This window comes from Gossypium raimondii, chromosome 12, assembly GCF_025698545.1.
Source record: "Gossypium raimondii isolate GPD5lz chromosome 12, ASM2569854v1, whole genome shotgun sequence".
Taxonomy (NCBI): Eukaryota; Viridiplantae; Streptophyta; class Magnoliopsida; order Malvales; family Malvaceae; genus Gossypium; species Gossypium raimondii.
Window position 1 is genome coordinate 513,404 of NC_068576.1, and position 118,211 is coordinate 631,614.

At 33.7% G+C, this 118,211-nt stretch overlaps 12 protein-coding genes, 1 non-coding gene and 2 pseudogenes across 16 annotated transcripts; 9 read left to right on the forward strand and 6 right to left on the reverse strand.

The window, feature by feature from the left end:
- The first annotated feature begins 9,128 nt into the window (after positions 1-9,128).
- LOC105762600 (serine/threonine-protein kinase STY13) lies at positions 9,129-12,432 on the forward strand. The gene is made up of 6 exons (XM_012580385.2): positions 9,129-9,661; positions 10,878-10,999; positions 11,159-11,367; positions 11,456-11,630; positions 11,805-11,939; positions 12,026-12,432. Exons 1-6 carry the CDS (start codon positions 9,334-9,336, stop codon positions 12,227-12,229), a joined length of 1,173 nt encoding a protein of 390 aa, XP_012435839.1. The 5' UTR covers positions 9,129-9,333; the 3' UTR covers positions 12,230-12,432.
- A 1,479-nt stretch (positions 12,433-13,911) lies between these two features.
- On the forward strand, positions 13,912-15,584 carry LOC105762601 (uncharacterized). The gene is made up of 6 exons (XM_012580386.2): positions 13,912-14,088; positions 14,196-14,309; positions 14,392-14,670; positions 14,772-14,885; positions 15,121-15,193; positions 15,304-15,584. Exons 1-6 carry the CDS (start codon positions 14,020-14,022, stop codon positions 15,339-15,341), a joined length of 687 nt encoding a protein of 228 aa, XP_012435840.1. The 5' UTR covers positions 13,912-14,019; the 3' UTR covers positions 15,342-15,584.
- A 14,841-nt stretch (positions 15,585-30,425) lies between these two features.
- Positions 30,426-34,544, forward strand: LOC105762602 (type I inositol polyphosphate 5-phosphatase 4). 2 transcript variants are annotated; one of them, XM_012580388.2, is made up of 12 exons: positions 30,426-30,935; positions 31,020-31,125; positions 31,499-31,567; positions 31,712-31,799; positions 31,902-32,006; positions 32,123-32,750; positions 32,840-33,033; positions 33,131-33,239; positions 33,361-33,509; positions 33,658-33,960; positions 34,045-34,121; positions 34,199-34,544. In XM_012580388.2, exons 1-10 carry the CDS (start codon positions 30,906-30,908, stop codon positions 33,881-33,883), a joined length of 1,704 nt encoding a protein of 567 aa, XP_012435842.1. In that variant the 5' UTR covers positions 30,426-30,905; the 3' UTR covers positions 33,884-33,960; positions 34,045-34,121; positions 34,199-34,544. The 2 variants fall into 2 exon arrangements, with proteins under 2 accessions (XP_012435842.1, XP_012435843.1); XM_012580389.2 differs by having other exon boundaries at positions 31,038-31,125.
- An 18,349-nt stretch (positions 34,545-52,893) lies between these two features.
- LOC105762603 (vicilin Pis v 3.0101) lies at positions 52,894-55,260 on the reverse strand. The gene is made up of 6 exons (XM_012580390.2): positions 54,604-55,260; positions 54,333-54,508; positions 54,179-54,259; positions 53,799-54,086; positions 53,419-53,716; positions 52,894-53,340 (listed from the first exon to the last, which is right to left on the reverse strand). Exons 1-6 carry the CDS (start codon positions 55,235-55,237, stop codon positions 53,189-53,191), a joined length of 1,629 nt encoding a protein of 542 aa, XP_012435844.1. The 5' UTR covers positions 55,238-55,260; the 3' UTR covers positions 52,894-53,188.
- A 1,131-nt stretch (positions 55,261-56,391) lies between these two features.
- LOC105762605 (uncharacterized) lies at positions 56,392-58,912 on the reverse strand. The gene is made up of 6 exons (XM_012580391.2): positions 58,759-58,912; positions 58,610-58,675; positions 58,424-58,519; positions 58,233-58,336; positions 58,012-58,148; positions 56,392-56,711 (listed from the first exon to the last, which is right to left on the reverse strand). Exons 2-6 carry the CDS (start codon positions 58,667-58,669, stop codon positions 56,629-56,631), a joined length of 480 nt encoding a protein of 159 aa, XP_012435845.1. The 5' UTR covers positions 58,670-58,675; positions 58,759-58,912; the 3' UTR covers positions 56,392-56,628.
- An 8,997-nt stretch (positions 58,913-67,909) lies between these two features.
- TRNAF-GAA (transfer RNA phenylalanine (anticodon GAA)) lies at positions 67,910-67,982 on the forward strand. The gene has a single exon. It is a non-coding gene; the product is annotated as a tRNA-Phe (tRNA).
- Positions 67,983-68,489: 507 nt separating this feature from the next.
- On the reverse strand, positions 68,490-70,180 carry LOC105762606 (non-specific lipid transfer protein GPI-anchored 16). The gene is made up of 4 exons (XM_012580392.2): positions 69,798-70,180; positions 69,646-69,672; positions 68,905-68,970; positions 68,490-68,804 (listed from the first exon to the last, which is right to left on the reverse strand). Exons 1-4 carry the CDS (start codon positions 70,126-70,128, stop codon positions 68,611-68,613), a joined length of 618 nt encoding a protein of 205 aa, XP_012435846.1. The 5' UTR covers positions 70,129-70,180; the 3' UTR covers positions 68,490-68,610.
- A 921-nt stretch (positions 70,181-71,101) lies between these two features.
- LOC105762303 (non-specific lipid transfer protein GPI-anchored 15) lies at positions 71,102-72,040 on the forward strand. Its single transcript, XM_012580170.2, has 3 exons — positions 71,102-71,489; positions 71,558-71,662; positions 71,776-72,040. Exons 1-3 carry the CDS (start codon positions 71,177-71,179, stop codon positions 71,892-71,894), a joined length of 537 nt encoding a protein of 178 aa, XP_012435624.1. The 5' UTR covers positions 71,102-71,176; the 3' UTR covers positions 71,895-72,040.
- Positions 72,041-75,680: 3,640 nt separating this feature from the next.
- LOC105762304 (non-specific lipid transfer protein GPI-anchored 5) lies at positions 75,681-76,577 on the forward strand. Of its 2 annotated transcripts, none has more exons than XM_012580172.2 (3): positions 75,681-76,039; positions 76,122-76,238; positions 76,340-76,577. In XM_012580172.2, exons 1-3 carry the CDS (start codon positions 75,715-75,717, stop codon positions 76,468-76,470), a joined length of 573 nt encoding a protein of 190 aa, XP_012435626.1. In that variant the 5' UTR covers positions 75,681-75,714; the 3' UTR covers positions 76,471-76,577. The 2 variants fall into 2 exon arrangements, with proteins under 2 accessions (XP_012435626.1, XP_012435627.1); XM_012580173.2 differs by having other exon boundaries at positions 76,125-76,238.
- Positions 76,578-77,776: 1,199 nt separating this feature from the next.
- On the forward strand, positions 77,777-81,037 carry LOC105762607 (uncharacterized). The gene is made up of 10 exons (XM_052625890.1): positions 77,777-78,039; positions 78,386-78,550; positions 78,637-78,817; positions 78,934-78,990; positions 79,088-79,158; positions 79,465-79,543; positions 79,655-79,714; positions 80,012-80,109; positions 80,205-80,265; positions 80,490-81,037. Exons 1-10 carry the CDS (start codon positions 77,843-77,845, stop codon positions 80,877-80,879), a joined length of 1,359 nt encoding a protein of 452 aa, XP_052481850.1. The 5' UTR covers positions 77,777-77,842; the 3' UTR covers positions 80,880-81,037.
- A 126-nt stretch (positions 81,038-81,163) lies between these two features.
- LOC128035338 (cation/calcium exchanger 4-like) lies at positions 81,164-82,890 on the reverse strand (annotated as a pseudogene).
- Positions 82,891-95,637: 12,747 nt separating this feature from the next.
- LOC105762608 (FCS-Like Zinc finger 8) lies at positions 95,638-97,375 on the forward strand. Of its 2 annotated transcripts, none has more exons than XM_012580394.2 (2): positions 95,638-97,032; positions 97,111-97,375. In XM_012580394.2, exons 1-2 carry the CDS (start codon positions 96,377-96,379, stop codon positions 97,178-97,180), a joined length of 726 nt encoding a protein of 241 aa, XP_012435848.1. In that variant the 5' UTR covers positions 95,638-96,376; the 3' UTR covers positions 97,181-97,375. The 2 variants fall into 2 exon arrangements, with proteins under 2 accessions (XP_012435848.1, XP_012435849.1); XM_012580395.2 differs by having other exon boundaries at positions 95,638-96,989.
- A 1,794-nt stretch (positions 97,376-99,169) lies between these two features.
- On the forward strand, positions 99,170-102,505 carry LOC105762609 (uncharacterized). Its single transcript, XM_012580396.2, has 2 exons — positions 99,170-101,012; positions 102,214-102,505. The coding sequence occupies exon 1, from the start codon at positions 99,230-99,232 to the stop codon at positions 101,003-101,005; it is 1,776 nt and encodes a 591-aa protein (XP_012435850.1). The 5' UTR covers positions 99,170-99,229; the 3' UTR covers positions 101,006-101,012; positions 102,214-102,505.
- Positions 102,506-102,562: 57 nt separating this feature from the next.
- LOC105762610 (photosystem I reaction center subunit II, chloroplastic) lies at positions 102,563-103,401 on the reverse strand. Its single transcript, XM_012580397.2, has one exon. The coding sequence runs from the start codon at positions 103,322-103,324 to the stop codon at positions 102,692-102,694; it is 633 nt and encodes a 210-aa protein (XP_012435851.1). The 5' UTR covers positions 103,325-103,401; the 3' UTR covers positions 102,563-102,691.
- Positions 103,402-105,508: 2,107 nt separating this feature from the next.
- On the reverse strand, positions 105,509-111,156 carry LOC105762611 (protein TIME FOR COFFEE-like; annotated as a pseudogene).
- Between the last annotated feature and the right edge of the window lie 7,055 nt (positions 111,157-118,211).

A 118,211-nucleotide genomic window follows, 5' to 3' on the forward strand; every position in this document is an offset into this window, starting at 1 on the left:
AATGTTTGTTGTGGCTGTTGTTTGAAGGAAAACTAAAGACTTTCTAATTAGGGTTCTGGGTTGGTTTTTATAAAGGGAAAAGTGACACCGTTTAATGGCCCAGTGATCCTTGCATTTTGTCTTAATGGCCTAATTGTGCATTGGGTCCTTCATTCTTTTATTGCTTTAAAATCAAGTTTTTTTTTGTTTTTAAATTCCCCTAGGATTTATTTCGTTTTCAATCGGGTCTATAATTGAACGGCGTCGTTTTGGAGGGCAGGGATTAATTTCCCTTTTTGATCCCTCCTTATTATTCACGTGTTCGATCAAGTTTGTCCTTTTTTTACTTATTTTCGAATCTACCCCATTTTTTTGTTTTTAAGTTCAATTTAGTCCATCTTTAGCCATTTTTTTATTATTTCTTTTTTTTTATGTTTATCATTATAGCATTATTTATTATTATTATATTATTTACTATCACTGTTATCATCATTACTTCTATCTTTATACACGCATTATCTTTTTATATATAATACATATACGCATGTTTTTACTCGCATAGTTTTTTATAATATATATATAATGCATTTTATGTAGAATATGTACACCTGCATACATTTTATACACTTTTTTTATTTTCATTTTATTTCTTAACTTCTATATACATATATATACATTTTCATTCATGCGTTTAAATTTTTTTATATATGTTTTTATTTTTTAACCTTCGCATACATTAGATTTTATACATACATACTTTTTTATATTTTTATTTTACTTTCCTATTTTTTAAAACTTTATACTTTATATATATGCATATACGTATTTTCACGATCTTCCAATACATACTTATACATTTTTATTTTGTAAATATATACACATATACATACTTTTATTTTTTATCTTATTTTCATAATTTTTACGTACATATATATACCTATATACATACATTTTTTGTATATACATATTTTCATATTTTTTATATATTTAACAATTTATATATCTGTATAAATCTAAATACATTTTTTATTCTTTTATTTTTATAAATATATATATATATTGTAAATACATGTACATATTATATATGTATTATTCTTTTATTTCCATAACTTTTGCATACATGTATATATATGCATTGACATTTCATAATACATATACGTATATAATTTAAAATTAAGGTATGTGTTCCATGTTGCATATTAACATTATGTCATTCCTTTTAAACAAGAAGTTATATTTTGGTTTCACAAGATATCAAAATCATTTTCTCTTGATTCAAGGTTTTTTTTGAATAAAAGCAATATTCAAAGTTTGGGATTTTCGAGGAAATTGAGCCCTAACGTATTGGATTCCGATTTTCTTTGCTAATCCTAAATAACCGAGAATATTCTTTATTCAAAATGCATGAGAATAAAAATCATTTTTGGGAACTTAACTTGTTGTGTCCTAACGTATTGGGTGTGGCATGTTATTTTCTCAAAATGAAGATTTTCACATAAAATAAAAGTGATATTCAAAGTTCGGGGATTATGAGGAATTGTACCCTAACGTATTGGGACTCGATTTCTTTACATGACTTGAACAATTGATTATCCTTTTTCAAATTTCATCATTTGAGTTGATTTTAAAATCCTTTTAACCTTTGACACTAAGACATTAAATGATCAATTTGGTACCGATTTTGGGCGTTACGAGGGTGCTAACCCTTCCTCGTGCGTAACTAACTCCCGAACTCGTTTTCTCAAAATTCGTAGACCAAAATAATTTTTAAGGTGAGCCGATCACACCTTAATAAAGGATCGGTGGCGACTCCAACTTTATTTTTAAAGTCGACAACTAAATTTTTGTTTTTAAAAAAAAACGGTTTCGACGCTTATTTCTTTGTAAATTAGTTTAATTGCTTTCCAAATCCCTTCCATTTCCAACTTTCACCTTTTTTCATTCAAATCCACTCCATAACCAACCAAAGCATTATTAATTTCATGCCTCACTAAATTCTAACTTAGCTTTAGGCCGATATTCTTTCCGGTCAAGAATCGTGAGATACGTATCCTTACTAAAAATCCTTCCAATCGATATTCACTATTTTTCCTAAATATTGGGATTGAAAAATTCATCTCTTAAAGTTAACTCGATTTCAAATCAAAAAGCATGTTGGGTTGGAGTTGTGTTCGCGGACAGTTGGAGAAACGAGTCGGTCATATTGTATTCGGATCTCTGAGAACAAATCAAGGGAGATGGTGATCGGGTTTAAATGTCTCGCATGGTTAAGGCCGTTAATCCGAGTTGGGTTCTTCAGAGCGCAAGGCTGCCGGAATCTTGAATCGGGAACGCGTCTATCTCGGTTAAATAATCGGTAAGGGTTGGTTTGCAGGTCGTGCTGGGACCAACTACGAAAGGAAAAATTGACGATTAAGACATTCTTAGCCGTTATAACCAGCTTATTGTTTGGAGGAGAAGACTAATTTTCGAGAATCGGTTCTGAGATTGGAATTCACCAAGTTTAGGGCTAAGGCATACTTTTTCTATTAACAAAACCCAAATTTATTTTCTAATTTAATTTTACTTTCGATCTCTTTAATTACTTATTTCTACTATCTAATTATTTAATTTCTAGACATTGCCAACTCCCTTAATTTATTTAATTTATTTTTCAGAAGGTCTGTTTGAAGTTGTGGGCATGACTATTGCCACGATTATCGACTCCACTGAAATTCTCTTCATAAGAAAAACATAGAAATTGATCATAATATCCAATCTCTGTGGACTCGACCCTACTACTTTTTACTATTGTTTAGAGTTATTTTATTGGAAGAATTATTTTTTGTGGTTTCAACGCCCGTCAGCTCAAGATATTCTCAATTTCAAGCCATAACTTTACTTCTCTTTCCTTTAATTGTGTAGATTATATTGCTCCAAAGCACCTTGAATACGTTTTAGCTCCCACAAAGCTCGTTTTTTCCTTACAAAAATATTCCTAAAAACAGTCTTGTTCCAATCTTGAGCCAACGTAATAAAACTACTCAAGTTGTCCACAACATTACCTTTAACCCTCCAAGATTTGGTAACAACATCCCAAAATTCACGATGAGATAACCAGCTAGCAAGAAATCTAAAAGGCCTCTCCCCCTCATCCCCTTTCGACGAATTAACAGTCACTAATAACGACCGATGATTTGACTTCAGTTTGTGAATATGCCGAACAGAAGTATTGAGGGCACTGGTTTGCCACTAATCATTACACAGAGAGCGATCTAATCTCTGAAATAGATTACCCATGTTCCACGTGAACATGGGACCTTGAAAACCCAAATCGTTCAACCCTAGACGAAAAACAAAAGAACTGAATTGACTACAACCTGCATTATGCGACACAGGCTCACATTGCCTTTCATCACATCTCAAAATGGCATTGAAGTTCCTCGCCATTATGCACGGTTCCACAACATTTACACCTACCGTGTCCAGTTCACCCCATAGGTATTCCCTCATATTCTTTTGAGGGCTACCATACACCGCAGTGCAAAGGAAAGGTGCCTGGCCAAGAGAACCCCGAATCCACATGTGCACAAATTATGGATGAACTTTCAGCACATCAACTTCAATATCCTTATTCCATAAAACCCAAATCTCTTCTGCAAATCTTGTAGCCTCGACCTTAAAATAATTATTGACTCTTTCATGTACTTGTTCAAAAATTTACAAAATCGAGGATGACCACATCCTTGACAGTTCCAAAATAATGCACGAAAATTAGGAATCATTGTCATAAAAATCAAAGGGTGTTACAATCACGAACCAGGATTTCATGTCAAAGTCGCATCAACTAGAGTTTCATTATCCGATTCTCGCAACGACGAATTACCACCCAACAATGCTGTGTCCTGTCTGACCTCCTGACATAACCCCTTGATTAAGTCGTCAATAGCTCGACTGATCAGAAGAGTAGAACACTCCCCTTCCGGCAAGCTTCTTAATACTTGACCTATATCAACATTCAAGCCTCTCAATTCTGCCGTTGGCCGTTGCCTAAATATCTTCCCCTGTTTCCTTTTAAGGCCATTACAGGAAGACGGTCCATCTCTCCCTCACCCAAAGAAATCCCTCTATTTGTTGATAACCTTAGAGCCAAATTCCTTTATTTTTATAAACCATGTCTGATCGCTTGAAACTTGATTGGGGTTCTATTTTCCATCAGTTTTGGACCCATTTTTGATCCATAGTCGAATGGGTTCTCTACTGACCCAAACAAAGACCCATTTTTGTTAACAGGCTTTAGTACATTTTTTTGGCCCATTCACTGATATAACAATTTTGCCCTTGTTTTTTGCTAGTGGATTAAACGGTAAATTTCCCTTAGCTTGTAGCTTCGTCCCCAAAATTGACTCAACAAATCCCCGATTTCCAGTGTTGCTATCAAAAGTACCAGAAACCAATTCTCCTATCACCCCGTGATTTCTGCTTAGAATGCCAAATCTAGAACCTTCGGCCCTCACGATAGGATTGCTGGTAATTTCCTTCGCCGTCGTCATGGGTTTCCGTCGTGGTTTGCGTTCCACTAACATCCATGGCCTAAATCGATCCCCTTTACCACCATCATGTGCTATATTATTCTTAATAGAGCTATTAGTCGCTACCCCTCCTTGATTCAATGTATCCTTGTCTAGATTCCCAATCGTAGCCCCTACAGATGTATCATCTTTCCCTGTATTATGAATGCAAGTATCTCGAGCGTGTCCGAATCACCCACACTTAAAACAAACATAAAGGTAATCAGCATCATTCTGAAAATTGATAAATCAATAGGGCTAAAAATGTATCATCTTTTCCTGTAGACATGGATTCATATTCCACGCGTTGCATTCTCCCATCAATCTGTAACTTTGAAATCAGCAGTTTCCCCAGGTCAATGTAAATCGCAAGCCTCGCAAACTGCCCCCTAGATTTGGTATTTGTGTTTCGGTCTATCTTTACAACGGGACCAATTGCGCCTTCAATGGACTTGACTAGACTTCTCATGTACATTCCTTCCGGAAATCCAGGCAATCTGATCTAGACTATCAAATTATTAGGAAATTCTTGATCTGTTGAGAACTTAGGAGTCCATGGCCGTACATAAAGGTAATCAGCATCATTCTGAAAATTGACAGAAAAGTAATCGTTCTCTAAATCAATTATTTGCAAAGGCTGCTTAGTTTTCCAAATAACTTGCAATTTGTTTGCCATAATAAGACAATAAATTTCCCTCCCTAGCAGTTTGGCAACCACCGTTCGAGCCATTCATCTAGCAGTAAAATGATGAACAATCCCCTTTTTCGCGCCTCCCTCAAGTAACTTAGTACCATCTTCATTCTGCAGATTACTTTTTTCATTCGTGTTACCCAAAAGCTTGTCTTTCTAAGACGACGTTTGAACAGCAGGCAAGCCCACATTCATGCCTTTGTCATTGACAATAGGATCATCCGAATCCGATGGTCGCCTAACCTTTTTTGCTGATCTTTTAACTTTGTCGCTCATCGAAGCCTTTTTTAGTATATTTAATTCACTGATTTTATTTTAAAAGCGACATTTATCACTAAGAATATAATTTCTTTAATTTTAATGTTTTAAATAAATACAACCTTTCATATATGACCCTCAATTTTAGGTTTTCAAAGAAAAAGCAAAATTTTTTATGATATTCTACTCCTACTAGTACGACATGTAATTAATTGAATTAGGATTATCTTTTACTTACAAAAATTCCTATGTACAATTACAATAAAAGTAATTTTAATTTATTAAAATAGTGTATATCCTACATAAATTACTAATATTTTCTATTACAATTATGAATATCATTACAAATTAATAAAAATTTATTCCTTAATTTCATACCTTAATTACTATAACCACATATTTAACTTAAATACGCAATCAATTCTATTTATAAATAAGTTGAACAAATTATTTTTACCTTTCCCATTCTTCATCTTTTTCATTCAATTATATATATTCAATTAACCTTACAACCCACTTGTCACGGGGCTATATCTTTCGTCTCGCGATCCCCGCGGTCTTAGGCTATCCGTTCGTCTAAACTCGCCTAAGTCAACCTTTACTTAATTGAGGATTTCTTAAGAACTCCTCCAATGCACCAAGTTAAAGAGCGGAAGCAATTTATACCAAAAAAAGCTACAAAGAACAACAGAAAAAGCGCACACAAAGTGTTTGAGTAAATATTTTCAATAATCTCATGATTCCCTCAATCTTTTAAGATTAGTTACCAAATTAGCCTAAGTTATCGTATTTTCATTATCGGGCCAACCAAGCTTCAATAAAAAATATGACAATATTCTTTACAAGTCATAACCCAAAGCAAAACACTTTGCAACCCTTTTATAATTCACATTTCATTCAATTTACAGGCTATCAAGAATAAGGTATTGTTGGTTTCAATAAAATGTTTTATATTTATTTAAATTTACGTAATATACAATTTTGATCAAATTTTCATTTCGCAATTTTAAATTTCTAGCAATTACTAATGTTTTGATCTTCTTTTCATGTTGGCTAAACTTTTAAAATCATATAAGTGACTAAAACTTAATATTTCAAATATAAGTGACTAAAATGTAATCCGAAACAAACAAAAGTGACTATTTTTGTAATTTACCCTATAATTTAACATTACATTATATTTTTTAAACCAATGAAATATTTAAGATTATAATATTGCTAAAACATTTGTTAAATTTTATTTAGAGCTTATAATTTTAAATAAATAATTATTTTAATTTACATTTTATAATAATAATTTTTTTATTTTTCAACTAAATTATATCTCATCGCTTTTATTATCCATTGTAATTTTTTATTTATGCAAATTTTATTTAAATAATAATTTTATAAAATACAATAATAATCCATTCCCATGAAAGAACTACTTAAAATACTAATCCTTTATTTATGGTCTTCTATAAACAACAGCTGGCTTGTCCAAGCCGTCGCAGATTCCAACGGTTACCCGGCTGGCCCTCAGAACAGAAATTTCGACCAATTTGATTGATATATTTAACGTTTAATTCAGATTTTAGTCCCTCTGCTGTGTCAAAGTCTAAGATTTAATCTCTCTACTTTAATTTATTAATATATTCTTTTATAATCTATATATACTTATTTTAAATATTTTATCGAGTTAGTATCACGGATCAACAGAGTTAATGGCGGAGCCACTAAGAGACCAAAGGGCCATGGTCCCCCTTAAAATGATAAATTATTAATTTAAGCCCTTTATAATTTATAAAATTTTAAATTAGTAATGTTAAAATTACATTTTAAATTATAAATATATAAGCTATTAAATTGATAAAATTGTATTTTTAGTATCGTGAAAATATATAATTTAATTCCGCTTTGCTATTGAACAGAGCATACTAAAATATCCTCTCTTATACAAATTAAGTTATAATTTTACGAGAGTGTTTTTATTTTTATATATAATAAATCAATGAAAAATTTATCATAATTAGATTTGAACCAAAATACTATGCTCGGAAAACAATTAATTTTACAATTGTAACCAAAGTATCAATTGATTTTATGTACATTTTAAATAAATATATTTATTACATAATTTTTTCACTTTTATTGTGGGCGTGACATAAATCTAATATTATTAGTAGGTTTAAATTAATAAATAGTGACATGAATTTCTTTTTTGTTGCCAATAATTTTCTTAAAATAAAGATTCTAAAATAGCTATTTTTAATATAAATCAACATTGTTACCAATTTAGATATACTAATAATACTATAAAAATACCAATAAATATTGAGTGTAATGGTAGAGCATATTACATTCTTAAAGAGATAACGTAAGTTCAAACCTTGGAGACAATGTTGTCGGGAAACTCTGAATTTGGATTTTAAAACAAACATGGAGAATATCTCAAAAAACACTATAAAAAACCCAAACATAGACCATAGAAAGGATATAAAAAATACAAAAAATAATACCACTATAAAAATAAAGATGAAATCAGGTCAAATTAAGGTAAAGGCATTAACTCCTAAATTTCAGCAACATAACGGGGACTAAAACCACAAATAAACCTATATTAAATATTCGGTGGGACGCGCGTAAGCCAAACTCAATGTAGTGTAACGTAACGCGCCAATCAAACAGTCAAGCGTTACATCAATTTAAAGGACCCTACAAAAAGGACAACGGTAAAGCACGGCACGGTATTTTACCAATTTTCCATCCGCTTTAATTAAATTATATAAAAAGTCAACTATGCTCGACTTTTATTCGCTTTTTTTGTTTTAGTAAATAAAGAAAGGGTAAACCACAAAAATAGTCACTTTTATTTACCTCAAATTACATTTTAGTCACTTATGTTATCGTTTTGTTGCGAAGCGGTCACACTACTTTTAAAGTCCGTTACCTCCCTAACGGAAGTCCTACATGGCAGTCCAAATGGATTTTAAATGCCAAATTGGATGTCTAGTTGTTGGGATGAAAATAGGTTTTTAATTAAATAAAATTCAATTTGGACTGTCACATAGGACACCCAAGTTGACAATTAAAACTCATTTGGACTGCCATGTAGGACCGCCGTTAGGGAGGTAACGGAGCTTAACGACAGAGTGATCACTTCGTAACAAAACGATAATGTAAGTGACTAAAACGTAACATTTCAAACATAAGTGACTAAAATGTAATTTGAGATAAACAAAAGTGACTATTTTTGTAGTTTACCCATAAAGAAAAGAAGAAGAGAAGTACAAATAATTATTATGGTTTTGACGTCAGTCGTGGTGGTGGAAGCTTTTTTGTGGAAAGGTGTTTCGTTGTTGATTTGTAATGGGAAAATGAAGATCCAGGTGTGAGGCTGGCTGTGGTCGTATTTAAATAAAATTCTAATCATTTTTTTCTTCCTAATCTTTAATGCTGGAATATGCTATAACGATGGAATTTCAATATTGAATCCGTCATGTATGACCACACAAATTAAAATGCAATTAAGGTTTCTTAAATTCAATTACCACATTCACGAATATTTACTTTTTTCTAATTACAGTTAAATTTCAAATAAAAAATTTTAATTTATAAAATAATAATTGAGAGATTAAAGTAGAAAGAATAATTTAATGAGGTGTGTATAGTTGAAAATCACTAACTTTGAATAAAATTCCTGTTCTTCTCCTTCTCTTTCATCTGATTACCTTTATACTTTATAATATATATACAGCCTTTGTTTTTTCCAGCTTCGAAAGGAATGTTTTTTGATCAATCTTCGTTGATTTAGGTAGTTTTCCTTTGGTTTTCTTTTACTTTGTGGGGGGGTTTTTTTTCCCTTTGTTTATCGTTATGGCGACAAACAAGGGTGAAGGGGCTAAAGCTGTAGCGAAAACAGAGACAAACCCTATAGAGGAAATGGCTTTGGGGTGTTCCATTGGGAACCTCAGCGACAAGAAGGACGTGTTTACAAGAGCTGATAAGATAGATTTTAAGAGCTGGGATTTGCAACTGGATAAGCACTTGAGCAAGGCTTGGTCTAGGGACAAAGATGTTTCGCTTGTGACTAAGAAGGAAGAGTGGGAAATCGATTTGGCTAAGCTTGATATAAGACATGTTATAGCTCATGGAACTTATGGCATAGTCTACCGAGGTGTTTATGATAACCAGGATGTTGCAGGTAACCTGTTTTATGTGTTTATATGTTGCTAAAATCCAGAATCCATCTTGGGTTTCTTGTTCATCATCGACTGCTATGCAGATGTTATTAGTTACTGTTTTTGATTTGTTGTGTTGGATTCAATTACAATTTCTATGTTGTTCAAACATGACCCTGGGATGTGAATTCTTTAGGAGTAGAATATTTAGGGTTGGATTTTAGTCTAGGATCATATGCCTAATACAGAATAGTTTGTGGAATAGTGGCGCTTGCAACTTGAGGTGAGTCACAGGATGTCTAGTGAATTATAGCATCAATTCTAGGTAAAGGCAACAGGGTGGATCGCATTTTGCCCTTTATTGATAAATTAGTTCCTATATATTAGATTAAAGCGCAAAATGCTCCTTCTAAAATTTCAATCCATTTTTACTATTACAAATTGGGTCTTAGTAAGTCAGCATGAGGTACAAGTGGCTGATTATTTTATCAACTACACCAATTTTTAATAGTAGAAAGGGATGAAAATTTTAACAAAAAAGACTAGTTTGCTCTTTGATCAACAAGGATTAATTTACCCATTTTTTGAGTAAAAGGGGCAAAATGCAATTTGACTTTCAGTTCAGAGGCCTCCATGGTACTTCTATCTCAATTCTACTTGACCTTAAGTTAGTATCAATTTGTCTAGATGCTGCATACGAATGATGCATGCTTACTAGAACTGTCAATGAAGCTGCGTGATTTTACAAAAATGAGACTGCCTTGGCACCTCTTTTTCTTTTCACTTTAAAATTACAAAATTTTGATCTTGATTTCAATGAATACTTGCTTTGGTTATGGAACTTCCAATAAAAGGACAACTGCCTCATGCCCATTTCTGTTTTCTTGGTTTAAAGGGCTTAATTGGAGTTGCCATGGGGCTCCAAATCGCATTGCTCTTGACCGAGTTCTTTAGATGGCTTTACTTAAATTTCTGAATAAACTTGGTCAATTTGAATTCCAGTTGTTTTGAATGCAAATATTTGTTTTCAAAGGTGCCCTTAATTTTTCTGATGCTTGATTCTAACATCTGTATAGGGGCAGTAATCAGTAATGTCAAGTCATGGACTCTATATGACTTGCTGCCCATATTCTGTCCCTATTTGATCCGAAAACATCTGTTTCGCTGCAATGATGAAGTTCTTAAGCAAACATTTGGCTTGCTGATATCTCTAATTACAAAGACTTCTTAATTTTGCAGTGAAAGTATTGGATTGGGGGGAAGATGGGATTGCTACAGCTGCTGAAGCTGCAGCTATTCGGGCATCTTTCCGGCAAGAGGTTGCTGTTTGGCATAAGCTTGACCACCCAAATGTTACAAAGGTAATATTGATGATATTGTTTCTTTTATGTGGGCGAGACAGTTCATTATACATCTTATTTTGGTTGCAGTTAGCACTGGGAGGATGGCACTGCCTTTTCTTTTCTTCCGGTTTTCATGAGTTCCTTCTAATGTCACAAGTTATGACTGTTGTTTTTCAGTTTATTGGAGCTTCAATGGGAACTTCCAACCTTAAGATTCCGTCCAAAGATTCAACAAGCGAGAGTAATAATTCTCTTCCATCGAGAGCATGTTGTGTTGTTGTAGAGTACCTGCCCGGCGGGACATTAAAGAATTTTTTGATCAGAAACAGGAGGAAGAAACTTGCCTTTAAGGTTGTGATTCAACTTGCTTTGGACCTCTCTAGAGGGTGAGCAACTTTTCTTGTTATGCATGCTAGGATTTCCGGTGTTCACTCTACGGAAAAGTAATGGATATTTTTTGTTCAACTTCTGCAGTTTGAGCTATCTTCACTCCAAAAAGATTGTACACCGCGATGTGAAGACAGAAAATATGTTGCTAGATACTCGTAGAAATTTGAAAATTGCTGATTTTGGTGTTGCTCGAGTCGAAGCTCAGAATCCAAAAGATATGACCGGGGAAACAGGCACTCTTGGTTACATGGCTCCAGAGGTATCCACTCCCTTGACATCCATTAATTGTATCATTTATTTATCCAGTAATTATTGTAACGATGCAAACTTTTTTCTGATCAACCGCAACAACAATTGGATCACTTAAATGCTTGAAGTTCCCTCCTTTTCCTTTTCTCTAAAGAGCGAGAATATAATGCAACCATTTGTGTAGGTCCTTGATGGGAAGCCTTACAATAGGAGATGCGATGTCTACAGTTTCGGTATATGCTTATGGGAAATATACTGCTGCGATATGCCTTACGCTGATCTTACTTTTGCTGAAGTTTCATCAGCAGTAGTACGACAGGTACGAGTTAAAATTGCCTCCGATACTTTTGGTCTTACTGTATGACGGTATACATGTTAACTGACAGAGGAGATTGTTGGTTGCAGAATTTACGACCTGAAATTCCAAGATGTTGCCCAGGTTCGTTGGCAAGCATCATGCGGAAATGTTGGGATGCACACCCCGACAGACGTCCAGACATGGATGAGGTGGTGAGGTTGCTAGAAGCAGTAGATACAAGCAAGGGAGGTGGCATGATACCTGATGACCAATCCCCTGGTTGTTTCTGTTTCACCCGGCGTGGCCCTTGATAAAACTTTAGCTCGTTCATTTATTTTGTCGTACATATATATATATACATGTTTAGTTGACAGAGAACATGAAACAGATCATTGTTTGGCTCTAGCTGGTTTTTCAATAAGGTCATTGATTTCTATACTACACATGAATGTAACCATATAGTAGTATGTAAAGGTTAAAATTATTTATATATATACCCCTTTTGGTCGGTAAAGATGGGTGAAATGGAATATTGGGAAATATAATGTTCAGACTTCAGATATGCAGATACAAATGTTCCACTAGACCCGAGTGGCAAGAACAAATTATGTGTGTGTGTGTGTTTTTTAAATATCTCATAAAATGTCATCAACCAGCACCAATAATGTCGTTCAAGACCAGATTATGTCTATATCAAACAATAAAGATTATCCCTCTCAAAGCTCATACTAGCAAAGTCTAATTATGTGTTGTTTGAGCTGCACTTGGAGGGGTAAAAATGATAATTATTCCAATTCCAAAGCCAAGTTCTTACCTTGTTTGAACTTTTATACCTATTTCTTGTTCTTTTACACCAGCGGCACTCTCCCGCTCCTGCAATGATTCCAGTTTATGTTGGAATTTCTTTAAGAGTGATGAGCTCGAGTTAGGTGTGTTTTTTTTTTTGGGAGAGGAATAGGATTGTTCGGGATAGAACTTAAGCTATCCCAAGCTCTCATGCTTATAACATGCTTTTACCACTAGGCCAAGAGATTGTTAACGGTGTGGTCTAATTTTCATTTAGATATTTGTACCATTTTTCTTATATATAATTCTTTGGTTTTTATTTTCAATTTATTGGAGCTTTTGTGCTCCTTCGGTAAAAGTTTTTTTATTTATTTATCTTGTTTACATTGACTATCATGTAAAATTTAGTTTCTATATTTTTGTAAATTTGAAATTTAATCTTTCTATTTTTATTTTTAGAATTTATTCCTTTACCTTTTAGATTATAAAATTCAAGTTCAATTGTTACTTTGAATAAATTCTTTTGCTAAATTTGTTAGCGTGATATTTTGAAATAAATAAAAATCGATAGTCATGTAACAAAATAAAGAATATTATAATAAACTTAAATTTAATAATTTCTTAAAAAATGTTAACAATTGAATTTACATTTTTAAATCCTAAAAGTTAAAGAATTGACTTTTAAAAAAAAAATTTAGAAGCACTATGTTCCGAATGTACAAATAGTACAAGGACTTTAAGGGAAAGGCTTGGACCTACCTATCCCGATAGGACCTCATCAAAGAACGGGAGCTGTTGAGAGGTTCCATAGGCAGCACTTTTGTATGTGATCGTAGTATGTCACGTCGTCTCGTCCCCGCTGCATTGAAGAGTACCTATGCACTATGTTCCGGTTCACTGATAAGGAAGATAGAGTTGGGGTGGGGGTCTACGATGTGATACTCAAGTATGACCCGGGGAGATACATGCTAACTATGGGTAGGAAGCAGGAACCATTATGTAAATAACTTCGGGGGGGGGGGGGGGTTAAAGAGCTCTTATACTACCATCGATCGACAGAGCGGAACGCCCAGAAAAAGAAGTGAAGTTAGGAGAAAATTTTAAATTTTTTTAAATTATCAAATTATTCTTTTGGGTTTTGAGGGCGGACCCATATTAATTTGTTATCCATTTTAGGGCCCAAAAAACTTAAACCCTAATAATAATTAAAAAAACGTCAAATTCCTCAATCCCTCGCTACAGCCGCCTGGTAGTGCTCCAACTTATCAGGTAACTCAAGAATCTGTTGTTGTGTTTGATATCATAAACCTCTCCAATGGAGATTGACCCTAAACCTGATTCTGAAAATGCCGCCCTCGTTCTCGTTAAGCAAGGAGCTGAAGCTGTAAGTAAAGAAAAAAAAAACTCCCCCTTTTTCTTTCAAAGAAACCTAAAAAAGGAAAAAATGTTGCAAATTCTGTTTAATTCCATTGTTATTGTTGCCCTTTACAGAGAGTTTTCGAGTCCGTATTCGCTGGAAAAAGATCCATCATCAAAGAACGCTTCTCCAAGAAATACAGGCACCCTGCTCTTGATTCTAAGCTCACTCTCAAGCGTTTAAACGCGGTTCGTGTCCCCCCCCCCCTCTTGTTTTCTTTTCGTAGAAACCAATTGAATTAATTAGTGTTTTTTTTTTGGTTCGGAGAAGGAAGCTAGGTGCATGACCAAGGCTCGACGGCTTGGCGTTTTAACTCCGGTTCTTTACGCCGTCGACCCTGTGATCCATACCCTGACTTTCGAGTACGTCGAAGGCCCTTCCGTTAAAGATGTTTTTCTCGGAATTGGGTCAACAGGAGTCTTTCAAGAGCGTTTAACTGATATCGCCACCCAAATTGGCGACGCGATTGGCAAATTACACGACGGTGGACTCGTCCATGGTGACCTCACCACTTCAAATATGTTGATCAGAAATGGAACTAATAAGCTCGTCAGTGGTTATTCTTTACTTCTATAATTAGCTTTGAGTATGCATTTAGTTAACGTTACTTACTTTTTGCATAATCTTTAAATAGCCTTTTCCTTGTTTAGGTCCTTATCGATTTTGGTCTTAGCTTTACATCAACCCTTCCAGAAGACAAAGCTGTTGACTTGTATGTACTGGAACGAGCCTTAATTTCAATGCATTCTTCCTGTGGGAATGTGGTAAGAAACACATCATGTTCTTGTGTTTGCTAATGAACATTATGTACGCAAAAACACAGTAGTGTTTTGGAAGATTAGCCTCTTTTTGTTTATAATAGGTTCATTAAAATACCAACAAAATCTGGGTTTTACATATCAGTTTAACTAAGCAACTTTGGAATTGAATGAAGATCCTAAAATGGTCATTTTGAGTGAATTTTTATCATCTTACGGATGTGCTTAACTTGATGCGTAGATGGATCTTATACTTGCTGCATACAAGAAATCATCAAAGCAGTGGTCTTCCACATTGAACAAGCTAGCTCAAGGTACTGCAGTCTCTGTTGTTTTAAGTTTAGCTCTCAAGTTTACCGCTTCATATGTTTGTACCACCCTAATCTCATTTATTGTGTTCTTGTTGGTTGGCGATGAACTGCAGTGCGACAAAGGGGCCGCAAGCGAACAATGGTTGGATGAGCCTCCTTTTGAGAAATCTGTTAAAGATTTTGATTTAATGCAATGGAAGAAGGTGGTTAAGGATTTAGGGTCTTTATGTTGTGATGGTTTCTGTATATTGCAATTGTAATGCTCTCGTTTTGAACATTGGACTTGATCATGGTGTACAATTACAGGATTTATTTCAACTTGGGTGTATTCTGAATCCTGTATTCCAATTAGCTCTTACTTCATTCAAGTGATTAAAAGTAGTCGTTCTAATCATTTTGCCATTTCTGATGGTCAGCCGAGTTGTAAGGCTGAAACCTGAAATTGTAAAGCGTGGATCTTCCTGGTTCAGTTTCAACCTGGCCGCCATTGGAATATATGTGTATCAGCAAATAACAGTGAAAATGTTCTTGGAAGGAAACTTTTCTGGACCAGGTTTTAGTACATTTTGGACCATTCCTTTCCTCTCAAGAGTAGGTCTTGGGCTTGAATTGTTTACCTCATAGGCTAAGCAATAATGACTCATTTGGTTATTTATGTAATTACATAAATAAATTAAAAGTGTGGTATGTGTCTTATAATATACATGGTTAGTGATCCATTTATATTAGTGTAAAATGTAATGGTTTTACATTATCCCGTAATTTTTAAAAAATTAATATTTTAATAATTTAACCGTTATATTTCATGTTCTATTCATGTAGATCATACATTCAAGTTTGATATAAATTAAAATTTCTAACTATTTGTTTTATGAAAAAATTTTCATCCGTTAAATATATATTAATATAAAGGCTTAAGGTGTAAAACCCTCAAAATTTTTAAAAAATCAATTAAGACTCTGCTCTTATTAAAATTGGAAAAATATATAAAAATAAAATTTAAAAAATTATTAAATTTTAATAAAATTTTCAAATTTATTAAAAATAGATTTTTTATAAAAATCATAAATAAAATTGTAAAATTTTATAAAAATCATAAAAATTAACGAGGGCTTTTTGATATAAAATGATAAAAAATAAAAATTAATAAAAGTTATATAAAAATTATAAAAGTTTCTTTTGGCACAATAATTTTATAAATTATTTTATGAAATTTATATTTCTTTACATTGTATAATTTTCTTACGACTTTATAAAATTTTATATTTCTATATATTTTATAATTTTATACGATTTTTATAAAAGTTTACAATTTTATATTTTTTATGATTTTTATATTTTTAACTGTTAATAACTTTTTAATATTTGAGTTTTTATTAAGATTTAATAATATTTATAGATTTTAATTTGTTATAATTTTTTTCTAATTTTAATAAAAGCAAAGACTTAATTGCTTTTTTTTGAAAAAGTTTGAAGGTCTTTTTATGCATTTTGAAAGTTCAAGTACCTAAATGAGTGCAAAAAAAGAGTAGGGGTTTAATTGCTTTTTTAAAAAGTTTGAGGGCTTTTTTATGCATTTTAAAAGTTTAAGTACCAAAATGAGTGAAAAAAAAGCAGAGGCTTAAATACATTTTTGAAAAATTTGAGGGCTTTTTACATCATTAAGACTAATATAAATAATATTTTAGATTGATACGATAGAGATATCGAGTCAATTAAAAATTTACATACATGACAAATACAAATATGTTCATAAATCTAACGATTAGATTATTAAAATATGAATCGTATAAAAATTTACGAAATAGTCTAAACTAGGTTGAGTTGATTTAAAAAAAAAAAGAAAAAAAGAAAAAAACAAACTCATATATTAGACTGAATAATGACAAATGAACTCATTCGTGACACTCTCAAAGTTTGGAAAACCTTAACCATAAGCTTCGATCTCTGCTTTATTGAAATCTGCCGAAAGCAACATCTTAACATCCATTGTATCTGCATATTTTGGCCTGTATCATTGCAAAGACATAAACTAGTCAAATTCTCTTTAACCAACCATTTGTTGTCAGCTATGGATTTTAGTGCCTATTGTGAAACCCACCCGAAAATTCCTTTCACAGAAATGGGTTTCATTTCTTGAGCTCTAAAAGGGGTTTAGATTTCGCAGTAGCCATAAAAACCAACACCAACATGGTACTGCTATGTTAGTTAAATGATGTTGACTGCAACAAATGAAACTGTACATGTGGGGTGAACCCTTGATATAGGTACAAGGAAAAATTCCAGACCTAGACTATTAGGAGCCCAAGGCAAGCATTGATTTCCATTTTTGTCTCTCTAAGCACTTACAATGGCAAGCATTTGGTTGAAGTTGAAATCAGACATTTCAATGTCAAAATAGCTTCTTGGAGTGTTGTTAGCAGGGCCAATGTGAGGATCAATTAAACCATGAAAGCTATGTGATACCAGTACTCATTTATGCTCTTGTCTTTTTTTATTTATTTTAAAGTCCCATTAATCTTTTGCTTAAGCATACTGCTTTTGGGGATTTTGGTAGGACCAGTTTGCTTTAAGTTTCATTTTTAAAGTCTTGAACACCACTATTTTCTGTAAGTAGTTTATGCTTCATAAGTCAAAGAGGTTACCAGATGATCATTTTTAGCAAGATTTAGCATCACCATTACATTGCTAGCATCAATTTTAGGGTGACACCTATTACACATAAGAATCCAATTAATTAAGGAAAATAATAATAATAATAAAAAGATTTCCATCCCAGGTACAGCTGGTGGATTTTGTTTTGGTGTTGAGGATATTAAAATTTGTTTCTTTTTTGAACTTTTTTAATGTTTTAAGGTGCGAGGATTCAAATTTCAAGGTATTATTTTTAAGATTAATAAATAATTTTGTATTTAAAATGTGGTATTTGTGTTATTTTTAGTCTAAATCGATGCTTGTATTTGATATGAGTTATAATTTTGGTACTTGCAAGGTAACAATATTAACTTTTAGTGTTTAAATTGGGTTTTAAAACTGATTTGATAAAGTTCATAATTAGCTAATAATATTAGCAATTAACTTTCATCAAATTAACCCTAAAACTTGAGTTAAATCACATCCATTAAATTGTATCTATTACAATTAATAGTAAATTTATTATATTAACAAACTCATGAAAAATTCAAACCTAATAATATTAACAATTAACTTCCTCAAATCAACCTTAAAACTTAAATTAATCACTTTTTGAGTACAAAATATATAACTTTTTTCGAATACGGTATCATATTGGAATAAAAAATCACATATCCAACATATTAAAAAAATGTCAAATTCGATTACCAAATGATAAATTAAACCTATATTTTAAAGATAATTACTCAAATAAAATTGTCAATCAACTTTAGTTCAATAGTAATGTTGAGATCAAGAAAACATCGAAATCTCATGGTTATTATTATTATTATTATTGCAAAAAGAATAAGCATAGATTACATGAACACTTAGGCGTAATGTTCCTACACCATTAGCGTCCTGTAACAGCAGACAAACAACATTTCGAGGAGGATCAATCGACATACTCAGACCAAGTTGCCTACTCAACGCTAACGTTGCCAAGCTATCCACTACTCGATTACCTTCCTCATAAACATGGACAACATGTTTCATTAGATAATCTTTGAGGCTTGAAGATGTGTGGGTAGGCCGAGCATCTGACCCTATTGATTAAAATTAATAATTCAATTTGATCCCTTTTAAACCTTTAATTAATTTTTTTAAAAATATTTTTGAACCCTTCCAAAAATTACAATTCAATATAAATAATTTGAATACAATACTTTTATTTGGACCATCAAAATTCGTCCAATTTTATCTTAATCTCAACACAAAGATAACACCCATATTCAACACGAGTATCCTTAAGAAGGATTCAAGAACTAATCCAAATGAACTCTTCCCATACTTTTAAAACTGGAAAAATAATAATAATTTAAAAGCTGGACATATGAACGTGTAAGAATGACAGGTGGAAGGGGGTTGGTTCACAAGTGATGAAATGGAGGTGGCCCCTTTGTGATGTGATGGGTGCAACATCAAATTCAGGGTTGGGGAAGGCTATGTAAAAATAATGAAAAGACAGTGACAAGATTTTTGCCTTAGGTCAACGAAGGTTGATGAGCTCCTAAATTATTTGGTAATTACCTTCAAGTGAAAAGCTTCACATCAATACGAAACTAAAAACACAATATTTATATTTTGTATTTTTTTTTAGTATAACCAAAAGTGTTTTTCTCGTTTTATATGATGAGATTAATTTTGTTCGATTAGGGTGATATTGAGGTAAAATTTTTATAACAATAGGGATTTTAGAATAAAAATATACTTTCAATTTTCTAATAATTTGATATATTTTGTCTCTTCTTTGTTAGCTTATTTAGGGTGTCGACTAAAGTGAGATCTTTTTCAGTGAAATCTATCTTAAATCAACGGTTGTTATTGCAAGACATAAAAGGGAATATTTTCTCCTTTGGATAAGTGAAAAATATATTGATGATTTGGAACTAGTTAATCTAGTTAACGAAGAGAGAATATTTGTCTTCTTTGAAAAATAAAGTGCAACTGTTAGCCAAAATTTCCATAATTGCTGGGAAGGATGTTGCGGGCTGACGGTGGAGTTCTTGAAATTTATGGTTTTGAAGCATTCTATTAATTGAAATGAAAAAAAGACGGCAATGTGAGGAAAAGTGCAAAATGAAATTAGATATGAGAAATCGTTTTAGATATAATGACAATCTTAGAAGGATAAATGTTGCATATTATGCGAAAGATGTTGGTTCCCACGGGTCTGAGTGAAGGGCTAGGGATGACTGTGAACAAATGGTGGGTGACAGTGAAATGAACGCGAAGCAGTATGATTGACAATTGTTAAGTATGATTCCTATTTTCAGTCAAATTTGAGAAATAATCTTTTAGTTAAACTCTGTTTATTTGTTTCAGTCAAACACTGATTAGTTTAGATTATTTTATTATTATTTGACATATGAATTTAGCCTATAAATAGGCTCTTTTACAACCTTAGTAAAAACACCCATTAGAGATTAGAACTCATAACATATTTAGAGAATTTTGTGTTTACGTTTTGAGGGTTCTTTGTTTTCGGATTTTTGGGGTTTAGTTTTATCTCCATCTTTTGTACTCTTCGTTCTTTTGCCATTATAGTAAAATTATCTTTGCCCGTGGTTTTTTATCCTCTTTGGAGGGGTTTTTCCACGTTAAATTTGTGTGTCCAATCTCTCAATTTATTCCGCTATTTTTTGTTACTTGTTGCTTAATCGGGTCGATCCCTAACAAGTGATATCAGAGCTAGTTCATTTTTCATAGATCAACCCATTCAGATATGGCAGCAACAAGGTTTGAAATTGAGAAGTTCGATGGTGAGTCAAATTTCAATCTGTGACAAGTTCGGATGATGGCAATTCTAGTTCAATCCGGTTTGAAAAAGGTTGTTACCGGTTTGAAAAACTCTCATTTTTCAATTTCTGACTATCTAGATATACAACCTTTAAACCTATAAGAACTTGGCTCACGTCAAAATCCTATTCTATTTACTATATGGGTGGTTTATAGCTTTAAGAAAATGTGTACGACAATCCATGGTTATCTGTATAAATTAATATTTTCGGATCAAGCCCATCAGTCGTTCTTAACCATCTCATTAAAATATAATCAACACCTTTCAGTGATATCTTGATTTTCTTGAAATTTCTCAACATTTAACTTCTAGAGATGTCTCACTTTCTGAGACATTTTTCACTCGTTACCCCAACCTCTTGGTTAGGTCCAACGCTTAACTTATTCAAAACCTATTCTGGAAATTCTTACTTCTTAAACAACACTCGAGCACTAGGGCTTCGTCGGTCTGGATGTTACATTGAAATTCAAGAAATGCAAAAGATTCCCTATGCATCAGCTGTTGGGAGTCTAATGTATACTCAAATATGTACACATACGGATATTGTGTACATTGTTGGGATGTTAGGAAGATAATTAAGCAACCCTGGTATGGACCATTGGATAGCAGCCAAGAGGGTTATGAGGTATCCTCAGAGAACAAAAGATTACATGTTCACTTATAAGAGATCAAATCATTTGGAGGTCGTAGGGTATTCAGTTTCAGATTTCATTGGGTGACAAGATAGCAAGAAATCTATATCAGGCTATATTTACCTGTTAGCTAAAGGAGCTATATCCTGGAAAAGTGTCAAACAGACACTTGTAGCTTCTTCTACTATGGAAGTAGAGTTTGTAGCATACTATGAGACATCAAACCATGGAATATGGTTGTGGAACTTTGTCATTAGGTTGCACAGTTTTAAGAATTTAGAAAGATCACACAAATTATTTTGTGACAAGAAGTCAGCGGTGTTGTATTCCAACAACAACATGAGCTCATCTAAGTCAAAGCATATTGACATGAATTTTCTAGTTGTGAAAGAGAGAGTGCAAAGTTTACCATGATAGCGGATCTGCTCACAAAAGGTTTACTACCCAAGGTCTTTCATGAGCACACTACTCATATGGGTGTTATATCATTTGAGGACATCATAGTTTAGTGGGGGTTTGTATTTTATTTGCTTTATGTTTGTTTTCAAACATTTATGTATTTGGTTATTTTCTGATCATAAATGAAGTATTCAGTTTATTCACTCTGTTTGATACTAACCTCATTTAAGTTTAAGGAGGACCAGTTGGAAATAGGTATGTTTGGTTCACATTGCATATAATTTCCATACTACACATCCAGACTTGATCTATGTCATTTGGTTATGTTAATATATGTGATCGGGGGTGGATTTAGTTAGGATATATGTAGCGAAAGTCGTCTTAGTTCTATGTTAACATCGTTAATGGACGAGATTGTTCGGAATACCTTTTGGATATGATAGTAAAGTTTTGAGCTCATAAGGTTATATAATGACATGTAATTATAGAACAATTAATATATATGTGGTCCAAGAGGGAGATTGTTGAAAAATATGGACATCACATATATAATAATATTATTTACATGTTATTATTTACTATCATAAAATATTAGCCCAAATTAAAAATGATCTGATTTGGTTAAGGCTTATTGGGCTTTAGATATTAAATAAAATATGAGTCAAATATGTGTAGATACTCTAGTAACTAATTTCTAATTAATGGTGGGTTGATTAGAAATCAGGGTTAATATGCAAAAGTTATATATTAGGGTTATGGTCTACAAATTATACATACGTAACTTTTCTAATATCTCATCTTTAGGGAAAAAAGAGAGCCACTTTATCTGAATTACTTGTGTGCTAATTTGGAAGATCAAAACCACAAGACAGAAGATTTCAGGAAATCAATGGATTCAGGTACGCTTCCACATTTAATTTTTTTCTTGATGATTTTACATGACAGATTCTGATTTATTAAGTTTTATATGAGAATTTTACGGTTCTAACATCATATTTATGAAGTAATAATTATGAAGAATGTTCTTTATTAAATTAGTTCTCTATAACAACATATGATCTAAAACTTTTAAGTGAAATCATAGCTATTTCATATAAGCAAGCCTATTAATTATCATTTATTAAATAAAATAATTTTAATTAAAACATTATTTCAATAAAATGATTAATTTTCACATGAAAAATTATTAATCATATTTTATTAAATGAAACTAAACTTCAATGAGTAGAATTAAAGATATTAATTCAATAAACTATTAAGTTCCTATTAAATATGCTATCAAATTTAGAAAATCATAAACTTATAAATTGAATACTTGAATTTAGTAACTCGTGATAAATTAATTTAATTTAATAATTCATTGATTACTTGAACTTGTTAGATTTATGAGCTTTATAATTAATCATGTGAAAGAATATAAAACAAAATATGCATAAAAGCAATAATACATGCACCTATTATACGTTTTATTTTATTTTTATTGATTCGGTTCTAACTTCCTTTTGTTTTGAACATAATTTCACTTTCTTTATTTGATTGAAACTCATGATATAAATTCTATAGTAAACTTACAACGATTATCTCTTTATAATAGCATAATATAAATTCTATAATAAGCGAAATCTAGGCGATAAATGGAACTGCTATATTAATCTTATATGTTAATGATTTTAGTTTTTATTTTAGAGATTTTCTATAGTTTGATACCCATATAAAATCTGAAGTTAAATCTAAAACTTTAAATAAAATATAATTATCTTAATCTTATTTTAATTTATTCACAATATTTCAACTCAAAACTTTATTTAATAGTAATGAAAGAGATTTTGTAAATCACATCATCAAAATGGGCTCCATACCAAATATTCTTTCCCTCAAAGGATCTAAGGCATTAAACAATTATGATTCACACGACTTTTGAGATCAAAAGCTCAAGTAAATCATTCTTGATATAATCTCCTAGTAAATTGAGAAAATCTTCAAAAAGAACAAACCAAATTGCAATGATAATATGTATACAATGTAGAACATACAGATTCAATTTACCTTTTTAAAACATCAACATGTATTGTTCTTACATGTCGTGTATGACGGTGATGATAATAAAAGCATGATGACATATACATGATTAAATCTACGTATCAAATACGTATAATGATGCATGCAAAGCCATGCAGGAGAAATCAGAGACAAAGTACACAGAATAAGTTAGATAAAATGAAGGTGAGACTGAGAGAGATGTACGCACGAAGTTTCTTTTGTTTGAAAAGAAAATGGCAAAAAGAAGCAAAGTTTTCAACCTTCAAAGATGTAAAAGCAAGTTCGTACAGAATTGGCCATTGTAATAAAAACGGTTTGATTACCAAAAACCGTGTCGTGTGAAAGAGAGATGACTTAAGAGATCGATTGCCCAGTCAAAGTAGGCCTGTACGAAAGAAGCTTTAAATTAAAATATATTTATGTTATTACACCTGCATCAACATTTGTGGAGAAACTTGCCCTAAAAAGATTCCATTTCGCCTTCCTCCTACTTAGATGGTTGTGGCTCCAGCAATGATCCCCATCCGGAAGGCCAATCAAAGGGTCACCTACATTGAGGATCTTCAAACCCATACCCACCAAATCCGAAAGAAATCTTTTGGGAATCAAAATATCTATTTTTCCACCACTTTTTTAATATCAATTTCTAACTCAATTATAACTACTTACATCATATTAACTCATACATATCTTAAACTTGACTATCTGTCACTCTTATGCGATAACTAGACAATCATTTTGTAAATTTACCTCAAATTCTTTTTCTATATAAGTCTCTCAAAAAAAAAAAAAACACTAATAAACCCACTTTTTCACAACATTTTTCTACCACGTTTAAAAAAAAAAAAAAATCAGTACTCTTCAACCGCAACCGCAATGAAGAACCAATATGGCTCTCTTTCAACTCTAGCACCAAGATTCCCGGCATGTCTTTTCGCAACAACCTCTAGCTATCCGCAAAAACAAACTCTTGGGAGATTATCCCCAAGATTCGATCATAGAAGGTGCTTTTGCACTTACTAATCAACAAGCTCAAAATAAGTTCCTTCGAGCCCAGCGTTATGGCATTCCCACCCCCAAATGAAGACTATTCTTATTAAGCTAGTACATATTATAGCATATATAATATTAGATTACCCAAAATATTTCCTTCGATTTTTTCCCCTTAATTAATTTAAGCTATTCGTTTGAGGTATCCCAAACATATCATAGTACACCAATTAACCATAATGATATTGCTTGGTCCACTTAGACTTTCACACGTTGGTTTCCTTATTACATTTTTTTGTGGTTGTCTCGTGAAAAATAATTTGATCAATAAAAAATGACTTACAGGTCAACAGAAAATAAATTCATAGTTCTATAAAATGACTTACATTTATTAAAATACGTAAGTCATTTATCAAAAATAGTTAATTTTATTTTTATATAAAAATTAATTTAAATCAAACCTAATATTGTTATATTAATAATATTTTTTATTTTAAAAATATTTAAAATATTAAGATCCAATATGATCATTTCAATATTATTGAATATACATATTTAATAATATAACAAATAATTAATATTATTTATTATTTTAACAAATTATCTAATATTAAAACTTTATTTTAATAATAAATTTTAAAATAATAATTTAAAATTTTAAACAATATTCTTCATATATTATTGAAAATATTTATATTAATAATTTAATAATAAAAGTTTTATAATATAAAGGTTAAAAATGTCATAAGTCCATGCACTCTTCACAAATTTAGAATTTAATCCTTGTACTTTTATTTTCAGGAATTTAGTCCCTCTACATTTCAGATTTGAAAATACAGTCCAATTGTTAACACTGTTTTTTTTGCCAATTTTATTGATGTGACATTTTAAATAAAAAACTCACTGGGTAGGCATGTAATTTAAAAAATGATGTTGTAATAAACTTGAGTTCAACAAAATATTTTTAATAGTGTTAGCAATTGGACCTGAATTTCAAAATCTAAAAAGTAAAAAGACTAAATTCCCAAAAATAAAAGTATATGGACTAAATTCAAAATTTACAAAGAGTACAAGGACTTATGACATAATTTAACATAGTATAAAATATGAATATTTGTTTAAATATATTGCTTAGCTTCATTTATCCCTTACAACTCTAATTTATCAATATGCATATTCTCAAATAAGTAATATATGTAATTTAAATTAAGCTTTAATTAGGCATTATTTATTATTAAGTTTATATATGATATTGAATATTACAAAATATTATCTTATTATAAAATAAATTCCGATTATCAAAAGAAAATTGTACTATAATATTTTGTAACAAAGATATTTATGTTGGGTTCATTCTTTTAAAAATAATTTCAGAAAAATTGTGAATAATTTTGTTTTATTTTTCGATAATATATTCTTAGCACTAAATTTTAGTATCTTTGCATATTAGCCCTCAACAACCCTCCTAAATCTACCCCTACTCTCTATTTCTCTTTTAAAAAATTTCTAATTGAGTCCGATCTTAAATAATTTCTACTTTTATCTTTAATAAAAATAATTGGCATTGTTATAGGGAAGCTTGTACAAAGTTGAATAAAATCGAAAGGGACCAGCCAACTGTCCATAAAACTCCATTAATTTTTTTTATTCAATTTAATTTGAGGACATGGTAGTTGGTTTCTTACGAAAGATTCAAAAGAGAGGCAAACAAAATGGATCATATATAGACTTGGCTTTGATTAGATGTCAATCATGAATAACAAAAAATGGGTGCCACGTCGAGACAAAAGCCTTAAGGCTCGACAACTTATAATTGAGACCAAATGGCTTCAACCTTGTCTATGGTGGGAACTTCAGTATTAGTGGGGTTTCTGTGTTGTTTTTTTGGTATGGTGCTTGTTAAGGATTCCCATTTTGAGAGAGTAAGGTAAGTGGTTTTTGCTTGCCGTCTTAATCCTTTTGCTATTACTTTATTATTAAGTAAAAAGGAAAACATAAAAAAAGAAAACAAGGAGATTTGCTGTGAGCCTTGAAAAATGGAAAATGTAGGGGGCTTTTGCTTGAGGAACCAGACACAGTTTCCTACATGTACACAGCATGTCTTTTTTAAGATTTATTCAAAATTAAAGAAAGCATGCACGGGGAAGCCTTGGACCATCAATATTACTCTTTGTTTAAGGATTAGTTTGATGTTAGTGTTAGAAAAAGATAAAAAAGGACACTTGAATAAGAACAAAGTTTAACAAAACGTGGTTTTATTTATGAAATAATAAATATCAGAAAGGAACAAAATTATTTACATTAAAAAATCCTAAAAGATCGCATGGCTGGTCACTCTCATTGTATATGACTTAAGTTATCATTTAGACCTTTAATTATTTTTTTTGTTCTTTTCAATATTTAAATTATTGTTTTCGTTATAGTTTACCGAAAAATAAAATAAAAGTTGACAATAAAAACGTTACACTTTCATCCCTACTTACCTAAAATTAAAAAAGCTGGCAAGAACAACGTGACACATGATATATATTTTTATTTATTGGATGCTAGTAATTTTTATGGATGAAATGAAACAAAAATAGTTCAAACTAGTCACCTTTAGGTCTTAACTAAATTCAGAGTCAAGTTAGATCGGACCTATAAACAAAGGAGATAAGCTTTTTTAGTATTATTTTCTTCATTCACAAAACTCAAACCCGAAACCTTATTTAAGAGATATCAAACTTTTTATCACTTACCATCGAGCAAGTTGAATTAGGTTTTAGGAACCACTTAAACAAGAGTCTATTTACATATAGATGAAGTTATACATATATGTGTGTATGTATATATTTTTGGGAAGAGGAGCTCTCCAAGCACCAAGAATTCATCTAATGCTTGAAACCGGAATTTATGTTTTTATGGCAGAATGAAAATAACAAAGCAGCTAAAAAATGAGCACCCAAATATGAGAACTGCTTAGTTTAAGATGGACAGGAGTCTAGAAGGAGTCAAAAAGAGCCTCCAAAATGGATAGCAGGCTTAACACAGTGTGGCTGCTAAAAAGCAACAAAGCTGAAGGTTTCGAGGAGATTGAATATGGGGTTTTGTAGAGTTCAAAGGCAAAGCAAAGCATCCCCCCAGTCCCACACCACATTGGAGACGCAGCCATTGCTTTGGCACAAATATTCTGTCCTATCGAAACCCCCTAATCTTATAGATGTTTGAGAGCCCAAAAACCCACGCTTCCCCTACACTCTCTTTGCGTCTTGAGTCCCTCACTAATTTCCCCCTTTAAACTTCCCCCGTATGGCTCATGGTTCTTAAGAAACCATGTTATGTTAAGCTCAAATTAGAATTTTGGTCTATAATTTCTATAATTTAGTATCATTCATTTATTTTTATAATGTTTCGTTGTTGGTATAAATAATTTAATCTTTATACTTTATATTATTAATTATTTTAGTTAAAATATTGATATGATTTTTTTTTTAAAAACACCCATTTCAACTAGGAATGATAAAAAAAATCCAAATTTAACGGGTTTTGATCAACCCGACTAAAAAAAGGTGAGTTTTTTATTTTGAAAATTTAATTTCGGGATGGGGTGTGCAGATCTTTTCATTAATATTTTCAACTTTTGAGTTTAGAAAAGATTCACCTGAGTATATTTAAAAATACTTTTTTTTTCTCAATTTTATAACTAATTTAATGATTTTTAATTATAATTTCATAGGCTTATAAGAATTTATGACATGTTTTTTAATTTCTTAATTTTAAAGCAGGATAGGGTGGGAGATAAAAAAAAAAGATTCAGTGAAGGTGAAGGTGAGAGAAAAATGCTACCATCCCGCCTTGTTGCTTTCTCTATTTCCTACTCGTTATATGGTTAAGTGGTATATTAACTATTTAAACTAAATAATAATATTATAAAAATAAAAATTAAATTATAGCACAAGACACGAAATTTGACCTTATATTAATACCTCAATAGTTGTGAAATGAGTTGGAAATTCAATGGTAAACCAACATTAAAATATTTGAATTAGGGGAAGTGAGAAAACGGAAGCAGCGTCTACCTTGATTTTTAATCATTCAATTGCTTCTTTAACCTCTTTTTCGGCCCTTATGGGGTGAATGGGCACAGCTCGGGGGAATTAGACTAAGATCAAGCCTAACTTTGCTGACCCTCGGCGGTGGTAAACAACAACAATGACTAATTCTTTTAAACTATGTTTGCAATATGTGATAAAAATTTCAATTAAGGTTGATTGCGGATGGGTTACCCATTGCCCATTTCCCCTTAAAGCTTTTGCCTCAATGCCTTTGTGTTAGGTAGGAGGCCTTGGATTTTGGGGTGAAAAAAAAGCTCCATTCAATAGAAGAGAGAGAAAGAGGGAGAGAGCAGAGGAAACCCATGCTCTCTTGCACTTTATTCTCTTCAAATTCGATACTTTTCCTGTTACCTGATCGAGGTTTTTGTTCCAATAGATAGCTAAGCTAACTCACAGGAAACCCCATGAAAAAAAGGCTTAATATATAGATTGGTCCCTGAATTTGGTAATTTTTTCATATTGACTCCTAATTTTTTTTTATCATATTGATTCCTAAAGTTGACATGTGTTACACAGATTGATCCCTATAATAGCAACGTTTTTTTTTTTTAAATTTGTTGATGTGGACAAGCATAGCACCAACATGTGAAGAAATAAGAGAACGACACGTAAATTCATCTTTAATCATTCTTTAAAAAATTTAAAAAAAAACTTAAAAATTAAAAAAGAAGTTAAAAAATATAAAAGTATATAAATTATTAAACTTCAAATATATATAAATTGAAAATAAATAAATTAAATATGTTTAAAAAATAAATAAATTTGGTTAATTTTTTAGAGAATTACAAGAAAATGTAAAAATTTAAAATTTAAAAAATTAAAAAATATATTGTAAACATTAAAGAAACAAAAATTAACTAGTTGACATTGATCAATTTCTTGTCAGTGTTGGTCAATGCTGGTCAAGTCCGGTTAACTTCGGTTAATGTTCAATCAATTTTTATTATTTTTTGTAAATTTCTAAAGAAAATTGACTTTATATATATATTTTTAATTTTTTTATCTTTTAGATTTTAAATTTTTCAAAGTTAAATATTTAAAGAGTAAGTTTTAAAATGTTAAATTTTAACTTAACTTTTTTCTGATTTTTATTTTTATATATTCAAGCTTTTTGTATTTTTATAATTTATAATATCTCTTAAAATTAAAAGAAAATTGAATTTCTTTTCAAATTTTAAGTTTTTTCTATTTTTTAAAATGATTAAATATAAATTCACGTGTCATCCCCTTATTTCTTCTCGGGTCTCACCCATACTTATCCACATTAACAAATTCTTCAAAAATAAATTGTGTTAGTATAGGGACTAATTAATGTAACTAAGACTAACTTTAAAGACTAATATGATCCCAAAAAAAAATATAGGGGCCAATCTATATATTAAGCATTAAAAAAACTAATGGTGTTCACCATAGAAACCGATATGCGTAATGGATGCCAACCTAAGGACCAATTTGATCAAAACAAAACTTTAAGGCTAATTTGAGAAAAGATTCCATGTTTAGGGGCTAATCTATATATATTAATCCCCCCAAAAAAACCATCTTTTCTATTTCTTCTTTATCTCTCCTTTTATATGTTCCTACATTGTCTTGTTCTAAGCTCAGAATCTCTTATTTTCATTTCCTAGCTTCAGTTGTTGTCCCTCTCTGTTCGTTTCACTTTCAATTCTCCTTCAGTTTTCTTCTTCTTCTTCTTTTTTCCCTCTCTGTTTCTGTCTTAGTCTTCTCCAGCTGAGCTGAAAAGACTTGCAAGTGAATTTCAGTGTACTTTTGGTTTTTCACCTTGTTGAAAAATGAAATAGTAATGCTGATGATTTAAGAACTTGTTTTCTCTTCATTTCCTGAGGGAACAGAGGTTTACCCTTGTTTTCTCCTCAGCTGTCATTCAAAATTAGCCCACTTTTCTTCCCATTATTTTCCTGAAAAGACCTGTTTTCAAGGTTTTTTTTTTTTTTTCCCAACTTTTGTATTAGTCTGTTGGTTTTAGCTGAGAATATCAAGAAAATAGTTGAACCAATAGAAGCAACTTCATAAAACCACGTTCATTGCTTAGAAATTTGGATAGGCTATGTGAAAGCTGTGAAACAATGAGAGATGGAAACTCCAAGAAGAGCAAGGTTTATTTCTTCTTTTTTGTCTGAGACAAGCCAGAAACTCATTTGATTTCATTTTATGTTAAAGTACAAGATTGATGTTGACAGTATATTTCCCTGATGAAGCTTTCATGGCCCAAGACATTGGTCAAGAAGTGGTTCAATATCAAGAATAAAGCTGAGGACTTTCATGCAGATGAAGTTGATTATGGAGGTGATTTGATTGGATTTTAAGCCTTTTTAGTATTTAAGATTATACATTTGGATCTTGGATTTGGAATCTTTAGCCTTTTAATTTATATACCAAGAACAAAGATAACTTTTTGCATTATTCTAACTCTATGATTTTTACCCTTGGTTTTATACAAAAAAAAAAAAAGAAGTTTGGTTTTGAATTTCAGTGAGGGGTTTGATGCTTGCCATTTGCAGTTCAAGATCCAGTCGTTGTTTTGTTCCTGTTTCAAAAATTCATATTATTTGTTTTTTATGGTGTTTGAATATTAGAAATTGATACTCTACTAAGACAGTAGAGAAGAGAGAGAGAGACAGATAGCAGCTTTAACAGCTTTGTAGTTCATCTTTTTCAGGTGTTGATGAAGATTGGGAGCACAACTTCTCAGATAGGGAGGCATGCACTATCAAGAAAAGCAAAACAGGTTTGGATTTGGAAATCAGACTCCACTATAGTCATTGTTTTTGGACCACATCTTTCCCATTTTATCTAATGTTCAATTAACCAATACTAAAATGCTAATATTGTTTCAATCATTACCAAATTTTATGTTTTACATGGATGCTAGAGAGATTGAGCAAGAGGCATTCGGACCGAGTTCGACGAAGTAAAATTGATCCCGACGTCTCTCAGTTTACGGATGTGCATAATTATAAGTATGTTGTTGCATTCTTGAATCTTAATTGCTTTCTGGTGTTGAGTTGTTTCTCAATAGGATTTGGTTTACAGTGTGTTTCTTTGTTTCCATATTGGCATAGGATTTTTGTAGCTACATGGAATGTGGCTGGAAAGTCTCCTCCTAGTTATTTGAATCTTGAGGATTGGCTTCCTACCTCTCCTCCTGCTGACATTTATGTTCTCGGGTATGCGAAACCGGTCTGGATTTTTTCTTACATCTCAATGTGCCTATTCTTATGAACAAACAAGCTTTATGGAATTGACAGAAGCCTTTTTTTGATCCCTTTAATTGGCCTTCTAGGTTTCAAGAGATTGTTCCTTTAAATGCTGGTAATGTTTTGGGCACTGAAGACAATGAACCGGCCAGGAAATGGTTAGCTCTCATTAGGAAGACTCTGAATAGCCTTCCTGGTACCAGTGGTGGCTTCCACACACCTTCACCAATCCCTGATCCACTTGTTGAACTGGATGCGGACTTTGAAGGATCAACAAGACAGGAAGCTTCATCTTTCTTTCACCGCCGATCATTTCAATCCTTGAGTCGTAGCATGAGAATGGTTAACGACATGGCAATGCCTCAACCGAGGCTTGACCGTCGCTTCAGTGTTTGTGATCGGGTTATTTTTGGTCATAGGCCGAGTGATTATGACCCTAACTTCAGATGGGGTTCCTCTGATGATGAGAATGGACCTGGAGATTCACCAAGCAACGCTCAGTATACCGAATATTCTCCAATGTCCTATGGTGGATCTTTTGCCTTTGAGGGAAGCAATAGACACATGGCGCATTCAAGGTACTGTCTGGTTGCCAGCAAGCAAATGGTAGGGATATTTCTAACGGTATGGGTAAAGAGTGATCTTAGAGACTATGTTCGCAACTTGAAAGTGTCCTGTGTTGGCAGAGGATTGATGGGTTATCTTGGAAACAAGGTACACCTTTGCTTGTTAAAAACTTTTTGATTTGAGAGATTTTGTTAAACTAGGAATAAGGAAGCATGCTCATTTCTTTGGTTTTGCAGGGTTCTATTTCTATTAGCATGTTTTTGCATCGAACCAGCTTTTGCTTCGTCTGTAGTCATTTAACCTCAGGGCAAAAGGAGGGTGATGAGCTGCGAAGAAACTCTGATGTTATGGAGATCCTCAGAAAGACAAGGTTTCCCAGGGTTCATGGAATGGGATATGATAATTCTCCCCAAACGATTCTAGAGCACGAGTAAACCTTCATATGTTAAATTTGGACCATATTAATGCTTGTCAAATTAATGTCATAACTTCGGTATAAACTTTAAGTTTTGAATATCTTGGCACAGTCGTATTATATGGCTCGGGGATTTGAATTATCGGATCGCTTTGTCCTACCGTTGTGCAAAGGCTCTAGTTGAGATGCGCAATTGGAAATCACTATTAGAGAATGACCAGGCGTGTCCTTATCCTTTTTAATTGATCCTATATATTCATTTTCATTTTTCATGGAGCTTTGCGCTGCTCTTATTTCCTATGAGAATTCAATTGCTGAGTCTGAAAAACTGTTGTATTCCAGCTTCGAATAGAGCAGAGGCATGGCCGTGTATTCGAGGGATGGAATGAAGGCAAAATACATTTCCCTCCTACATACAAGTTCTCGAATAATTCAGACAGATATGCCGGGGAGGATAGGCGTCCAAAGAAGAAGCGAAGAACTCCGGCATGGTAATCAGAATCATGTAATTTATGTTCAATATTCTAAAATAATATATGTTAATATAGGAAATTGTGACATGATTTTGCTTTCATAATGAACTATTTGATCTTATAATAATCATAAAACGAGCAAGTAATCAACCTGATATCTGTGAAGGTGTGATCGTATACTGTGGTATGGAAGAGGCCTCTATCAGATGTCTTACGTTCGTGGAGAGTCCAAGTTCTCGGACCATAGGCCCGTTTATAGTGTATTTTCAGCAGAGGTCGAGTCTACTAGCCGAAATCGAATCAGGAAAAGCATGAGTTGTTCCAGTGCCAGGGTTGAGGTTGAAGAGCTGTTGCAAGTGTCACATGGATATACAGAACTCAGTTTCTTTTGAGAGTTTTTTGACAGTCCTCATTCCATGCTACACTTCTCGGAAGACTTGACTCAGTATTAACTGCATGGTTGTAGAAGGTAATCCATCCGTACAAAAAAACTAAATAAATACTTGGACTAAAGAAAATCTATTACTTGTTCTTAAATGGTCCCATCTTACAGGTGAGTAAATGCCTTGTGGAAACTATACCATGGTGGCGATGAACACGTACCATGTATCGACAGCAATCTGAAAGAAGGTTGGTCTTTACTTTTGACAGTTTCGATGTAACTTCATATCCTAAATTCATTCGTCTAATTCACTACATTGCAACAGGTTCTAATCTGTATATTGTCAATAAATTCCCGAACTCCAGAAGATCGTGGCATGTCATTGATTCACTACCATTGGAAACTGATTTAACATATGACTTTATTTTTTTAAAGATTATTTTCAATGGAAAAAACAAAAACAAAAACAAAAAAGGAGAGAAATAATGTAATGAATTGGCACTTACTTTTTGCACTAGTGATGGAAGATAAAAAAGTCTGGAAGCTGAAGATATGATGGATGCTCATTACTAGTGGATAAAAAAGAACAAGTTTTGATTTATGTAAACCTTCTTTTACTGTTGCTGCTAATCATTTTACTGATATAAAAGGAGAAACTAGTTTTGTTTCAACTTTGAATTTGATTGTTTCTATCATTACTTTTTATTTTCTTTTAGTTTACAAAGTGTGAGCTGAACTCAAAAAGTAAAAGGGAAAAAAAGGCCAGGAAGAAAGGAAAAAGATAATACTTTGCTGAGATAAATAAATTTGAGATATATTGAATAAATTAGATTAAACTTTTGGTTCATTTGGTTTATTTATTTAATGCATGAAAGACCTTGACTTTTGCAAAAGACAAATGAATCCCAACAAAGCCTGAAATCTACTTCATTCAAGGAAACAGAGAAGAAATGAAAAAGAGGCAAGTTTATAATGCCTCTGTTGTTTCAGATTTCAATAGCCCCACCTATTGGCCCTGCTTCAGCTATTATTATAACGATGCATTGAAGCTTTTTTCAACTCTATTGATACCCAATAAGGATCATGATGGTTGGTAATGGTTCACTCGGTGAATGGGGAGTTGTACGAAATGTTACGAGTATTTAGGCGGAAGAAAGGTGGTTAGAAAGAGAGAAGACCACAAATCTTGATTTTAGGAGTCTTATAAAGGGCGCTGCTGGCCCTTCTCAAAGTCTCACGTGTGTTGGATTTTTTTTTTATGAAGGATTGAAACAGAAGCAAAAAGAAAAAAAATTTGATGAAAGATCGACTTGTGATCAACTATTTCATTAAAAAACTGATTACAATGTCTACAGGAACAAGAAAGATTAAATAAGTTAAAAATAATAATAATATAATTACAACTTGGTTTAGTCTTGCAAATAGATTCAATTAACTTGATTTCTTATTGGTTGATTTCAGCCTAATCAGAATCCAAAACGTCTAATAAAAAATCATCACTGTTTCAGTGCAAATTAGTAAGTTGGCAACTTGCAGGGTAAGGAGCTTGCAGTGTTGATGAGCTCCCAGATATGGTAAGCTCGCAGTGTTGAAGTTTGGGTTTGTATGGATGACCATTTTACAACACTCATCATTTGCCTCCATGTTGTGAACCCCAATATCATAACACAACTTTTCAAACCTCATTTTCCCAATAAGTTTTGTCAGAATATCAGCTAACTCATCTTGTGAACTGTAGTGAACCAATGTGACTTCCTTGGCTTGTTCCACTTCTCTCACAATATGATATTTGATTTTGAAGTGTTTTGTCCTTCCATAGAACATTGGATATTTTGCAATTGCAACAGCAAATTGATTAACACACTTAATTTTCGTTTCTTCTTCTTGTTTTAAATTCAAATCATTCAACAGTTTCCTTAACCAGATAATTTGATTCACAGTTGCTGCTGCTGCAACATACTCTACTTCAACAGTTGACTGTGCTACTGTTTCTTACTTCTTTGAGCTCCAAAAAAACACACTCGATCCTAGAGTAAAGAAATAGCATAAAGTACTCTTCATGTCTTCAGTAGATCCAGCCCAATCACTGTCTGAATAACCAAGTAACTTGAGCTTTTTTTTCCTTCATAAACTTCACTCCATAACTTAGAGTTCCTTTCACATATCGCAGGACTCTTTTGGCTGCCTTGAAATGGTTCACATTACAACAATGCATGTATTTGGATAACAGCAGTGAACAATATGTCAGGTCTGGATGTTGTCAAGTAAAGCAGACATCCTACCCGGCTTCTGTAGCTTGTTTCATCAACCTTCTCAACATCTTCATTGTTGGTGAGCTTCTCACCTTGAGCAATAGGAGTGCTCGCAGGTTTACAATTTTCTATGTTATATCTTCACAAGATTTTTATCGCGAACCCTTTCTAGTTTATGAAGATCGCATCACTAGCTTGATTTACCTCCAGACCGAGGAAGTATGTCATTTCACCTAAGTCTGACATTTCAAACTTGTCTTGTATTTGATCCTTTAATACAATCACCAGTTTGTTGTTGCTGTCAATCACAAGTAAATCATCAATATATAATGAAATAATGATAAGTATTTCATTAACAATTTTGTTTATATATAAAATGGGTTCGTTGATCCTTCTTTCAAAACTCATTTCTGTCAGATGATTGTTAATTCTTTCATATCACACCCTTGGTGTTTGTTTCAAACCATACAATGCTTTGTGCAGTTTGTATACTTTGGCCTCGTATCTAGGTACTGTGCATCATTGTGGCTGCTCGACATAAATTTCTTCCTTCAAAAACCCATTTAGGAAGGCTAGCTTTACATCCATTTGATGTATCTTCCAGCCATTTTGAGCTGCAAGAGTTATTAGCAGTCTTATGGTTATGGTGTCTAACCTTGCAATAGAGCCAAAAGTTTCAGTAAAGTCCACTCCATATTGCTAGCTAAACCCTTTTGCAACCAACCTCACTTTATATTTGTTGACTCATCTATTAGGATTCATCTTGGTTCTGAACACTCATTTAACACCAATTACTTTCTTGTGAACCGGTCTATTTGTTCGGAAATATGCACATATTGTAGTATACATGTAATTGATTTCTATTTATTTGAACGATAAATAAATAAATAAAGTTAATTTCACATTTCACTATTATGTCTTTTGTATTCTTTTCTTTTATATTTTGCATGCATAGCAAAATTGTGACAAGTAAATATTAGCTCATTGATTGTCTAAGTTCAAACTGAAGATAAGTGGCATTGTAAGAATATTTACATTGCGAGGAAGGCAACTTACTTCAGCAGATAGTCTAAATGAGTCCAAAATCCTGTAAAAGAATCAAAGTGAACATTTGATTCAAACACTTAGAAGGATTATTATGTCATCTACAATTCCAATTGGGGATATAACTAGTCTTGGTTATCGGAGCAGTTGACTCCATAGGTAGAGGCATAGATGTATTCATTGGTAGAATAATACATTGGACAGGACCCAAGATGAATTAATTCTAAATCCGTTTGTGAATTAATTCACTTGTGACATTCATCGTATGATTTACCTAAATCCTAAGTTAGTCACTGACCATGCATATGTAACTCATGTGCTCTAAAGATGATCGAGCCCATAGCAGGTATGTTGGGTACATGACTTGTGTATGGCATGGCTTTACTAGCAATAATGGAATTCATAGCTCAATTAAAGAATTAATGATATCCTCTCATTGGCATTTTGTCGATTGATAAATATGGAACGTGGCCATTGGTTGGTTATTCTCGAATGAGCAATTTATCACAGTCATTTGTTGACAGTGATCATATTAAATCATTAAGAAGACACAATGGTGACAATGAAATAAAATAGGATTGTATTGAGTGAACGAATTTAACTCAAAGGAATAAATGATATCATATGAGGGTAACACACACATGACGAGGTCATTGGCCAAAATAGTTGGATGAATTGTTTTCGTAAAGAGTATACAATAAGTAGTTTTCAATTATGGTACTTCTTGTGGATTGACTCCATTATTAAGTAATTACGAATTATCAGAACGATAATTGTGGACATAATTGCAATTACTAGAGCCTAATTGTATATGTCTGATTAGTCTTTCCGCTAGCTCAACAAGAGCGCAACCGAACTGCATTTAAATAAGAAGAAAATTCTACGACTTTGGAAATAATTTAATTGAGTTGATTTATTTTATGTGGAATTAAATTTGGTGTTCGTAAGAATTGTTCAACTAGAGAATTTGATTAAAGATTTTTCTTGAAAAATTAATTTGGAAAATCTAAGCGATTTTTAAAAAATTAATTTTGATAAAGTAAAATTAAATTAATTAAAATTAATATGATATTTTTTAAAATTAATGTTCAAGTTAGATAATTGGCTCAATAGGTAATTGAACTTGAAAATTGGACTTGATATCGTAAATTGAGCCGAAGAGCCTAGAACCGATACTAAGACCCAAAAAACCGGTTGGATCGTCACTAACCCGGATCAAACCGACAGTAACCGAACCGGATCGGGTGTCGTAAAGGTACCGCACCTGCATCACCGAAGACGGCATTGCCGATGGCTGCAACAGCGGTGTTCCAATGGCTGACAATGGTTGGTCTTCGATGGTTAAGCAGTGGAAGAGTTACCCTCCTACTTAGACTCTACCAGAGAATTTGATTTCAGATTAACTATTCAAAAATAATATTATTTAATATTAAATTTAAATAATATTAAATTTAATTTAATACTTATCTTAATAGTATTTTATTAATTTAATATTAAAGTGATTATCTTAATATTAAATATTCTATTATTTTCATTTAATGTTTATAAACAATCTATTATTTTAATAAGATTTAATATTAAATTTAATCTAATATTTATAAATATTATATTAATTTAATATTAAAGTGATTAAGTTTAATTATAGTTGAACTTTCTAAACTCTCCCTATATAAAGAGAGCATTGGGTAATTATTTTTACACACACTTGAATTCAAGAGAAAGTTGTAGAGAAAAAAAATCCTTTAAAGAGATTATTTCAGAAAATTTCTAGAGATATTTTTTTATTTACAACTTGACCCAAAAGTTTAGAGAAATTATGAAAATATCCCACTAGTAATTGTTGTGAAAATTTTTCTTATTCGAAGCAAGCCTACACTCGACAGACGTGAGCTTGAGGATAGTGGAGAAGACTACTCGGTCAAAGTGCTCATCCTAAACGAATCGAAAAGGTATAATTTTGATTTAAGTGTTTATTGCTTTAGATATCACAACCAAGATCTTATTTTGGAAAAATTTTTAAAACTCTGATTTTTCTCTAAATTTATTTTCCACTGCGTTTTTCAAACCCGTTTTTTCCAACACTATCCACAAGCTTTCAAGTTTCATTTTTATTTATCATGGTGATTTCATTTTTCATAGTTGTTCGCCATTCAATTTCTTGAGCAGCTTCTTCAAAAGTGACTGGTTTTAGCTTCGCCAGATTAACTGTTGATAGATTTCAATTATGGGTCTAGTTCCTCATATTGGTTGCTCATCAACTATATCATTTTCAGTTTGGTCGCCAGTGGCTCGCAAGTCAGGTTTTGAACCCCCTTGTTCACACATATCCTCCTCTGTTGTAGTCCAATTCTAGATTTTTCTTTCATCAAACTTCACATCTCTGCTTATGATCACTTTCTTGGTAAAAGGATTATAGATTCTGTATCTTTTTTAACACTGGAATATCCAATAAATATCCCTGGCTGTAATATACTGTCCAGCTTGCTTCTTTTCTATTCTAGAACATAAACAAAACAGGTGCAACCAAATACTTTTAAATGTGAAACTGGAGGTTTAAAACCATACCAGACCTCAAATGGTGTCTTCCCTTCAACCGCTTTAGTAGATAGTCTGTTTAGCAGGTAAACAGCAGTGTTTACTGCTTCTACCTGGAAATCATTTGGCAGTTTACTTTCAAACAGCAAGTAACGAGCCATGTCCATTATAGTTTTATTTTTTCTTTCATTTACTCCATTCTGTTGTGGAGTGTATATATTGCTAAATTGATTATGAATATCAGACTCTTCGTAAAATTTTTCAAACTTTTCTGAAGTGTATATTGCCTCATTGTCTAGTCTTACCATTTTGAGCTTGCGGTCACTTTGGTTAACCATGGCTTTAAACTTGAAGAAGATTTCAGTCACCTCGGACTTGTTCTTCATGAAGTACACCTAACAGAACCTTGTACTATCATCTATAAACAACACAAAGTACCTACTTCCATTTAGCGAACTTGTTTTCATAAGTCCGCAAATGTCAATATGTACTAAGTGCAATTTTTTAGTGGCTCGCCATGCTGTGTTTGTAGGAAATAGAGACCTCACCTGTTTCCTAAGCTGATACACTTCACATACATCTTCATGATCAGCCATATTTGATAAATTTTCAACCAGGTTATTCTTGGACATTTGACTTAAAGATTTGTAATCAACATGTCTCATTCTTTTGTACCATAGTTTTGTTTCATTCAGCGAGCTGATATATGCTACTGAAGTTGCTAAGTTCCAATTGACTGCAAAACTTCTATCTGCAATATTTATTTATATGAGTTCGCATCCACTTGGATCAAGGATTAGACATTTGTTATCCTTAGATACTATAGAGTAATTTTTCTCGAGTAGCTAGCCTACATTTAGCAGGTTTTGATCTATGTTAGGAACTAAAAGAACATTTGTAACAAGTTTAGTACCTAATGAAGTTTTGATCAAAATATCCCCATTTCCAACTGCCTCAATATACTGGCTATTTCCAAATTTTACCTTGGAATGAAACCTTTTATCAACATTCTTGAAGATGCTCATATTTGTTGTCATGTGAGTCGTACAACCACTATCCACAAGCCAATTCTTTTTTACTCTGCTGGAGAGTTCTCATGGTATGGCGAGTTGGGCTTCATAAGAAACTGTGAACATCAGTTCTTCTGCTTCTGCTATCTATGCCTCGGCATTTTGTTATTGAATATGCCCTTTGTTTTTGCATACTTTCTCTACATGGCCAAACTGCTTGCAATTTTTGCATTGAGCATTAGGCCTGAACCAACAGAACTTCTCAGGATGCCCCAACTTTTTGCAGTATAAGCACAATGGATAATTTTTCTTTCCACTGTCTTTATTTGATTTCTCCTTCTTGTCTGACTAGCTCTTTTTTTTCTTTCTAACTTGAGGAGCTCGCAACATTTATTTTTCTGTCTTGAAAAGCTCCTTCAACATGTTCTTCTTCTCTGCTTACCCTTCTTTGTTCTAGAGCATACAGAGCATTGATTAGCTTTGAGAGTGAGATGGTTGTTAGATCCTTTGAGTCTTCTAGTGAGGATATCTTTGATTCGTATCTCTCAAGAAGCGAGGTAATCACATTCTCAACTACTTGACTATCCGTAAATTGGTCACCTAGTAGTCTTATTTGGTTCACAACTGTCATGATTTGATCTGAATATTGCTTCACAATCTCAGTTTCCTTCATCTTGAGATTTTCAAAATCTCGTTTGAGATTTCTCTTCTGTTGTTGCCTTGTCTTCTGTGAACCCTACAACTCTTCCTTGAGCTTATCCCAAGCTTGTTTGGGAGTATCGCATGCCATGATTCTTAAAGATCATGTCTGAAAGACCATTTTGTGTGTAAGACATCGCCTTGTGCTTTTTGGTGCATTCCCCACTGTGTTGTTTCATTTGAGCAAGTGTGAGATTTGGCCTCAACGTTGGTGGTTTTATTTCAGCATTTACAATTTTCCAAAGATCAAAAGCTTGAAGATAGGTTTTCATTTTCACTACCCAAATGTGGTAGTTTTCTCTTGTAAAAATAGGGGGTGGTGGTGGTGTAAAGTTTGCAGAAAACATTTTTTATGAAAATACGCCATCAAAGAGAAATGGCTCTAGATACCAATTGTTGCATTTTTTTATGAAGAAAGGATTGAAACAGAAGCAAAAAGAATAAAAATTTTGGTGAAAGATTAACTTGTGATCAACTGTTTCATTAAAAAACTGATTACAATGTTTATAGGAACAAGAAATATTAAATAAGCTAAAAATAATAATAAAATAATTACAACTTGGCTTAGTCTTGCAAATAGATTCAGTTAACTTGCTTCCTTATTGGCTGATTTCAGTCTAATCAGCAAGCAAAACGACTAATAAAAAATTATCACTGTTTCAGTGCAACTTGACAACTTGCAGGATAAAGAGCTCGCACTATTGGAGAGCTCACAGTCTCGGTGAGCTCGAAGTGTTGATGAGCTCGCAGATATGGTGAGCTCGGGGCTCGCAGTGTTGAAGCTTGGGTTTGCATAAATGGCCATTTTACAACAACGTGTTGGTCTTTAATTAGCTCCATATTCTTTAGAGTTGAGCAAATCTACTTCTTCTTATTTATGGGGTAGTTAATATGGTATATGGATATGTCACCTTTGTTAGAGGTGTAATCCCTACAATGTGTGCTCATCTTATTATGAGTCTGGGAGGGTTTTTGAATCTTGATCGGTATGATTTGATTCTCGCAGTTCTTTAGTTCATAAGGTACTCTACAAAGTTGGTAAACTCAAGGGTTTTTTACAGAAATAATATAAAAAAATAAAAAATTATCAAAATGTTATAACTTTTTTTTATTTACCAAAAAATATATAATTTTTTATTTACCAAAATATATAAAAAAACAAAAAAAATAGAAAAAAAACCTAAACTGATTTGACAACTCCCTGGGTGGAGGGAAGCAGGTTGGCGGCACCAAACAAGGGAAGCAGGTTGGCGGCACCACCCTTGAATTTAAGGGTGGTCGGTTGGTGGGGGGAAGAAGGAGAGGGGAAGAAGAAGAAAGAAAGGAAGAAAGAAAAAGAAGGAAAAGGAAAGGAGAGGAAAGAAAGAAAAAGAAGGAAAGAAAAGGAAAGGGGAGGAAAGAAAGAAAAATAAGGAAAGAAAAGGAAAGGAGAAGAGAAAAAAAAAAGAAAGAAGAAAAAGAGGAAAGGAAGGAAAAAAAGAAAATAAGGTAATTTTTATTATTAATTTAAGATTTTTGTAATATTTGTGTGTTAAAAAATAATGTTAAGTACATTTTACGTATTTTATTAATTTATTTAGGATATATAATTTTTGAGATATATTTAGCATGAAAAATTCATGGTATGTACATTATATGTTGATTAGGAATTTTTTATGAAATTGACTTAGGATGTTGAAATTAGTTTTGTTAGGAAAATAACATTAAAAGTAAAATGATAAAGAAATATATTTAAGAAAACATAAAATATGAAAAGAAAAACGAAAATTATATATTCACGAAAGTAAGAAAATGCGAAAAAATTATATCTTTAATAAATTTTAAACATAATGCACTGAAAAGTATAAAATTATAAAATTTAAAATGACAATATTTTTAAAATAATAAAATGCGGAGAGAAAAATACGAACAAATGGCCAAAACAATAGTGTATTACTAACTTTTAAAAATTGAGAAATATTTAATAAAAATATTTTAAAAAATGTAATGAAATAATATAAATTAATAAAATAAAAAATAAAAATATTTTTATTGAAAGTAATAAAATCGGGAAAAATACGAGCAAATGGCGGGGATAAGGATTTTTTCTTACACCAAATAAAAACCCGTTTTAGTATTTTTATTTTGGTAAATAATATATATATATATAATATTTTGGTATTTTTAATATTTTATTATTTTGTAATGTTTTATTATGGGTTTTATAAAAAATAATATAAAAAATAAAAAATTACCAAAATATTATAACTTTTTTATTTACCAAAAATTTATAATTTTTATTTACCAAAATATATCAAAAAAGTAAAAAATAAAAAACAGGAAAAAACACACTAAAGTAATAAATTAATTTTACACTAAATACACTAAATAATACGAGTAAATGGCGGGATAATGGTTTTTACACTAAATTAATTTTAAAACACACTAAATTAATAAATTTAAAACATTATGTAAAATTATAAAATTAGAAATGAAGATATTTTTAAAGTAATAAAATGCGAGAAAAAATACGAACAAATGGTCAAGTAAGAGTTTTTACTAACTTTTTTTAACTTGCGTGCATCGCAATGGCTTCATTGATTAGCACCAAAAGCCACATATCTGATGCGCTAATAACGTCAGAGGATTTATTATTTATTAATCACGTGTTCTATTTATTTAAAAGGATAGACGTACAAAGAAATAATGTTATCGTAAAATTTTCGTAATTTAACACTATCGGGACTCGTACCGAGTTTTAAGGGGCCGTGTGAGTGTTTTGAAGAATACTCGGATGCACGGTTGATGCCGTGCCAGAGCTAGCCGGATTTGGGTTCAGAGTACGATCCGTTGCAAATCTTGCGCTTTGATTTATTATCTGCGCTAGTGGAGCGGTGGCGCCCGGAGACCCACACTTTTTATTTTCCGTGCGGGGAGTGCACGGTGACCTTGGAGGATGTAGCGTTGCAGCTTGGCTCCCAATTGACGGGAGTCCCGTAACGGGATTATCTGCATTTACCGATCCGGATGCACTCTGCTATCAGCTTCTAGGAGACTCACCAGGGGACAGTGAGTCATATTTTTCAGGCTTACAATTTACATGGCAGAAAGCCAAGTATGGACAATTATCAACGACAGCTACTGAAGGCGAGTTGATTTGGGCTGCTCGAGCGTACATCATGCATATCATAGGGGGAGAAATCATGCCTGATGCAAGCAACGACAAGGTGCATTTAATGTACTTGCCCCTGTTAGCTGACTTGTCTAGTGTTAGCTCCTATAGCTGGGGCTTAGCCGTGCTAGCAGTCTTGTATCGAGAGCTTTGTCGGGCGACAGATCCGAAAGTTCGCGACATTGGCGGATGCCTCTCACTGCTGCAGTCTTGGGTGCTGTATCGGATGCCATTTTTGGCATCGGTTAGACACCAACCGTATGTTTATCCACTGCTGAACATGTGATAAAATATAACTTCTCATTATTTGTAGTCATAATATATTGACTAATGTTACCAACTCTAAACGCTATATTGGTTTTTTGTAGGTGGAGTGCTCGTCCGGGTATCGGGAAGTCGTACAATGTCCCGCTATACCGCCTCATGATTGAACAGTATGCCCGGGATAGGGTAAGATGCTATTCTAATATTCATGCTATTCTAATATTCATGACATATTACTTTCTATATCTTACGCACACGTTATGGCTAATTATAACCATGTTATTAATCATGCAGTTTATATGGACGCCGTACCGAACGCCAGAAATTACCGTTGTGGTACCCTCGTCTGCGTACGTGCATTCGTACATATGGTGCACTAATGCACCAATTATAAATTTTAACATGGTAGAGTGGTATCACGGGGATCGGGTGCTACGACAGTTTGGCTTCATCCAACCTATCTCGGATCCGCCGTGTGAGGTGGGAGAAGTTCACGGCAAGAATAAGAGAGGAAAATCGATGATAGATTGGGGAATTAAGCACCGGAAATTTGTGGCGCTGTGGAACGATCGATTTCGTCGAAGACCTCAGATGGTTATGGCTACCGACTCGCAACCATCAGTAGAGTATATGCAATGGTACTATAGTTGCGGGAAGCCATATTTATATGGAGGCCAGTCGATTGTAATCCCCCCGCACATGCAGCGACATGGGGGATCAGCCACAGCGGCCCAGCATGATCTGGATCCCATGGCATATTATTCTCCGGAACCACCGGAGCCCGAGCAGGAACCCCAGCCAGATCCAGAACAATCTGGATTTGTCGGTTCAGATAGCTATCATCCGGATTTGTCAGGCACTAACAATTTGCCGAGCTTCTCAAGGCCAGAATATGCATACGACTTTGAACTATTCGGATCCTACTCGCCCGGCCCATATCCGCAGCATTATGGGACTCCCTCAGGTGCATCAAGTTCATCGCTGCCGAACGAGGGACCTGCTCAAAATGATTTCCTCCCTATTTTTACTACACCACCACCTGCGCCAAATGATAATGTCGATCGTCGCGGGCACCCAAAACGTGACCGTCGACCTCCGAATAGGTATACCCCTAGGACTACACCATCGAACCATCAATTTTAGAGGTGTATGGCACATGTTTGTACATTAACACGTTTGTACTTTTTTGTATCAATTTAATTATTCTAATTTAATTATTCTAGTTTTAGTTATTGTGCTTATTGTTCAATTTCTTTTTACCAATTTAATTATTTTAAAGTTGCATTATATTAAAGCTTAATTTAAGGTTATATGCCTCCATTTTCGATATAATATTAATAATTCCAAACGCCATATACTATTTTATAACTTAATTTGGATACAATGTAATCATAATCATTTGTATACTTTTTTATCATTACACATAAAAATTTTACAATATTAGGTCAATTACGACCCGATCCGGACGACTGTCCAACATGAAAGTTTCGGTTAGGGCATTTATTCCGACTATGACCACTTAACCTGCATATTCCACAACTCTTTCCATCAGACTTCTCCCTGATGTCCATTTCATTACGGATTCTGCTTGACTGCGGACGACCTCTCAGATTCCTCCGCAGCCCTCTGTCTGGGAGAAGCTCGAAAGTCGTCAGAGGCACCTCCCACGTTGATAGGTCAGGCAAGACGGGGAACTCATTTTCCCAGACACGCAATGTGCGCTCCAACGTGTACACATCATCGACATATTGTTCAACATTGACGTTAACTTTAGCACACGCTGCCACGACATGCGCACAGGGATAATGAAGTGTTTCGAACCTTCTGCACTTGCACCGTCGGTTCCGGAAATCAACTCCGTAGGACCTAGCTGGTATACCAGGTCGACGACTGATGCTCTCAGTAACTCGAAATGTTTCCAGTCGTCGTGAATATATTTCTACATTCATTAACCTCGCCAACTGATGGTTTGCGACCATTGTATCCCTGACATGTTCGACAAACACGTGTCCCGCCTCAATCTGGTCGACTTGCTGCTGACCCATTCTTGGCATCAAAGTAGTCAGCCTGTAGAAAGTAGCAGAAAATACAGATGCAATCGGAAGATGACGTCTTTTTAACAAAACAGCGTTGATCCCCTCGACTAAGTTTGTGGTCATTTGGCCATAACGAAAGCCCTCGTCAAAAATTTGAGCCCATTGCCACGGCTCCATTGTGCCCAACCATTATCGGAAAGATGTGTTTGTCTGCCCCTCCATGTCACTCTCAAGTCGGATCATTTTTTACCGAAAAATATGTGGCTCTAACTCGTACGCTGCATACGTATTAAGAAAAATAAGTTCTAGTAACTCGATAACATGAAACATTACAACTTATATTGAAAATATAAGGTTATCATTTACCCATTGCCACGACTTGTCTCTTCCAGTCTGCATTCTTGTAATATTTGTGGAAGTTAGCCGCAATGTGACGGATGCAGTAAACGGATCTCCACGGCACACCAGAACGCCTGATTGCTGCAATTAAACCCTTCCCTCTATCGGAGATGATGCAAATGTTATCGTTGCTAATAACATACCTCCGCAGGTTTGTGAGGAAGAATTCCCAAGACTCCATGTTCTCTTTATCTACGATAGCAAATGCTATCGGGAGCACGTTTCTGTTGCCGTCTTGAGCAACCGTAATAAGTAGGATCTGTGTATATTTTCCATACAGCCAGGTCCCATCTACCTACACAAGTGGCTTGCAGTGGGGAAATGCCCGCACACATGGATCGAACGTCCAGAACATCCGATGGAAAATCCCTTTTACTGACTGTAACTGGCCATCCGGGCTGTAATATGGTCTTGTTTGCAACTCAATCACAGTCCCTGGTACATACTCCCGCATAGTAGCTATCCAACCTTGAAACTCGTTATACGATGAATCGTAATCCCCATACAGTTACTCCATCGCCATCTGTTTAGCAATCCATGCCTTCCGATATGAGACTCGATGCTGGAATCGTGCTTGCATTTCGGCAATCAGTACTGAAACTTTAATGGTCGGCATGTCCTTCACCATTGGCATGATACACGTACAGATTATTTTTGAATCAAGTTTTCCATGATCTTCTGTCATACGTGTTGATGTGCATGTATGAGGACCAACAAATTTTCGTATCTCCCACATCTGAGAACTTTTAATGAATGCAGCTCGCACCCGCCAATTGCAGCCTTCCGCTGCCTTCCAACACTCCCCAACATATATTGTCGGAGTAGACACTACGACTTTATAATCAACCGATATATTCATGCTGTACCGTTTGATGGCATATACGCACTATTCTTTACAGCTGAATCTCTGGCCTATGAATAAGTCCTCATCATCAGATGTTACGGCCAGCCCGTGACGATGAACTATTTCAGGGTACTTTGGGAACTCAGCTACATACGCTGCGTCGGGGTCTATGAGCGACATGTGTGGCCCAGGATTATTGTGTATCAAAATATGCTGCATCTGCTCCCCGATCGAAGAAGCGTTAATGTCTTCATCGTCGATATCATCAGGTACATCGTCCACATCGGGATCACCGTCACTATCGACCTCTTCATCCCAATGATCGCCACCACCTTCTTCTTCGCAACCACATTCTTCTTCACCACCAACCATATCAACATCAGGTGTAATATTCAGGTCGATACCGATCCCATCCATAGTTGATTCACTATCAACGTATGATATTGGAGCCACCATCCGCGGTTCTTCAACCCCGTCTTCTTCATCAGATGCATTTTGCTCCATACCGACTAACTCAGCAAATAAGTGAATCGGTGCATTCTTGTCACTCTCATTCCCACAGTAGAAATCGACCATTGTCTCAACGTCTTCGTCGTCTGCTAGTTCCATTTCGACGAATTTGATTGAATTTGTCGAAACTGGAAACTTGTAGAAAATTTTTACTATCCTTCTCCCACAACGTCTTAAAATTTTTGCATTAATCATTGCCTTCATTTCATCAAACGAGACATTTCTATTAAATCCCATTGCTATTTGTTGCTGACATTCAAATACACATCCAACACTTGTTGTCAAGATGACTCCGTCGACATAAACGCATGCAAAAAACTTAGCATCCATCTTCAATATTTAATTTGTCAAAAAATAAACAAAATCTCGTAAAATATCTCGCACGGATAATAAATAACTTAAATAAAAAAATTAATGTTTCAATATTCAATTTTGCACATGAAAGCCATTTAACCACTAATCCTAATAACTAACACAATAATAAAATTAATAATTTTATATACAAAATAATACTAACTAAAATTATTAATAACTAACTATAAAAATAATACTAGTTTTTTACTAATAATAATAATAATAATAATAATAATAATAATAATAATAATAATACTATAAAATTTTTATTTTTTGTAATATTTTGATAATAAAACCCTAACTAAAACTATCAATTTGAGTTTTATTGATTTTAATCTTAATAACTAAACTAAAACAAAAAAATACAAATTATACAAAACAATAACAATAACATAATCAATTATTTTTCAAAAATACCTTATTTTTCTCTTCTCTCTCTCTTTTCTCTTTTTTTCCAAACACCTCTTCTTTCTTTTCTTTTCTTCCGATTTTTCTTGTTTCACTTGGATGAGTTCGTGTTTATAACACGAGTAGTGTCGCCAACCTGGTTGGCAGGACTGGTGCCGCCAACCTGGTTCCCTCCACTGGTGCCGCCAACCTGCTTCCCTTGTTTGGTGCCGCCAACCTGCTTCCCTCCACCCAGGGAGTTGTCAAATCAGTTCAGGTTTTTTTTTTCTGTTTTTTTTTTTTTTATATTTTTTGGTAAATAAAAAAATTATAACATTTTAGTAATTTTTTATTTTTTTTATATTATTTTTGTAAAAAACTCTAAACTCAATTTTAGCTATGATATTTAAAAACAAAAAACAAAAACAAAAAAACCCTTAAAGCCTGCAGTTGAAATGGTGATTCGATCTGCTATTGGTATCTCAACCTGCTTGCTGCCATTTTGTGCTGTATTTGGCTTGGACTAAACCAAACCTTGGCAGCTGTCAGAGATCAGAACCAACAAATTTATGAAACTGAAGGTCTATTTTTTTTAACCCATCAAGGTTACAATAAAGAGTCAACTGGTTAAAAGATTTATATTCTTACTGATATTAATACAATTTGTATTTTTTCACACAGTGAATAATAAATAATCTTGAAAGCTATATAAACAACGTGAAGACATGAAACAGAAGATTCTTTATGAATAAAATCATTTTCAAGATATGATAAAGAGGGCCCATTTTGGATAGGGTGTGGGGTTAAGTCCTGAGGAAAAATAGCTTTCCATTGCCCAGAATCTGAGGATTTTTACAGATTTTCAAACCTGGATTTTTTATCTGATACCAACACAACATTACACTTTCTTTTTCAGCTGTGGGAAATTTCAGGCTTCAAATTTTGGGTGATATCATAAGATTTAAAACCACATGTTTGGACGGTTTTTACGATTGAAACTTGAAAGAGAATCCCATAAAGCCTGATCAATTCATTCAACCCAGAGAGACAAACAACAATACATATGAAGTACCCCGTTTTTATGCATGGGGAACGGGGCCCCTCTTTCTTTTTCTTTTCTTGTTTTAGTATTCTTTTTTGCTCCTTAATTTCCAGCATGAAAGTGTCTTACTGCTACTATATATTTTGATTTTGACGATGATTTATCAGTACTTTATCACTTTAATTCACCAACATGTCTGAATTAATGTGTTATGTGAAGTAGCTATCTAAGGCAGAGGACAGCTACTGAAAGTAAGCGCCAAAGAGAGCTCTTTCTTTGTCAATATCCTTCAACACTCCTTAGGCTTTATATAAAAGCTATATAGTTACCATCATTTCATTTTCCCAACATTTGGCTTTCCCTTTCAACATTTGGGTCACTAAATTTGAAATTGATAGGGTCACACTCCTAAACCGGTGAAGAACTTTTTCGATATTGTTTTCTTCAAAATCTTATTTAAGAGATATTAAACTTTTAACCACTTGACCTAACAGACACTGGGTTAGATGTGCCATTGCTGCTTTGTCTACCAGCTTTCTGGTACTAAAGATGAATAGTTTTGGGTTACAATTCTTCAAACACCCTAACAAAACACCAAGATTTGGTGCACATGCACTTCACAATTTCCCAAATTTATGCTTTTAAGCGTTCACCATCAGCAGATTTACAATTAAGATTTCAGGAGAAAGGTTTATTAGTAGGGTGATTTAGATCAAAGTATACTAGTAAGGTTGCAATATAGAAATAAAATTACATAAATTAATGGCTGAATTAAATTTAAATCACGACTTTTGCTTGTTGATTTGTGAAAAATGACACACTAAACAATTCTGAGAAAGCTTTTAGAATTGCATAATCAATCTTTTGGGTTGATTTCTATTTCATGACTAATACTAAATTCATCCTATTACAACTACACAAACATCTCAAAAGCAAACTCCACGAATTTATTTTCTTTAAATACCAAATATCATAACCTTTTTTGGGTAAATTTTGATAGACTGTGGAACATATTAAGGCCCAGGGATCATGCAGCCCTCAAAGCCTGACAGCCTTTGAGGGGGTACCCCACGTTTCAGAATGCCATTGATATCGTCATCCTTGGAGGAACACAAAGCAAAATGCAAAGGCCAAAAAAGCACGCCTCTGCCTCTGACTCGTACCGCACCCGTTGCTTAAGCATGCTAACTTGGCTTTCTTCATATATCTCTGAGGCCGCCAGGGGTGGTGGGATGGGTTCCCCTCTGCCACGTGATCCACACTTGACGTCATCCACTGAGAGGGACCGTACAATTTGGGTGTTTTTCGATATTGAATTATTGAATGATGCAAAATTGAATTTTTTTTTGGGCATGAAAATTAACGTGGGGGCAGATGCTGCATGTGGGATACGCATAATCATGCTATGCGTGAAAGCTTGTGTGCATGGGGAAAATTGCCCTTCACTAAAATGCAGCAAACAGGCCAACTTAATGGTCGTTTAACTAAGTAAAAATGTCCGTCTATGTCCGAGCAATAGGGCCACCAGTGCATGAGTGTACGACCAACATGGTTCAATGGTCCCAAACTATCAATGTGCAAAAGCTACTTTTGATGATAGAGCATAACCCAAGTGCATGCTGCAATTGAGATTGCAGCAAGGGGAATGTTATATGTATTTTTTTTTTTTACCTGAAAGATCGAACCCAAAGTGAAAACTGCAATGGAGGTTCTTTTGAGACCTGACAAAACTGCATTCCCCCACGCTTGACAACAACATAACACCTTGTGACTCGGTCTTTTATTATTGTCCTAGGGAGACGCCATTCTAATGCAGCAAACCAACCCCTTCCATTACTCAATTGATGCAATCCCACAAATTTAAAGTACCAAAAAAAAACAGATTAGAATGAGGTGATGTCATATTAAGCTTGTATTTGTTGCTTGTTAAACAAGTAGTGTCAGTGTTACCAGTGAGCAGTGATGATGCTTGGGGCGTACACCTGGTGTCATGCTTCGTTTATATATATAATGTCCACTTGCAGATCTCTTACACTAACCTTGTTTTTGGCTGTCAATAATAATAATTTGGGGTTTCTGTTTTGAGGGTATAGTCAAACCAACCCTCGTTGTCCACAATGTCCTTAATATACTCGACTCCGGGTTTTAGGTGGCATCTGGGATTTTCACTCGGCCTATGGAAGAAAGGGAAAGGGCATCTTTACAGAAATGTGAGCAGGCAACCGACGAGACGCCTGGTCTTCTTGGGGTCTTACGATGGCCTACTCCAATCACATCTGAGGGAGTAATTTTTTTCATTGGCTAACATCTGGTTGTTGAGAGGGGCAGTCTACATCATCGATTGAATACATGTTTCTGTTTGATGTGATGTGATGTCTATTTGGGTTTCTATGGACCTTACGGTGAGAATCTTAGTTAAATTGAACCGAACATTCTTGGCCCGTATGCAGTGCAGTGCAGTGTTTATTTAAAATCATCTTAGCAGAGCTGGGCTCGTTGGAAGGCTGAAGTTTTTATTTAAACATGGGCCCAAACTCGTAAAACCAAAGATAATTTACATATTAGCTAGGAGGAGGAGGCTTCTTCTTATTCGGGTTTCATCCTGCCTCAAAAACTTACAAACATCTCTAATTACATCATTCTCGCATCAGTTTTTTCCCATTTCACAACATTCACAACTTCAGCATTTACAAAAACTACTCGGTAGCTAAGCTCTCAGCCATGGAGCTCCTCATCTTAACACACACACATAACCCCCTCAAAGCTTAAACCCCACAATTCTCAATCTTTATTCATAATCTCGGCCTCTTTGTTGCCTTGGTCCAGGGAAAAAGAACTCCTCATCTTGGTTACCAAAGATCCTATCCACCTCTTCTTCCTTGCTCTTGAATGCCAGCTCCTTTGCTTCCTTCTCGAATTGCTGAACATAATTCCCCTCCCCTATAGAAAGAAATACCACAATTAGATGAAAAGAAAAACTAAAGGAAGACTGTTGGGGATCATGTGTATTTGTTTTACCTGCAAGAAGGTACCTAACGTTGTTTTCTATGTTGACCTCAAAGCATAGAATCTCTAGATTATTGTTTCTTGAAGCAACTGTGACGAAAGGATGCCCTGCTGGAACAACGAACACCGTGTCGGATCTCAAACGTGAGCTTATCTTTTGATAACGAGACCCACTCTTTCTTCCTCCTGAATCCTCCTGACTGGACTTGGGGGAAACAGGAGGTGATACCATTTCAAAGTATCCTTCACCTTTCACAACAATGGCTATCTTTATTGCCCTTGAGTTGTAGAATGGGGCTGACATACATCCCTGAACATAAAATAACATCATGGTTGGGCCATCCATTACCTGTTACAAATAGTTAAAAGAAGGGGGAATAATTATAAATAACCTTGGTGATGTTGGCATAGGAGACCCTGAGATCGAAGTCTTTAAGGCGCTTGAATTCATCTTCTTCAACTTCAAAGAGCTGACCATATCTGTTACAATGTGAAGGCTCACGCTTTCTGAAGAGGTTGAATGCACTCTTTGATTTTGACTCACTTCCAAATGGCCACAAACCACCGCCTTTGCTGCCTTCCTCATGGCTACTCATGGCCTCGATTTGTTCTCTGGAAGCTTCGAGGAAGGGTCCTTTGCCTTGTTTATCGAAGAACCTCTCCAACTTATCTCTTGAAGTCTGGTTAATTATGGTTTTTAACAATTTTAAGAAATAAGCAAAACTTGGCCACATTCAAACTCAATACATAACGTTAAATACAATACTTTTACCTTGAGAGCAGCTTCAAGGATTTCAGTGCTAAATGTTTCGTAGAACGATTCTGGTTTTGCACCACCAGCACCATAAAATACCTACAGAAAGGAAAGTAAAGCTTAGGGACTATGATTTATGTTTTATAATTGTGGGAAAGAGTGGATTTTTCACCTCGTAATGATCTGGTTGATTGATAGGTTGCAATAACTTGACGATAAACAGTTTCTCGTTGTCATCTCTGTTGATCAAATATAGAGGAGTCCCAGCACGAACATGGATGATGTCTCCAGTTTCAATGTTAAAGCTCTCTCTCTTATCTTCATGGATCAGCGTGAGTGTTCCACGTCCTGTTATGCACAAAATGCAGTACTCAGTCAAAATTTCAAGTTTTCTTCTTTTAATATATAACATTAATATTTGAGAGAAATTAAGATCATATAACCTTGAGTGACAACAAATATGGCGTTAGCATCGAAATGATTTGGGACTACGAATGACTTTGGACTGGCAACAAGGAGGGCCAGTCGATAATTCTCAATGCCACGAAGAATATCCGAGTCGTGTGTGAATTTGGTGAGAAGATCAACTCTTCCTTTCCCTGTCTTGATTGCAGTAGAGAAATGTTTATCTTCAAATACGTAAGGGTTATGCTTTTCCTCTTCTCCTTCGTCTTCTGCATCTTCTTTACTCTGTTTCTTGCCTTCTTCCTCCCACCGGCTCGCATAATCTCTCCGCCATTTCTGTTGGCACCGGAAGAGGCACAGCTGCCGCACCTCTCCCGCTAGTCCCACGCACCGGCTCTGGCACTCACTCAATTCCCCGCCAGGGTGAAATTCGACATCAGGGTCTTGCCCAACTTCTTTAAGAGACTCTCTATCCTTTTTCTCACGGTGGTACTCTTCACATGTCTTCACACACTCTTCCTTTTGTTTTTCATCGTATTGTTGCTGGACTCTGCATTGGTGGGTGCATTGTTTTAGCTCAGGGTCTTGCTTAGCAAAGGCTAAGCAGCCGGCATAGAGAAACACAAGAGACAGGATTAAAATAAGTGTAGAAAGCTTTGATTTGGCAGACATTTTAAAAAGTGTAACTTGGTGCAGAGATTTCAGAGATGGAGATTGGGATTATATATGGTGAATGGATGGGAAAGAGTGGCAAAATGCGTGCATGCATGGAGACGGGTGTCCAGTGTACGTGTCAAGGCCAGTAAATGCTGAAAGGCCGCGTGGTGTTGGCTTGCATGGGATGAAAAAAATGAAGGGACCATTTTGTTTGATGACGCTTTGAGTTCGGAATGGAGCGAGAGATCGCGTTCGCGTGGCATCATAATGCCTTGAGAACGGAGCCTTCACGTGGGCGCACGGTTATGGCAAAGTACTGCCATGTTGGACATGGTAGGAGGCTGCATATCTGGACTTTGATGTTGTCGTTTTATGGATTATAATTTTGTTGATGCAAGATCGAAGTGGTGATTCACGGTGGATCACTCGAAAGGCAGAGAGTTACAGAATCGGAGTATCGGTTGGTAAAGGGAAGATAGCAAAAAGTATCAGAGGAAAGAATGAAATGTCGTGGTTCCGTAAACTTAATTAATCTACTGATAAGTATGTGTTGTCGTGTCAATACAACAAATATATTTTATGTATACGTAGCAGGTATTCTATTTATGTCGAGGGCCTCATGCTCGTGAGATTATAAGCTCGCAAGGTTTCGGCCTCGTTGGCTCACAAAATGATCTTTTTTAATCTAGAGTATTAACCTCGAAAATCAGCTAGATGCAAAGTAGGCTTATGGTAAATTTACTTTGATGTTTTCAAGTTAATTTAGAGTCAATAGGCTTGAGTTTTACAAGCCAACCATTACAAGTACTAATTTTTTCGAGTTCGAACTATTTCAAATTTAAATTAATTTTGAATTCAAATCAATTCGAATTTAAATTTATCTTTTTTATTATCAAATCCAGTTAAATCGAGTTTAGGGTCAAATTTTGCTGATTCAAGATGCATAGATAACCATTTTTCAACCGTGATAAACTTAGGGTGGATTTGGATGGGCGATTGGGTACGGTGCGTTTAGTTTATTTTTTGTCTCACGCTACAGTATCACTACAGTATCTAATCTCACCGCCACCGCTGTTTTTACACTAAACGCAAGTAAACGCACCGCCCATCTAAACTCACCATTAACAAATGCATTATAACGCATAAGGAAGAAAGTGGTGAATGGTTCATGCAAGAAAATATGGCACCATAAATAGCTATACTCTAGTAAACTGTTTAACCTCGGACGTTTAAATACAATCCAAAATATTTAATTGCAAGATCTGCCAACCAAATTAAACGCTAGAAGCAGACCTTGATCAAGAGTATTATTGATGATAGGCAAATGCCCCTGAACCATGGACCATATCTCTATAGCCTCTTTGCCCCATACGTTTGGTGCCTCGAATGAGATTGAACAAGGTTCTTTAAAGGTCAGGCATGCCCACCCCGGTTTTAGGATCGTATGTCTTCTGCAACACAAGATCCATTGGAGTATCCTTGGGACCAGCTGCAACACAGAATAACCGGAATAAGTTATAGGCAGAACTTGAGCGCTGAGGAAATATTTTATATAACAAATTTACATCACTGTGCTGCACTGGTTTCCACTTCCTACACAATTATATATGACATGCTTATGAACAAAAGCCTGTTTCTAAATGATGGTTAAGAAGTACAAATGGACCTGATACCTTACAGGAAGGTAGCGTGACCCAACTAAACACAGCAGAAATAACAGACAAGCAATAACAACTATCTTTGAAAAGGAAAACTGCGAAAGAAAGTGTCATCTTTCTGGATTTTAATGACATATATGCACACAATGCCAAAAGCCATGTTGTATTCTTCATTTGCACCTGACAATTTAGAACCCATGACAGACTGACAAGCAGTGGTGAAACAGAAGAGAAGCAGAAATTTTCAATTTCAACTCTTCAGTCTCTGATTGATATATGTATATATATGTTACCCACTCATTAGGACATATGCACTATCCCTTCAGGTATTCCTTAAAACGAGGGAATTAAACTCAAATCACACAAGATTACCCCCCCCCCAAAAAAAAAACAAAGTGATCAATGGAATTTCTCCCTCAACCATCAACTACATCCAAGCTTTTAAAGAATTGGATTTAAAGAACTGAAATGAGTATACAATGATAACAGCAATAGGCAATGAGCATACAAAAGATACGAGGTAACCAAGTACGCAAGTAAAGGAAATTTGGAATATTTACATAGTTCCATTGTTAGAGTATTTACATCAAACATTTAAGGTAAATATTTACAAACACAGAATCATATATATCAAAGTTCCTAGTTTCAATTCCAATTTATAGCCTTCTCTAGAATTGCAACTATGTAGGCAAGCTAGTTGTAGTCATTGTTAAAGCATACCATGTACTGTTGCAAATAGCAAAAAAGCTAAGTTCTAGGTCCTTGAAAATTTACATTTTAGGGTATAGTTTACTGTGTTCTATTTAGAGTCTTTGACCAGTTTTCTAAGTCCTAACTTCCATTGATAGCCTTCTTAGGTAACCACTTATGATACCACTTCATCAATATCACTGAACTGAAAACCGACTAACGATGTTTACAATTTCCATCCTTGTGATACAACAACTAGCTTGACTATCCTATGACCATCTTATTATTATAGACAATGAGTTGAATTTCGAATTCATATAGGCAATGAGCTCTTCCTGGTGCAATTCCAAAGATAAGGTAGAAATGCTAGACATATATATATGAAAAAAAGGGGCAAAATTCCACTTAAATTGGGGAAGAACAAAAAGCATAGTGAAGTACCAACTGTAGGTCTTGGTGTAGTCCTTATCTTCAAGATCTCAGGGCGAGGAATTATCGACCCAGAAGCTCCTATACCTCTAGATACTCTCACCTTAGTTCCATCTTCTAGATATTTAACTCCAACCTTACAAGGCTTCCTACAACAATAGTAATCCATCAAAAAAGCTTTCATTTGTTAAAAAATAAAAAATTAAATATACAATCAGAATTGAAGCCAATACCCAGTAACAGGATCAAGAACTTGAACATTTGAGGCATGAAGGGGAGCCTCGACAGTAAATATACCACCTTCATGACCTGGACCTTGCTTAATGTGCTTTTTTACCTGTAAAATAGAGATAAAAAACTCTTTTTTTAATACTTCCTAGTAAAAGAGCAAGACGCGTATCTTAAAATTTGAAGAGAATCTGACCAGATTTTTCCCTTCAACAATTACACGATTCTGAGAGCGAACAACGCGTTTGATAATGCCAGTTTCACCTTTATCTTTGCCCCTGATTATCATTACCTGTTCAATCCATTACAATTATATATATAATTGGTTTCGAATTTATCATGAATTTAAAAAAAAAATGGGAATTTAAAATCAGATGCTTACATTGTCACCCCTAAGAATTTTCCAGTGCCTAATAAGCTTCTCAGCTGCTTTCCAACCCATTTTAATCTTTACCCCCAAAGCTTCAGAAATTCAGAACAAAAACAGATAACTGAAAAATCAAAAACACAAAAAGGTTCGGTTGAGAGTACCTTAGAGAACTAAAGCGCGGAGTTTTCGCCAATGATTCGGAAGATCTGGATCGTGCTCCTGCTATATCAGGTTTTAGGGTTTTAGGTTTATACCATTAAGGATTATGGGGTTTCCGACGGGTTGGGAACTAAAACTCTTTGACAACCCGTTTGGTTTCAGCTTTGGGCTTTTCAAAAGAGTCCACTCTGTTTGTTTGGGGAGGTTCGATAATGGGAATTCCACTGAATCAAGGAATGGTCCTCAAAAAGGTTAGAAACATAAAAGCACAAAGGGTAAAGACCAAGCCCAGAAGATAGAAGCCCAAAGTCTGTATAAGGAACCCTAAGCCTAGAAGCAACCCGAACATAATCTGAGAGAGAGTTGCCGCGAACCATCATCGGAGAGAATGGTATGACCACCTGATTGAAGATCGAGACATACCCAGAAACACTTGATCCAAAAAAGTTACTACAACTAAAAAACATTGGTAAATCACAAACAGTCCAAAAGCAAACCCCTCTTTGAGCTTCAGTCACCAATAGCTTTGCTAACAGAGATGAAGGGTGGGTTTGGATGGGCGATTGGGTGCGGTGCGGTGTGTTTAGCTTACTTTTTGTCTCACACTACAGCATCTAATCTCACCGCCACCGCTGTTTTTACACTAACCGTAGGTAAACGCACCGCCCATCCAAACTCACTCGAAGTTAAAAAAAATTTTGGGATGTGGAAATTAAATTTTATATTTTGCTATTTTAATAGTCTGTATTTTTATAGTTTTTAAAGAATTAAATCAAATTTTTATTATTTTTTAAGGGATCAAAGTGTAATTTTATCATTACTAAATTAAAATTTTATAAATTATAAAGGAGTCTAAATGAAAATATTTCCATTTTAGGGGCCGGGGCCCCTTCCAACCCCCTGGCTCCACCCCTATTTGCGAACTAGTGCATTCTTTTTGTTGTCAATGTCCATAACTTACTTAGTGGTCCCCGCTATAGCTCTTTCAAGAAAAAACTTTTATATCAATATTTTTTTTTACAACAACTAATCGAAAGGGGAAAGTTTCATATCAGGTCCCTGAACGTTTTGTTTTATCACACTTCAATCTCGTCTCGTTACTATGTCAAGTGGCACTAATAAAAAATCATTTTTTTATAACTATAGTGGTGCCGTCAACCAATCAGATGCCATCGATATTCACTATAGACAACATCTTATTTTCGTAATGAATATGCTTCCCATACCATTTTTGTATTTAATTATTTTTAATACTATTTTTATTTTTAAAAAAAACCCCTTCAGATCAAACATTGACAAAAATAAAGAGTCACCAACTCGAGCAAACGAAAATGAGTCATTGAAGGCACAAGATTCATAATGTATTTCACATTTCAATGCGACAGAGATATCATTCTGATCCCTCCCATGTGATACCCATAGAAATGATTTAAATACAACTGGATTTAACCTACGAGGAAAAAGCAATCGAAATCTTAGCTCGAAAAGTAAAAGAATTAAGAAACAAAAGCATGTCATTAGTGAAACTCCCATGGCGAAACCTAGCGTTGAAGAGGTCACTTGGGAGCCGGAAGAAACGATGAGATCACAATATTCCCACCTCTTTCCAGATAAATTTGGAGGATGAAATTTCTTAAAAGAACGAAGAATTGTAACTATCCAATTTTAGCTGGTGTCGAAAATTGCGGTTTCAGAACAGAATTTTATAAACCAAGTCAGTGAAATCATGAATAGAAGAACCTATGTATTTAATTTGAAAATATATTATTGGACGATCCAGAAATTAAATCAAGGAAACGATTAATTATAATAGAGGGACTAAATTGTAATAGTGCAATCTCTATTGAGTTTTAAATTATGAAATGCTTGATGAATTAATTAGCAATTATGCAAGGGACCTAATGGTTATTTAACCATTATTATTCATGAGTTAGTGGATGAGAAAAAATCATTCCATCCATTTCCACTAAGTAGTTTAATATATAATTATAATAATTCATTCGTAATTGATTAAGTTTAATTAATCCACTAACCTTGAATATAAATATAATGTTAGAGGGAGAGAGAAGAATACTCATCTTCTCCATCATATTGCCATGCCGTACAAAAGAAAGAAAGAAATTGTTAGTTTGTGTAACACCCTTTGTCTGATCCGAACGTCGGGTCCGAGCTACGGAATGCTACAATTGTTGCAGGAGCAACTACTGTTAAACATATTGTAATTATATCATTTAAACAAAAAATTATGTCTTAAACACCTTCATAATATGATATACAACTAAATTCAAGCCTTAATCGAGCTTACAATAGTTCTTTTATTAACCTGAGCACAAAATATGATCAAATTGTAAAGTTTTGAAAATTCAGGGTTGATCTTATGACGTCACCTTCTCCACGTCGTGACGTCACCAAACTATAACACCCCTCACTCACCTCCGTCACCGAATTAGGATTACGGGATGTTACTGCACTTAAAAAAATAGAATCATGCTATATCAATTCAAAAATTATTAAAATATTCATTAATCATCAAACATTCAGTTAAATATGTTATTCATACATTTTCGGGGGTTAAATCGAGCTTACGAAAGCTTTAAAACAATCCAGAACAAAACAATGACTAGTTTGAAACATTTCAGAAAAGTGTGGCAAAAATACAAAATAGGGATCACATAGTCGTGTCGCCAAGCCTTGTAACTCATTATGGCCATGTGAACCTAATTGCCATCTAAATCAACAGACCACACGGCCATACCATCTACCCGTGTATGGCACACAGCCGTGTAGCATGCTATGTATCAAGCCGTGTGTACCTATAAAAGCCTTCTAGATCAAGTTATAGATCCTTAAGTTCATTACCCTACAAACAAGCACTAAATTATACTTCAACCAATTCAAATACATAAAAAATGTGCCAAAACACAACTCAAATCACCCTACCTAAGTGCCTAACCAATGCACCAAAATGTCACAATCACAACCAATTCAAAATATACAACCTAACTATTCATACAAGCATATATTTAAACACCAATATGCATTTTATCATAAATACCTCGTAAACCATACCATTCTATCAACTTAAAAACATTCGTAACTTTTACTAAAGTAAACCATACACAAAACTCAATCATACTATTACTTTAGTACCTATCAAAGCTTACTATATGCATGCAACATCTTATTAACATGACTGCATATATCACAACAATCAACTAACATATATACCCAATATTTCATCCAAGTTTAACCATTTTCAAACAATCTCATAATCTAAGATCAAACATACCATTTCCAAACATGGTTTCATCATTTACCGTATATGCATAATCTTTAAATTCAACCTATTACATGATAACATTAAAAATACAATACAACTTTGACTTAGGACTTCAAAACCATCAATCCAAGATAACCTATATACATAACATATAGCCATTCAAAACTCAAACCGCAATCAAGAACCATAATACCAACATTTAAGATTGACCAAAACGAATCACCTATATACAAGATAAATATTAGATTAAATTTAATATTAAATTTTATTAAATTAATAGAATATTTATCTACAAGATAAACATTAAATTAAATTTAATATTAGGATAATCACTTTAATATTTAATTAATAAAATACTATTAAGATAAGTATTAAATTAAATTAAATATTAAATCTATTAAAATATTATTATTATTGGAATAGTTAATTTGAAATCAAATTCTCTAGTAGAGTCTCAGTAGGAGTATAATTCTTCCATTACTCAACCACTAAAGAATCGCCGCCGCCGACCATTTTCCAGCCACCAAAATGCCGCCGACACCCCAAGCAGGTTCGGTTATTGCTGGTTTAGTTCGGGCCAGTGACGGTCCGACTTGATCAATTTTTGTGTCTTGGTCTCAGTTTTGGGCTCCTAGACCCAATTTACAATCTCAAGTCTAATTTTCAAATTCAATTACCCATTGGGCCAATTGTCTGACTTAAAAATTAATTTCCAAAAATATCATATTAATTTTAATTAATTTGATTAATTTAATTTTACTTGACCAAAATTAATTTTCCCAAAAATCACTTAGATTTTTCAAATTAATTTTTCAAGAAAATACTTTAATCAAATTCTCTAGTTGAACAATTCTCACGATCGCCCAATTTAATTCCACATCGAACAAATTGACTCAATTAAATTATTTTCAAAGTCGTAAAATTTACTTCTAATCAAATGCAGTCTGATTGAACTTTTGTTGAGCTAGCGGAGGGACCAATCAAACATATACAATTAGGCTCTAGTGATTACAATTATGTCTAGAAGTATCGTTCAAATAATTCGCAATTACTTAATCATGGAGTCAGTCCACAAGAAGTACCATGATTGAAAACTTATAATTGTATACTCTTTACAAAAGCAATTTATCCAACTGTTTTATCCAATGACCTCGTCATGTGTGTGTTACATCATTGATTCGTTTGTTGAATCCATCCACTCAATATAATTATATTTTATCCCATTATCACCATTGTGTCTTCTTAATGATTAATATGATCATTTTCAACAAATGACTGTGATAAATTGCTCGTTCAAGAACAAGCAACCCGTGGCCAAGTTCCATATTTATCATTCAACATAATGCCAATGAGAAGATATTGTTAACTCTTTAATTGAGCTATGAATTCCATTGTTGCTAGTAAAGTCATGTCATACACAAGTCATGTACCCAACAAATGCATTGTCAGTGACTAACTTAGGATTTAGGTAAATCACACCATGAATGTCACAAGTGAATTAATTCACAAACGGATTTAGAATTAATTCATCTTGGGTCTAGTCCAATGTATCATTCTACTATTGAATACATTTATGTCTCTACTCGTGGAGTCAACTGCTCTGATAGCTAAGACTAGCCATATCCTCAATTAAAATTGTAGACGACAATATAATCCTTCTTAGTATTCGAATTGAATGTTCATTTTGATTCTTTTACGGGATTATGAACTCGTTTAGATTATCTACTGAAGTAAGGTATTTGTCACAATGTAAGCATTCTTATAATGCCACTTATCATCAGTTTGAACTTAGACAATTAATGAGATAATATTTGCTTGTCACAATTTCACTACGCATGCAAAATATGAAAGACAGAAATACAAAAGACATAATAGTGACATGTGAAATTTATTTATTCATCATTCAAATACATAAAAAACAATTACAATTTACTACAATATAGGCACATTTCCCAACAATTTCAAGCTAGAAGAAGTGATGAGATGAGATAAGCCCCCCGTCAGTCACTGCCCCAGCTTGTCAAAATTAGCTTTTACCTACGCGTTGGAAAGAAACACATTAAGCTTGAGACGGCTTAGTAAGTACTACAAAAATTTAAATCTTATTTCTAAAATATAATAATATTAACTACAAACACATGAATAAGTTTATTTCATTCTATATATTAGTCCAAATAAACAATTTTTATCAACTTGTAGCTTTTAAACCACTTACCCCATTCATTATTAACCACACTTACCGGATGTCTCATTCCTCTTTCTTAGCCCATTGTAGACTAAACAGAACACTTAAGATATTTGAAACAGATACAGTGGGCACCGAAGTGCGTTAATAGAGTAGAACGACATGAATATGCTTATCAGAACATAACAACACTGTAATGCTTAAATAGAACAGAGAATGCGCATCAATATCTCAATAGTTCTTATCTCATCTACATGGGCTTTAACAAAATCAATTCAACTTTTCACATATTATAATTTAGTCCTTGAAGTCATAAATTTCAAAGAACATATAACTTTACTACACATTTCACATTCACAATATATATTTTAACAAATACTTCATTTATTTTCCTTTTGTCTTCATTTATGTCCTTATGATAAATTCTATTTTCTTTAAAATTTAGTCCTTTCTATTATAACAACAAATTTATAACTAATTAACTAAATAAAATACTTTTAAATCTAAAAGAAATAAGATAAAACCCTTGAAGTACTTACAACCAAGCCTTGAATGGAGTACTTTCTTCTCTTTTACTCTTTTGCTAATCCTTTTCCTTTGCCTTCAATTTGATCTTCTCATTTCTTATTTTTTCTTCATTTCATATCAAATCACATAACATCTACTTGTTAAAATCATAATCAAATAACATATTTATTCTTATCTAATGAAACTAACATGAATTTCATGAAGAACTTATCATCCTTTACCTTAATCTCTTGAACTCACAATCTAGTCCTTATTTTCTTTCACTTTCAATACAAATGTTGGTTCTCTTTTCATGAAACTAAGATGACTACTAGATTCCTCTATTGATTTTACTAAGGAAACATGAAATAAATGGAAGGAATGGAGCTTGGAAAGGCTTAAAAATGGTGGAAAAACCTAATAGTAATAAAAGTAAAAGTTGCGTTAGATGGTTTTGGTGAGTGATGTGAAGCACATACAAAAGATGAAAGATCCTTCTTATCTTTTCTACATTTTTCTACTAAAATATCTCTTAATTAAATAACAAATTTAATATTTTTGCAAATTAGTCCACCAATCCCATTTCAACACAATTTCATCCTTAATCATTAAGCTTTTTCATAATTATCTATTTTAAGTAATTATTATTTAACCCTTCAACTTTCTCTACAATACCATGCATGATTCATGCTTTATTTTGGTAAATTTTCACTTTTAGTCTTTCCTCCTTTTTCCTCCAATTCAATATAATAATCTCAAGCTTTTGATTTTCCTATTTCTGCTCTATCACTTTCCATTCTCCTACAATTAAGTCATTACCTTGAATTAGTTTTTCTCATCTTGAAAATATTTCTAATTTTCTAGTAGCTCTAACTATCTTCTATATTATTGCTCTAAAGTTCCTATTAGATCTATTTTCTAAAATTCTCTAATATTCCTAACTCGACCAGTTACTGTACCAAGCTCACTTTTCATTGAGGATGTCACAGGAATGGTGATTTAATCTTGTTTATAGTGTTCTATAATATGTGAAGATGATATGGCATTATTTTGGATCAAATTAGGTGTGTTTTGGGGTCATTTTTGGGTCATGACAAACTTCTACTGGTATAAGTGGTTAGATGTATCGATACAAGTAAGTCAATAGCCTAAAATGAATAGTAGCACCAAGAAGTATTAGCACAAGTACCCCATGTACCGATAAAACTAGATCAGATAGAGGTCCTTCCCTTGTTTTGACCCTCGAAGACCCAACTTGGTCCAGCTCATCCCCGAATACTTAGAACTCGATTAAAAATGTTTTAAAAGTTTTTAATTTGACTTGAACTTGAACTTGATTTTAATCTATACGAATGTTTTGTAAATTTTGATAAAAGCAATATACCACATTGATGTTCAATGGGAACAAATTCTATTTATTTTAATTAATATCCTTGAACTTGTTTTCATGAAATTATAAAGTGTTTGATTGTTTAAACTTGTCTAGATTTGAATTAACTAGTTTGTAAAATATGACAAGTGCTTGATGTTTGAGTTGAATTTAAAAGAAAGGTTAATATTAGTTGTTCCGGCAACGAATGCGGTGCTTCTAATTCGAACCTGACGATCGGGTCATGTGTGAGATACTACAATTATTTCATTTAAATAATTATTTTTAAGAAAAAATTAGCTTATTGAATTTTCCTAAATTAAAAAATAATTATAAAAAATAATAATATATTAAAATATTATAAAAAAAGTATGCAATATGAATATCGTAACATTTGTACAAATATATAAATATTTTGATGATATAAAATATTAAATACATATATTAGAATTAAATAAAATCACATTTTGAAGTTTATGTTTTTATATGGTTAAAATTTCCTCTAACTCCTTTCATTTTTGCACATTTAGAATTTAGTTTCTTTTTTTTTACTTTCAAATTAAAAAATACAAGTTTAATATTTAATACCATTAAAATTTCTAACCATAAAATCTAAAAATAGATTTAAAATTAACAATTAGACTTTAATCTTAAATTTTAAAAATAGAGGAATTCTTAATGAATATAAACTGAATACAAAGAAACTTAAAATAAATAAATGAACATAGATATAAACTCGTTTGTTCAAGTTCAGTTCATTTAAAGTCTTATATAAATGAAAAAAAAAATCTATTGTCATCTTTCTTAAAGTCCTAATTAAATGAAAAAGATCTATCATCATCTTTCTCATCTAATGGTTTAAAGAGATCTATCATCATCTTCACGGTTTAGCATTGAGAGGGTTTATCCCAATGTAGTCGGTTCTACATTGGTGTCGACCGTTTAGAATGATGCAAACCGTTTTAACAATAAATATTGGTAGAACCAACGCCCTATTCCGTACAGCTTGAAGATTCAATCCATGCTAATGACACCAACCTGTTTCAACTAATTTCGATTGAATTGTCTGGTGAATGAATAACATTAAAAAAGTATAAAACTTCTAATTTTTTACCGTTATAGTAATAAATAATAACAAAAATTATTGTCTGATGCAAAAAAATTTTATATTTAAAATTTATTTAATATCACCCATTTAATATTTGTAAATATTTTTATATACATATATTAAATATATTTTTCTTAAAATATTGATAAATCTGAAATAATACATTGAAATAAATTAATATCAATAAACAAATTTTAATAAAAAATGGTGCAATCTACTGATACAGTACTAACTACCGCCAAACAAAAACATTTCAATGGCGCCACTTTCTCCGCCATGTTTCTTCCAGCCGACTCTCTTCTTCTGCTTCCATGATCGGAGCTTCTTCGGCTTCGTCTTTGTAAGTTTATCAACCTCATTGACGCTCTGGTTTGAACTCTCATCTCTTAGGTACTTTCTTCTTCAATTTTCTTTAAAAAAAAAAATCTTTTTAAATCCTTCCGATTTTATCAACCTTTCTAAATTTCTAGGTGATCGGAAAATCTAATCAGCTACAATCGATTCTAAAATCTAATAATATCTTAATGTTGTGAAATGAAAATTTGGCATCAATGTATCTACGGCGTGATCTATATCACTCTAAATTGAAAATCAAGTTGGTCTGTATAACAGTTCTAGTCAAGGGAGAAGAGGATTGAATTTGGCATCTCATTGGGGCAACAGCAAATAGGCTTTATATCTGAAAAAATGTTGAGCATTCATCTGCGGGGATAGCTCAGTTGGGAGAGCGTCAGACTGAAGATCTGAAGGTCACGTGTTCGATCCACGTTCACCGCATTTTTATTTGTTGGTGATTCATTGAGTCAATTGGGATTTGGGCAAGTTTAAATCTGGAGTTTTTTTGAAAACAAATATTTAATTGATTAGTTATGATGGATTATTTATTTATGTTAAATTATAGAATACAAATTTAAAGGAGGTTTTGAAATTGAGAATCTCTATTTTTTGAATTTAAAAATAACATTCCCTAGTACACTGATGACATGCATCACCATTCTTCACAAGATTGATGAGGGTGGGGTGCATTTGGTTGTGGATTAAATATTTGTCTCTTGATTATCGATAGAAGGACCCATATTATTTGATTGATAAATGCATCATGGAGAATTATGTCTCTATTGTTTTAAAATCCTTTTCTTTTTTCAAAGGGGATTGTTGGATAATGTGAGAACTCATCATCACCATTGAATCTATTCATATCCCTCCAAGTTAAGTACTTAGGTTGTGCCATGGTGCATGGAGTGTTTCCCAAGTAATATTGTTTAATTTGACTAGGCGTTCATGTTCCTTAATGCTAAATATATTTATTTAATGTTGAAGATACAATTCAAATGAATGTCAAATAAACTCACATACAGAGAAAGGGACTTTAAAACAACAAATAATGCAGAACACAATTTGGACTTTAATTGAACTTGAAAATTGTGGTACCAATCAATAGTGTGAATGCCAATGGAAGGGAAACGTAAGATGGAGTAGATGCCGATGGCTGTAATACTGGTCTAATCCCAGGATTCATTGTGGCCGAGGGAGCTTCTGGTGGCGATGCAGGTGCTAGGTCCAGGGGAGTATCAGATTCTGGTGTTGAAGCTTCGGAAGCTGTGATGAAACAACAATATTTTCCTTTTAAGAAAAATAAATTCCTTGTTTCATAAAATGTGGGATTATGGTAATGAAAATACTGTGATTAGAGATTCACCTCCTGGACTTAAGGGAGATGCGGCTGCTGGTGCCAAAGTTGGTGGAAGTAGAAAGGGAACAGGGCCTGCCAAAAATGTTATTCGGATTAGTTTATGTTAATGTAAACAATGAATACATGATTGATTAGAGGTGAAAGCATTCCTTGTTAATACACTTCACAATATTGTTTAACCTTATGTGTTACACTCCTCCGGGTGGCTAAGTCCCCAAGCAGTACGAATAGACCACCAAGCATTTCTTTACAAAAAATACCCATGAGTAGTACATGCAAATCCTTAGAGGAACTCTTCGTAAGAATCCTTTGCCTTATAACTTGTTTAACAAGCGGAACCCATTCATTAACCGTCACATTAAATCTTAACTATTACGATCTTTTATTTGAGATGACTACTTTATCTAAGCCTATGACACTAGACCATTTGACTACTTTCCCTTGACTCACCAATAGTGACCCGACATATGGCGTCTCGAGACAAGGGACGGCATGTATGTAAGACTCAGGGCCTAAGGTCAAAGCCAAGCAACCTACATCTCCTCTCTTACTACCTAACTCCAAGCACTATCTTCCCCTCCCTATCTCCTACTCTGACCACCCTACTAGACAGCTCTCCGCCCTGTCCTACACAGGGTGAACCACTCATCTTAGTCACCTATCAACATCCTCGTTTGATGCATATTTAAAAAGGGGTATTAGAACATGATCCTGTAAATATGTAGAAGAAAACTTCAAAAACGTTACCTGGAGCTGGTAGAGGAGTGCCAGAAGCTGCAAAATGCAAGAAATGAGGTGTTAGAGAGTCACTGATCTCATTGAAAACTGAAGGATTTTATATGAGGCAGACTAATTAGTCGAAGTTATAATATAAAACCAAGAGAAATCAAGCTCTGCACCTTTACACTGCACTGGTACACCACCCATGTTACAAGCTCGAGGCAGACTAAGTGCCAGGGTTCTATTTATGGGCAATTGAAAAGGTACACTAGCAGTAATAATAAGACAAGCACAATCCATGCTAGTGCTCATAAGCGACTTCAATGAACCACAACAGCCTTGTGTTGGTGATGATGAGCCATTCCCACTGCTCCCAGTAATAAAATTTAAGCATGGGGTGAAGCTGGAGATCATTGAGGCAGTGCAGGCTGTAGAAATCTGTCCATTAACCGAAACCATCGAAAGGGTTGATAGTATTGCAATGAGGTGAAGAACCTTGAAACCTTCCATGACTTTCTCAGTGATTTTGAAAGAGCTTGGAGTAATGGTAAAGCCATGGAATTAGGAAAGATTTATAGTTTGAACCTTTGAGAAGGTTCAAGCAGAAAACAGGCAGTTTTGAAGTGGGTTTTGGAGTTCAACTACTTTAAACTAATTTCATCAATGAAGTAATAATTTTTTTTATGATATGATGAAACCAAAGGCAGCTCATGGTAGGTAGTTTTACGTGTTAGTTGTAACTCTTGGATTTTTTCCATTATATTTTTCCTCTTTTTATTATTTTTTAATTATGTTCATCAACAACTCGGTTCATTTTGGCTGCCATAGCAGCCCTTTCTTCCTACTATCACATAAAACAAGGGTAGGCATGTTATCGTCACCAATGGTCAAGCAGTATATGGTCCATTTGAAATGCTTTTTGTTTTAATGGTAAGTAGTATACAAGTAAACCATAACCATCTCCCACAATCTTACCAAGGTTTTATGAATTAATTTTGAAATTAAAAAAATACATGCAACAAAAATAATAAAATTATAACAAACTTGAATTTAAAAGAAAAATTTTAACAGGATTAACAGCTGAACTCATATTTTTTAAAATTACAAATGTACGAAAAGTAGAGGAATTTAAAACACTTTTTAACCTATGAATTATAACCATGGTTATGGTTTATTTTTGAATTCTAGTACCTTTTGTTATAGTGATAATTGGTGTATTTGTAATGATCCTGCTTTATTTATGATAATCTTTATTTTAGTAAAAAAGGATGCCAACCTAGTTTAATTCCATTTGAGTTGAGTTCATTGTAGCTATAGACGGTTTTAGAAAGAAAATAGGAAAAATAGATTGGTTAATTGGTTATGCTTCTGAATAATTAGTAAGAGTTGGTCATCTGAATATACCAAATCCGTTTGTTATTTTCCTCACTTTATTATATAACCCCAGTGGTTTGTTTTGTTCACTCAAGAAGTAAACCCCAAGTCTCCAAATCCAATCAAACAATTTGACTTTTGATCGCCAGTGTCTATACGCAGACAAAAGTTGTAACACCAAGCAATGGCTTCAATAGGACTTCAAATGTGTCTAACTCTAGCCCTGATGGGAATGCTATGGGCAGGAGCCAATGCTCAAAGCTGCACTCCAGCACTCACCAACTTAACCCCATGCCTTAACTACATTACTGGAAATACGTCCACCCCATCACCTGCTTGCTGCTCGCAGCTGAAGACGGTCGTTCAATCATCTCCGCAATGTGTTTGCTCCGTGCTCAGCATCGGGGCTTCATTGGGGATTACTATAAACCAAACCCTTGCTCTAAAACTCCCTGGTTCTTGTCAGGTTCAAACTCCATCACTTAGCCAGTGTAATGGTAAGCTCTTCATTAACTTTTGGTTTATGCTTATACGATTACAATACCAACTATATAAATTTTCCCAGGTGGAAAATCTGGAACACCTTCAACTGCACCAGCAGCATCTCCTTCTGGTTCACCATCTGAGGGTGCCAGTGCCATTACACCATCAGCATCAGACATTCCTTCAGGTACACACATTTGTACTGTTCTGGTCATCAAACTATACCAAGAAAACAAAAGTTCATATATTATGACATGATTAAGGGACATGTTTTCATGTTATGGCTTCATAAATATGTAGGAACAGGATCTAAGTCGGTCCCATCGATCGACGTGGGATCGTCCGATGCAAGCATAGCAAAAGCCTCCCTTCATTCAGTTATCTGCCTTATCTTCATTGCAACCGTGGCCAAATTCTGAGTTATAGAGTTGATTGATGATTGATGTTTTTTTGGGGGGTATGATTATTGTTTTCCAATAAGAAGAGTGTTGCTGCACTACATTGCTTGAATTTGTTTAATCAATAAGAATCAATGGAAGGACTCTCCCAGTCTCAGTTTCCTTAATTGTTTCTTGCAAAATATTAGCTTAACTAATCCAAATCAAGTATGGAAGAAGAAAAGCTCTCATCTAACTCAACAGCCAAAACAAAAATAATTACTTTAGTTAAACCATACAATGACAATGTTAATGGAGCAGGTGTACGGACATTTGTTGAAAGTTGATCAACCATGCAGCACTACGGATAGTTCAAAGTGTAAGCCAAAGTGATGGACTATCCAAAGTGCAAGCTAAAATGGCACTCAGTCTAAGTGCAAGCTAAAGTGACGAACAGTAAGCCAAAAAGGTGAACTATTAGCTAGCGAACTATTTGACAGACTGTCCAAATATAAATAGACTCGCGAACACACAAGACGCGAGTTATCTTGACACACGAACTACGATGCTGCGAACTATCCTAAAATTTTTAATACAAGCTAATAAGTTGTCAATTTGTTTAGAAAAGTTGTTAGATTATTTTATTTATCTTTAATTTAATAGGTTAATGTAATCGATGCTGATTAAACAGAAATCAACCAATGAGCGAATTCATGTATCTAGACTTGTCAATTTGCAGTTGATAATTTTTCTTATTTAAAGTTGTACTTTGTAAGCAAAAAGAAGTAGACAAATGAAATAGCAAGTCAGATTTGATTGTTAAATTTATTCCTTGTTTTCTTTTCTTCCTCAGTAAAAAAACAAAACCAACAATTGATATTTAGAGTCAATCATCTTTGAGGGCTTTTTTAAAAAGAAGAAGAAGAAGAAACAACCTCTGTTTACTTGTTTTTTGTAAAAGTGTCTTCAGCTAGCTTTACACCTCCTCCACCACCATCTTTTAACGATGAAAACTATCATATTTGGGTAGTCAAAATGAAGATCTACCTACAAGCTTATGATTTATGAGAGATTGTGAATGCGGATGTAGAGCCATCATCGTTGAGAACTAATCCAACGATAGCACAAATTAGGCAGCATAGTGATGATCATGCTAAGAAATTTAAGGTGATGTCATGTCTTTAAAATGATGTTTTTGATGTAATTTTCACTAGAATTATGACCTGTGAGACTCCAAAGCAAGCTTGGGATAAACTAAATGAAGAGTTTCAAAGTACAGACAAGACAAGTTGGCAGCAAATTATCAACTTGAGGAAGGATTTTGAGAACCTAAAAATGAAGGAGTCTGAAACTGCCAAACAATATTCTAACAGAATCATGGCCGTTGTTGATACATGCACGAATGGAGTGAAATTGAATAAATTCCATTCACCAAAGCTGTCAATTTTCAAGTTTGGGAAATCAGTAAAATTGTGACGACTTTTTGGATGGGATCCAAACATTTCTGGGTTGAGATGTCCCATGGAATTCGAAGATCTATATCTTAGCTTTGAAATACACTTTGAATCACTCGATTTCGAGTTCGGGAGCTCAAGTTATGATCGTTTTAATAAAGACTGCGCAAACAGAATTTCTAGACGTGATTATGACGAGATTTTTTATTATTTTATTATATAGGAGTCCAATATTGTATTGATTAGCTCTTATTATTTTATTATTTAATTATTCTAAATTTTAACAATTATTAAGTAGTTTAAGTTATTTAGGAGTTTTATGTCAACAAGAAAGTTTAGTTTAAAACTACTTCTTATTTAGATTAATTAGAGTTCTAGTACACTTAAAAGTTTTATTTAGCTAGCCCATATATAGGCCTTTGTATTGGACACAAATCATTATTATTTAACTTCTCTTTTGAGTTAATAAATTATTTTGAGTTTTCTTTTCAAGAATTTGTCTTAAGTTTCTTTTAGAAGAGTTTTAACAATCGTAAGATTAATTACTATAGCAATGAGATTAAAATCAATTATGTGATATGTGTTTGGATTCAACCGCAATGATGGCACGATGAGATAAATTATAATGAGAGGAACAAATTGACCATTGAAAACATTAGAATAATGTTTGTATGTAATGGAATTTATAACATATTTGAAAATTTAATAAATAATTAAAATATTAAAATTACTAAAATATATGTACATTATTCATATATTTATTTAAATATGTTGATTAATTAATATATAATTATATGACTTTTATTATATTAAAGGAAATAAAATATTAAAAAATTATTCAAAATATTAAAAATTAAAATAATTAAAAATTTTAGTTGTAAAAATAAAATACATTTTGAATTTGATAACATGATAATGTATTAAACTAATAAGTTTATTTGAAAATTTTAAATAAAAAATAAATGCAAATATTTAGGTGCTATTTGATAAACTGAAAAATAAATGTTAAAAATTAAGTATTGAAAATTTAAGTAATGAATTTAAGTTTTAAAATTTGTTTGATATATTACTTAAAATTAATTAGACTGTATGATAAATATATATTTTAAATTATAAAAAATATATTCTACTCTTAAATTTTAAATATTTCACTTTATTTTAAACAAAAAATCAAATTTTAAACGTAAAATTTTTATAAGATAATATAATATTAAAATAAATAAATAAAATTAAAAATATTCTTCATTAAGTGATAAATAACTTTTGTCTACTTATTATTTTCCATTTTTTATTTAAATTTTTATCAAATTGTTTTAATTTTAAATTATCAAACTTAAAAATTCACCGTATTGGAGGTTATTTGAAATCCCAAGGAGTTCATTTTAAATTAATTATAAAATTTAATTAGAATATATAAATTATATTTTAAATAATTAAATATAACCATTAAATATTTGTAATTAGATATTAACATTTGTATTATTTTTAGAAATATTTTTATTTTTAATTAATAATTTTAACACATTTATAATTAAGCACTAAGAAAAAAAAAGAAAAATACTATATTGTTGAAGGGTGAAAAGTAATTAAGCATTAAAAATGCTTTTGGTAGAAAAAAAGTGATCTAATGTTTGTATGTAAGGAATTTATAACATATTCGATTTCAAATATGTTTGTATGCAATGGAATATGTTTGTATGTAATGGAATTTATAACATACAAATATGTTTGTATGTAATGGAATTTATTTGAAAATCAATTAAGCATTAGAATAATGTTTGTATGTAATGGAATTTACAACATATTCGATTTCAAGTGATCTATTGGATCGATTTAATCAATTGGATTAATCAATCTGATGGGTTTTTTTTTTGTTATTTAACTTTTTCAGAAGTGTAAAATTTACATTCATCTAAGAAGAAGAAGCTTTTAAATATGAGTCACATAAAAACCATGAGTTTTTTCTTCTATTTGATACGTTGGATAATTGGGGAATGAGATTGAGGATTAAGGGATGATCTTAACAAGGTGTCAATTGGCACTCTTCTTAACATTTCCTTTACAAGTGATATGGTTTTGAAGACCTGGAAAGTGGAAAATTTGTTAACGTCAACCATTCTGGCCAACTGATTCAGGACTTGGGCTACCATTATTTCCCCTTTTGTTTAAGAAACTAAAGCTTAGCTGTTTAAGTAGCAGTGTAAATATATTATTAGTCTAAAGACTTGCCATGTAAGTATGGTTGAGATTCTTAAAACTGTTAAACCAAATCACCCCTATTTAGAAAAAGTTGGCCACCCGAAATGCAACTAATAGTATGATCTTTTGCCATGAAAGGCGCTATATATGTGCTACCGTTCCCTTTTGGGAAGACACAAACATCTCCTTGCTACATACTGAACCTCCAAATGGCTTTAGAAAATGTCAAGTTGGGTCTTGCCCTGGTTTTTGTGACCATGCTTTGTGGTTATAAAGCCATGGCTCAGTCAGGTTGTACCAGCGTGCTCTTGGGTTTAGCCCCGTGTTTAAACTACATTACGTCGAACTCGACGACGACCCCATCATCGACTTGCTGCTCTCAGCTTTCGAGCGTAGTTCAATCGCAGCCTCAGTGTCTTTGCTCGGTGCTCAATGGTGGGGGATCATCGCTTGGTGTTACCATCAACCAGACTCGAGCTCTGTCACTCCCTGGTGCTTGCAATGTGCAAACACCACCAGTTAGCAGGTGTAACGGTAAGGTCAAGTTTAACATAAAGTATTCCCGAAGAAAGATAACATAAAATATCTTTGACATAAGTAAATTTTGATTGTTTAGCAGCTGCCAACGGTCCAGCATCTCCCCCTGTGAGCTCTGCAGTAAGTCCTTCAGCTGATAGTTCCGATGACACGCCTGACACATCGGTTACATCATCGATGCCGAGCATTCCTTCAGGTAGACAGAACTTAAAGCTTGTCACACTTTATTTATCTGCTTAATCTCTATGCTTTGGTGGTAATGGTATATATCCTATGAACACATGAAAAAATATGCAGGAACTGGGTCTAAAACAGTCCCTACAACAGAAGGCAGCATATCAAATGGAAGTATCATGGAAAAGCAGCTTGCTCTTACTCTCTTCACTCTGTTCATTGCTTCATACGTATCGATTATCGCCTTATATTAAGCATTTTATGTGAACCAGGAGCTTCTTTACCTACTAGTTGACAGTAGCCATTTGTATTCCTGCTTTGTGATGTATGCTTAATGGAAATATGAGACTCCATTGCTATATGACTACAGTTTTGTTCCCATTCACTAAAAGAAATTCATGAGTGATATAAAATGAAACGCAACCCTAATCAACATGACAACATCACATTCACAACTTGTAGCCTTCCACGTGTTTCCATCAATACAGTTTTCAATAAACAGTTTTGTACCTTTTGTAATTCTTTTATTGTTTTATGTTAATTTATTAATGCTATTTATTAGAAAATATATTATTTTAGGGTAATTTTAAGTTTTTTTATTTAAAGCAATAAAATATAAACATATGAGATTTGAACCCATGCTAATTAGGTTGACAAAGCCTTATATACCACTTAATTAAAGTTTTATTTTTATATTTTATACATTTTAATTTTATTATGCACATTGTATTACATCTATCAATTGTATATATTAATAATATTTTTAATTGAGAAGATGTCACAAATTCACTCGACACCAACTTTGGATTGATAACAACACTATGATAAATAATTGTACTTATTTAGTAATCTTAATTTGATATATTCGTGTGTTTAAATTTTGTTTTACTTATAATTTAATCTAATTTTTATTTTAATATCGTAATAGGTCATGTGTTATTATTAATTAGTTCAATTATGTGTTATTTTAAACACAAATATGAGTTTTAAATACATTATTTCCACAAGCATAGAGTTTCTAGTAAATATATTATTTTAATTGTTTGAAAGTTATATAGTTTATTACTAGTTTAAATATTAATTTTATGTATTTATTTATTTGTTTTAAGTTTGGGTAAACTACAGATAGTCACCCAACTATAAAAAATTTCAATTTAGTCACCAAAATAAAAAAATTTAATTTAAGCTCCACGTTACATAATTCTATTAAAAATTTGGCTTCACCCTGTTTACAATAAAAGACCTTTTAATTTGATGAAAGATATATATATCTTTACTTTCTTATATGGCTATAAATATTTTTAAAATAAAGTTTGTAAACTATATTCTATAAAAAATTGAAAAACAATTTATATGATGAAGAAATAAAAAAAAATTATTTCTCTAAATGGCGCATCCAAAGAAGAAATTTCAAGATTCATTCTCTTAAATTTTAATTCTAAAAGTAGTTTGAAATTCAACATTTTAAAATATTAATATTGTAAAAATCTCCGAAATTTGAAAACTTTGGTCACAGTGGGCCCCAAGAAGAACCAAAAAGCCCAATAACTTGAAATGCCACTGGGAACCTTAAACCGTTTAGCCGGCATTAACTAAAACCCTAAAAGAAAAACAAGAAACCTTTCAATGGAAGGAGCACAAATGGAGGATTTTCGGATCGAAGAGTGTGAAAATGAAAACAATACACACGAAGATTCTCAAATGGAAGAACCTGAGCAAAACAATAAACACATGGAGGTCGCACCCGCCCTTATTTCCGTCCACCCGACCCGGAACTCAGTTGCAGTCGCTGTCGGATCGGACCTTCGTGTCTTCAATCTCCTGTAAGCCTTTCATCTTCCCTTCTCTTCTCTTCCTGCTTTCATATTCAGTTGATTTTTTGCTCACTCAAATAGGTAGCGCTCGAAAAGTTGAATTTTAGAATTTAGAATTTAATTTCAAAATAGTGTAAATTGAGCGGCAGAATAGTTAGCAATATAATATTCACCATAATTTCTCAAATATGTAATATATTGAATCTCAACTAATTTCTCTATAATGTATGCATTACACTCTTGCTATTTCTATAATAAAATGAAATCCAAATCCAAATTTTAAAACCTATGTTTCCAAAAGGAACATAAAGAAATGAATATTGTAGTTTTAAAAGAAAATATTGGGCGTTGGCAGGGAAGATTGTGCTGTGATTTTGGTGGATGAGGCAGGCGGGGCTTCACATAATGATTCAATTAGAGGTATTAAATATGGAGCAAATGGGAAACTCTTTGTATCTGCTGGAGATGACAAGCTTGTCAAGGTTTGGTCTACCGAGTCTTGGCGCTGTATTGCTACTGTGTAAGTTCATAAACACTTAACTTTCCTTTTTGGGGGGAAATTTTTGCTTCATTTTAGTGAGGCATTATGAGTATGATGTATGACAGGTGTTCTGAGAAGAGAGTGAGTGCAGTTGCTATAAGCAATGATGGTCTTCATGTTTGTTTTGCTGACAAATTTGGAGTGGTTTGGGTAGTGGATCTTCCAGGGGTTGATGAAACTCAAGCTCCTCTTAACAAGAAGGCGGTGCCATTGCTTGCTCATTATTGTAGTATCATTACTAGCCTGGTAATTGATTAGCAATCTTATTCTTGATATCCACCGTTTTTCGTTCTTTCCCCTTTAACTGGCTTTAGCATGGTTTGCTTGTTAGTTACCAAATTATTATCCTGTCTTATTTGCAGGAGTTTTCACCTGATGGACATTTTATTGTCAGTGCTGACAGAGATTTTAAAATTCGTGTAAGCCATCATGCCTTAACCTTTCTAGTTTCTATAACCATGATAGTTGTTCACTTGATAAAGCTCCAATGTTACATGTTTACTTTGTTATCGGCAGGTTACAGTGTTTCCCAAGAAGCCATTAGATGGAGCTCATGAGGTTCAAAGCTTTTGTCTTGGTCATACGGAGTGAGTGAGTTTTTACGATTACATGTCTCTGTTGCATTGCTTTGATATTGTACATATTAAAGGGTACTATATACCATTACTTGGTTTAAAACACTATCTTTGAAGAAAAACTTGTGCTGAATTAAGAAGCAATAGTATGCTTGAATTTACTTGATTCCTAGTCAAGGACTTGTAGGTTGATTTTCTACCTGTAGACTCTTTTGAGTAATCACGATTTACTTAAATGTCCATTTTTTTATCTGAGAATATATAAATCTCTATTTCCATAATCATTGGTAGGTGCTCATTTAACTTGATTGCGTACAGATTTGTTTCCTGCCTTGCCTTCATTTGCACTCCAGATTCTCCGCAGGGTATTCTTGTTTCTGGTGGTGGTGATTCCACTGTGAGTATTAAGAATGCTGTTTGAGTAATTTGTGAAGTTGTTTTTTCTTTGTCTTCTTCTAAGTTTTCAAGTTGAAATTTCGGAAAACAATCAACTTGTATTCTTCTTCAGGTTCGCATGTGGGATATTATATCTGGATCCCTCCTTGATACTTGTGCAGTTGGTGCAAAGGTATCTCTCATTACTGATGATGTTTCGGGGAAGGAAAATATCATTCACCTCTGTTGTTCATAGATCCCTTGGCCTCTCTTTCCTTTTCTCTCTCACAAAAAATAACATTTAATGTTTGCATTAACTTAATGCTTTTCCATCTTCCAAAATATATAAAAAATGGTCTGGTTTCACAGTTTTGGGGTGCCATTCATTAGAAGGAAAAATGGTTTTTTGAAAGTTTGAGAATACTGTTTCTAATTTTAGTTTTGCTGTTAACCCCTTCATCATTGTTTTACTTTTACTTCTTTACTGAAGGCTCAGTTTGAGTCTGATACTACAGAAGGAAACTGTTCAACTGTTACTGACATATGCACGATTCCCGCTTGTACCCTTATTGCAGTAGCCATTCAAAGGTCAGATTCTGAGTATCCTATATGCTTGTTACTCTTCTCCTTCAATGGTCCAAACATTCAGTTAATTATCATAACAGTCATTCTGTTCTTTGTAGTCTGCGAGGAATAATGTTGTTGAGCTGCGACCTTTCATCTCGGACTCTTTCTGTTATGAAGGTAGAGACTGCAACTTTAACAACAATATACACAAAAGAAAACTTGCATGCCTCGGAAGACCAGTTTCATTACTTTTGCTTGACATCATACTAGCATGCATTTTGCATATCCATCTCAGCTTTGTTATAATATGATATGGATATTCTCTGAATGTATCCGAACTTTCTGGTTTAGTGAAATGCACAGCTAACAATTATTTCCTGGATTACTTCCAATTTTGGCAGGTGGTCTCGATCATTGGGGAGAATTTCGTTCCTACTAGCCTTGGTAGTAGTATATCTGGAGGATTGTTATGGATGGTAACAGGTGCCTCTAAGTTGCGAGGTTCTGACGTTTCATCTTTGTCTCGAGTGAAAGTCATCTCTGGTTTTGAGAAAAGCAGTCCCGACGCTTCGGAGCAGGAACCAGCTGTGTTGGTGGATAGTGAAATACCCGGTGGAGCTAAACTGCTAGAGAAGTTGCAGGGAAGCATTTCAGTTGATGAAAAGGTGTTCTTGGCGGCGGCGGATGCTGTAAAAACAGCAATGTGCAATTTGTTAATTAAGAAGCAATATTCTGATGAGAAACGAGAGTTCAGAAAGCGAACAAGAAATGATAGGAAAAGCAAGCATTGATTCAGTGTATTGATTGACAATGTTGGTACATGTAACATTAGTTATATGGGAATCTCCCAGCATTGATTCAGTGTATTGATTGACAATGTTGGTACATGTAACATTAGTTATATGGGAATCTCCCAATCTATTTAAGGCATTGCAAAAACTCTCCATTATAGCCTTTTTTGGTTGATGGATGTCTAATCTAACAAGTATACATTCTAGTAATAAGTAGGGACATATAGTTATTTTATGGCTTAAATGCAAAATTGATGTGTTTTTTACATTTACCAGTTTGTTTCGTTCGCATGTGACATTTATTTTTAATTAAAGGGTAAATTCACTAATAGTCCCTCAACTTTGGAGTAGTTGACAAAACAGTCACTCAGATTTCAATTTAGTCATTCAACTTTCGAAAAATAACAAAACAGTCACCACTAATCATTATTCGTTATGTTTGTAATGGAATTATCATTTTCCGTTACAGACTTTCATTTTCCATCCCCCTCTCCCATCCCTCCCTTTTCCTTACTATCCCTCCTCCCACTCTTATGCTTTCCCTCCCCCCCCCCTAACATCGTCCTTTTGCTAACCCTCTTCCCCTACTCTGATTCTTTCCTTTCCCTCCCTCCCCCTACTTTGATTCTCTAATAAAGCATTGTTTATCAATCTGGATCCTCTTCTCTACTACACAGAGGGAGACAGACCCTACAACACAACTAACAAAACTACACCACCCAACACACTATTAAGACCCACTTCACCTGTATTTGTCCCCAAAAATGCTGCTATATTGGCAAACACATTTGATGCCCCATTTCCCAGTGGAAGGAGTGAAACCCCAACAACAGTTGGAGGCAACCTAAGCAGATGTGAAAGCTTCTCCAATGAACAACAAAAGTAATTCGCTACCGTGTTGCCTAACAGATAAAACAAAACAGCAAGCCAAACACCCAATACCACATACCCTACTATCCTAAATCCTTTGCAACCACAATAGAAAAACTTAATGTCATCAAAGAATCCATCTGAAGAACATTGGGGATGAGCTTTCAAGAACTCGCATGGATTAGCAAAACCCTCATGATCAAACAATCCATAACACAAAGCAGGGTTGCTCGAGCTTAGGCTCAAATCATTCTCTTGAGCATTCTTATCAGCTAAATTTGATGAATCTGCATCAAGTTCACTAATTTTTCTACGAATAACACTAAAATGATCATACCCATTAGTGAAACCAGGTCCTTGAGTCACATAGTTAATAAGCAGAGACGACTAGCGAATTGAGGGTTTCTTAAAAAATTAACGTAGGTATAGAATAGGAAAATCAGAATCAAAGCAAATAATCCATTGAAAATTCCACAAAATCTAGGATTTTTTAAAGCATAGAGACAATAATTCCTCATTGAGAAACTACTCCAAATTTCCTAGAAAGTGGAATTAGACTAGGGTTTTTAGCAAAAGGAGCTATGAAACCCCAACCCTGAAATTAATAAGAGAACTTGAATTAATAAATTCGACTTACCGATGGCCAAAGCAGCAAACTTAATGATTTTCGAAAGGAAGAGAGAGAGAATTGAAGTAGGGGGAGGGATGGTGGGAGAGAGGGAAGATTAGGTGAAGAGGGTTAGCAAAGGGACAGTAGGGAAGAGGGAGAGGGATGGGAAAGGGGGATGGAAAATGGAAGTTGGTAACGGAAAATGGTAACTCCATTAGGTCTGTAACGGAAAATGGTTAGTGGTGACTGTTTTGTTATTTTTCGAAAGTTGAGTGATTGAATTGAAACCTGAGTGACTGTTTTGTCAGCTACTCCAAAGTTGAGTGACTATTGGTGTAATTTACCCTTAATTAAATAATAAAGTCCATAATCTAAATTATCTTAGAGGAGCTTCTGACCCCTTTTTAGTGCCTTAATTCTTTCAATATATCGAAAAATCTTGCAAAAGGTTCCTACTTGACTTAAATCAATAATAGAAATCTGGAAGAGGCTGTATAGAAAAGACTTAATAGGGCATTTGCTAATGATCATTGCTTCGCCCACTACTTGAATTTATTGATTCTAAATTTACTCATCATTCATTCAAATCATAGCCCGATGATCATGTTTACCAATAAAAGACCCTATCGTTTTGAGGTAACGTGAACTCTTCACCCTTAATGTAGAGAGATTATACAAGAGGCATGGAACTCACAAATTGAGGGATCCCCCCTCTTATAGCTTGGTTTGTAAAATTAAAATTACTAGCTCTTCTCTTCCTAAATGGAATAAAGATGTCTTCGATGATTTACATAAGAGAAAGCTTGATATGAAAAATGCTTTAATGAAGTATCAGTCTAATCTATCCTCTTCTCTATCTCTTAAGAAAGAGACTTTAAAGCAAATCTAGAGTTGCTCGAGAACCAGGAACAATTACATTGGCTCCAAAAATCTAGGCTTCAATGGATTAAATTGAGAGATGGGAATACTAATTTTTTTCATCTTATGACCAAGCTCAACAGAGCAAGGGATAGAATTGAAGGAATTTATGACTCCAGTAATATTTGGGTTGACAACCCTTCCTTTATTAATCAAGTATTCATTGACTATTTTGAAAAATGTTTTTCTGACGCTTCTACTGTGAATCATGATTCTATTTTGGAATGCTTACGCTCCCTGAACATCCCACGCTGCTCCCAAAATGACTTTTTTTTTCTCAACCAACCTTTTATTGGTAATGAAGTCAAAGAAATTGTTTTTCAATAGGAGCTCTTTTTCCCTTTGTTGGTGCATGAGAATAAAATAAACTTATGAGAAATTAACGAAGGTTTCAAGACGTATATCAATGTCACTTTAAGGTTCTATTCGCCCTCACCTATATTTTAGTGTGTAAAGGAGTTATTGACAAATGAACCTTGATGATACAATGAAACCTAATGATTGTCAACGTTTTGGACTAACGAAAATTGTCCGTTGAGCATTGAGCGGAGCATAGTAAGAGTATCAAATTTTATAAAAAAATATTAGGAATATTAGAAGATGGAGGAGAATAGGAACAAACCCTTGTTTCTCAACTTCTAATGTGTTTTTAATATATCGAACAAATGAATTTTAACTCAAATTTATAAGAGTTCTTATGTCTCTTCATAGAGACATAAGCTGCTAAATGGGTAGTCACATCTTTTAGCAATAAATATAATTATCCAATAGATATTTCTTGAATAATTATGATCCTTTGTTATTAATTAAGTAATATAACTTTTGGTAATAAGAGACATTACTCATCATTATGAATAATGACAACTCTTGGTTAATAACCAAAGGACATAACTTTTGAATTACTTATAAATTTTCAATTATAATCATTGGAACATTATAAATATTTTGAAAATTTACCAACAATCTCTTTGCCCTAATCCTAATGGTATTCATTCTATCTCTCTCTTGATTCTCTATTGGCTCAAATTTAATGATACTATTACTGAGGAAACTAGAAGATTTTACACTCTGGTTGCTAGTACCCTCTAGAAATCTTGAAATGAGCTTGTTTTCACAAATATTGATCCCACTCTTATTAGAGCCATAATCAAGATTAATGGTTTCGCCCAATCTGTCCTTAACTCTTTCAATGATGAATCTCTACCTAACTCTCAAACATTTTGTCTTAAGACTTATCCAATTTGAATCTCATTTGTCCCCTTGGACCCTTTGCCTAAATCTCTCCATTGATTGCCACAAGAGTCTTATAGGTGGAGTTGCGATCGCCCAAAGGACTAGATGAATCTCAGTTGATTTCTATCAAAAGCTACAAATTTATCAACAAACTCCAAGCTAGAATCTTTACGATGCGATCTATATTGATTTCTCTCAAATTAAATAATGTTGATCGTTGTGGTCTCCTCAACAAGATAAAAAAAATAGATTAATATTGTTCTCGGGCACACTATTGCAGGGTGGAAACTCTTAAAAGGAAACAAAATAGTGGGCAACTTGTGCTTCTAAAACATTCATGGTCATAACTTGGTTTGCAAATTGTACCAAAAAAAAAAAAGAAGAAGAAGTGCAAGGTTGATTTCCTTATTACTATTAGAAACCAGTATGGTTTTGATCTACGTTACACTTTAAATTGATTATATGTTTGTGTCAAATTATAAAGTACAAATTTCAAAGGTCAGAATATGATTTAAGTTCTTATGCACTTTATTAATCCTTCTACTTTTGGATTTAAAAATTGAGTTCGATTATTATCAACGCTAAAATTCTTCTATTAAATTTACTAGTGTAACATTTTAAAATTAAAATATTTACTTGGTAGTCATGTAACAATAAAATAACATTAAAAATATTAATGTAGATTTTTCTTAAAATACTCATTCGAACTTGTCATGGTGAAATAGCTTCTTCTTTTTTGTTGGGATAGTGTTCTTAAGAAAAATTGATGTCAATATTTTGATTGAAATAGTTATATAATGTCAAAAAAAAAAAAGCAAGATGAATCCCAAAAAAAATGGAAAGCCACGTGTTAATCTCTAGGATCTTAAAGACATACAAATTATACATAACTACGTAAAAAAAGAACAGAATTGGTACACCCACGTGTCAACAAAGGAGGCAAGCCTTAAAACCTCCTTCCTTTTACAAATAGTTATATAAATAAATTCAATTCATCATCCAAAAATACAAACATAAAATTACAAAAGGTTTTCAACTTCTACCAACTAGAAATGAATCAATAATTAAATCCAACTATATTATATATCTGCAGCAATATAGTAGTAATAGTAGTTTCATGAACTCAACACACCTTAAATTCGAGATTAGCCTTTTCTTTCATCCCCACCTCAAGTATTTCTATGTCGTTTCATTGTGATAGGATCGCGATTCAATGAGAAGTGGTAGAAAAAGTGAAAGAGGAGGCGAAAGGAAAATATTGCGCGAAGTATTGGCTTCCACCACCGCTACCTTTGTTGCCATTATGTTTATAAAAATGTCAAAGAGGAGGCGGAAGGAAAAGATTGTGTTAAGTATTGGCTTCCACCGCTGCTACCATTTCTGTCAGTATAGTTATAAAAGTTGAAATTGTTATTGTAATTTTGGATTCCTCTGGCCATCGATGTGGAAACCAATGTTTAGGAGAATTGCTCATTACTATAAATAGTGACAACTCTTGGTTAATAGCCAAGTGACATAGCTTTTGAATAAATTGTAACTTTTCAATTATAACTATTGGAACATTATAAATATCTTGAAAATATTCAAAAAATCTCCCATCACTTTCAAAATATTCTAGATTTTGATAATCTTGGAAATTGATTGCATAAATGAAAGTTATGCAATCGATTGCATAAAATATTCAAAAAATTAACTTGAGCGAGCCTGTCAATTAATCGACGACATGGCTATGAACTCGTACATGTGGCTAAATAAGAGATTCTCATATTGCTAGAAGCCATCAACGACGAAAGCAGTCCTGAACTTGAAACTGAAAATTAGACTTGAGATCAAAAATTGTGGCCTCAGAACCCAAAACCGAGATTAAGACCCAAAAACTAGTTGAATCAGGCTTGGTATGTGAAACTGAGACGATGATCCAACCGGTGGCTGGGCCGGACCAGTTAGGCCATCACTAGGTCAAGACCGAACCGGCTCAGGGTGTCGTGAGGGTGTTGCACCTGTAATGGCACATAGAACCCAAAACCAAGATCAATACCCAAAAACTGGTCGAATCAGGCCTGATATGTGAAACTGGGAAAATGATCCAACAGGTGGCTAGATTGGACCAGTCGAGCCGTCATTAGGTCCAGACTAAACCGGCTCGGGGTGCCGTGAGGGTGTCGCACCTGCGATAGCACATTGGACACGACAATGCCGGCAACAGCTGAGCAGTGGAGGAATCCCACTCCTACTGGGACTCTAGTGGATAAGTTGATTTCAGATTAATTATTTCAAAAATAATATTATTTTAATTAATTTAATATTAAATTTAATTTAATTCTTATATTAATATTACTTTATTAACTTAATATTAAAGTGATTATCTTAATATTAATTTTAATTAAGATAAATATTCTATTAATTTAATAAATTCAATATTAAATTTAATCTAATATTTATCCCGATAAGTATTATATTAATTTAATATTAAAGTGATTAAGTTTAATAATAGTTGAACTCTTTAAACTCTTCCTATATAAGAGAGTTATGGGTTATTATTTTTTACACACTTGAATTTAAGATAAAGTTATAGAGGGAAAATTCTCTGAAGAAATTATTTTAGAACATTTCTAGAGATATTTTTTTTGATTTTGATTAAGTGTTTATTACTTTAGATATCACAACCAAATTCTAATTTTGGAAAACTTTTTAAAACTCTATTTTTTCCTTAAACTTATTTTCCGCTGTGTTTTCCAAACCCAATTTTCCAACACTGTGGTGTCGCAACACCGGCGTGGCAGAAAGCAATTAAAAGTCAAGGGTATTTTCGTCTGCACAATGCATCTTATTCAATCTAATTACTTGTATTTGACCTAATTAGGGCAGAAACCTTTTGCTATATATATATATATATATATATATATATATATATATATTAATACTTTGGTTAAGTTAAAAGGGGGGGGTTTTGGAAACTCATTTTAGAGTAGATTTTAGGATTTTATTTCAGTTATAAGTTTATTTCAATTTAGTCTTATTTTAAAACATAGAATTTTCTCTATTGCTCAGACTTGGATTCTATTAGACTCCAAGCTTTTATTCCTTCAGTAATTTATAGTTTCTTTTTGGTCGTCAATTGCAATCAATGTTATCTCGACAACTGTTAAAAAGATTTTCGCTCCGAAGTGCATTCAAATACTAAATAGATCTTTATTCCTTTTTCTTTAGTTTAATTTGCTCTGCATGTTTAAATTGAAGTTAGGAAATTGTGCATCTAGAGTTATGAGTAGTTAAATTCCTTAAGGAGATTAATGATCGGATGTGGGATTAATTAATTGAAGAAATAGGGTTTGACTTAGAATTAGTTGGATTAAATTATGTATGCTTAAACTCTAGATTGACAACCTTAAGAAGTAATTTAGGTAAATGAGGTCGAGAGAATGGTTTACCGAGCATCTCTTAATTTAACTCGGTTTAAATGGTGAGGTTGAGAGATAAGTTGTTTTTATTGATTAATTAATTAGTTAGCCAAGAGGTAATAACTGGTTAGTTAGTAATTAATTCATTAAAACCCGAGTTCTGAAGTTAATTATGACCACTAATGTGAGTTAATCTTATGTTTGTTTGTCATATGAGTCAATTTTGATTGTTAATTTGTTTTCCTTAGTTTTATCTAATTTATGTTATTTTTGTTATTTAATTTTAATTTGATTTTTCGTACAATGATTTTATATTATCACTATTTAGTCTTGTTAGTGTAGGAAATAATTTTTAGTTTAATTCAACCTCCTTTGGGAACAATCTTTCGAATAATTCTCGAAATGTTTCGTTGTAACACTTTATTATATTACAATTTGACATGTATACTTGCGAACACCGTTGTTTAATTTTATATCTTTTTTGTTGTAATATTTCCAACCCATACGTTCACACGTCTAGCGGTGTTTAGTTACCCCCATAGGATATCCTCAATCTCTTTGGAATAAATACGCTCTCCCAATATGATCCTATTTTATCTCATGGTAACCATTACATTTTCTTTCATGAAAAGTCAATTACTATCAAATAGTAATTAAGTCATTCATCGCAAAGACGAATGGCTCATGACTACATTTATTTTTCATCTATCATGTAATGTCAATGAAAGGGTAAACCACACTAATTGAGTAAGGTTGTATATAAAAAGACTAGTAATAATTCTATTTATTCAATAAAAATAAATTAATAACTAGTGAGGTATGAAGTTAAAAACTAAAAATGTTGAAAGAAAGATTGAAAATAAAATATGAAAAATCAATATGATAATATTTTAGTTAAAGGTGAAACCTCATATTTGATTTATGGATTTGATCATTAATGTAAAATAAAATTTCAATATTCTTTAGTAAATAGTTATAGGGCCTGAGAGGCGGTGGTTTACTCTATGGCGAATGTCAATGGTTTGAGTTCGTTTATCTCCAACTTGTAAACTTAGCCGAAACAAAGCTATATGATAGTACCTAATTTTTCTGATTTAGAGGTTAGTTCGATTTATGATTTATCATTCATGGACGTTGATAAGATCCTTCCATTTCACTTAGTAGCATCTTAGTATGATATAGCCTTAAATTAAAGTAAAATAAAGTTAAGGGTGAGGTTCAAACGAGGAAAGGCTTACGGTGGGTACCTAGGCACCCAAAGACGATGAAGGGTGTAGTTAGTGATTTTCAATTGTTTTAATATAATAAACTTAATTATAAATTCCATTAATTAAATTTGCATAAATTATTTTAATCTTATCCAAATATATTTTCAAGTGTTACAAATTCATAACTAAAGTTTCTAAATGGCTTAAACTTTCTACAAAAGTTTTTGATATCCATCAAATCATTTAAAATGTTTCTAAGCCACATTTTTTAAAGTTCCCAATCATGTCTCGAGATCAAGTAAGCCTGTCTCTAGATTGACCAACATCGAAACTAAAAATGCTTCAAATAAACCTTGTCTCGAGACAAAAGACATATTGTCTCAAGCCCAGGCAACACCAAAACTAAGGTAGGCTTCAGGGGAGCCTTGTCTCAAGATAATCGAGCAATTGTCTCGAGATATGCCTATTATGTGTCGATACCTCAGGCTCCAGTGATCATATTTGTTCTTCCTGTCTCTAGACTAGGGCTGTATGTCTCGAGATATATTATGGCAAATTGTATTAAATGCACAAAATAAATGCTCACAGTGGCTAGAAACTCTCTCCAACGATTCCAAACGCCTAGAAATTAGTTAAAGGGTATATATTCAAGTCAAGAATAGAAATTAAGAGAAAAGCATCAAATTCTTTATTTATTCATTTTCTCTTGTATGTATCTCTTAGGTGCTTACTGTTAGATATTTTTATCATTCTCATATCAGTTCGTTGATAGAGCTAAACACTTGTAAACACACTGTTAAGTATGACTCCTATTTTTAGTCAAATTTGAGAAATAATCTTTCAGTTAAACTCTGTTTATTTATTTCAGTCAAACACTGATTAGTTTAGATTATTTTATTATTATTTGACATATGAATTTAGCCTATAAATAGGCTCTTTTACAACCTTAGTAAAAACACCCATTAGAGATTAGAACTCATAACACATTTAGAGAATTTTGTGTTTACGTTTTGAGAGTTCTTTGTTTTCGCGGTTTAGTTTTTATCTCCATCTTTTGTACTCTTCGCTCTTTTGCCATTATAGTAAAATTATCTTTGCCCGTGGTTTTTTATCCTCTTTTGAGGGGTTTTTCCACGTTAAATTTGTGTGTTCAATTTCTCAATTTATTCCGCTATTTTTGTTACTTGTTGTTTAATCGGGCCGATTCCTAACAAGTGGTATCAGGCTAGTTCAAAGATCAGCCCATTCAGATATGGCAACAACAAGGTTTGAAATTGAGAAGTTCGATGGTGAGACAAATTTCAATCTGTGGCAAGTTCGGATGATGGCAATTCTAGTTCAATCCGGTTTGAAAAATGTTGTTACCGGGAAAAAGCCTGAGAATCTAAATAAAACAGAATGGGAAGTGCTTGATGAAAATGCCTTGTCTGCAATCCAGTTGTGCCTCGCGAATACGGTATTGCAGGAGGTATTGATGGAGAATACCTCATTCGCCTTGTGGAAAGGGTTAGAAACTCTTTATGCGACTAAGTTTTTGGCTAACCGTTTAGTGTTGAAACAACGTCTATTTACGTTTCGCATGAACGAAGGTGAGCTTCTTAGAGATCACATCAGTCAATTCATTACTCTTTTAAATGATTTAAAGAACGTTGAGGTTCATATTGATGATGAAGATCAAGCTATGCTATTATTGTGCTCTTTACCCCCTTCATACAAGTCTTTCAGGGAGACCCTGATTTATGGCAGAGACAAAATCTCGTTCGAAGATGTGAAGAGTCTTTCGTTAAGTAGAGACAAACTCGACAATGAGCTTCATTTGGATAGCAAGGCAGATAGGCAAGCTTCCGTTTTAGTAGCATCAAAGAAACGAGACAAAAGGTGTCACTATTGTAAAAAGTTAGGTCACATCAAAGCAGATTGTTATAAACTGCGAAATAAAAGAGCTGCTGAGAGTAACGATGAAGATGTAGCTGGTGTTAATTTGATCGATGAAAGCGGTGATGATTTCTTGTTAGTGTCAACGAGTGATAACTCCAAGCTCACGTCTGAGTGGATCCTAGATTCGGGATGTTCTTTCCACATGTGTCCCAATAGAGAATGGTTCTCTACATACAGTTCGGTTGAAGGTGGAGTTGTGCGCATGGGAAACGATTCATCTAGTCAGGTAATTGGTATTGGTACTGTTAAAATTAGGATACACGATGGGACGATTAGGACACTCTCAGATGTCAGGTATGTACCTTATTTACGAAAGAATCACATCTCCTTGAGTATTTTAGACTTGAAAGGATGCGGAATCAACATCGAGTCAAACGGCATTAAAGTATCTCGTGGAGCTCTCGTTTTGTTAAAAAGTAAAAGAACTGGCAGTCTTTATATTCTGAAAGGTTTTACAATGACCGGTGAAATCAGACGTCCCTCGTCCATTACAGAGTCGAAGTCAACTTGTTTGGAGCAGAGGCAACTTGGTCATAGGAGGGAAAAAAATGTATGACCGTTTCGTTGAAGAGAGGTTCTCTTTTGGATCAGGTTTTGAAAAGTTAGGGCACTGTGTTCGTGAAAATCAGACCCGGGTTAGTTTTGATTTGGCAGTGTACAAGTCGAAGGCTAGAAGTCTTCCAGTTTCTAAGCACAGATTCGACTCAGTTAATTCCCTGCATAGTTCAAGATAGGCTCGTGGCGGGCTTTGGCAAAGATGGCGTTGTGAAAATATGAGTCAAGGTGGACATTTGTTAAGTATGACTCCTATTTTTAGTCAAATTTGAGAAATAATCTTTTAGTTAAACTCTGTTTATTTGTTTCAGTCAAACACTAATTAGTTTAGATTATTTTATTATTATTTGACATATGAATTTAGCCTATAAATAGGCTCTTTTACAACTTTAGTAAAAACGCCCATTAGAGATTAGAACTCATAACACATTTAGAGAATTTTGTGTTTACGTTTTGAGAGTTCTTTGTTTTCGGGTTTTCGGGGTTTAGTTTTTATCTCCATCTTTTGTACTCTTCGTTCTTTTGCCATTATAGTAAAATTATCTTTGCCCGTGGTTTTTTATCCTCTTTGGAGGGGTTTTTCCACGTTAAATTTGTGTGTTCAATTTCTCAATTTATTCCGCTATTTTTGTTACTTGTTGCTTAATCGGGCGATTCCTAACACACACACCTTTGAGAGCTTTTATTGTTTACATCTTTTCTTAAGGTTTTTGAGGTATAAAACCTTAAGTAATTTGTAAAGGGTTTTAGTTAAGCTACAAAAACTAGAAAGGGCTTTAGTTTAGCCACAAAAACTAGGGGAAATGTTTTATCTTAACCTTGTGAAAAAGGATAGGGATTGTAAATGTAACAACCTGATTTTCAATGGTATAGGAAAATACAGTTTTGGAATCTTATTTTCGTAAATCAAGTCCGTAAATATAAAATAAGAACATTTACAAAGTTAATATGAAAATATGCTAAAGAATGGTTTAGTAATTTCATCGATAAAATAGTTAATTAAAGCTCAAGGACTAAAGAATGGTCAAGTAATTTTAAGAATCAAGATACATAATGTGTAAAAGCGAGGGATAAATTTGTTGAATTTTTAAAGTTAGGACCAAGTTGATAGAATTTATAAATATTGGAGGGTTAATTTGTTATTATGCCAATAAAAAGGCTTTCGTTAGTGATTTAACAAATGATTGACTAAAATATAAATTTTTAAACCTAGGTAACAAAAACAAAAATACCCCAATAGTTAAATATTTATTTTATAATTTACCCTTTAAATTTATAATGAATTGTTAACATATATTTATAATAATTTTACATAGTTGTGTGTGCGCTATTATTAAAGTTATTAATTGAGTGAGTTTTATGAGTTAATCGAACATCAATTCAGTTGAGAAATGATTAAATGTCATTTACTTTTTACAAAGTAAAAATACTAATCAAGTATATTTTTATTAATTTTATTTTATTAATAAAATATTATAGTAACCTTAAAAAAATAAAATAAAATATTATGATACATTTTAACTTAAAACACATCTTTTAAAACCTTTTAATTTAACTATCTTAATCAAAACCTCATGATTATATTTATTACATATTTTCTTTTTGCAAACCGTAAGTAATAAGAAGAAGAAAAAAATGTGCAGTTATAGTTTGGGTGGAGTAAAATTAGATTCAATTCGAAAAAATCGGAAAAAAATCGAATTTCGAGTTAATCGAATTGAGTTATTTGAATTATACTCGAATAAGTAATTTGAGTTCCGAGTCGAGTTGAATTTTACAATTCAAATAATTTGAGTAACAGGTTGGTATAAATTCTCTTTTGGTCCTTGTCAATTTTGAAAATGAGCAAATTGGTATCTCTCAACAAAAATTATAAAAATAATTCAAAATATTTAATAAAAAATCCAAAATTTATATTTAAAAAATTCTAAAGAATATGCAAAGAAAGTTAATTTTTTAAAAATCTAAAATAATAATTTTCGAGACTTAAATAAGTTAATTAATGATTGAAGTTTATCATACTAAAGTATATTTTATTATTATTTTACTTTGAAATTTTTTTAAATATATATGGTTTCAAATTTATGTATTCTAATATGTAATTAGTTATATAGTAATAAGATTTTAATTTGATATGTTTAATTTTTTAAGTTAACTCGAATAATTTCACCCGATTCGACTCAATTCGAATTTCATTTCACTTGAATCGATTCAAAAAATATATATAATCGAGTTAGTATGATAAAATAAGACTCGTCAACTTGATTTATTCAAAAAATTTCACTCGATTCAATCTAACGCTCATCCCTAGAGTTAATTTTACAGAAAATTACTTAAAACCCCAGCTTATTTCCCAACGGATAATTTTCAAAGGGCCCACCTCCTACAGAAATGGGCCCCATTAGACAAAAGACTTATTTTCTTGGATGATGTTTGATGAGATTGTGGGCCTCTGCTTGTTTTGTTCTCTGCACATTTCATGCTTTTGCTTTTGCTTGGAATTTGGGGACTGATAATATAAAGAAATAAATAACCTTAAATAATATAAATATTTGAATATATATCAAAATATGTATACAACACCTTAACTTAGGGTGGGTTTGGACCGGTGATTGGATGCAGTGCGGTGCGTTTAGCTTACTTTTTGTCTCACGCTACAATATCTAATCTCACCGCCACCGCTGTCTTTACACTAACCGCAGGTAAATGCACCGCCCATCCAAATTCACCTTTACTCTTTTAGAAGTTAACAATGGTGTTTTCAAACAACTCCTTAGTTTTATGCATGAGACAATCCTTAGTTTTAACTCAACAATAAAGATCCCTGATCAGTTCCAAAACAAGTTAACAATGGTGTTTTCAAACAACTCCCCCTTTTCGTACAAAGCTCACATCAATATAAATGTAAAACTCATGTTCTTATAATAGAACTTGACACGTGTCACCAATTTACTACTCAACTTACACTACTTTTGGAATCCAAATCCAAATTCTACAATCCCAAGTTTCCAACAGCTATTTAAGTGAATCTTTAACACTGAGTTGGTGTCACGGGTTAACTAGGTACCTACTCGATTAAGAAATTACAGAAATATCCTTTCGTAATTAAATTATTTTTAACAAAAACCAAGAAAAATATGCATATAGTGATATTTGAACTCTCGTCAATTGAACTAGTAAAACTTTAAATTTATCACTCAATCAAAACTTTATTTTATCTTTTTGATGCATTATATTTTCAATATGAACAAGTTATTATCCCCACCAATTGTATATCTTAATAATATTGTTAATTGATTTGGTGTCACAAGTTAACTCGACACTAACTCGCAATTGATGATAAAACCATAATAAATAATTGTAGTGCATTTAGCGTTGTTTATTTGATGTATTTATGTGTTTAAATTTTGTTTTACTCATAATTTAATATATTTTTGTTTTAATATCATATATATTTCATGTGTTATTATGGTTAATTAGTTTCAAACCATACATTTGATTGTATGTTATTTTAAACAAACATTTGTGTTATAAATATGTGGTTTCCACGCACGCATTACGTGTGATAGTATTTCTAGTATAAATTAAGATTGAGCACTAAATACAAGTTCAAATTTGACATGGAGTATGTTTAAAACTTGTTGATTAAATTATAAACATGTTTGTATCTATTATATGATAATTTAGATTTCACGTATTATAAAAATAACGTTCTAAATTTTATTTTTTAACATATTAGATACAAGTTACCCGTACACATGTATTTACAAATATGTTCCACGTGGTACTCAAATTAAGATTTAGAAAATCTAAGCTGACCAAGTGAGGACCTAAATGATATAATACTATACTTTGAAAACTAAATTAGAATTTAGAGACGTATTTGATGTAATTAATCCTTAAAAACCTGCACTTAGAATTTGAGTCAGGAAACGACAAAAATCACTGCAGTTCTTTTTATATACAACACAGAGAGACAAAAGAAAAGGGAAATTGTTGCAGGCTTTTACTGCAAAGCAGGCCATTAATTATCATGCATAGTTGCATTCACCTCTCCTTCTTTCTCCCTTACCCTTCTAAGCTAAAAGCTTTTTCCTCCTCCTTTCTTACCTTTTCTCTCTCTTTTGCAAAGTTCTGCATATTTTCGTGCCGGTTTTGCAGGGTTAAATCCATGTCAAGAATGAGAGACAGCCCCACTGCCACTAACTGAAACTAAAAGTTCAGAAATAAGGGAGAGAAAGAGAGAGAAGCTTACAATCTTTCCATTTACTTGGTGATGGCTTCCATTTCATAGGAATTGCAAAAAGTTTTTCATTTGAAATAAATTTTAAATATTTAATATAAATATTAGATTATAAATTTTAGAGCGGTGAACAGTTTATCGTGCCTGTTCTTAACCATGTGCTTTGCACGTTGGGGTATTATTATGATGGGTATTGATTCTTGTCATTGTTGAAGGCTGTTTGATCGAAGAAACTGAGGAAAAAATAAAAATATAGGAAAACCAAGTCCTTTCTTTTCTTACGGTTCTGTCATGGAGGCTACAAAGATTTAGGAAGCATTTCAATTTCCCATAATTTGAAACTTAAAAAAAACTTGCATAGATTTGTGTGTAAGGCTTGAAAGGGATTTGCAGTAAAGTTTTCACCAGAAAAAAAAAAAAAAAAAGAACAGAGAGGAATTTCAACTCATGGTGGGGTGTGTGTGTCATTCATCATTTCCAGGTAAATTTTTTTCTTGCCTTTTCCCTTATAAGTGATAGTTATGCTGAGGAATAGGTCCAAATCAGTGACCAGCAAGCAAGCTTTAATGGCAACATCACCTTCCCAAAAGAATTTCATTGCCCAAATCCCATCTTTCATTGCAAAAAAGCTCAATGAAACCGAAGCTCTCAACAGCCCCAGTTCAATCCTCGATAACAAATCATCCTTCCACTACGATATAAACCATCCAAAATCCCCAAAACTTTCCTCGCCTGTAAAAAATATAGAACCAAAAGGTATCGGCCTTGCCATCATCGACACACACAAGAGTTGTAAGGTTTTGTTTGGGACAGAACTCAGGGTTCAGATTCCACTAATCCCACCAGATTTTGGGACCAAAACCAAGAATCTTCATACACCATCTCCACCATTTACCTCTCCCAAAACTAGTGTTCATGTGAAGGATCCTCCTATGGTCTTCAATGGGTGTTTTCCAGTTAAAGAAATTATGGAGCTATCAGAGGATTATACATGCGTGATATCTCACGGTCCTAACCCCAAGACCACCCATATTTTCCATGACTGCGTCGTGGAGTGCTGTTGTAGCATATCGAATACTCAGCCCAAGTCTGCACCATCAGAGAGTAATAATTTCCTCAGCTTTTGTCACACATGTAAGAAAAATCTTCGACAGAAAATCGACATTTATATTTACAGGTTCGTTTTCCTTGAAATCCAACTTTGATTAAATGCATAAATAATTTGGTCATTGTTGTATCTACTTTGTTAATGCAGAGGTGACAAAGCATTTTGCAGTCAACAGTGTCGATACCAAGAAATGGTTTTAGATGGAGAGGGGAATTGAGGATTTTCATTTGATAAATTATTTTTCAATTACAAAAATGATTGAATTTCATAAACCAAACATTGCCCCGTTCTTGTTTTCTTTGTAGTTTTCTGGGTTTTGCTTTTAATCCTCTCAGCCCTGCAGATAGAGAGATAATGTGACTTAATTAAATATTAATTTTGTTGATGATAAATGATTGAAAATCTTGCCTTTTATTTCTCATTCACCTCAATCATTCTTCATAAATATGAATGAAATTTATTTAATTATTAAAAAGAATACCATAATTTGAAAGGAGTAGGCTAATTCTTTCACTTATGATTTATTGATTTACGAAGAATTTTTCGGGTTTGGATAGGCGGTGTTATGCTTTTAGTTTATTTTTTATTTCACGTTACAGTATTTAATTTTATTACCACTGTTACTTTTATACTAACTACAAATAAACATACTGTTCATCCAAACTCAACCTAAGTTTCGATATCTAAATAATTTTCAATGGCTGCCATAGAGTGTCAAACTCAGGCAGCAACAAGAGAGCTATAACAGGGGTCGAAATTACAATAATCAAATAATAGAGAGGTTAAAGATTATCAATTTACTTGAATCAAAACAAATATATGTTTATAACTCAAAAGTAACGAATTTATAATGCTTAAATCCAAGTGAAAAAGAAAACCAGTAACAAAAGAATCTATTGCACAAAGGTTTTCAAGAATCAGATTGGTAGTCAAACCGATTAAGTTACTGATTTATTAGTTTAATCAGTTCATCCGATTCAATTAAATAAATTATTATAAAATAATAAAATTTTTAAAAAAATATAATATTCAACCAATTCAACGATATTTTTAATTTGATTTAACTAGTTTGATGTCTATCTCCAAGCAAATATCATAATCAACCAATCCGATTCGATTCGATTCAAGCATCATTGTTTTTCACTCTAAACATTACATTGCTCCAAAGAAACTGTAATCCAGAAAGACATAAAAAAAATTTTGTGCTTTTCATATCGGGTAAACTACTAAAATAGTCACTTTTATTTACCTTAGGTTACATTTTAGTCACTTATGTTTGAAATGTTACGTTTTAGCCACTTACATTATCGCGTTGTAACATTTTAGTCAATGAGCCGTTAATTGTCGTTAACGGTGTAACGATAAGCTGACGTGGCACGTTAAATCATCATTTCAAACAAAAATTTTAGGTTAATTTTACAATCAGTCTCTATATTTTTTTCGTTTTGAGAATTTTTTTTTCTTTTATATTCTTTTAACTTTCATTTTTTTTTCTTTACTTTCCATTCTCTTATGCTTCTTCCTCTGTTTTCCTCTCTTCTCTATTTCTTTAACATAGTTTTTATATATTTGTAATTTGTTAAAATTATCCCTATACTTTATTTTTTTGGACAATTTAATTTTTTCGAGTGAAGCAAACTTGTGGATTAGCTTTAACAAATGAAAAACATAGAAAAACTACACTAAAAAATGAAGAAGGGAGGAAAACAGAGAAAGAAACAGAAGAGAATAGAAAATAAAGAGAGAAAAAAAAGAAAGTTAAAAGAATAAAAAGAAAACAATTAAATTGCTCAAAATGAAAAAAGTATAGGGACCAATTGTAGAATTTAACTTAAAATTCTCGTTTGAAATGATGATTTAATGTGCCACGTTAGCATACCGTTATACCGTTAACAGTAATTAACGGCTCAGTGACTAAAATGTTACAACACGATAACATAACATTTCAAATATAAGTGACTAAAATATAACCTAAAGTAAACAAAAGTGATTATTTTAATAGTTTATCCTCTAGTAATCTTGGTTAGTAGCTCCTTTTGAATAATAATAAAGAAGGGTTCATTAATGGGGTTATGGGCCCATATCGAGCTTGCTTATATAAGAATTGGGCTAGTCTGCTTTCTTTGGGTTGCTGCCAGTTCAGATGTTCGGCTCATTTACAAGGTCGGTTAGGCTTGGCCTACTATTATATATTCTTTTTTTTTGAATGAACATTATTATACGATGATCTGATCTCTTTCGAAAAATTTGCGAAAAACGAATTCTGATGGGCCGCCTGACATCCACCGTTGAAATTCCGGAAAGAAGACGCCAATCTGATCGAGAAAGCGGCCGGTACGCATCTGAATCCGATGGTTCCCCCGATTACCGCCGCCGTCGCCGTAGCCCTAGCTACGAAGCCTATGAACGCGACCACCAGAGCCGCAAAGATTACCAACAGCGTAACCCTTCTGGTTCATCTGAATACAGGAACCCTAGAAGACGAAGCCCTGTCGAAAGTCCTGAAAGAAGACGGCGTTTTGACCGCGAAAATGGTCGTTACGCATCCGAATCGGATGACTCTGTTGATTACCGCCGTCGTCGCCGCAGTCCCAGTTACGACGTCTACGACCGCGACCAACCTCGAAACCGCCACCCTTCGGAGTCGCCTGGAGACGAAAATCCTAGAAGGCGGAACCCTGCACATGACGGAACCCTAAACTCTCTGCCCAAGAAATTCGGCAAGAATCGCAGCTACCTGGACCGGGATTATCGGAACGGAAAACATTCAGAGTCCGAATCGGACGAGGAGTTGAAAGGATTGAACTTTGAAGAGTATAGGAGGCTGAAGAGACAGAAGATGAGAAAGGCCTTGAGATTCTGTATTTGGGAGAATACTCCGAGTCCGCCGAGGAATGATGGCGATGATTTTGAGGATAAAGGTGATGAAATTTCGGAGAAGTACGGTGAGGATAACGGGGATGGGAAGAGCGACTCAGATAAAGAAAGGGAGATGACAAGCAATAAGAGAGTCAAATCCAAGTCTGAGTCTGAAAATTCTGGAAGTAGCGAATCAGAGAGCGAGTCAGAAACTGAATCAGATGATTCAAGGTCTCGGAGGAGGAAGAAGGGGTCGAGTTCTAAAAGTAAAAGTAGGAAAAGCAAACGTAGGAGCAGGAAAACATCGTCGTACAGTGATAGCGAATCTGATGAGAGCGAGTGTGAATCCGATGATGAGGAAGATAGCAAGCAGAGAAGGAAGTCGAGGAGAAAGGGGAGTAGGCGAAATAGGAATAGCAAGAAAAGCAGTACTAGGAAAAGAAGCAGGAAGAAGAGTAGGTATAGTGATTCCAATGAGAGCGCAAGTGAAAGGGAAACTGAGGAATCTGATGTGAGTAAATCTTCTGATGATCGTGTCAAGTCAAAGAAGCGGAAAAGCTCTTCAAATTCGAGGTCTAGGAGGAGTAAGAAAAGGAGAGGATCAGAAACTGATAGTCAAGCTTCAGATTCTGATAAGAGCTCGGATTCTGGAGTTGATGCCAAGAGTAAAACAATTATAGATGAGCCTAAGATTGCTGAAATTAATGCTGCTGAGGCTCTTATGTTTAAAGAAATGATAGAGGCTCAGAAGAAACCTGCATTGGATAATGAGCCTATGGTCGGCCCAGCACCATTGCCAAGAGCTGAGGGACATATAAGTTATGGTGGTGCTCTGAGGCCTGGTGAAGGTGATGCCATTGCACAATATGTGCAACAGGGGAAGCGTATCCCACGAAGAGGTGAAGTCGGTCTTTCTGCTGAGGAGATTCAGAAGTTCGAGAGCCTTGGGTTTGTGATGAGTGGTAGCAGACATCAGAGAATGAATGCCATTCGTATTAGGAAAGAAAACCAGGTTTACAGTGCAGAGGACAAGAGGGCATTGGCTATGTTTAACTATGAAGAGAAAGCAAAACGTGAGCACAAGGTTATGGCAGATTTGCAACGGCTGGTGCAGCGTCATATTGGGCAGGATGTTGGTCCTACTCACAACCCTTTTGCTGGAAAGGATGGGGCTGATGCTTGAATCTCATGTATGTTCAATTATTTATATGCTGTTTGCACTATTAATTTATTGCTAATTTGTTTGTGTATTTGTAATGAAAGCATCATCTTGATTTTGGGTGTATGTGTTAAAAAGGCAGCATTTTTTATATTGTCTTTAGAATATGGAATGGAAGAAAAATTGTGGTATGTTGGCACAATTTGCATTGTTATCAACTTCCTTTCCCTTATTTGGTGTTAATTAGCGGTACATAAATTGAGAATATTATTGTAAGTTGGTCTCGGTGGAGGCCAAAGGTGACAAAGAGAAACACTTAAGGATAGATTTATGGTATCCTGGACTTCATGGTGATTGACTGTTCAGTTTATGATAATAATATACATGGACAACAAAATCCCTAATTACCTCTTATCTCGACATTTCCAGAAGCTGGAAAAAGGTTCTTGGTTGTATATTTAAAGTTTTGACAGAAGTTTGTCATACAACTTCAGGTCCAAATGCTGGACATCTTTCAAGTGTCTAAGCTTTAGGGGATAAAAGCTTGGATTTTTGTTATGGAAACTTAAATTGTTTGCCATGTCTTTGAACTCATTGGAGCATATCAAGTTTTTCAATGTTAATAGATGGGTAGGCTTGGTTGAGTTGGCTTTTGAGATTTTTACCAGGTTAATTAGGTTAACTCTCCTCTTAATCCAATAGCTTGGTTACATTCTATATCTAGTTTATTTTAAAGATACTTTAGATCTGACCCAGTGATTAAGTTATGGTTGATGATTAATGATGTGCATTGTGGTAGTTTTGGAAGCAGAATAGGCATCTTGCTTCTGCTCTTGTCATGTCCATAGGATGTCTAGAATGTGTTCTCTTTTTTCGCCCTTATTGATACATTCATATAGTGTTTGTGAAATCCCAGCTCTGGTGGTTGTTAATATGGTTTGTGGTTTCTGCTGAACTTGTTCAACATTGGAGAAAGATTGAGTGCAATAACCTTAAGAATAATTTTTAGGAATGTTTTTAGAGGTAACAAGAAGAACGAGAGCTTGTAGCATGATCTTCAGCCTGTTTAGGGAGTTCTTTTGTTTTTAATGAAGGGACTTCGAACTACAGTAGAACATGCTCTACATAAAAGGAAATGGTTCTGATAGCATTTGAAAAGAGTTTCTAAGATTATTAGCTTATGTTCTATTGAAAAGGAGACTTGACGTTAAACATATTACTTGCTCATGCAGATTCTTGAGCTTGCCATCTGAATTTGGCCAAACCGCGTCATCTGAGGCTTTGGAGTCAATAACGGAGAGGATCAATGGAGAAGTTCATCCGGGCATCCGTCCCCGGATGTTTAAATCTATGTGTATTGTACTATGCATGTAGCTGATGAATAGCATAGCAGGCACCAACAGTGAAAACTAAACTGTTATTTGCTTGTTTTTGTGAACTACTTTTATTGCAAAATATGATGTCAATACGATTATTAAAGAAATCATTTGAGTAGAAAATGTACTTAAAAGCCTCTCTTTTTTCTCTTTGGTCTGCATCTGTTTTGCTTGGGTCCCTTTGTTCGGTTGTTAGGCATCTATGTCTTACGTAATTCACTTGTTACCTAAAAAGTTGATGAACGGTTTACATAAATGCAGTATAAAAAGTACAGGAGGGAGAAAAGTAGATATAATCATATAAAATCATGGTTACGTCATTTCATCTTCCATCTTACAAATCATAAACTTGTTTCCCAGTGAATTTAACTTCAATTGGACTGACATTCTTCCCAATAGACCTGAAATTCTGGCCCACTCCTTGACGACCTGGGTTCACTTTCTCAGGGTAAACCCCATCTTTGGGGTGAAGGTATTGAACCTCACCATTAGGGAAAACCCTGTAAAATTGGTACTTGATCTTGTACTTAGACCTCAGCCTAGTACCCAGAGCCAAACACTGCTCTTTCCTCGCCAACTTGAGCAAGTTAGGTCCTTGCCTCATGATGGCCGCCCCACCAGTCGGCATCTCAAAGACTTGTTCTTTGGGTGAATCCCATGTGATGACGTAGAATTCTTCGACTTGAGCCTTTCTAAGCAGTCCTCCAGTGCTTCCTCCGAAGATGGGTGATGGGGTGTTGGGGTCCAATTCCGGAGGGGTGAAACCGACCGGAGCTTCCTTTGTGGCAGCAGCAGATGATGCTTCCTCATCAGCAGCTGCAGCTCTAATGGTTCTTTGAGCCATGGAGAAGTTGAGGGACTTGGAAGAGGTAGCAAAGGAAAATGATGAGGCTGGTTTCCATGGGGCCAAAGATTTTGGGGTGGTGATTGTGGGGGTGAAGAGACCTGCTTGAGTTGCCATGGCCATGTAGATGATGGGTGTTAGAGCTGCAGTTGATGAGTTCTTTTTGTTGATTTTTAGGGGGGGGGGGGATTAGAGATTTATGTGATGGATGATAAAAAAGAAAATGAATTTTGATGGGTGGGTGGTGTTTGGATAAGATGATATTTACTTGGACCAATAGGATGATTGATTTTGATGCTTGCTCTTACCCAAGCCTAGTTCTCTCTTCTCCTAATATCCTCTACATTTATTTGGATTATCTCATAATCTTCTAAAGGAATTCCTAAATACAACACATTTTATAGGCAAAACATTAACAAGGTCTCTTTCGGAACATGCATTGAACCTAGGAAGTTCCCCATAAGTTACCATTTGCCAAGCTAAACATCCATGCATTTACCAATACCCAACTTAATCTAATGCTCCATTTTGCAGTTATGGGTAAATTTGTTTAGGGGCAGGGTGAGCCTTGGCATCAGTATCCATGGAAATCACTTCAGATTTTGCTATTAGTTATTGTATCATATGTAAGTTATGGATTTAATCTTTATATTTTAATACGGATTCAATTTAGACCCAAATAGTAATTGTTAAATCCGTTTAGTTAAATTTTATCATTTCAAAATTCTTATGTGGCAAACATATAATTATTTTGTAATGTCACGTTAACCACCTATTTTCACATAATACTCACAAAAAGTTAAATAATTTTGGTAAATGAATTTAATTTTAAATTTCAAAAATTTTAGACTAATATTGATTAAATTGGAGAGCAAAATTAAATCCACAATTTATGTATAATACATGAAGAAATTACTTTATGGACCCTTCTCACCACATCATCCATAGTCTTTCTTTCCAATTATTAAATAACGTTTGAGCAAATTTTTTCATGTCATTGATACATAATTTTGGAAATTTTTTTACTTCAAACTTGGAACCCAAAACCCAGGATCCCAAATTTCAAACTCGAACCCTAGACCCTAAAACTCAAATTTGAACTAAACTCTAAACCCCAAACTCGACGGGTTCATGTTTGGGGTTTAGGGTTTGGTGTTCGAGATTCTAGGTTTTGGGTCTAGGGTTTTATGTTAGAGTTTAGAACCCCGAACTCGTAATCCTAAACTCAAATCGAATCCAAACACAGACCTTGAATCTTTAACCCGGAATTCGACAGGTTTGGGTTTGGGTTGGGGGTTCAAGGTTTAATGTTCAGAGTAAAAAAATTACCAAAATTATGTATCAATGACATGGAAAACAATTGTTGAAATGTCATTAGATAATTGGAAAGAGACCATGGATGATGTGGTGAGAATGATCCATAAAATAATTTCCCTATTATATGATTGATAGCAAAAATCCACATATCAAATTTAATTTGTACTATTTGATCAAAATTAAAATTTTAAAATTCAAAAAAAATATAATAGCAGGATTTCTTTTTCTTTTTATTGCAATTTTCCACATCTTCAGACTAAATTTTATTCTCAGGGTTAAATTACTTTTTGGGTATAAATTTGGTAACTTATTCTCACATTGGGACTTGATTTTTTTTTGTCCAAGTTAATCCTTGAATTTGATGATTATTCACACATTAGGGTCTAAACTCTTTTATCCAAGTTAGTTCTTAAACTTACAATTGTTCTCACATTGGAATATCAACTTTGTTTTGTTCAAATTAGCCATGAACTTGCTATTTCTTCTCATATTAGGGCCTGAACTAGAAATTGTTCTCACATTGAGATACGAAGTTCTTTTGTCCAAATGAGTCTTGACTAGGTAATTATTTCAATATTCTTAAAGAGACTGGCAGGATCATCTTCCTCAGTGTCCAAAAAATAGTACATACTGTGGGAACCTTTAATTATTGGATACCTTCCACCTTTCTTTTTCTGTCCTTAACAAAGAACTATTGGCAGATACTACAACAAACTAACCCCATATGACAGTATACCCTGCTTTTCCCAATTATTTAAGGAACCTTGCCTGAAAATGAACTATCATGTCCAAATAATTCTAAAGAGGTAGTGCAATTGTAAAGCAACAAAAGAATACAAAAAATAAATGGGGGCAAATAATATTCAGTTGCTTCCACCTCTGACCTTTGAGAATTTTTTGGTTCTGCTTTTTTTTTTTAACTTCAAATATCTCTAATGGCACACCCCCACAACTCCACCCACAATCAATAACAACAAAATCAATGGCAAATTGAACAAAGCATAAGGTTAATGTTTTTCAAATAAAATAGTAACCAAATTAAGAACATCGTTTTTCTCAGCAAATGATTAAGCTATTTACACTGTCAGCATCACCTTTAACCAATCAAATAAATTTGACCCCATTTTAACACCCCCACAAAACATACTTTTAATAGGGCAACCCAAAGCAAAAATAATCCAAAACATGGTATCGGTTGGTCCCCTACTTTGGGTCTTACTTCAAAACGGCATGGTTTAATAACAGCCCTTTTCTAATAGTATCCTCTCTTCTTTAAGAGCTATGACCCCCCAGGCCTTTAAGCCAATGTGATTGTGATGCTTCGTACCAGCAGGAGTTGTACCCAAATCTCATCTTCTAATCTTTATTCAATTCATAAGCTCCTTTGGTTTTACACCTCTGCTGAATCTGTCAAGACAATTAATATCTTTAGTTCCTCAGGCATACATGAAGAGCTTTGGTCCCCTCAAAAACCTAGTCCCTTCATAATTCCATGGGGGTCTCCTGTAATAACAAGGCATCTGCTGTAGAAAAGGTGGCTGGTGCATGTGCTCAAAGATTGAAGGCACGTTTCTTCCACAAACCAGAGATGATTTTTGGCCATTACGAGCAGAAGAATTCTGTGTCCCGTTGTGATGGCAATGTAGGAACTGATGAAACCAACTATGCTGCTTGTTGAGCTTGTTCTCAAGTTGCCGCTGCTACATGAAACCAAACAATCATAGGCGATGCAGACTGGCTGCTGTAGGTATTTCTTGTGCCTGTGGCGATAACACGGACTTGGTATTTACCCCAAACGATATTTGCGTTTGGCCTTGTGGAGGCCTCAATGGTTGCTGGGGAAAAGTTTTAACATTGGTAGCAGGGGAAGCTGGGGTTCTAGCTGAGTTTTTCCATGGGGTTGATTGTGCAGCAGGGTTGCTTTGGGGCACAGTATGTGTGTATATAGCAGCATTGCTAGAAAATTTAGCAGCAATGGAAGATGCAGGCATGGTGTTGGTTGTCTGAACTTTGTTTCGAGAAGCTGTAGGAGGTTGCTGATGATGTTGTTGCACCATGTGCTGCTTCTGAAGTTGAAGCAGCTGTTGATGGGAATTTGATGAATTAGCAACAATGGGAGGACTTATGGCTACTGTAGTGGAGGTAATGGAGCACGGAGTCCGATTTCCACTGACGGTAGAGGATACAAAATTCAAAGATCTAGCTGAATTGTCAAAAAAATATGTCTGACCATTTGTTGTATGCGACTTCCCCGAACTTGCCTTTTTTCCATCATCCTTGCTGGTTGAACTAGATCCACTCTTCCCATCAGATATTTGGTGATTCTTCTGCTGTGCAACTTGTGGTGCAGGTGCAACTTGGTATCCTTGCCGAGCCAACTCAGGTAGGCTATGCAAAATTGCAGGGTTTTGTGCCATAGATGAGAAGTTAAGATTTGAAGCTTTGTTGTTTCCAGTGGAGGCAAACGACATGGCAAATGCTTGAGTAGGGACAAGATCAACTCCGCCTCCACCAACTGATGCAGAGGGTACGAAGGCAAAGTTGAGCGGCTGATGAGGAAGAGGTGGGTTCTGGGAATGAACTTTTTTCTGGGCGTTTGCAATTGGACGCTCTCCACTCATCTCCTGTTCCATTTTACGAGATTGATTGGATGAAAGAACATTATGCTCCTGAAGCTGCTGCGAATGCATGCTTGTTGAGCTCAAAAAATTGTTGCCACAAACTTGTCCACCCCGTGGTTGCTGACTTTCTGGTTGCTTGTGGGATGACGAAGAACCACTTGACGGGACTGTATTTTGATAAGCTGGTTGAACCAGAGGCTGAGAGCGAGCTTGCTGCTGTTGAAGTTGAGGATGGAACATCTGAGAAGAATGGAAAGGCCCATTAAAGAAAGGCAACGACTGACTGGGGGTTCCTCCTCTAATTGCTGATGGGTTTCCGACTGGTGCAGAGATAGAAAAAGGATAACCATTGTTCTGTAATATAGTCAAGTACGGAGCCTGGTTAGCAGCCAAATTTGGGTAATTAAAGCTCACAGCTCCTGCTACTCCTGGTAACACCGTAGAGCTAGTCGAAATTCCAAGTGTTGAATTATCAGTCAAGGATGCTTTGCCAGTTGAGGTAGCAGATTTAGAAGGCCCAGATGGATTTGCAGTTGTTTGATACTGACTCAAAGGGAATATGAAAGCAGGGCCATGCTGCAACATCACAGAAAACAAGACTTAGAAAACAAAAACTTCTGAAACAAAATGATTGAAAATGAATAAAAGAAACAAAAAAAAAAGGAAGTAGCAACAAAGCTTCATTAACTTTAAAAAGCATTAACATACCTTCAAGGTACCAGTAGATAGCGGTTGGGAAGCCTGTTGAACCACAACCTGCTTCTTCTTTGTTGCGTCCTTCGAGCATTCAGAGATTTTATCTTTCCTGGTAAGACCAGGAAAGCTCGCTGCAACCTTACTTTTCTCCAAGGTAGGGCCTAGACTCACTAATGGATTTCCAAGAATCAAAGTTTCTGCAGCTGGTGCCACATTGAAATTGCAGGGCTTGCCCCCAGATAGAGAAACAGAACCAGTCTGTGGTGGCAAAAAATGGTTCATTTTTGCATACTGCTGGTGTGATTGTATATTTTGAGCAATGTAGTGATGCATGACACATCTTTTAGGCCGAGGTTGGGAAAGCAAGAAATGAAAGGGCTGCATATTTTCAATAGAAAATAGTTAATTAAAAGCCAAGAAAAATCCAGAGCCATTTGAACCTTAGACCTAGAAAGGAAATCAGTAATTCATACCTGCAATGCCATGGATGATCCGACGCTTGCATCCATGGGCAGAAATGTTTGGAAGGGAGGCATATACCTGTTATAAAAAGTAAAAGTCAAACTCCTTAGAAACAATATGATATAATTCCGCAACCCCATTTAACAAAAACAAAATGCAGGTCCGGAACAAAGTCTTGGTAGCTTACCCCAGTGGTGGCAGACCATTTGGCACTGGCACTGAACTAGATGAAGCTGAATTAAGAGAAGAGAATCAGTTAGTAAACTTCATCAATTCATAGTTCAAGCAAACCGAGAGAGCTAAAGTTAACAAATAAAACTCATTGAGCAGCACAGAGAGTCAAAACCTGAAATATATTCAAATTTTACCTGTTTGCGTCACTTTAGAAATGCCAACTTTAGATAGCTGTGGCTTTTGACCTAGCTCAAATGTACAACAATCACTAGCAGCTTGATCCGGCTTCTCCAAATTAAGGTTCAACGACTCTCGTTTCCCGTTAATTGTATCCATCTTCTTGCCTTTACTATCTTCTGCTTTCATTTCTTTCTCCACAAGCTTTGCTTCATCCTTGACCAAGGTCTCCACCTTCTGCATAAAAATGAGAAAATAATATGTTTAATCCATGAACAAAAATCAGAAGGAGAAATCAGTAGAGCCAAAATGCACTCACCGATTCTGCATCCTGAAACTTGCAATTAGGATCGGACATTATATCCACACACCCATCCTTTACTGGAGATGATGCCATAGGAGGAGCCTGTTGGAAAAGGTGGCACTACTCATTATTCCTTCTTCAGTAATTTGGACAGCAAAATACCAACCCAAGTAATCTAATTTTGACAGAAGGAGATTCTCACCATCAAATCGATCTTGAACTTCTCTTCAAGCTGGCTTTCCACAATTGTCATTGCCGATACTCTATCGATGTCCCGCCATTTAAAAGAAATCAGATATCTTGAGAGCATTAATTAAAGGAGATAGAAAGAAAGCAAGATTCTTTGATACTTACGGTTCAGTCGCGGTGGGATTCTGATAATCGACACCCAAATTAGCGGATCCCTTTTTGGTAGTAACTGATTTTTCCTTGGTCACAGCTCTATCTACGGAATTCGGTTCTTCTACAGCAGATGGTTTCGGATCTCCTTGCTTAATCAACATTGCATTCTCCCATGACTCCATTACCACTGGTGCAGTTTTTGCAACGCCATTATCAGAAATTGCAGCATTAAGTCCCAAAATTTGACCCCTTTTTGGTGAACAAATTCCCATTTCTGCCTGCTGTTCATTCTCAACTTTCAGTGGAGTTGGAGAATCCACAACTTCAACTTTGCTCTTGTTTGAGGCTACAAATGCCAATAATAAAAATAAATAAAGAAAAAGAATACCGTATAGCAAAAGGACTTAATGATAAAAGTAGTTACCAAGGCCAGTTAATGGATCCTTTAAAACCGTTGTCTGGGATTGGCTGAGTGCAGAGCATGCAATCTGAGGAGAAGAAGAGGTCTTAATATCCGTAGAGAAAACATTCGCATCTTCAGATTCAAGCTTTGACGAAGGGTTTCCAGCGCTATCTTCCTTCTTGGAGCTATGCGATTGCTTCATCAATCCGTAAAGAACCTCTGCAATTTCAATCTCAATATCCTCTTGAGCTGAGCTCGAAGACTTGGTCGCCTTTGGAAGCCGAGTCTTGGGTCGATTCGTCTTCTGCAACATTTCGTGGGAAAAACAAAAGACCCAAAAACAGCTAAATCCTCTCAATTTCGTCAAACATTAAAAAAAGGAGAAAAGAGGGTAGAAAAGGCCCATAAGCTGACCATCTTCTTCCTGACTGAACCATTTGATGAAGACGGTGAAACACGGTCAGACTCAACGCTCCGACGAGCCGGTGACACCGAACCTCGCAGATGGTTTTGTTCATCGACGAAACCACCATTTCCAGCCACCCAATTCTCATGTGACCTTTTCACTGAAGCTGAAAAAGAAAAAGAATACAAAAAAAAAGAAGAAAAGGAAATCAGCTCCATCTTTTATATATAAAAACATAAATAATTAAATAACCAACAATTTTGATACCTGAGCGAGCTTTTCTGGGAACCGGAAAACTCATCATCATTTCATCGCTGGCCTTCAAATGAGTCGCCTGCCCAGAAATTCTAGCAGAAGGTGAGATTTTACGGCTACTGAGCTGCTTCTGCTGCTGCTCGGTTTCGTTTTCTTCTTCTTCTTCTTCACCACCTGAACTCTCCTCCGTACTTTCTTCTCCGTCTTCTCTCTTATCGCTTTCACGTAAAACCACCTTATTCGACCGCCTACGCTTGCTCCGATTCGACAAATCTCGCTCTCTGTCTCTCTTGCTCGTTCTCTCTCTTAACCTCGCCGTTTCTTGCATCTCCATCTCTCCATCTTCTGCAAAACCCAACCAAAAACTATATATCAATCAATCAAACTCCAAAAAAAAAAAAAAAAAACCTTCACACAGAGAAAAAATAAAATAAAAAGAGTCTGAAATCAGGTGACTGACGGATATTATTATTCCGTTGACGACGTTTATGCAACCCGTTTGAGTGAGCTATGTTCGATCTTCTTCCTTCTCTATTTCTCTCCATAATAGAACTTCTATTTCAATTGAACCTCAAAAACAAACAATATTCCGACGACAACACCCCGCCGTTAAGCAATCCGCCATAATTTCCGGCGAAAAACAACTGTTTCAAAACCTCAAGCTTCAAACTTCTTTTAAAGTAAAAAGAAATGAACACATAAAAAAGAGTTCACCGTTTCCTCTTTTCGTCTTTATTTCCTCTCTGCGATAACTTAAAAAATATCTCTCTCCCTTTTCCTTTGAACTTATCTCCCTTTTTTTAATGGGAAATATTAACCAGACACTGATATTTTGATTTTAAAAAAGTTAAATATTATTTATTTAATTTGAAACTTTATGAAAAATATTATTAACTAACTTTAAACGGCCAGCTGTGAACCAATTTGTACCCCTTTTTTAATGTTGTTGGTCATTTCACTCGCGTGATAGTGGAAACCTACTTCAGGAGCCCGTATTGAACTCCGACGCTCCAGATTTTTACTTCCGAGAAATGGCTTGATCTTCACCGTTCGATATTTGGACAGATGTGGCATTCTAGATGCCTACGTGACAGATACGTCACTTTCCTGATGGAATATGGTAAATGACCACTAACTTGCCACGTTTCAGTCGTTATTTATTCAAATTATATTCCACAAAATATCAACACCATTTTAATCCAATATTTCCATTTTCATTTTAATTTTTCAAGCGCAATTATATAGGTGAGTTTAACCTTAGAAAGCAAACCAAATGTTGCTATTCATACTAATTTTTTTTTATCTTTTTCCTAACTTTTATCAACTCGTAAATAATGAGATTAGCATGGACCTGGCTCCTTTAAAATAGTAATAATAATTTCATTTAATTATTGAAAAATTATTAAAATGATAAAAATATATTTTTACGATTTAATTTTAGGTATGAGAAAAAATTCTGACTCTACTAATACTTGAAAATTTTAACCAAAAAGGAATACTTTTTCATTATACACCTATGTGTCAGTTCTAATTAATAATCAAGTGACAATATATACTTTTTGAAATTCAATAAAATATTAAAAAAATAATGTTGTTAATAAACAAATAATCATTAATTTAGTTTGGCGTTTCTACGTAACCAATCTATCTCTCTTTTTTATCTTTTTGTGGGGCCGGAACAAGCGGGGGGGGCTCACCTAGTCACCTTCACCTTCACCTTCTTCCATTTCTCAATCACTCTCTACCCCACGCGTTCGTTTGGCGCGTGAGTAAACACATGTGAAGGAAAAAAAGGATTCGCATTTTAACCAGGTGGATCCCACTTCAGAAAGTACACTCGTCCACTTCCCATTCGCTGATCCACTTAAAACGAAATATCGTTCTTTTTCCCCTACCGTACAGTGGAGAAAAAAAAAGGAGCAGATCAGTCACGTGGTAATTGGTGGGGTCCGAAATGACCGCTCGGTCAGACAAATTCTTTTTCCAATGGGACCCACAAGGAAATTGAGGATAGAGATTTATTGTCCGACGCCGATAGGGAAATGCCATCCATTGGATCCGAATCCGACGTGGCTTTAACTTGGTTGTCACGAACTAGATTTATTATTAGAAAATAAAGCGAGTCAGACCTGGAACCGAGATTCAACAACTACCGTCGAATCCGACGGTCAATAATGTTTTGGCAGCAGAGAGTGCAATAATCGTGCGAGAATGGCGGGTCCCCGTGGGGCTTTTTACTGACGTGGCATCTCTGCATGACGTTACCAAAAATAAAGCGGTAATAACAGATACCAGATATTTACATATAGAGTCGGTTTCATTACCAGTAAAATATTTTCCGTAAAATAATTTCTGGAAAATGTTTTACTTTTCTGTAAAATGATTTACTGAAAAATATTTTTTGGTGTTTTATTGAATCTGTGTAAAATATTTTTTGCTGTTTTGCAGATTTTTTGAAAATATTTTCCGGAAAAGTTGTTTTACATATATTAATATATATTAATAAATTTTATATTTTAAATTGTTTTTACATATATTACAATAATTTATTTATAAATAAATAAATTAAATTAAATATATAATAATACTCAATTATTAAAATATAAAAGCATTGCAAACTACTTCCGAAATTTACTAATTAGTAGTGATCTCCTGATGAAATTACGCTCAGCATAAAAGCAATTACGAGAAATGAATTCAATGCCAAAGTACAAGATAAATGGAACCAGTCATTACTTGGTTTGAGGTTAATGCTTGCAATAGAGGATCAACACAATCGGTTGATAACTTTAAGAAATTGATTCGAGGTCAATTATTCTTTTGAATCATAAAATGGGAAAAAGAACAATAAAATTAATGATACTGAGACAATAAAAATTATAACAGATAGAGGATCGTTGATCTTGGTCTTCCAGGATGTCGATGTTTGCACCAAAGATGCGCAACTCTCATTAATGACCCATTACCACACAATTATACACAAAAGCACCGCCTGCCTTGACAAGAAGCACATTCCACTATTGCCCATCCCTATTTCCTCCTCTGGATCCCAAGAATGCGAACAATTACTCCATCATCATGCCCTACATGACCTCCGACTCCTATTACTAGTAAACTGCTTCCGCATGCTTTAAATGCCATTTCAACCGTAGGAAGAGTCCGCCCTCACGGTAGTCTCTTCACAACACTCCATGAGTTATTAACCTTATCATATTTCTTAACTTCATTAGTTGCTTGATCAGCAGAGTAAAGCTGATTATTTACAACAACAACTAAAGGAGGTGAACGCATAGCAGGATGAAACGTACCTGCATCGCGTCCAGGGTACATATTTTCTATCCTCCTCCATGTCTCTAGACCTCTGCCAAAAAATGCAATAAAATGTTCTTATAGTCTCGAGACAAAAGAGTATAAGTGCAGAAAACAGAATTTCAATATATGATAATGGTCTCCTACATGCTCTTAAACATGTTCAGCATGTTACCAACTCATTTCACAAACAATTGGCATATGAAAACGAGTCCAAAATATAAGATCTCAGACCATATCATCAGGCAAATATTTGCAACATGTAAAATATACTTAAAACATGTCAAAACCTTTACCAAAGTTCAACAAAGATATACATTAGCAGAAATTTGACACTGAAACAAACTGAAGCAAATCAGTAATTTGCAAAAACAAATACCATTATGCACCATTATATCTGCAGTAGTTAATCAAATTCATGAATATCCAATATGCATTAATATTTCATCAGTTTTTTCTTTCTTTCTAAAAGGATGGTCCCCCTTTGTGTTTTCACCCACTGATAAATGTTATACTTCTTCCTGCGGTCTTGACTCCTCCAACAGTATATACATACATATACATGGCTCATATTATTACTGTAATAAAAAACTAAAAAACATATGCATAATATATATAATTAAAGCACTTGTTTTTCTTACCAAAGTTGCAAGCCAAACTAACCAAATCAGGTCTTAGTTTAACCAAACTAACCTAGTACTTATTTCTGAAAAAGTAAAAAAATTTATGTCCATTTTGAGGAATAACCCCATCCAATTGAAACCACCAATTTTTTAAGCTGTAAACCCACAAAATTCCTACATCATTTAACCATCAAAATTCCTACATCGTTGCAACCAATTACAATAGCTTATTCCATTAAAATAGTCATATAAAAAGGTATTTAATAATCAGCATAATGGCAGAGATCTTCTAGTAGTCAAACTTATTTTAACATTGAATTTTCTAAGGAAATTTGGATTGAACTGAAAGTCTTATTGGTATTTTTGATTGGTTTGTTTCTCAAGCATAAAGTCTTTATATATGAGCTGCTAACAATTTTTAATATTCAAGAAATAAAAGATCAAATCTCAAGCATAAAGTCTCTCTATTTGACATTTTTAAACAAAAACTTAACAGTAAGGATAATCACCTCAATACTTCCTTTTAATCCATTAACTCAATGCTAAAACTAAACCATGGAATCAATTATAATGCAAAGGAATAAAAGCATTAACAATTTATTCCATTAAATAAGACCCACGACATTCGAATATCATAGTATATTTAAGAAAATATTAAGAACAACCTATATACCATTCCAACAACATTAGGCAAAAAAATAGTTTATCGCTGAAAAAAAAAAAACCTTAACTAAAAACTGAAGCTTTGAAGGTAGAAATATAACAATGAGTTTATTTTGTTAAAAAAACCTAAAAGGAAATGTTGAGATTTTTATAGAGAAAATAGCAAGAAAATTAAAAGGGAAAGCTTCCCTTAGTGAAGAAGTGGGGGTGAGTGGTGTAGGGAAGAAGAGGATGAGTTTTCATCCTTTTTCCGATTTCTGGAAAATCCAGCAAAAACCACCAATTTTAAGCTGTAAATTCATAAAATTCCTCCATGGTTTAACAATAAAAAATAACCCCATTTCATTGATCCACTAGCAATTACTAAAAATCTAGCTTAAAAAGTCATAAATTATGAAAAAAGAAAAAGAAAATTGATTTTGTTGATCATCATATCAGACTAAAGAGAAAGCGAAATTGAGCCAAAAAAAAAAACTTGAAGCTTTTGGGTGACTCACCGACAGATCTATGGAGCAGAAAGATGGAGAAGGAAGGCGAAGCTGAGAGACAGAGATGAGGATGAGAGGTGGAAGCTTTGAGGAAGGGAGAACCACTGCTGCTTAAAAGAGAATGGAAAATGTCTTACGGCTTACAAATTGGTAAGACATTTTCCGGAGGAATGGCTTTGATTTTACCGTGTTTCGGAAAATGTTTTCCTAAAGGAATTCATTTCCCCCCAAACAAACACCGAAAATTAAGTAAAATGTTTTCCGGAAAACATTTTACACCAAACAAACGCACCCATATTTTATATGCTTTTTCGGATGGAAGTATTTTGGTTTAATATATAATTTGGCCCTTCAACTTGTGCATTTGTACCCAGTAAGTCTTTAAATTTTTTTTGTATTTAATTGGTCTCTAAACTTGTATTTCTCCAACTAAATTGATATCTTCACACTAGCACCGTTGATTGTGCTAATGTGGTACTATTAACCAATTTGATGGTACCATGTGACAGTCCTTCAATGTATCACCTAACAAATATAAATATATAAATTATGTTTGCCACATGGCATTTTAAGAAACTACTACATGGCACCACCAGATTGACTAGAAATGCTATGCCAATACAAACTAATGGTGCTAGTGTGGATGGACCAAGTTGGCCGATGAAATACAAGTTAATGGATCAACTAAGTCCAAAAAAATTTAGAGATCAATTAGGTACACATGGACAAGTTCACGAGATAAATTATATATTATCCCTAAATTCTATTACATTTATGGTAGAGGTGAAAACATAATTATTTTATAAATATATTTTATAATAATTAATGTATAGTAAATATGTATTTAATTGAAGGATAATATTTGATACATTGTTAATAAAGTTTTAAAGTCTACAAATAAAGTTAGGACGGTGCCAAGTCTGTTATAGATATGGTAAAATATTAAAAATTAATATATATATATATATATAAGAAATGGTACATATGGAAATTAATATGTACGAGTCTGATATAGAATTACAATTTTTCAATTTTGACGGCTAGGTTCCCTATTTGCCCTTGTATCCACCCTTATCATATGCACTTATTTTTTAGATTTTATGTAAATGATAAAATATCCTTGAATAATGTTTATTATTTTGTTAAAATAATAATCTTTTAATAATTTAACAATTGAGTTGGGACTCAATTAAATCAACCCTTTCTTTTATTTGAAAAATAATAATTTTATACTTTTAAATGTGGGTGTTTAACCTTTTAAGTGTTTGACTACTCATTTATTCCTTTCTAATTTAATGAAATTATCTTTTGGTAATAAATGTGGAATGTAAAACTATGGGTGGAGCATTGGCATCATGTTTAATTCACTTGACTAAAATATAAAAATTTAGTGTTTACTTGAATAAATATAAAATTACCTAAAACACATTTTATTAAACTTTCCTTATTGTGTAAATTTTTTCTAATAAATTTAGCTTCTTTCATACTTTTAATCTTAATTTACATAAATTATGATAATTTTTATTTTATTACAAATTATATATTAATAAGTAATATAAAAATCAATTTATAAATCATAATTAAAATACTAATAAATAACTCTTTATAGTAAATATGATAATTATAACTTTAAATTATAGCATATATTGTTTCATTATTAACATTTTTTTGTTTTTAACTAAGCTATAAAAAATGATAATATTAATTAAAATAATAAAATAAGTAGTAAATTGATTCAAAATTTCAGATTTCTACTTGTAATCTAAGATTACTCAAAGAATTGGTGATATTGAGATTATAGCATATATTATAATGTCTTGACACTATTTGAGAAAGTGAGATTACAAAATCACCAAAATAGTGAGAATCGAACAAATAAAATCTTAATTGAAATGTGAGATAACACACAATCATCTAAGATAGGGTAAACCAAATGCCAAAATTACTAGTCATAATAAATTGTTTAAGATTTTAAAACAGAATTATTAATGTACACACAAATTTCAAGTCAAATTTTGGAGTTAAATTTTATTGGTAACTTAGAAAGAAAGAAAAAGGTTACAATCTTTGGAATTTTATTGAATGCAAAGAAAAATATCTTTTGATTCTTCTCTCTTGTTTGACTTTGATTCAAGGGTCGTCTAACTTGATTTTGAATGGATGTGGATTATTTCAAATGTCACATCAACTTGCTCTTGAAATGGGTTTCGACCTCTTTTCTCTAGTTAAAACGGGTTGATAAGAGATTTTCTTCAAAAACGAATTTTGTCTTCTTTTTTACGGTTGAACTGGATCAAAATGCGCCTTTCCTTTAGAACTTGTATGTTGTTCTTGAACTTCTGAATGTGTAGAATGACTTGGAAACCTCTTTTTATAATGCAAAATACATGAATAAAAGAAAATTCTTGTAAAATTTAATTGCTTCATTTGATCTAATCTCATGAATAAGAGAAAGTTGTTGCAAAAGATAACGGCTTCATTTGATTGTTTTACTATGAATCAAATTAATTTTTTTATTATTTATTTCTTATTAACTTAATTAATTAAATATAAAATAAATAAATAAATTATTTTGTTTTAATTAGTGATAATATATTTTATTATTTATCTCTCAATTAATTTAAATTAATTAGAGAAAAAATATATCAAAATAAAATATCATCATTTGATTTAATGTGCAATTGTATACATGAATTTTAATTTGGTGTAATTATACACGTGAAACTCTAATTGTGGTTCAAATATACACTTGAAACTTTAATTTTGATTT

Bases quoted from the DNA above. Each gene is read 5' to 3' on its own strand.
- LOC105762605 (XM_012580391.2), bottom strand. From the start codon at position 58,669: ATGGGTTGGAAAGCAGCTGAGAAGCTTATTAGGCACTGGAAAATTCTT. The intron at 58,520-58,609 runs GTAAGCATCTGA...TGGATTGAACAG, and splicing joins AAATTCTTAGGGGTGACAAT to GTAATGATAATCAGGGGCAA. The intron at 58,149-58,232 runs GTATTGGCTTCA...CTATTGTTGTAG, and splicing joins GTTCTTGATCCTGTTACTGG to GAAGCCTTGTAAGGTTGGAG.
- LOC105762304 (XM_012580172.2), top strand. From the start codon at position 75,715: ATGGCTTTAGAAAATGTCAAGTTGGGTCTTGCCCTGGTTTTTGTGACC. The intron at 76,040-76,121 runs GTAAGGTCAAGT...TTGATTGTTTAG, and splicing joins ACCAGTTAGCAGGTGTAACG to CAGCTGCCAACGGTCCAGCA. The intron at 76,239-76,339 runs GTAGACAGAACT...AAAAATATGCAG, and splicing joins GATGCCGAGCATTCCTTCAG to GAACTGGGTCTAAAACAGTC.
- LOC105762606 (XM_012580392.2), bottom strand. From the start codon at position 70,128: ATGGAAGGTTTCAAGGTTCTTCACCTCATTGCAATACTATCAACCCTT. The intron at 68,971-69,645 runs GTAACGTTTTTG...CATTTTTGGCAG, and splicing joins CACTCCTCTACCAGCTCCAG to GCCCTGTTCCCTTTCTACTT. The intron at 68,805-68,904 runs GTGAATCTCTAA...GTTTCATCACAG, and splicing joins ATCTCCCTTAAGTCCAGGAG to CTTCCGAAGCTTCAACACCA.
- LOC105762601 (XM_012580386.2), top strand. From the start codon at position 14,020: ATGGAGATTGACCCTAAACCTGATTCTGAAAATGCCGCCCTCGTTCTC. The intron at 14,089-14,195 runs GTAAGTAAAGAA...TGCCCTTTACAG, and splicing joins TTAAGCAAGGAGCTGAAGCT to AGAGTTTTCGAGTCCGTATT. The intron at 14,886-15,120 runs GTAAGAAACACA...CTTGATGCGTAG, and splicing joins ATTCTTCCTGTGGGAATGTG to ATGGATCTTATACTTGCTGC.
- LOC105762303 (XM_012580170.2), top strand. From the start codon at position 71,177: ATGGCTTCAATAGGACTTCAAATGTGTCTAACTCTAGCCCTGATGGGA. The intron at 71,490-71,557 runs GTAAGCTCTTCA...AAATTTTCCCAG, and splicing joins ATCACTTAGCCAGTGTAATG to GTGGAAAATCTGGAACACCT. The intron at 71,663-71,775 runs GTACACACATTT...ATAAATATGTAG, and splicing joins AGCATCAGACATTCCTTCAG to GAACAGGATCTAAGTCGGTC.
- LOC105762610 (XM_012580397.2), bottom strand. From the start codon at position 103,324: ATGGCCATGGCAACTCAAGCAGGTCTCTTCACCCCCACAATCACCACC.
- LOC105762608 (XM_012580394.2), top strand. From the start codon at position 96,377: ATGCTGAGGAATAGGTCCAAATCAGTGACCAGCAAGCAAGCTTTAATG. The intron at 97,033-97,110 runs GTTCGTTTTCCT...TTGTTAATGCAG, and splicing joins ATCGACATTTATATTTACAG to AGGTGACAAAGCATTTTGCA.
- LOC105762600 (XM_012580385.2), top strand. From the start codon at position 9,334: ATGGCGACAAACAAGGGTGAAGGGGCTAAAGCTGTAGCGAAAACAGAG. The intron at 9,662-10,877 runs GTAACCTGTTTT...TTAATTTTGCAG, and splicing joins TGATAACCAGGATGTTGCAG to TGAAAGTATTGGATTGGGGG. The intron at 11,631-11,804 runs GTATCCACTCCC...CCATTTGTGTAG, and splicing joins TTGGTTACATGGCTCCAGAG to GTCCTTGATGGGAAGCCTTA.
- LOC105762603 (XM_012580390.2), bottom strand. From the start codon at position 55,237: ATGTCTGCCAAATCAAAGCTTTCTACACTTATTTTAATCCTGTCTCTT. The intron at 54,087-54,178 runs GTAAAAGTATTG...ATAATTAACCAG, and splicing joins TCCTTGAAGCTGCTCTCAAG to ACTTCAAGAGATAAGTTGGA. The intron at 53,341-53,418 runs GTAAAACAAATA...TTCTTTCTATAG, and splicing joins CGTTAGGTACCTTCTTGCAG to GGGAGGGGAATTATGTTCAG.
- LOC105762609 (XM_012580396.2), top strand. From the start codon at position 99,230: ATGGGCCGCCTGACATCCACCGTTGAAATTCCGGAAAGAAGACGCCAA.
- LOC105762602 (XM_012580388.2), top strand. From the start codon at position 30,906: ATGAGAGATGGAAACTCCAAGAAGAGCAAG. The intron at 32,751-32,839 runs GTACACCTTTGC...TTGGTTTTGCAG, and splicing joins TGGGTTATCTTGGAAACAAG to GGTTCTATTTCTATTAGCAT. The intron at 33,034-33,130 runs GTAAACCTTCAT...ATCTTGGCACAG, and splicing joins CAAACGATTCTAGAGCACGA to TCGTATTATATGGCTCGGGG.
- LOC105762607 (XM_052625890.1), top strand. From the start codon at position 77,843: ATGGAAGGAGCACAAATGGAGGATTTTCGGATCGAAGAGTGTGAAAAT. The intron at 79,715-80,011 runs GTATCTCTCATT...TCTTTACTGAAG, and splicing joins CTTGTGCAGTTGGTGCAAAG to GCTCAGTTTGAGTCTGATAC. The intron at 80,266-80,489 runs GTAGAGACTGCA...CAATTTTGGCAG, and splicing joins GGACTCTTTCTGTTATGAAG to GTGGTCTCGATCATTGGGGA.